This window comes from Electrona antarctica, assembly GCF_951216825.1.
Source record: "Electrona antarctica genome assembly, chromosome: 2".
NCBI classification, from domain to species: Eukaryota; Metazoa; Chordata; class Actinopteri; order Myctophiformes; family Myctophidae; genus Electrona; species Electrona antarctica.
In genome coordinates this window covers 45632181-45776359 of record NC_136807.1, presented here as the reverse complement: position 1 = coordinate 45776359, position 144179 = coordinate 45632181, and the positions used below count along the sequence as shown (strand labels likewise).

The following is a 144179-nucleotide window of genomic DNA, read 5'->3' as shown; positions in this document are numbered from 1 at the left end:
GCAGTCACAGATGCACTACATGCTGCCCAGGCTGCTTCCCACTCTGCAGTCCTGATTCTTCTAGACCTATCAGCAGCATTTGACACAGTGAACCACCAGCTGCTCCTAGACACCCTAGCTGATCTGGGCATCGGTGGGAAGGCACTAAAGTGGTTCTCCTCCTACCTCACCGACCGGACCTTTCTTGGAAAGGTTCGCTATCATCCCCCCGAACCCTCCAAACTGGGGTCCCACAGGGATCTGTACTTGGTCCCCTCCTTTTCTCACTGTATACTAAATCCCTTGGCACTATCATCTCTGCTCACAATGTATCCTATCACTGCTATGCCGATGACAGACAACTGTTTCTATCCTTCCCCCCCTCTGCCACCCAAGTGGAAGAGCGCATCACTGCATGCCTGGCTGACATCTCACAGTGGATGTCTTCCAACCACCTCAAGCTGAACCCAGACAAGACTGAGCTTCTCTTCTTTCCAGCTAAGTCCTGCCCTATGCGGGAGCTAACCATTTCCGTACGCCCTGGTAACGTCTGTCCCAACAGCCAGGAACCGTGGTGTTGTCCTGGACAGTCAGCTCTCGTTCAAAACACACATCACAGCTGTCACCCGATCCTGCAGGTTTACACTCTATAACATACGACAAATTAGACCGTTCCTCACCCAGGACTCAGCCCAGCTCCTAATCCAGACAACAGTCTTGTCAAAACTTTACTATTGTAACTCCCTCCTCACTGGCCTACCGGCATGTGCACTTAAGCCTCTCCAACTGATCCAAAATGCCGCAGCTCGCTTGGTCTTCAACAAGCCAAAATTCTCACACGTCTCCCCCATTCTCCGCTCCCTCCATTGGCTCCCGGTCGCTGCCCGCACAGAATACAAAACTCTGATGCTGGCATTCAAAGCAACCAAAGGTATGGCTCCCCCATATCTTGCAAGTATGATTGAACCCTACAAACCCTCCCGCGCACTCAGATCAGCCAACGCAGGGAAGCTGGAAGTACCTTCACTAAAAACGCCGGGACAACGCTCCACACGTCCCAAACTCTTCTCTTCTGGCTCCAAAACTATGGAATGCATTTCCCATTACAATCAGAACTGCAGCCTCACTCCCAATCTTCCATCGTAGTCTGAAAACCCACCTTGTCAGACTCCATCATGGCCCGTAGCACTTATGTAGACTTAGATAGCATTTTACACAGACTTATAGCATGTTACGTAGACAGCACTAGAAGATATTCCACTGTTACGTTCTTAGCCTACGCATGTTTCATGATAACTACTTTTATGTATGTGATATATTGCCATGCTTTTTTGTTCTTGCTTATTGTAAGTCTGCCAAATGCCTAAATTGTAAATTGTGTGATCTCAATGAAATAGAGAATGAGTATCATTTTGTGTTGTATTGTCCTTTTTATGGGAGGGTTAGAGAAGCGTTGTTTAATAATATAAACGATGTTAATATGATGGATATGAATGATGCACACTTATTAACCCGTTTATTCGAAAAATACTTATTTAAGTAGCAAATTATCTAGAGAAAGCCTGGCTGGGACCCGAGGAAAAAACTACAAAAAAGCTATTTACAGCCAGTAAGAGATATGCTACTGTAGTTACGTTGTTTTGTTTTATGTTTTGTTTTGATTTGTTGTATTTGTATTTATGTTGTATGCGATCAGTACTACCGGTAAAGAAGTGTATACCTGATTAATTGTAACTTGTATGAACAGGTGTCATATAATGCCATGAGGGATGGGCCACAAGGTGGCATGACACTTAAATAAATAAAATAATTCGTTAATTCATACAGCAGGCAGAATCATCACTTATTATAAACGGCCATTGATTCCCCAAAGCCATGTTTGCAATTACAGGCTGAATGGTTGGGGAGGAGGCGGAGTGGATGTCGCATGGATGTGAAGTTAATTCTGTTGGCTGCCACCGTGTCACCCTGCCACAACAACATGCACTTTGTGCGAGTGGGTGCGCGTGTGAGTGCCTGCGTGCGTATGTGTGTGAAAGTGAGAGAGACAGAACGAGAGACAAAAGAAAGAAAAGTGAAAGAATGAAAGAGCCTTGCTTGGAAGGCTCTTGAAGACAAAATCACAGGGTAGTGCGTGAAAGGAAAAGAGAGAGAGAGAGAGAGAGAGAGAGAGTGAGTGAGATAGAGAGACAGTGAGAGAGACCAGTTGGGTGGATAGTGTTTCAATTCGTGTTGCGTGCCACTTCCTCTGAAACTGCGAGTCTTTTAGCCCATGACGCCGACAGGTCAGAGACACACACCCGCACGTCATCCACCAAGAAACACACAGCGGGGGGAAAAAAATCACTCCCAGCATCTCGGAAGAATCTCCCAGGAACACAGAGTCGAGGACGTACGCCTCCCTTCATTCACAGGCCTTTCCCCTCCGTACGCCAGGCGACAAATTACTCCCTCAAAAGAAGAACGCCGGCCGGAGATGAAGTGGAACAATTAATTTCACGCTTGTCCTCCCTGCCTCAAAAGCACGTTGGGCCTAGCGTCCCCTATCTGGTGGCACAGACACTCCCCGTAGATCCACTTCACAACATACACACGCAGTCACGCACGCACGCACGGACGGGCGCGCGCACTCGCGAGCGCAACACACACACACAAACCGTGAAGGAAGAAGCATTGGTATAGTAGCTATACAGAGTAAAAGTATCAAAACGCATTGTGAGCTTGTACTATTTTCAAATGGCCGAAATATATACATAGGGCTGAAGCGATCAAAATCTACAAAGTCAAACATTTCCAAAGTAACTATAGTGTATGGAGTAAAAGTACGATATCTGTTGTGGCGTAGAAGTAAAAATATGGAAAATTGCAATTACTGAAAGCAAAAATAAAATACCTCAAAATTGTACCCAAGTACAGTACTTGAGTAAATGTACTTAGTTACTTTCCATCACTGCACGCGGAAACATAAATCACAGATGGCCCTGTTGTAAATACGAGTCCCGGAGACGTGAAAACAGACGTCTTTAAACACAAACGAGAAAGAGGGTTGTTTAGTCACTCTCCCTCTCTATGCCTGAGTGGCCACGCCATCACCATGAAACAATCGATCAATGAGGGGGCAAATATAGTATTGATCACAACGTGTAGACATCTCACAGCTGGATCAATGCCCAGGGAATGGACGGGGAGGGTCGTGATTGCACGCAGACACACAAGACACACGGCCGTGATAGACCACTCCATCATAAGGTTATAGGAGAGGAGAGCCAACGTGTAATGGGATATAGACTGGATATAATAATAGGACTAACAGAAGCTGTTCTTTTGTCACCATGGAGGAATAAGTGCTCGGGCCACATCAGCTTCTGGCCGATAGCCATGACCTGCTGTCACCGTCGCAGACACGCTGACCGGTGACCGCGGCAGACGAGCCAAAGATCTAAATGGCCATGTCAGAGAAGAGGCGCCAGGCGCGATAGCCTAAAGGTTTGTCTTAAAAGAAATACAAATGAAAAAGTTGAAAAGCTGATGTTCAACCTAGATCCGATTATTTTGATGGGAGGTGAATAATATGATTGGTGTGGCAAAACATTATAAAAAAATAAATAGCCTATGTTTATTCATTGCCTAATTCATACAATGATGTTGGCTGTTGGCTTGCACCAGAAAATATAACAGATCAACAAGCTCAAAGCGCAAATGTGATGCACTGTGAGCTTGTATACGACAACAATCGAGCAACTTCAACTGTCTGGGGTGTTCACAAAAGCCTGAGTAGACGATGAAATATCCCTTTAACAACTTCTGACATTATATCATCTTAAAAGCTCAGACAAAAGATGGGAGGTATAGTGAATTCCTGGTACACGCCGGTGACATTTACTGTGCAAGCTAGTGCTTTGATATTTCTATGTTAACGTGCAGTAATCACTCACTGCTCACACAGCTTAACTCAGCTCAACCCTCCACCTCCCAAATAAATTGCTTCCAATCTCCACCCCTCAGCGGGCCAATGAGTGACAGGGTGTTTAAAAGCTTGCCTGAGGGCTACAGAAAACAACAGTTGAAAAACAGTTGGCGCTAACTGCACACGCGCGTATACGTACATACTATGCATGCACACATACTGAGACAAAAGCTTGCATACACACACACACACACACACACACACACACACACAAAAATGTCCAGACGCAAACACACGCCGAATGTCTAATGGCACTGCTGCTGGCGATGCTCAGGAGACTTTCCCAGGATGCATTGCGTCTGTTGTGTATGCACCATTGCCCTCCAGAGCGGGTGCCAAAAGCCTACTCTCACTAATGGCCGACATTTTTCAATGTGCCCCCCCCCCCCATGCCATGCTGCCATGCTATGCCACCATACTCAGCGCTCACACACACACACACACACACACACACACACACACACACACACACACACACACACACACACACACACACACACACACACACACACACACACACACACACACACACACACACACACACACACACACACACGTTAGAACAGTGGTTTTCAACCAGTGGTCCGGGGACCACCAGTGGTCCGGGGACCACCAGAGGTCCTTGTGGGGGTTCCAGGTGGTCCCCACCTAAATGATGGAGAGTTGGTAACCAAATGGACCCTTATATAGATATTTTACTCTTGAGAGCGTGAAATGAAACCAAATGTACCCATACGGGTCCATTTGGTTTAATTGTATGCTCTCAAGAGTAACATTATTGCTAAACATCTGCATTGCTTAATTCACTAGAAGTGTACACAATTGGAGAATGTAGAAGAATTGTTATTATTGATCAATGTTTGTGTTCTCTCTCCTATGGTACCACATCATTACAGCATGGAATTGTGTACACAATTGTACGTTTGGGATCTGAGAGGTTAAATCTCATCAAATGGTGGCTGTGGCTCAAATTTTGAATAAAACATGGGCCTTGATATGAAATGGGTTGAAAACCACTGCGTTAGACTGAAGACTGTGACACTATAGTATAGGAGCATACTGTATGTGTTGTGTACCATGGCATTGATTCCCAACCTGTGGGTTGGGGCCCAGTGATAGGCTGTGGGGGTATTGCAAGTGGGGACACTTGGCAACACACTACGATTTTTAAAAGCAAACATTTTCATGAATTAAAAACCAAACCCAATTATGTTTTCAGTAACTTCATGAAGAAATAAACAAGAAACTAATAAATATAAATATAATTATAAATGTTTAGTTTATGTAGTAGTGGAAACAGCAGGTCTACAAGCTCGCAACGCGGCCCAAAGTGACACGTTGTGGGCTTGTAGATCTGCCGTTTTCACTGGTTTGGGTCCCGAGCAAACGTCCAATTTCTCTTTTGGTTTTTGAGCTAAAAAGTTTGGGAACCACTGAGTTTGAGTGACTCAAGTCAGAAAACATTCACATTTATACAGTTGGGTGCCACCGATATTGTCCCTTATCATTTGACCCATTTAGGCCTGACCTCAAAATTTTAAAAAATCCTTCTAAATCCTCCAGTTTTCTGAAATAAATATTTTCACGATTTTTCAAAAATAGCAGACCTACAAGCTCGTAGCGCGCCACTCGGTGGCGCGCTATGAGCTTGTAGATCTGCTATTTTTCAATAGCTAAATTATAACATAATGTTTAAAACACCAAAAGGGGTTCCCGCCCAAAATGGGTTAACTGTCCTTTTGCGCAGATCACGCAAACCTCAGCAAAAAGAAAAGGACAATATCGATAGCCTCCAACTGTAGTCTTGTGGCCCCTGCAGTCCAACCCCCCCCCCCCAAAAGAACCCCAGACAGGCACTTCTTCTCCATCATCATCAATACGCTGCCTGTCATTACTGGGAGAAACGAAACGGCGCGCCTCAGCAGGAAAACCATAATTGTTCCGTCCGAGAACAAGGTGTAATCTCCTCGGATAGAAAAGACGAACTAAGCCATTAAAGCATCTAGGAAGCATGAGGTCAGCCTGTTGCTCTCCCCAGGTTGGCAGAGGGAGTGTAACGCCTAGGATTACACTAGAGTGACTAGGCAATTGACACTGGGTTAAAGAAAATGGGTTACAAAAATCCTGAGTGAAAAAAAAACAACAGGAAAGCATCTGTCATTGTGGATTCGAGCAAAAGAAAAGCATTATTTTATACTTTTGCTATTCAAAAATAGCAGATATACAGGCTCATAGCGCATCACTTTATTTGTGCAGCATTACGAGCTTTTAAGGGTAAGACCACTTTTTTAGAGGTTTGGGTTGTTTTCTTACCTTATTATGGGCAAACTAGTCCATTCCATGAATTATTTCGCTCTGTTGTGTTGTTTATTAGCAATTTAAGAAATAAAGAAATAGGGTCTCATTGACTTCCATTGTAACGGGGAAACAGCTCTCAAAGTCACTCTTTTAGCACATAAACGAACGCAACAAAAGCTGATTCTGACAGTTTATCACATCAGGAAAACTCATGCGGTTTTATTTTATTTTTTAAATGTCAACTTTGTCTTGTTTTGACTAATTTGTGTAGAAAGTTGATCCGGTAGGTATGCCTACACCGACCGAATCACTGCTGACGAAAAAAACGATCTGAATGGTCCAAAATGGCAAAATAATTCATGGAATGGACTAGTTTGCCCATAATAAGGTAAATACCCAAACCTCTAAAAAAGTGGTCTTACCCTTTAATTCATATTTTCAGATGGGGGTCTGCGGCCAAATAGGCAATAATTTTGGGGGTCCTTGACATGAAAAGGTTTGATATATATTGGCAACATACAGAAAACTGTTGGGATTTAGAAGACATTGGTAGAATGGGCCTCAGGTCTTAATGGGCTAATGGTTCCAGTGTACCTGCACCGGGTCCGGACACGAGTCGGGTTTTCACTGTGAGTTCTGAGAAACATTTTTCATGCTTAGCTGCACCGCTACGACGCGGTACAATTCCATATACAACTCCATACGTTCTCACACAAATTGATTCTCGAAAATCAAATTGATTCAGCTGGCGTGAAAGTGGTGAGAGAGAGAAAGAGAGAGAGAGAGAGAGAGAGAGAGAGAGAGAGAGACAGAGACAAAAACCAGTGGTCAACTTACGTTCTGGAAGTAGGCCTACAGGTATTATTTTTCTTCCCCCCCTGATGCGTTACATCGATATATGTTTGTCAGTAGACGATACAGGTTTGACGGACATGTGAATGCAAATTAAATGCAGGTAACAGGCAAAGGTACATACTGTAAAATATGTGAACAAATGAAATGTGACCAGATTTTACTGAGAGCCTGCCATCGCGCAAATTCCAGCTTTTCAAATTAATTTTTTCCAAAATGAGTTAATAGCACAGGCAGACTCTTCACATACTAGAGCATGTCTGAAATAAGTGTCAGAGCTGAAATCGACATGTAAATATGAAATAAATGCTTAAACATGTAGCTAGGTGTAATGTTAGACCACAGAAGTGAACCTTTCAAGCCTGTTTTCTCAACTCGCTGTTTTCTGCAAGACATTACTCTATAAGCCATATCTCCAAAACTGGTGGGTTAAACTGAACAACCAATGTCAATTTGAAGCTATGATTCCCTGCTTTCATATGACATGAAAAAAAAATCCAAATGACTCCCTCAGTCAAATTTGGTCACAAATGTATCTAAATACAAAAATATATATATAATAATAATAATACTAATAATAAACTTTTCTATTATTTCAATTTCTTCACTCTAGCTCTCCATATTATTCATATCCTCACTGTATTGCCTGATGCATTGCCTTTTTTGCTATTATTTTAATGTTGTTTTATGCTTTTGCTTTTATTTGTTTCTTTACTACTCAGTAAACCATTGTATTAGATTCTTACGGCAGCATTGAGTCGCTCTCTCCCTCTCCTCCCCTGATTGATGTGGATCAATACTAAACGATGCTTGTCCGACTACTGCATTATGGTTTGTCACTTAGATTGCTGAAGCATGAAGCCTATTTTATACTTAGTCAAATGCTGGTGTCTCGCATCAGATCTACAAGCTCACTAAGCATCACGCTGCGACACACCGTGAACTTGTAGAAGGTCTGTTGTTGGCGCACAGCACGGGGGCATGCAGCTAAGTATAAGTCAGGCACAGGTATTAAATATGTCAGTCTTTTCTTTGTATATTTAGGTTATTTGTCATATCTGCCCTGTGCAATTTCAAAGCCTAACAGAAATCTAATGTTCCAGTGACAGCTGCAGTGAAATCGTTAATCGCAATGATTTGTGTGACAATAATTAATCGTTGTGTAAAACGTCATAATCGTGGTGACAGCCCCATAGTGCCGAGGTGAGTTGAGTTCATCCAGCCCATACATACTGTACATATAAGGCCATTTTGTTCAAAGAAGTTCTGAGTGCAAAAAATGCAGTGCAAGTGAAGGTGAACTGGAGGAAAGGACGCTTGCTGTCACAATGAGCTGGCTTTGGGAGCGCTGCCAACCTCACAGGAAATATGAGGAGGCAGCGGTGGACAAAGTACTTGCATGTATTACTTAAAGGAGAATTCCGCACTAGCCGTTTTTTGGGTACAGGCTTTAGTTTTCGACATACTGTTGGTCCGTCAACCTACCTCAAACCCTGTAGTGATATGTGGTAGGAACTGTTAATGCGCAGCGCGCAGCCCAGACCTATATCTAGGTAACACCTACCTCTGAATATGCCGGTTCTGTAAACAACTATTTTCAAGTGAAGTTTCAGTACAGTCTTAACAACCCAGTGTCTTCTATATACTAATAACACTTCAAACCCTAACATAACCATAACCGCAAGCACGGAGCAGCGCATGTTCGCCAACCTTAACGCATGTTTGCCAACCTTAATCCGATCGTTTTCCGCATGTCGGTCCTATGTGTCGGATAAGCGTGCGCACCCCCGTTTTTTACTGAATTAATGTTGATAATAATGTTGCTTCTTCGTACTGGAAAGGAGCCAGCTTAGGTGGTTCAGGCATCTGGATAGGATGCCTCTCGGGCGTCTCCCTAGGGAGGTCAAGTTGGAGGAAGCACATCGACTCACTAGCCTTGGATGTATGTATGTATATAGGGCTCTGGTCCTTTGAGAAAGGTAGGCGGGACCTAGCCTGGAACTCACCTATGCTTTTTATGGCATAGGCAGCTCCCGGCAGGATCCGCCGGGAGAAACTATGCGCAGCTGCGCGACATGAGACTAATTACTTAGAGCGAGAGAGAGAGGAGTGTGTGTGTGTACATGTGTGCGTGTGTGTCAATTTAACAAAGGTGCAGACGATCAGAAATCAGCAGAGAGTGAGCGATGTTTGCGCTACTCTATGCCGAATTTAAGTGGACTCAGACCCAGACTTTTTTTTTCTCCCTGGAAATAAAAACGTCTGGGTTTCCGAGGCTAGGCGGGACCTAACGCTGGATTTGGTCGATGTGGAAGCCACAGAGTGACAACATTGTGTGGACAAATTTTCCACGTCATCTACTACAACAACAACAAAATGCGCGATTGAAGAAGAGATCTAAATCCGCTAAATCGGTATGGAAGGCTCGGCATGGATTTACTATTAATATTATTATTATTAGTAGTAGTAGTAGTAGTAGTAGTATTATTTTACTGTTTTGCTTTTTCCAGTTATAAATGGATACGTGTCATCACTGGAGAGTCACAAGTCTCTGTACGTGTGTACATCTGTAATCCGGACCCACGGTTGTCCAGAACTGCCACAATTTCTTATTTTGTATTCTTACTAGTCTTGTTACGTTTGAAATGTACTAGGTATTTGTATGCTATTGTCCTGTATGTCAGTCCTGTTTGTATTTTTTCATGTTTGATGTCTGGGGACTGCAGATGGAAATTAGCATGTTTTGCTAAATCTGGTATATTTACACTGCATTTTTAATGTAATGTTCATCAATATACTGTACACTGTCCCGCCTAAATTTAAAAAAAAATCTGATCTTCAGGCTAACAATATAATAAAATAAATTAGTATAAAATAAATTAGGCTTTAGTCTGACAAATGCAGCACAACCATCAGCACAAGACAGATATATAACCCTTATAGAAACCATACATACTGCATAGTCAACTCATCAGTGTCAACTGTCAAATAATGAATTGCATTGTATAGCGCTTTTCCAAGTGCTCAAAGCGCTTTAAAATGGTTCATTCATTTATACATTGGGAGGTGAAGCGGCGAACAGTCAATGCCAGCGTCCTCACTTCCCACATACACACACCAATGTTGGCAAGATAACACCGACCGACTCATTGGAGGCAATGTAGGGTTCAGTGTCTTGCCCAAGGACACTTCGACATGTGGACACTAGGAGGAGCCGGGATTCGAACCGCCGACCCAGGGATCATTGGACGACCTGCTCTACCTCCTGAGCCACAGCCGCCCAAAGCTTAATCCAATACTTTTTAGAATAAAAGCCCGGGCTCTGGACAGGGCCCCTGCCCAGGCTCCATATATGGAGCTGGCCTGTTCTGACATCACCAATATGTTCTGACATCTCCATAGACTCCATATTTGGGCATGCCTGACAAAGAACTCCATATATGGGCATAAAAGGGACCCAGGGATGGGTGGATTGGGTACTCTGACATTGGGTACAATGGGTACATCGCCGGGTGGGGCATGGTTCTCCAACTTCCATCATTACCGACTCGGTGCTCTACAGCCGGGCACGGGTCTAATATACATACTGTAACACACTTCGGTTCTGTAGTGAGAAACGATAACCTGCAAGTGACAGCCAACAACTAGAACAAGTGATGCATGGATACAATCTGTAGGAGCAATACAAAAAAAATGTGTTTTGCATTGGCCTCATGGTGGCGCTATAACAGGCCGTTCTGGAAATGTTGGGACAGAGGCAACTATTTATGTTGCGGGGCAGGAATCTGATCCTGAACCAGCCTAAAACAAGTTAAACAGCACTTTGCTGCGTTTCTCTTCTCGCACACGCGATCACACACTCACACAGTAGTACGGGTCTTCTCAGATCCACTCTAGTATTACGCATAGCGATAGAGACCCGAGTTCCGAGGTAATACAAACAACACCAACCTGGCCCTAAGGGATTTTGATGAAATATGAATCCGACCTGTACGGGTGTCGGGCCCTGTCGGGTATTTTCAGAATCGGTGACCCATGAAGAGCTCTACACTCCACTGAGGATCTGACTTAAACGTGCTGTTGTAGGGCATTTATTTACGAAAACAAAGCAGACAAAAGGAAAACACAAAAAGTTAAAAGAGCTAAAGAGGTTTCTTCCCCGACAATAATGCTATGCTGAAGGTGACTTCAGCATAGCACTGGTTCCCAAACGTTTTAGCTCGAGACACCAAAGAGAAATTAGACGTTTGCCCGAGACCCAAACGATGGGAAATAGCAGAACTACAAGCTTTAGATTGGCTATTTTTACATTTCTTCACATGACAATACACATGTATGCAAGAAAACACAAAACACACAAACATATACAACCCCCCTCCCCCCTCCCCCCCTAGGCTAAAAAAAAAAAAAAAAAAGTGGTGGGACAAAGCAGCGGACAATCATAGATCAAAACGAGTCAAGACAAGGACATAGTCGGACACAGTCCGGATTACAGTTCACTGAAATGAAAAGTCCTCAACAAAGTCCTCAACAAAGTCCTCAACAAACTCCACAAATAGATTGGCTATTTTCACTACTTCTTAAACATTTGTTTTCTTATGATATTTCTTAAGATTTTCCTTTTATATCTTCATGAAATTACTGGAAACTAGAAAAAGTGCCCTTCTGGGCACAGGTCTCCACCAGGAGGATAGGAGTGCGTGTGTGATGTTTGGCAAAATGTTTAGGAGCAATGTGTGTGTGTGTGTGTGTGTGTGTGTGTGTGTGTGTGTGTGTGTGTGTGTGTGTGTGTGTGTGTGTGTGTGTGTGTGTGTGTGTGTGATGCGGCTTGGTGGCGCTATAAAGAGCAGATGTGAAAAATTCCAGGCAAAGGTTTTTCCTTGGCCTCTAGTTGGCATACAAAGTTATCCACAGATCCGTGAAGTTAGAGGTAAAAACACTTTTCGGCCAGTTATAGCGCCACCATGAGGCTGAGTTGAAAATGTTCATGTGGCATTTCTTCCTCGGCCTAGTGGGAATGTGCGTGCACAATTTCACGGAAATCACAAGATGTGTTCATGATTTGCAGCATTTTGTTTGAAACTGAGCACTCCTGCGAACTTTGGAAGCCAATCTTAGCCAATCAGGATGGAGTCTGAGAAATCTGAAAGACCCGTTTCGTTGAATGGCTCTAGAGAGACTGTGTACCAAATTGCGTGATGTTTGGACAAAATCTGTAGGTGTACTGTCCAAAAACTTGTTTTGCACAAAGCGGCCTCCTGGTGGCGCTATAACAGGCCGTTCTGGAAATATTGGGGCAGAGGTTCATCGTTGGCATCCAGGGAGTGTGTGTGCAAAATTTGGCATCGACCGGGTTAACGGTGCCGGAGATTAGCTGTTTACAGACGGAAGGACGGACGGACGGACGGACGGACACACACACGGACACACGGACGGACGGACGGAGTGCAAAACATACTCTCTCATGCCTTCGGCCTGGTGGAGACAACTATAAAACGTGTTCCTCAGAGCACAGGTCTCCACCAGGCCAGGTAGGTTATCGTGGCCATCTGGTGGTGCTATAATAGGCCAATGTGAAAAGGGTGGGATATATTCCACGGCCTAGTAGGAATGTGGATCAAAATAGGATCAATACAAGTAAATTAATACATGATATCCCTTCCACAGTAGTAGCGTTTTCATATTTTCGATTATTTTGCATATTTTCCTACATAATGCATAATTTGTAATACAATAAATCATTGTCTTTGTGTAAGTACTCAATTGGGGAAGTTTCATGGTGATAACAATCTAATATAGGTATGGTTTTGCCCACTCAATTTATAACGTTCCCAATTTTGGAGCTCTGGCTCATGGACTAAGAACCAAAAAGAACCGAACCGGTTCCTATTGGGAACCAACCGGTGGAAAAGGGGCCTGTGCGTGGTGTCGGATCCATATCAGATCAGAAAGGTGTACCGCGACCATTACAACGTTGGCTATGGGCCGTTGAATAAACCTTGTATTGACCAGAAATACCATCTGGGACAAGGAATTGGAGATAACGACGATAAAAAAAACAGATACAGTGGGTGTGGGTGCGTGCACTTCAAGATGGCGTGCTCCATTGCTGTTGACAACATCACCTAGCAACCCAGCACTAATATGAGTAGCATTACAACTTGATCCATCATAACCACTATAAAAGACCAATTGTCGTAGATCAATCACGCAAGAGTAACAGTTTTGGACGTAATGAGGTTCCCACTCGACAGAGACGAATCCAAGGATTAATAGACTTAGCAGGATTTGGAGAAAAAAATCATGTCGATGCATTTATCTTCAGTAGACTGGACTACTGTAACCGTGTCTTTACAGATCTCCCAAAATCGATCAGACAGCTGCACTGCTCAAGTCCTGCTATCATATCAGTTCATTTCTTACACTTTTTCAAAGTACTGCTGTATCTATACAGCATTGGCTCTCAAAGTGTGATACAGGTAACCCTATAGGGGTCCTTGAGGGAGTTCCAGGGGGTCCCCGGCTAAATGATAGATAGGAACCAAATGGACTCTTATGGGCCTGTAACTCAGAGAGTGTACAAATGGAACCAAATGGACCCTAACAGGTCCATTTGGTTCCATTTGTACACGTTCAAAGTTAAATTAACATTGATTTTATAATAGAAATTGGGGCCCCAGAGATAGAAATGCCATTAAAATGGGGCCCGTAGCCTAATGCAGGTCAAACTGGGGGGTCGTAAAAATCCTCTCTTATCGGGGTCCCTGGCATATATTTTTCAAATGGGGGTCTGCAGGCTAATGTGTGTCAATTTGAGGGTCCTTGACATGAAAAAGTTTGAGAACCACTGGTCTACAGTATAAAGCACTGAGTGGGTTAGTGTCCATACCTCTCAGTCAAATTGTGTTGTCAAATGTTTTCACCCCTTGTCCATTACTTGAGTAGAAACAATAAAGACAGGATACCACTGATATGGTTGACTGTACGTCATTTTCTTTTCAGATGTTTTCCATGAGCATTTCATCATCTTACTATTTTATTCTATAGTATGCGGTGTCACTGAGCAGTATGGGGGGAGGGTTGAGGGGTTTCTTTCTTTGTCTTTTTGTATTTTTCTTTCCTTTTTTTTGTTTTCTATAAAAGAAAAAGAAAAAGAAAAATTTCATATCATAATGTTTGTGTAACAATTTATAATCTGTTCTCAATAAAAAAAATATTTTACAGCTGTATTGAGGGGAACGATCCCCACATTATTATGTACTGTATTTAGCCACGAACCCCACATCTGAAACCATTGTGATGCCAGGAACTCCCATACAGGCATTGTACTGTAAAATTATTCAAAATATTCCATATATAATGTATGAATTAAACACCAAACAGTATTATGTTCACTCTGCAAGTTTACCTAAAGATTAACACCCACTCAAAGTAATTTCTAATACAGACAAAACCTTTTTTGAGGGGCGCTAGCCCCTCCTATACACAGGTTTAATGTTTGTCTTTAGTTCAAAGTTTGTTTAGTAAACGCATTGACAAAAAAATAAAGGAAAGTTTACGTCATAACTCATAATGTGTCGTCTACGTCATACTGTATCGTTAAGGCATTTGATGTTTGGCAGCGGTGGCCGAACGGATTGCGGAGCGGTCTTGATACCGGAAGGTCGCCAGTTCGAATCAGCGGTCCGACACATTAAAATGACCACCGCTGAAGTGCCCTTGAACAAGGCATTGAACCACTACGATGAAATGTTCTATGAGCAGGGCCTGGCTGGAAACAAGTTCTTGAGCTTAGCCCAGATACCCTGGGTAAATATAGTAATCATTTCATTTCATTGGCACCGTTTGTTTCACCATTACATCACCTAATCAACATGAGTTAGACTTTAATATATTAGCGCCCCTCACTTCACACGGGTGTGATTTTTGAATCACCCTATCCTTGTTGATATAACATTATGTAGTGATATAAATAATATATAAAAAGCAGCCAGTCATTGCCTGGCAGCCCAGTCAACATTCTTCTGTGTTTAGGTACACGGTACAATTTATGCACGACTATACAGCACGGCTACTAAAACGGTTGGGAACCCCGTGTTAAACCACATGGATTAGACTAAAGCTACAGCATCCTATCCATTACTGAACAGATGCACATGGAGAGAGGGGGGAGAGAGAGAGAGAGAGAGACACAGACAGACAGACAGACAGACAGACAGACAGACAGACAGACAGACAGACAGACAGACAGACAGACAGACAGACAGACAGACAGACAGACAGACAGACAGAATCATATTGCAATTCAGATTCATCAGAGTGTGTAAACATTTAAGAAGTACTTGTGATTGAGAGAGCAGCCATAAAGGTCCCGCTTCTTTATGTTTTTTGTCGAGTGTGTCTGTCGCTTCATTAAGGCCAACTTGACCTACAGCGTAGGGGGGCGGGGCCAGACCAACTGGCAGCAGTGATTGATGGGCACAGCGGCGAGTCACAGACAGTCCTTCACACAGCGGCGCACACGCTAAGTGTGCTTAATGGCATTAGTCCCGCCCCTTCGCCAGACGAGTCCGGTGTTTTGCTCTAACTCCCCCACGCACGCACGCACGCACGCACACGCGCACGCCTCTGCAGCACTCCATTTAAAACTATCCGTCATAATTAAGAGTTGTGGATGCAGACCTGTGTTACCAGATTTTACGAGAGAGAAGCAAGCCACCAGGTCTTTGAAAACAAGACCAGAAGAAGCGGCCACATAACTCACACACACGCACACACGTGCGCACACACAAAGAAAAACAAGCCACCCGTAGCTTATAGTAAGCGGACAAACACTGGATGCATATGTGTGTGTGCCTATTTTAACCAATTAAAACCGGAAGAGCATCTGTCATTTATTTGAGATTTTTGTGCGCCGAAGTCTTATACATAAATTACACATCCTACCCGGGTCATGTTCTTTCCCCTCATTCTGAATTCCCATCGACGCGTTTAATATCGTGGCAAATAAGAACTGTGTTCCAAAAATAAACCAATGAGCACGGCAATTCTTATACACGACAATTCTAAGATGACACCAATGTTATTCTCCATAGAGACATTACTTCCATGACCCGCGGGGGTGAGCGAATGACGTCAGGACTTCGGTACTCGAAGGACAAATCTTGAAAGTTTAAAGGACAACTTTAGTTTTTTTCAACCAAGGTTCATGTTTTAGGTTGTTATGAGAGAAAGTAATAGATGAGTGTTAATTTTTTTTTCATTTGCTGCTTTCTTTCGTTTTAGGGATTTTAGCTGTTTTTGACAGGGGGGCGGGGGATTCGAGCATGGGGCTAAATATGTATTTCTTTACAAAATGTTATAGCGATTACTTTTTTAATTCTTTACTATAGTCCTACTAGACCCACAAACTAGGCCACAAAAGATCACAGGATCTATACTGAATGTGAAGCACTGTGTGTCATAGGCTCAATATGCCAGTTTGACACATTCAATATATCCTGTGATCTTCTGTGGCCAGATGTAATTTCCTGAGGTCTAGTAGGACTATAGTAAAGAATAAAAAAAGAAATCGCTATAACATTTTGTAAAGAAATACATATTTAACCCCATGCTCGAATGCCCCCGCCCCCCTGTAAAAAACAGCTAAAATCCCTAAAACGAAAGAAAGCAGCAAATGGAAAAAAAAATACACTCACCTTTTACTTTCTCTCATAACAACCTAAAACATGAACCTTGGTTGAAAAAAACTAAAGTTGTCCTTTAAGAAGTACTAATTTAGCAGGCATTTGTAGGTATGTGTGGTGTTTCACCACAGGCAGAGCAGAGCAGAGCCAGACGTGAGCGTTCCATGACAGCTGACGGTGGATATTAATCTCCAGTACTGTTCGCATTAATCATCCATGCAGCGGAGAGCACAAGGTGAGCACACTGTACAATGTGTGTGCAGCACACAGTATACTTGTCTTGTGTTGGTGCAAGTGTGTGCGTGTGTGTGTGTGTGCGCGCCTGCTCAAGCAAGCAATTTAAGAAGTATATGTACACAATGTATACAGTAGCCTATAGGTGTAAGTAAGTTGAGTGTGAAGTTAAAGAGCTGGGTAGAAACTACAGCAAGTCTTCACAGTACTAAAATCAACTTCTAAATGAGCTGGAAGAGTTTATTTTTCTCACACTGGCAAACAACAGACATAAGGATCTGGAAGAAATAAAGACGGGGGGAGTAAAGCAAGGCAGCACTGCTGCACAAGTCATCAAAAACACACACAACAAAAGTTTTGTAAACCGCTCTCGACTTTCCACCCCATATCCCACTAAGTTCTTAACTAAAAACCCAACCCCATGGCAGCAACTACAACACAACCATCAGCAGCTCTGTGCTATTAGAGAATTTAAGTTTAGTCTCCTCTAATCTGGTACAGGATAAGGGGTGTCTCTGGGTACAGTAGAAAGGCAGGGTGTCATATGGGAGGCTTGGTGTTTCACAGAAGCTTTCTCCTATAGCTTCTCTTTAACAAAGCAGTAATTACAGTGTGTGTGTGTGTGTGTGTGTGTGTGTGTGTGTGTGTGTGTGTGTGTGTGTGTGTGTGTGTGTGTGTGTGTGTGTGTGTGTGTGTGTGTGTGTGTGTGTGTGCCCAAACCGGCCTTCGAGGACATGAAGGGATGACAGTTCTGGCTGCACTCTTGGCTGCTAATGCTGTAATTAACTGGGTGACACACACACACACACACACACACACACACACACACACACACAAACACACGCGCACACACACACCATTCCTCCTGCTCCTTCCTTATTTACACTCTCCCTCTCTCTGGTTCGTAAGTTGCACTGAAAAGCAGCATTAAGCTTAAATGTACCAAAATTGTGCTTAACAAAAAAGCTGGGAGATCAACAGGAAAAAGAATGAAAGATGGAAGAAGGGCTCTCTCCCGACTCGAGGTTCTGAAGGTGCACTCACTGAAGGCAGCATTAAGCTTCAAATGTACCAACGTGTGCTAAAAGCCCGGAGGTCAGCAAGAGAGGCTGCAAGAAAAAAGACGGAGACAACGAGAGGGGGGGGTTCATCATCAGTACCCTTCCTCTCCCTCCCTCCCTCCCTCCTCTCCCTCCCTCCATCTCATGGCTACGTGGCAGAACCGAACTTGACAGCTATTCAATTTTCCCAAAGGTAAAGCTAATCTGCAGCCATCTCTCCCCGCTCCGCTCCGCTCTATGGCACCCTGTTACACCCGGACTTTCATCTCTCCCCGCTCCGCTCCGCTCTATGGCACCCTGTTACACCCGGACTTTCATCTCTCCCCGCTCCGCTCCCTGGCACCCTGTTACACCCAGACTTTCATCTCTCCCCGCTCCGCTCCGCTCCCTGGCACCCTGTTACACCCGGACTTTCATCTCTCCCCGTTCCGCTCTCTGACACCCTGTTACACCCGGACTTTCATCTCTCCCCGCTCCACTCCCTGGCACCCTGTTACACCCGGACTTTCATCTCTCCCCGCTCCGCTCCCTTGCACCCTGTTACACCCGGACTTTCATCTCTCCCCGCTCCACTCCCTGGCACCCTGTTACACCCGGACTTTCATCTCTCCCCGCTCCGCTCCCTGGCACCCTGTTACACCCGGACTTTCATCTCTCCCCGCTCCGCTCCCTGGCACCCTGTTACACCCGGACTTTCATCTCTCCCCGCTCCGCTCCCTGGCACCCTGTTACACCCGGACTTTCATCTCTCCCCGCTCCGCTCCACTCCCTGTTAAACCCGGACTTTCATCTCTCCCTGCTCCGCTCCGCTCCCTGTTACACCCGGACTTTCATCTCTCCCCGCTCCGCTCCACTCCCTGTTACACCCGGACTTTCATCTCTCCCCGCTCCGCTCCCTGTTACACCCGGACTTTCATCTCTCCCCGCTCCGCGGCACCCTGTTACACCCGGACTTTCATCTCTCCCTGCTCCGCTCCGCTCCCTGTTACACCCGGACTTTCATCTCTCCCCGCTCCGCTCCACTCCCTGTTACACCCGGACTTTCATCTCTCCCCGCTCCGCTCCCTGTTACACCCGGACTTTCATCTCTCCCCGCTCCGCGGCACCCTGTTACACCCGGACTTTCATCTCTCCCTGCTCCGCTCCGCTCCCTGTTACACCCGGACTTTCATCTCTCCCCGCTCCGCTCCGCTCCCTGTTACACCCGGACTTTCATCTCTCCCCGCTCCGCTCCGCTCCCTGTTACACCCGGACTTTCATCTCTCCCCGCTCCGCTCCGCTCCCTGTTACACCCGGACTTTCATCTCACCCCGCTCCGCTCCTTGGCACCGTTGCACCCGCACTTCCATCTCTGCCCGCTCCGCTCCCTGTTACACCGGGACTTCCACCATGCTGTCACCCCGACACCGTGGCAGCAGATTGGCACACACGGTTTTTACCATCCGCTTGTGCACGCCACATGCATGCACACGCGCACGCACACACACACGCACACACACACGCACACACGTTTGTATTACTATACTTGTGTGAGGACTTCAACATTTTGGGACAGTGATTTTATGAATGCCTTTTTTTTAATACTTTTAACCGTCTGCCTGAATCTGAAAAAAAGCTAATCCACTAGTCGTGCAGACAGACACGTTGTGAGATTATAGATAGTCTATTTTTCAGTGCATGACACTGCCATGCAACCGGATATATAAATGACACTGCCACGCAACCGGGTATATAAATCATGTTCAACTCAATACCGACCCCTAAACCTAACCTCTAAATGTCTAATCCTAACCGTGAAGCAACCATTTATCTTGTGAGCACAAAAAGGTGTGTCTATGATACTAAGACATGAGACGTGCATCTTTTAGACGGGGTTGGACGTAAGCAAGACGCAGGAAAGACGTTGAGGAGTTGAGAGCTGGTTTTAACTTCTAACTAACAATCTACTACATACGTACATGTACATTATACATACTTTTTTGACTATATAGAAGTGTCTATTTGTACGTCTCTAAATGTTTTGATGAATTGAACATGGTGGACCCTCTTGTAATTGGGTCGTCCACTCACAGTTAACAGTCTTTGTATTGAGTTTGTGCTTGAAATGTACTGTAATTCTGCAAACTGTTAATAAATATTTCAATCAATCAATCAATCAATCAATCAATCAAACGTGTCTTTGAGGAGGACAGTTTGCATGGACAAGCACAGGGAAGTAAAGTGCAATACAAAGGTCTACTAAAAGGAGAAATCCAAGAAAGCCTTTCTGCTTTTTTCCATTTGGGTCCTCATGTACTCAATTCATCACAGACAACTAAATCTACAGTTGATTTTGTTGACAAAACATTATTTTGGCGGGCCTTGATGGTGTCGTAATGGTTGATTTTACACGTGGTTGCATTGCTGAAAATAGTGTGAAAATAATGGTGTAAGTAAGGAACCTTAAATACATTTTAAAGGAGCTTTTTCCAGTGTGCGGACCTTATTTTCTTTTCTATTATTTACCTCGGCCCGGCACCTGGCATTTAGTTAGTGGATGTGCGTGCAGCTCCATTGTATCTTTCCTTGCATGCCGAAAATAGCCAATCTACAAGCTCTCAATGTGTCGCGGTGCAACGCGCTTGCACTGCATCAGACAAGTTAACCCATTTTGGGCGGGAACCCCTTTTGGTGTTATAAACATTATGTTATAATTTAGCTATTGAAAAATAGCAGATCTACAAGCTCATAGCGCGCCACCGAGTGGCGCGCTATGAACTTGTAGGTCTGCTATTTTTGAAAAATCGTTAAAATGTGCCTTAAATCTTTCAGAAAATTGTCATGATTTAGAAAATATTTTTTTTTAAATTTCGACGTCAGGCCTGAATGGGTTAAATGGAACACATCTAAAATCCACTGCCAGATCAAATTATACAACTATAATTTATACTTTTAAATGTGTGTCAACATCAGGTGGCGAGTAGAAAATACCAAACGATTCATCATCCCCATTTCATGTATTTATTTTCCCCACCCAGCGAGAGATTCATTTTCGCACGCTGTTGTCTGCCAAATGTGTAATTAATCCAAAATGAAAATGAAAAACGAAATGCATAATCATTTCTCTGGGCTTCAAAAGTAGACAATTAGTCATGCTCTTGAAATCTAGTTTTTTCGTGTATTCATAGCAACAAAAAAATGAATCTCACCAAAATAGACAAACATGAAACAGTCTTGGCTGAGGCTGAGGCTGATAAAAATAAGTAAATGAATAAATAAACCTGATGCTTCAGGACCCTGCTGACACATGTCATGTTATCAAATAGTTTTTGATTAAAAAACATATTTAACCATTTAGACCTGAGACCAGATTATACAAAATGTCTTCTAAATCATGAGTTTTCAGAAAAAATAAATATTTCTATGTCAGTGGTTCTCAAAGACTATACCCCAAAAACTATATGTAATTGGCCGCCGACCCCCATCTGAAAATATGTTGTTCCAGGGACACCTCCCCCAGAAGCAAACATTTTAGTTAAAAACGTTCTCTGTGAAAGAATATATATTCAAAGAATTGCGCCACATTTTCACGATTTTAAAAAAATAGCAGATCTACAAGCTCGTATAGCGCGGCACTCGGTGCTGTGCTATGAGCGTGCTGCATGCGTGCGTGCACGCACACACACACAAGTAGAAGTAAAAGTACTGGAAATTGGAAATACTCAAGTCAAAATACCTCAGAATTGGACTTCAGTCCAGTACTATACTGTAAGTAAATGAATACCACTGCTATTCATAGACGTCCTTCTCTTTGCACTCCTATTTGGTCGCTGTGGGGCATAAACCTCTCATCTCCATTCTAACATTTTCTTTCTTGGCCCTGCATGATCATCCTGCACAGAATCACACAAAAGCATAACAAATAGCAGATCTGCAAGCTTGAGCTGGTCCAACTGCTACTTTTGAAGATTTTTAATTTGAATCCTGAGAAGTAACGGTTTAGACGGGGTTGGACGTAAGCAAGACGCAGGAAAGACCCTGGCACATTTTAACGATTTTTCAAAAATAGCAGACCTACAAGTTCATAGCGCGCCACTCGGTGGCGCGCTATGAGCTTGTAGATCTGCTATTTTTCAATAGCTAAATTACAACATAATGTTTAAAACACCAAAAGGAGTTGAGAGCTTGTTTTAACTTCTAACTAACAATCTACTACATACATGTCTTTGAGTAGGACATCATCACACAAAAGCATAAAAAATAGCAGATCTGCAAGCTTGAACTTGTCCAACTGCTACTTTTGATGATTTTGAATTTGAATCCTGAGAATTAACGGTTTTGGACATACGAGTTTTCCACCCGACAAGAGATTCGGCGACGGTAACAAGAGATTTCCTCTTAACCACACCTCTTCAACAATGTGTTTATTTTCCATCCTCTCTCTCTCTCTCTCTCTGTGTATAACGCTGTCTAGTAATAAACAAGAGCCACCAACACTATGGCAGCGTTCATGTCTGCAATGCGAGCACGCGCGCGCACACACACACACACACACACACACACACACACACACACACACACACACACACACACACACACACACACACACACACACACACACACACACACACACACACACACACACACACACACACACACACACACACACACACACACACAGTATAGTGTCCACCTTCTCAACCTCGCAAATCGATTCTAGCACACTGTTGCCACGCATCATTACGCCATCCTATCATCTACCGCTTTCTCTGTTTGTTGACCACACGTGTGCCAGATTCAGTGTACCTTAAGTAGACACACTACTAATGTGATGCATACCAGTACACACAGGTGCATGCATGCCTGCACCCGCAAGTCTCACCCTAAAACAATTTTAACCATAAAATAAAAAAGTATCTTGTATCGACCGTAAATATTTTCCTCACAGTCACAACTACTATGGGGCACCGAAGTCTTACACACCCTACCTGGGTTGCCTTTTTTTTTATATATATATTTTTTATATATATATTGCGTCGGTAGTGTTGTCGCCTCACAGCTAGAAGGTCCTGGGTTCGATTCCCGTCTCCTCCGCGTCATCAGTGCCCATACCCGAGGCGGGGTTGGCGAAAGGGCCTTTCTGTGTGGAGTTTGCATGTTCTCCCCGTGTCCCCTAGGGTAGGTACCCTCACAAAAAAATATGCAGTTATCCTGGTCTCTAAACTACCTCCCCCTGGCCAGCCGGGGTGCCTGATGCAGGGGAAAGGAACTGGTCGGAATAATGTGTTCCTTCCACACGCTACGTGTGGCCGGGGAAACTCCCCCCTGTCAGGTGAAAAGAAGCAGCTTGGACTCCTCATGCATAGAAGGAAGCATGATCAGTCCGCTGCCCCACAGGTTGGCAGAGGAAGTGTAGCGCCCAGGATTACATTAGATAATTGACACTGGATGAAAAAAATGGGTTGCAAAATTGTGGGATGAAAAAAATTCAAAAAAATATACTGTATATATATATATATATATATATATATATATAGATATATATATATATATATATATATATATATATAGCATCAAATAAGAACTGTGTTCCAAAAATAAACAAATAATCCCTGCGGTTTGACTCATATGGATTTGAAGAATCAAGTTTGTTTATTTTTGGACCACAATGCCTACAGTATTATACGAGACAATTCTAAGATGATCCAATGTTATTCTCCATAGAGAAAAACGTCCACGCTCCAGGGGATGAGCGAGTAACGTCAGGACACACACACACACACACACACCGTCTCAGGGGAAGGTTTATGTATCGAGGAGCAGAAACGCACGCCTACAATAATAACCCATTTTGGGCGGGAACCCCTTTTAGCGTTTTAAACATCATGTTATAATTTAGCTATTGAAAAATAGCAGATCTACAAGCTCATAGCGCGCCACCGAGTGGCGCGCTACGAGCTTGTAGGTCTGCTATTTTTGAAAAATCGTGAAAATATTTATTTCAGAAAACTGGAGGATCTTAATCTCCTTTGGCTGGTGTGTATGTTTATATATGTACTCGTTATTTTTTGTTGTTGCAGTAATTATTGTTGCTATTATCCAATACCTTTCATGTGAGAAACAGTATGAAGTGTACAGAAACGTGACAGAGAAAGAGGACAATGATGTATTTGTATTTATGCTGGGGGGGGGAAGGTGTGGGGAAATGAAATGTTTTGTTCTTTAAAATGTTAAAAACCAAATAAAAAATATAGAAGGGAGAAAAAAAAGAAAACTGGAGGATTTAGAAGATTTTTTTTTTAATTTTGAGGTCAGGCCTGAACGGGATAACTCCCCGAGCCGGGGTTTGTCTGCGGCGACTATCTCCCACTCTGATCATTTTGTCTGGCATCTTCCATTACCGCCAGGCTCCGGGTTATTCCAGCGTGGCATTAATGTCCTCCTCGCACTTAGCTTTACAAGGCGCCATATACCGTCAGCGAGGTGAAGACGAGCTCAGAGTGCGACAAACGTACAGCAAAACTCTATCTCTCACACACGCGCACACACGCGCACGCACGCACGCACACACACACAGTTGCTCCTCTTGTGGAGAGGTTGTTCAATGATACATGAAATTAAAGATCTGAACACAATAACAGTGTTGAGTGGAAAACACACACTGAGCTAATTCTAACCATCAGTGGGAGAGATGTTTAATGTGTCTCTCAGACCTTCGGTGTGCGTGTGCGCATGCACGCATGTGTAAACACGTGTCTCTATGTGTGTGTGTGTGTGTGTATGTGCACATTAACTACAATGTACTGCTGACAGTGGATTTGCATAAGAGGCAAAAGGACGTATTGATCGCTGGATCGCTTTTTTCAATGTTGCACACGCACACACGCACGCACACACACGGATGTATTACTATACTTGTGAGGACATTGACTTTTTAAGACAGTGATTTATAGCTTTTTCGTATTATATTTGCCATTTGCCTAAAGGCGAAAAACAGCTGATCCGCATCAAACTTGTAGATCAGTTATTTTTCGGTGCACGACACCGGTGTGCAACTAAGTGTAAATCAGGCATAGCTCCTCTTTAATCTTTAATCCCAAACTTCTAAATGTATCTAATCCTAAACCACGCGCACACGCACGCGCACACGCACACACTGTGTGTCACACACACACACACACACACACACACACACACACACACACACACACACACACACACACACACACACACACACACACACACACACACACACACACACACACACACACACACACACACACACACACACACACACTCCTGACAGAAGCTTGAGCTGGCCTAACCTTGAAATAGGAGCCGTTTCCGATGGGAACAGGAAGTGTGTGGGGGGAGGGGGGGGGAGGAAGAGGAGATTTGGGGAATGAAATAAAGAGAAGGGGATGAAGAACCAAATGGACCCTTATTAAACTTTCCGAGATTCTGCCAACGATCATATTCTTTGAGACAAACATCTGAGTTTTTGCAGGGTCAAACAAAGAATGGTATGACGTTGATCTCCTTCCCCTATTGGCTGATACTAGGACATGACGTCTGTATAGTCAGAAGAATAGATCTTTAACTCTAGAGATTGTAAAATGAAGCGTGTGCGTCACCCGTGGAGCGATCTCAATTCTTGTGGAGGAAAATCAAGATTCACATTTGAGCAAGAATCGTGCAGCACTACATACATTGCTGCACAGAACAAAACAGCAGATCCTCAAGGCCACCGACGCCTCATGTCGCTACACATTGTGAGATTGCAGATCTGCTCTTTTTTCTCCTGTGAGCAACAACGTGTAAAACTGCGCACTGTGGGGTCAGAGAGATAAGTGCACCAAGATTGAGTCCATCTGTCCACAGCCTGAGGGGACGAAAACACGTGCGCACGCACACACACACACACACACACACACACACACACACACACACACACACACACACACACACGCACTTGCCTTCCCTCTTTCATGCCAGCATCCTTTCTATCAGTGCATGTCACTACTTATTCCTGGCCTTCTCTTTTAAAAGCGTGACCGCCGGCGGGGTTATCCGCGGTCTCTCATCCTCCCCACCACCGAGCCATGGCATGCAGCAGAGACTGTTCCTGCAGTGGCAGCTAGGCCCGCGACTCAGACGGGAGCACAACAAACACATCGCACGGCAACATGACACGGCAGCGTGACACGCACACTGACACCAGGGTGCCTTCTGCGTGGGCGCCCGTGCACCCCCGCTCGCCCGTGTGGGTGTGAGGTCCGTGAAATAAACGCTGTCTCTCTGCTGCTATACTGCACTCCAGCAAGTGGGCTGGGCACAGCGAACAGCGCGGTTACACCAAAGAGAGACAGCGGATTAGGGTGAGAAAGATGCACTTTCCAGACAAAAAGGTCTCTCCAGTCTTTTCTTCGCTCAATTAACCCTGCGGCCTTCATTTGCATTTCCAACGGAGCCTTGTCTCTTTTTTTCCGTGGGAGGGTTATCTCCGCTTCATTTCGGGAGAGGCGTGAAGAAGCCGGTGGAGCCAGCTATGGGGAACAGCTTTTATCCTGTCAACCAGATAGCAACCGTGCTAGCGGCTTTATCGCGCCTCACTAGATGATGAAATCCGCCGCTGCGGTTTTGCGTGAGTGAGCGCAGGTCTGGGCGCGTGCAACTGTGCGCGCTAGGTGCTAGCGCGTGTTTGTTGTATATCTGTCATGTTTGCATACAGTATACTGTTATTTGTGTGTGTGTGTGTGTGTGCGCGTGCGTGCGTGCGTGCGTGCGTGCGTGCGTGCGTGCGTGCGTGCGTGCGCGTATTGTGCATGAAATACATGTATAAGTTGTACTATAACCGACACGCTACATGATTTTAAAATGTACGGTGAGTGTACTACTACCATAACCGATGTACCATAACCGATGTACCTGAACCGATGTGCCGTAACCGATGTACCTGAACCGACATGGTTTTAAGGCAGAGAGCTCTCCGACTTGGCCAACAACGAGTAATGACATCAGCACACGGGTGATTTAACACACCAGTCTCTCCCGTCCCCGTGCAACCTCCGCTGCACTGTACAGAGCCACGTGCCCGCACGCACGCACGCAGGCACGCACACACAAACGCACGCATGCATGCCCGCATGCACCCCATAAACACAGGCAACCGTTCACCGCGCGAGCACCACATTATGTCTCTGAAAGCGCTGAGACGTTAGCATCATCAGCTTTCTCAATAAAATCACTACAATGAAATATGTAAGTCACATCTGTAATTAAAGTGTTCACTTTCTTAACCCCGACCATCCATTTGCCAATTACGACTACCTCGTCGACTGACCTCGGCACTCAGAAAGTCTGCATTCCATCACATCCGCAAAATCCTATAGCGCTATACGCCAGGGGTTCTCAACCCGTGGGTCGCGACCCCTCGGGGGGTCGCCAAATTATTTTAGGGGGTCCCCAAATTATTTAAAAAAAAAAAAAAAAAAAAAAAGATTTTGTTTTTTTATTTATTTTTCACGATTTTTCAAAAATAGCAGACCTACAAGCTTGTAGATCTGCTATTTTTAAATAGCTAAATTATAACAATGCTTAAAACACCAAAAGGGGTTCCCGCCCAAAATAGTTTAAGGTTATTGTAGCAGTCAATTTATATTGGGGGTCGGGAGGGGGTGGGGCGGGGGTCCCGAGACGTTGCCAAAGCATTTTCGGGGGTCCCCGGCCAAAAACGTTGAGAACCCCTGCTATACGCCACGGAGTTGAGCAGGGGAGGAAGAGGAGGAGGAGATGGAGGGAGAAGGTGGTGCGGGCTGCAGAGAGCAGTGGTGTAAAGTAACTCATTACAGTACTGTAAAATGTTGAGGTATTTGTACTTTCCTTGAACATTTCGAATTTCCAATACTTTTACTTCTACACCACTACATCTCAGATCCAAATATTGTACTTTTACTCCACTACATTTATTTGAAAACTTTAGTTACTAGTTAAATTATTTGTACATTTTGATTATTACAAAACATACATTACGGGCGGCTGTGGCTCAGGAGGTAGAGCAGGTTGTCCAATGATCACTGGGTCGGCCGTTCAAATCCCAGCTCCTCCTGTCCACATGTCGAAGTGTCCTTGGGCAAGACACTGAACCCTACATTGCCTCCAATGAGTTGGTCGGTGTGAGCTTGCCACCATTGGTGTGTGAATGTGGGAAGTGAGGACGCTGGCGTCGACTGTTCGCCGCTTCACCTCCCAATGTATGAATGAATGAACCATTGTAAAGCGCTTTGAGCACTTGGAAAAGCGCTATAAAAATGCAATTCATTCATTATTATTAACCACTTCAGCCCTATGTAAATTTCGGAAATGGGACCTTCTGCATAACAAGTAAATTAGTACTTTTTCCCACTGGCAGAAGGAAAGGTTAAGAGGTAATTGGGCCTGGCACACTTCGTTGCACGATCTACAAGCTCACAACACGTCCCGCTGCTATGCGTGTCGTGAGCTTGGGCATCAGCTGTCTTTCGGCGTGCGACACGGGCGCGCAAATTAAGTATAAATCTGGCTGCAGAGGGTGTTGGAAAATGTGCAAAGCGTTTTGTTGCTTAGCAATATAAAATGACACAGTATATACCTTTTCTAAGTGTGTATTTGCGTGTCAACCTCCACTCTCCACTACTGGGTTCTAGAGGAAAGGACAGCCATTAACCCATTTTGACCTGACGTCAAACAAAGTCTTCTGAAAGAATATATATTCAAAGATTTGTGCCGCATTTTGACGATTTAAAAAAAATAGCAGACCTACAAGCTCGTAGCGCGCCACTCGGTGGCGCGCTATGAGCTTGTAAATCTGCTATTTTTCAATAGCTAAATTATAACATAATGTTTAAAACACCAAACGGGGTTCCCGCCAAAGATGGGTTAAAAAAGCACATGTTCCAATGAAGCCAGCCCTCCCTCGGTGCCAGTCAGTCAGGTCTGCCTCTGCACGCATTACCTGCTTTCAAGTGGCTAAAAAGGCACAGGTCCTGCAGCAGCTTGAAAAAGGGTAAAATTACATATCTCCTTTTGCTAAATATACTCCCATCTTTTTTTCCCCTCATGAATACGGATCCTTCAAACTCGGCATCGCAAAATTCAATACGCCTCTCACATTATAAAAAAAGGGAGTTCTGAAATCACTGGTTAAAATAGGAAATAGGAAAAATTAAACTGCCGTTAAAGGGACGAATACATATTTGCTTTATTTTAATTTGAAAGACCACTCGTTGATACTAAAGACTCACGCCATAGACCAGTGGTTCTCAACCAGAGGTTCCAGGTGGTCCCCAGGTAAATGATAGAAAGTTGGTAACCAAATGGACCCTTATAGATGTTTAACTCTCGAGCGTAAAATTAAACCAAAATATTACACTCTCAAGAGTTCAATTATTATTGAACATCTGCATTACTTAATTTACAAGAAGTCTATACACAATTAGAGAACATAGAAGCATTGTTATTTTTAATAAAATATTGAGGTTAAAATGATGTCATCAAATGGTGGTCTATGGCTCAAATGCCGAATAAATAATGGGCCTGGATGTGAAAAGGGTTGAAAACCACTGCCATAGACAACGGGGAGTTATGATAAAATGATCATGCATGGAAATGGGCTTATTATCCAAAGCACTTAATTACAATGCGCATTACATTCACAACACACTGACACACCTCTATTCTCTTTGCATTATCCATTTTGCTGTTGTTTCTGTTGTTGTTCTATGCTGCTGCATCATCTGAAGGAAGCCAAACCAAAATAAGTGTTACTCTTATGTACCTGTACACAAGCTGGAACAATAAAGTACAACCTTGAACCTGAACCGACGCCGGTGGGGGAAACCAATGAAAGGCGACAACAACCTGCTGTTAGGAGTTCTCAGTCTTTGCTCAAAACCAGGAACCAATCCGATTCCCCGAGTGGCCCGCTCTGCCTTGTGTGGCCACTGCCGCCCTCAAACCATCTCTCTATACACTGATACTCGCTGACCAACATGTCATCTGGACATTTGAACAAATCTCCATTCTTGAGAGTTGTGGAACAGTCGAGTTCTACTAGCCCGTTAAAACCAGGGAAGCATCATTTGAGATTGTAGCGTTGGCTATCCAAAAATAGCAGATGTACAAGCTTGCAGCGTGGCACGAATGACATCTGACATTTTACCCGCATACGTGCTCACCTTCTGCAGCAGCTGAGAGCCAGAGTATTTAGCAGAAATGGACTTCATCTCTCCTCCAAACGCCGAGGCCCAGAGCTTCACCCTGTCCAACACAAACACAACCGGACAGACAGAGAGGGAGAGAGAGAGAGAGCGGTAAGAGGCAAGAGCTAGCGGGGGATGTTAAATTATGCATTTGCAAGAGATAGTCTGCACCGTTTCATAAGGGAGATACAACTAAGACTGTGGTTCTCAACCACTGGTCCCTGAGGGGGTTCCAGGTTAGGTGGTCCCCAGCTTGGTAACCAAATGTAACCCTTATAGATCTTTAACTTCAGTGTGAAATCAAATCAAATCCATTTGTTAAACCATTATTGTTAAACATCCGAATAACTTAATTTACAAGAAGTCTACACAATTAGAGAATGTAGAAGAATTGTTATTTTGATAACAATCTCTCCTATGGTACCACATCAATGCAGAATGGAATTGTGGACAAAATCGTATCCAACGATAACACAATATTTGTGGGTCCGAGAGGCTAAATCTCATAAAAAGATGGTCTGTGGCTCAAATGCAGAATAAATAATGGGCCTTGATATATGAAAAAAGTTGAAAACCACTGAACTAAGAGAAGAGAGAATGAAACAAGATGCTCTCTCTCAAGAATCGTGGAAGATTTATTTGGGCACTTCCTCTTACAGGCATTTCAAGCAATGAAATGCTTATTATCATATCAATGTTTGTTATATCATTAGCATCTATGTTTATTATTATTGCACACTTCATGTTTAATCCAGAGCGATTTACAGTAAGCAAGAACACCACAATGTATTACCTCATATGCTGCTGCATATAAATAGTTATACAGGATCACCAATAAGAAACTATCATCAGTCTGTCCAGCTATAGAATATCCAAAGAAAATCAATAATCTGCATTGAAACTATAAACACTATCTGTGTACACAACATGCTATCTAAATTACATTGCAAAAGCTATAGTTTGAAGGGTGCATTATAGTACACTGCAATAAATGTCTATTGTGGGCATTGAGCCGTTTCATATTCAATATTTGATGCTATAGGGTAACATATTTCTAGTCATGCTCTGGCAGAAACTTAAATGTGTGGTGCATGCATATACAGTATGACTACAGCATAGGTGGGCACTATAGGGACATAATTATCTGGGCAATGGGCTATTTTGTCCAAATGTTAAACAAAATAAATACATAATAGAAAGTAAAGTATACACGATTAGAACATATACACATTCGACGATTAAGGTGTAATATTTTTTTTACAATTGCTACAAAACCTGTATATATCCAGTCATTTTGGGGCGTCAACATGAAGTTGACGGATACATTCAAGTCTGATAATGATACAGGTAGGCTACCTACCGTGCATGATGTTCTGTTCACATCTAGCCCTGAAACATGACTGCCATGATAATCATCATGTGAACCATGGCTAGTTCACATCATGTATACTTTAGTTTACATTACACCATTTATGAATTTACATTGTGTACAAAATAGCCCATTTTACATGGAGATGCCCCTATAGTGCCCACCTGTCCTGTGTATCCGTGCATACATCGTTGTGTTAAAGCACATTAAGCAGTTTTGTTCTACTCACACAGAAGGGGGGATGCTCTGGTGAGAGCCCCCCGCACCGTGAACCCAGCTGGCCAGAGTTAGAGAGCCAACTAGGAGGAACACACGACAACACGGAGCCACCTGCATCTTGGAAAGCTTCGTGAAAAGCGCGGCACGCCGAGAAGAAGTTTGTGTTGTGGGGCTTATCCTCCTTGTTCCACCTTAGAACGTCGCCTGGCTGCAGTCTCTCCCTCTTTGTGCTTTCTTCGGGTGATATCCAAAGAATAAAAAGTAAAATAAATTAAATTAAAATGTTAAAAAATGAATCCGGTTGACTAAAATTGATCATGGCAACATCTTTTCTTTTTTTTCAGCCGTCCTCGTCCTTTTGGCGACCGGCCGACAGACAGACCGCCCGACGCGCCTCGGTTTTGGAGACGAAGACGAGACGCGCGCGTAAAAGATGTCTCGTATTGCGAGTGACTTGACCAAAGTGCGTCTTTGACCAAAGTGCGTCTGTCTGTGTTTACTCCAGCTGACTGGCGGCGCGGTGCTGAGGCTCTGCTTGTCCGCTTGAAACTCGACCTCGAGTCCTGCAGCAGCAGCAGCGAAGAAGGCAAGGCTAAAAAGTCCCTTTTAGACCAGCCGTGGAGCAATTTGTCTGGACCGCGCTGCACCTGCGTGCGTACTGCGTAGCGTTTACCTCACTGCCTCGCTCCGAGTGGAGAGAGAGAGAGAGAAGGAGAGAGAGAGAGACACACACACACACTGACACAGCGCAGAGCGGCAGTATTTCTAAAGAGTGGAGGGATTTTAGGAAACGGGGCAGATCATCATAAAACGTTGCAGCGTATGAGAGCACACGCCTACTCCTTTAGAGTGGTGCGATGAGGTCCCTCTCTCTCTCTCTCTCCTCTCTCTCTCTCTCTCTCTCTCCCTCTCTCCCTCTCTCTCTCCCCCCTCTCTCTCTCCTCTCTCTCTCTCTCTCCCCTCCCCTCTCTCTCCTCGCTGAGGGGAGCAGTCTGTGGTACGTAGAATGCTGTTTATTGTTGTCCTGAATTACGCCACCACCACACTTGCTGTGACCTCACTGCACGGAGCTATAATAATGCTGCGAGGGGGGCTATAATAGCTCGCCTCCATCTTTCATGTCACATCAAGTCATGTTATACTGTGTCCTGTTCACTGAGGCGACAACTGGTGAAAGATGCTGTTCCGAGAGAAGAGAGAGAAAGAAAGGAGAGAGGGGGGGGGGGGGGGGGGTTCAAGACGTGACTGGTGACCGAATACAGGCAAGATAGAGAGGGAAGGAAGAACAACATGATAAGTCACTTTGACAGTGTGCGGAGTCAGTGGAGATACAGACTTCTATCTTTCTTTGGCAACGTGAGTTGATGATGCCTGGACAGTGACACGGACCTACTGTATAGTGACTTTTACAATACTGGCTCTATACTGTACACACCCATGGCTGCCGTGTACCACCAACACCACATTTAAAGGAGTAAATTACACATTTTCTATCAATTCCACACCCAATGAAGCCTTGAATTCATGGAGATTTAATTTAGTTTTTGAGCCGACGACTGTCAGAAAGATGCTAATGTCTCCGGTATAGAGATTTCGCAAGTCTCCATAGACTATAGCGGGGGCTCCGCTGGTGATGAAATTATATTGGCTCAGGAATAGGCATGAATATATCGTATCGATATCGATATAAACTCGTGTCAAGTAACATTTTTTAAATAAAAACATGTATCACGATCCAAACAGCAGAGGGCGCATTGGGTTAAACTCCCTTTCTTGTTCAGTGGCCTATGACCCCTATGTCATGTGTTGGGCAGTGGCAGGGAAGAACATGGAGTGAAGAATGCACAGACTGCAGTGCTCAGACAGAGACGCACAAAGAAAAAAATAAGAAAATATTGGATTTGTGTAAGAGAAATAATATAAAAATGTTTTGGTCATTTGAGTGGAAAATAAATTTGTGTTTTAAAAAATCGTATATTGTGAACCTAATATCGTGATCGAATTGTATCGTGAGTTGAGTGAATAGTTACATGCCTACTTAAGAATGCAGCAAAAACAAAAAAACGCTTCATGGGCCGTGTAATTGATGGGAAATAATAACTCCTTTAATGCACATTTTGATGATGATCAAAATGATGATGATGAGATGTCAGCTGACATGTCAGCCAACATCTCTCTCTGTCTCTCTCTCTCTCTCTCTCTCTCTGGTCATAATTCCTCACTTGGAGCCATCACGTAATTGGAGCCAGAATCACTCGGTCAGCGGGGTGAATTTTAGAAAGCGGATGGCCATGTCCTTACAAAACAAAAGGTCAGCTGTGGTCATTCAATTGATTCTTCTAATCAATTTGTTTTTTTGTATTCTCCAGGCAAATTTTCTCATGAGATCTTCTATAATGTGGAGTCTTCAACTCAGTCCTCAGTGTACGTGAGCATCAAAGAGTGAACCGTGGGGTCAGTTTAGTTGACAGTAGGCTATAGGCTACAGTTGATGGTGAATAACTGCAGCAAAGTGAGTCATGGCAGGCAGGGTTAAACACCCGGCAGAGTAAGTATCGAATAAAAGATCTCTTTGCAGCGGGGGAGCCCAGCCAGCCCTGTGTGTATTCAGCAGAACTCTTGCATATTTTATCCATGACCCAACAGTAATTATACAGTACACACGGACGAGTGCACACACACACACACACACACACACACACACACACAGTCTCTCACACACACACACGCGCACAGTCACACACACACACACACACACACACACACACACACACACACACACACACGCACACACACAGTCTCACACACACACACACACACACACACACACACACACACACACAGTAAATTACATTTCATGTCAGTCTTGTTTTTGATTGATTGAATACTTTATAAACAGTTTGCAAGGAACGATATACAATTAAAGGGTTTTGTGTTAAAAGCGTAACACAAAAAGCCCAGAGACAGACAGACAGACAGACAGACTCATTCAGACAAACAGACACATTCAGACAAACAGACAGACAGACAGAGACAGACAGACAGACAAACAGATAGACAGACAGACAGAGCTATCTGGTGAATAAAGGAGCAAATTGCCCATGCTCACATCAGAGGAAAGAACATCAAAAGGGATTAATGACCCACTCCTCTGCGCGCGCTCTCTCTTTCACACACCCACAACACTTCTCGTTTCTCCACTGCTCTCCTAACTCGTCTCTTTCCAATTCCATCTCTCCAGCACAAGGTTTTTTGGGGACTGCCAATAATTTCCGACATCCCATTACTCCGACTTGGTGGCTTCGCGTGTGGTGAGTCGGACCAACACAATGTCGGAATAATATGCCGTCGGAACAATGACAGCACTGTTTTTTGGGGGGATTCATGACAGTTCATAGTTCCAGTTCCTGGAATACAGACACGTAGGCCTAAGTTTAGTGCAGGCCAGGGATAGCCTATTATTGTCAACCTTTATAGATCAGGGTACACTTGAAAGTCTAGGAGATATTCGCGGCACACCCGTCTGATTCATTGAGTACTCATTGAGTTAAAGCATTGCCTTATTCACTGCTATTATTTAAATGTTGGCCATATGCCTTTACTTTGCTATGCTCTGTAAAGCACTTTGAGCTGCATAAGTATTCTTATTCATCATTATTATAATTATAGTGTACCTGTAGCTCGGTCACTTTACTAGAAGGTAGTCAGTTTTTAAAGTAGCTTGCGCAACAATGATATTCCTTCAGCATGACTTGCTCCTGTGGATTTATCCCTGATGTGTGTTTAACCTCACCGTACACCAGAACTAGATTATGTAAGAAGTTATTTAATTTGATCCTTTAGTTAGCAGAAGCATGGCTTTTAGTCTGTGGGTAGGCTGCTTATAATGTATTTGCGCCCGAGAGGCAGTTCAAAGCGCATTGTCTGTCTCGTGTCTCTGCTCATACAAATGGACAGTGACGGGCCAAGACCCATTAGGGCCCGCAAATCTTCACGTAGGCAATGAATAACTCTCTGTTTCTGGGGCCCGGAGCTCACCTTGCTCCATAAATACCCACTGTAATTGAATTAATGAGACGGCAAGACTTGGAGATTTATCTTCCATCAGCGCCAGTAGAGAAACAGACGTCTGTTTTTGATTAGATGCAGCACCATTGTATGCGTAAACTGAAATTAAATCATTGATCTGAATATTTACTTCATGTATCACTGGATAAGGGAGATATTTTTCTAATATCCGTACTCCAACTTCAACTGTATTGTCACATCACGTCACAAGTTTGCCGGTGTAAAAGTAAATATGTGAAATTATTTTTTTCAAATTCAATTTATCATGCATTGTATGATATAGCATGCTATAGTGTACTGTATACGTTTCATTGTTCACAGCTGCACTAATAACTTTGGGGCAGGCCCGTCTAGAGTTTGAATGGACAGGTATCAGTCAAAAGGGAGACATCGAAGAGAATAAAGCACCGAAGTCTGACGTCACTTTCAGTAGAGGGCACCAACACACAGGTTCATGTATTTTTTTATTTGCAGTGAAATCTCCATAGGGCGATTTTAGGTCGCTTCATATAAGAACTGGGTTTGAAAAATAAACCGACCACCCCGGCCTTTCTGTCAGGGGAGTGGCTGTACGTCGTTAATGATGTCCATTCATATTTGATACAGCCAGTTTCTGGAGAAAATGGAATTAATGTCGCCGCAAAAGCCTTGAAACTACATATGAATGCAATGTCGCTGCTAATATACGTCACGCCCAGCTGTCAACACATTGCGTTCCTGAGATTCCTCGTTGACATAAGCTCAGCTGGTGGTGACTCGACTCGTACTAACCACGAAACATTAAATATCAATAAAATAAAAATAAACGTAATTGACATTCAGTTTCTGTTGTGTGACGGAGAGATGCAGCCACACGCATACCCGGAAATGTAGTCTCTGGGTTGTTTAATTTCCACCTTCAGTCGATGCTTCATATCCATATGAGTGAAAAGGCCGGGGTGATCGGTTTATTTTTCAAACACAGTTCTTATATGAAGCGACCTATAATCGCCCTATGGAGATTTCCCCCCCTCTACTGACAGTAGAGGGGGGGAGTGACGTCAGGACTTCGGTGCTCTATGGAGAAGGATTAACATACAGTATGGAATGTCAGAAGAGGTCAGCTCCATATATGGAGATCTCAGGGTTTGAAGTTTGAGGTCAGATATAGTTGCTGGCCAATATTGATAACATCAGGGATCTCCATATATGGGCTTAATATTGATGACAACAGGGATCTCCATCCCTAATGATGTCACGTGCTCCATCCCTGAGGATGTCACGTGATGTCACGTGCTCCATCCCTGATGATGTCACGTGATGTCACGTGCTCCATCCTTGATGATGTCACATGCTCTCTCGCCCCGACCAACCAACACACTCACTGATGGGAAACGCACGATTTCATAGTTAACTGCGACCTCCGGTCGCAACAACACATACGTTAACACCTTAGTAGCCCGGAACTATTTAATCCATTTCATCCATGTGCCCATCATTTATAGTGCACGGACCACTTTTACCGGCGCACCGGCAGTTGCTGTGCATGTCTGTGTAGCAGCTAACAATAACCACACCACTCTAGAGTCGATCGACAACAACGGGAGACAAGAATAAATCTATCGCGACTAGCGACTGGACCGCGGAAGGCCGTCAAACACAGGATCTTTTTTCAGAATTAGACGGGATGATTTAGATCGGGAGTTATGATCGTTTTAAGATTTTCGTTTTCGTCCGCTAAACAGGCAGGGAACATTTTCGATGACGTGTCACTTTTTGACACGTCAGCGCTCCAAGGCTCTAGAGCGATGCGATCGGTTTTGATATCATTAATCTCCGTCCTATTTATCAATCTCCGGCTTGGGCACTTGACCATGACCTTGAACTTGACGGAGAACTCCGCCCCGGGCTTCCATGGTGTTAACCACTTTGGCCATTTGAAAATACAAATAGCCAATCTACAAGTTCAGCCTGCTATTTTCAAAAGATCTTTATACATCTGAAAACATGAAACGGGACATTGTGCATAATGTGCACAATGTACTTTTGGTACTTAAAGTACAATTTGAATACCAGACTTTTACTTGTAACAGAGTACTTCTGCAAGTAAAACATTTGAGTACTTTTTTCCCACCACTGGGGACCACCAAAATGGTGGACATATTGAAGCTGTGGGGGTTCACAGCCCGAGAGAGAAAACACTCCCACCAGCGACTGCGTTCTGCCATCAGGGGCCATGCTATACCTTACAGCACGTCAGCCTCCAAGATGATTAATGGGCTGGCCTCCACGGCTGGTGCTGACTGACTGGTTGGTGCCGTTGGCCTTGATACGGGTTCCGCAAAAAATGGATCCAGTGGCATAGCCAGGAATTTCATTTTGGGTGGGGAAAATATGTGCGTGTGTGTGTGTGTGGGGGGGGGGGTGTACGGGGCCGACAGGCCGCCTGTCTATTGAGAAATAGCTATTGCCTCGCAATACAAGCAAAAAATATGTGAATAACATAGGCTACAATGTGCAACTATTATCAACAAGTAAGACGCGCAAACGCGGGAAGCGAACGCAGCTCGTAAATTGCAATAACAACAATTAGAATAAATTACGTACTGTTTAAGGTTTAAGTTTGTTTAAGTTTTTTTAAATTAAATGTTTTTTCAAGTTATTTTTTTAGTGTGTGTATGTGTGCGTGCGTGCGTGTTTCTTTTTTAGGTTTTTTTTTTAAAAGTTTTTTCTTTACGTTTTTTTTTAAGTTAAGTTTTTTTTAAGTTAAGTTTTTTTTGTGTGTGCGTTTTTCCTTTTGAAGTTTTTGTTTTAAGTTAAGTTTTTTTTTAAGTTAAGTTTTTTTTTAAGTTAAGTTTTTTGTGTGTGCGTTTTTCCTTTTTAATTTTTTTTTTAAGTTAAGTTTTTTTTTAAGTTAAGTTTTTTTTTAAGTTAAGTTTTTTGTGTGTGTGTGTGTGCGTGCGTGCGTGCGTGCGTGTGTGTGTGTGTGTGTGTGCGTGCATGTGTGTGTGTGTTTTTGTGTGTGATACAGCTGCGCCCTCTGGTGGTGGGCGGGTGGTGTTACAGCGTGACACACACACACACAGACACACAGACACACACACACACACACAGACGTGATCTGCTGGGTCTCATAGTAAATGCTCACTGCGTTCGCAATAAATGGTTCTCATTACGAAGACGACAGGTACAGCAGTAGGCATATTGCAGATACAAAGTAGTAATTCTCAAAGAAGCACAGTAGGTTAGACAGCATTACTGGCAGATAAATGTGAACATGACGTGTAACGTATTGGAATGAATGAAAGTGACTCTGCCACATAGTACATGCTGTACGTGCAGGTTTGTAAAAGTCTAAATTATGCTTAATTTCAACATTACCAGGCGCCCCTCACAGTCACTTAACATGAGTGTGATTTAGTTTCTGTTGCATCATCAATGCTGCTTAACACCCTGAAGTTCCCCCGCGGGGATGAATAAAGTGCATCTCTTTTTCATCTTATCTCTCAGTGTGCTTATAAAACCACTGGCTGTGTCTGAGAACTCGCTGGCATTATTCTGAATCACAGAGGCATGTCGAAATATCTCCCAGGCCCTTTTCTATCAGGGTTGAACCGGTCCATGAGCCAGAGCTCCAAAATTGGAATGTTAATTATGAATTGAGTGGACAAATTTATAGGGTCAATATACGTAAATTAATACATGATGATAACCCTTCCACAGTAGTATCTTTTTCATACAGTATGTTCTATTTTTTGCATATTTTCCTATATAATGCCTAATTTGCATATTTTCCATGGTGATAACTATTAATTACATTTGATATCATGTATATGATATATACCATGCTGCACTGAGATTCATAACTAACTCTCCTCATTGCATTGCTTTGAAGTTGTACTTTTATTTATGCCTTTTGGCTAAATAAAAGGTCTTAACTCATGTTGATTAGGTGATGTAATGGTGATCTAAAACAAACGGTGGCAACACAAATTGCCATTAAATTAAATGGCAAAAACTGCCATTAACAATAAAGAGACAATATGACGTAATGAGGGACAATATGACGTACATTTTCCCTTCAATGTCAATGGCGTTTTTAAAACAAACATTGAACTAAAAACAACCATTAAACTTGTATATAGGAGGGGCTAGCACCCCTCAAAAAGAAAGTATATAATGTAGGTGAAAATAAAATGTGTGTTATATGAAAAAGTTACTCCTGTGGAAGGTTATGATATATTAATTTAGCCTACTTATATTGATCAATTAAATATACTGTAGGTATGGTTTTTCCCCACTCAATTTGTAATTAACGTTCCAAGTTTGGGGCTCTGGCTTATGGACTATGAACCGGGCCGGTTCAACCCTGGTGGAAAAGGGGCCCCAGTCCACGTGATCACTGCCTGCATGGTGGGGAGTAGCTGAACAGAGCTGTGATCCAATTCGATGAACGGTGGATGGAGGAGTGACATCAGCCGTGACAAGACTTGAGCGTATGACTGAGAGTATGGAGAAGCAACACCATCAGCTTCCCGGTGAAGGTCAGACTCTACAGGCTGCAGACACTGAGCTCAGGATACAGTCCTTCGAAAACAAGTGCTATAAGGATGCTATATTTAACCCATTTTGGGGCGGGAACCCCGTTTGGTGTTAGCATTATGTTATGCTTTAGCTATTGAAAAATAGCAGATCTACAAGCTCGTAGCTTGTAGGTCTGCTATTTTTGAAAAATCGAAGAACCACTGACATAGAAACATAGCTGTCAGGATGTAGAAGACATTTTTAGAATCTGATCTCAGGTCAAAATGGGATAAAGAACACCGGACAAATGATTACGTTAGACATGAGATCACCATCCATGCTGGAGAACAGGAACTCAAACAGTAAAGCGTGGCAAACTGGCCTGGTATGGTCAGCAAGACCTTGCTGTCCAAGACCATCAGCTAGGGGACAGCAAGGCATACCTTGCTGTCCAAGACCATCAGGGAACAGCAAGGTGACCATCAGGGGACAGCAAGGCATACCTTTCTGTCCAAGACCATCAGGGGACAGCAAGGCATACTTTTCTGTCCAAGACCATCAGGGGACAGCAAGGCATACCTTTCTGTCAAAGACCATCAGGGGACAGCAAGGCATACCTTTCTGTCCAAGACCATCAGGGGACAGCAAGGCATACCTTTCTGTCCAAGACCATCAGGGGACAGCAAGGCATACCTTTCTGTCCAAGACCATCAGGGGACAGCAAGGCATACCTTTCTGTCAAAGACCATCAGGGGACAGCAAGGCATACCTTTCTGTCAAAGACCATCAGGGGACAGCAGCAAGGCATACCTTTCTGTCAAAGACCATCAGGGGACAGCAAGGCATACCTTTCTGTCCAAGACCATCAGGGGACAGCAAGGCATACCTTTCTGTCCAAGACCATCAGGGGACAGCAAGGCATACCTTTCTGTCAAAGACCATCAGGGGACAGCAAGGCATACCTTTCTGTCAAAGACCATCAGGGGACAGCAAGGCATACCTTTCTGTCCAAGACCATCAGGGGACAGCAAGGCATACCTTTCTGTCAAAGACCATCAGGGGACAGCAGCAAGGCATACCTTTCTGTCAAAGACCATCAGGGGACAGCAGCAAGGCATACCTTTCTGTCAAAGACCATCAGGGAACAGCAAGGCATACCTTTCTGTCCAAGACCATCAGGGGACAGCAAGGCATACCTTTCTGTCAAAGACCATCAGGGGACAGCAGCAAGGCATACCTTTCTGTCAAAGACCATCAGGGGGACAGCAAGGCATACCTTTCTGTCCAAGACCATCAGGGGACAGTAGAGGGAAAGCGGAGAAAAGGCAGGCAGAGAAAGTCTTGGATGGACAACATGAAGGAACGGACTGGCCGCAGCTTCCAGACCCTGCTGCACACAGCTGAAGAGCCAGAGCACTGGAGATCCCTGGCTGCCCAAGCATCCACCATGACACCCCTACGGCCCACTGGGCCATGGGATGAGTAGCATCCACCATGACACCCCTACGGCCCACTGGGCCATGGGATGAGTAGCATCCACCATGACACCCCTACGGCCCACTGGGCCATGGGATGAGTAGCATCCACCATGACACCCCTACGGCCCACTAGGCCATGGGATGAGTAGCATCCACCATGACACCCCTACGGCCCACTGGGCCATGGGATGAGTAGCATCCACCATGACACCCCTACGGCCCACTGGGCCATGGGATGAGTAGCATCCACCATGACACCCCTACGGCCCACTGGGCCATGGGATGAGTAGCATCCACCATGACACCCCTACGGCCCACTGGGCCATGGGATGAGTAGCATCCACCATGACACCCCTACGGCCCACTGGGCCATGGGATGAGTAGCATCCACCATGACACCCCTACGGCCCACTAGGCCATGGGATGAGTAGCATCCACCATGACACCCCTACGACCCACTAGGCCATGGGATGAGTAGCATCCACCATGACACCCCTACGGCCCACTAGGCCATGGGACCATGACACCCCTACGGCCCACTAGGCCATGGAGATCCCTGGCTGCCCATGCATCCACCATGACACCCCTACGGCCCACTAGGCCATGGGATGAGTAGCATCCACCATGACACCCCTACGGCCCACTAGGCCATGGGATGAGTAGCATCCACCATGACACCGCTACGGCCCACTAGGCCATGGGATGAGTAGCATCCACCATGACACCCCTACGGCCCACTAGGCCATGGGATGAGTAGCATCCACCATGACACCCCTACGGCCCACTAGGCCATGGGATGAGTAGCATCCACCATGACACCCCTACGGCCCACTAGGCCATGGGATGAGTAGCATCCACCATGACACCCCTACGGCCCACTAGGCCATGGGATGAGTAGCATCCACCATGACACCCCTACGGCCCACTAGGCCATGGGATGAGTAGCATCCACCATGACACCCCTACGGCCCACTAGGCCATGGAGATCCCTGGCTGCCCAAGCATCCACCATGACACCCCTACGGCCCACTAGGCCATGGGATGAGTAGCATCCACCATGACACCCCCACGGCCCACTAGGCCATGGAGATCCCTGGCTGCCCAAGCATCCACCATGACACCCCTACGGCCCACTAGGCCATGGGATGAGTAGCATCCACCATGACACCCCCACGGCCCACTAGGCCATGGAGATCCCTGGCTGCCCAAGCATCCACCATGACACCCCCACGGCCCACTAGGCCATGGAGATCCCTGGCTGCCCAAGCATCCACCATGACACCCCTACGGCCCACTGGGCCATGGAGATCCCTGGCTGCCCAAGCATCCACCATGACACCCCTACGGCCCACTGGGCCATGGGATGAGTAATGCAGATCACTGGCTGTCCAAGCATCCACCATGACACCCCTACTAGGCCATGGGATGAGTAATGTAAGAGTAAGTAAGGATGGAGGAGGGCTTTGTAACCTTCCTGGAAGGGGTGTGTAACAAGGGTCAAGGCCAAGGCTTCTCTCACTCCACATGCTGAGTGTGTTAAAGTATTTTGGGTAGGCATGCAACTGCTGATTATTATATTATTGTATTGATTACTTTTTGATTAATCGAATGATAAACAAGCACAGCTTTTAAAAATAATGTATACAATGAATCACTTAACCACTTATAGGCCAGTCAATCTAGATTTGACCCAAAATAAATTGCAAAAGTAATCGTTCAAGGTTTTTTATGATCCAAATAACATATTCAAAATAGAGTAATATATAAAATGTGGATCATGGAAAATTCAGAAAGTTGTAAATTGAAAGTTGGAGTACCATTAATTAAAAGGCTACAGTATAGGGCAAAAATAATCTAATTTTAATGATGCTTTAAGAAGCATGTAATGTGTCAAACTTTTCATGCATTAGTTTTGCATGAAAAACACTCCTTGGGCTAAAAACGGCCATAACCACTTGCCCAAATGTGCCCAAATGTGATGAGGTCAGCACATTTGGTTATGGCCTAATTTAGCCGCTACCATCGCATATCATCATACATCATCTCATTCTGGCCAATCACGATTTGTGTCCTCACCTTCGTCATCAATGTTTTATTGAGGATTGTCAATTTCCAGTAGATAATGAGGCAAAAACAATTAGGTCTAATCAAAAGGTTTATTTGAAGATAATACAAAAATGAGAATAAGTCCAAAAGTAAAGTACAACGATGAGTCCAAAAAGAAAAGTACAAGAGTCGAAAAAGGATAGCTGTGCACGCAGCCGATGAACCGTACAGAAGTTGAGTCGCACTTGTTCCTCGGTTGTTAGTCTGGCATATTAGCTTCCTTCACTTTGGCTGCCCTCAGATTATATAGAGGATGATTTCACAACAGATGATTTCACAATATCACCGGTACCGAGCCGGCGCACGAATATTCCGTAGCCCTTCCCAAGATTCTACCAAAACACATTAGTCATCCTTTTCTCAGAACTTTCCAGAACATTCGGATACTGCCAAAAGGTCGACTTGACATGACAACGAGTTATCATACTGCACAAAGCATCATACCATATTCCCCACCCAACCAGTTCTGATTTTGAGGGAATATTCAGAATATCTGAGGTGGGAGTAATCAGAATATGCAAGGTGTATTGCAACACTGTACTGGTTCAGATGGAAAACAACATGTCACACACAGGACACATGTCATGCAAAGGACACAGTGCTGGGACCACATGAATACACTCAGTCAGAGAACAGATTGAAGCATACATAGGTCAAAGGGTTAATAGAATATACATCTGTTTAACTTTATATAGAATGATACGCCTCTATATGTATAATTCCTATACAGTTTGTGTTACGCTATGTTTGTGTTTACACAAACACTAAAAATTGTCCATTCATTGTCAATAGCATTTTAATGTTTGTATAGGACAAAGTTTGTGCACACACACAAAACAGCAGATTGAGGTCCCAGCAGTTTCAAAACAAAGTGGGTAATGTATGTTTTGTAATAATAATCAAAATCTACAAAGTAACGGAGTACTTTGCAAAGTGGTGGAGTAAAAGTACAAAATGTGCCTCCGAGATGTAGTAGAGTAGAAGTAAAAAGTACCGAAAATTGGAAATACTCCAGTAAAAAGGATAGAGACTAGAGATTTAAATCAAATGCAGGGGGTCCGTTCCGCGGCTCGCCTAATGTGTATCAAACCGGCGGTCCTTGAAATTAAAAGGGCTGAGAATCTTCGTTCTCAATTATTGTGAACACAGCAGTAGAGCAACACACAGTACACAGTACACACACACAGTACACACACAGTACACACACACAGTACAGCAACACACACACAGACAGAAGAAGACAGTCACTGATGCCCTGCAACCTGCAACGTTTTGACAAGCGGGTCGATAGGGGAAAGAAAGAAACCGCCCGTTCAGCAAAAGAAGCAGGTAAAAGAATTGGAAAAAGAAAAGAGCAGACGATCTGTGTCTGAGCCAGAGGAGGAGGCGACGCAGTGTGACGTTGAGACCTAATTCATGCTCTGTCGTGCAAACTGCAGTGGTGACTTCGGCGACTAAAACTAAGGCCTCACTCACACCTTTAAAACATTGATGCATGCTTGTTGTATGAATGTTGTAAGTGTCATGGCCACCCCAATGCATTTCCAATGGAAGTCACATGGTTTGATACAACATTTTGGACTACAAGCTGTTGTATGGCTTTCGGCTGTGTTTCGACTGCCCCCCTCCCCCTCATACAACACAAATGTTGTGTCAAACCATGTGACTCCCATTGGAAATGCATTGGGGCAAGATGTATCACACCCTTTGTATACAACAAGCATACATCAGTCTGTTGCGAAGGTGTGAGTGAGGCCTAAGATGAAAACAAATTCGTCGACTACCCTGTTTCACTGACGAAAACTACTACTGACGGCAGTGACGGGACACCGTCCTATGACCAGTGGTGGAAAAAGTACTTGCATGTTTTACTAAGTAAAAAAAAAAGTATCAATACCGCAATGTAAAAATACTCTGCTACAAGTGAACGTTCGGTATTCAAAATGTACTTGAGTAAAAGTATTGGCATCAAAATGTACTTATAGCACCCAAAGTAAAAAGTACTCATTATGCAGAATGTCCCGTTTCAAGTTTTCAAATGTCTGAAAATATTTTGAAAATAGCAGATCTGCAAGCTCACAATGTGAACTTGTAGATCGGCTATTTTCAAATACCGGTACCCGAGAAAATAATCGGAATCTACAAAGTAACTAAAGTTTTCAAATAATTGTAGTGGAGTAGTAAGTACAATATTGCCTCCGAGATGTAGTGGAGTAGAAGTAAAAGTATTGGACATTGGAAATACTCAAGTAAATTCCTCAAAATTGTACTCAAGTACAGTACTTAAGTAAATGTACTTCGTTACTTTACACCACTGCCTATGACAAAGTATAAGTCAGGTTTAAAATGAGTGCTCCGGGCTTTCTCGAGGGACACCAGGGATTAATTTGTCGCTAAAAAAGATTCCGCAGAATAGAATGCATATTAGTGAGCATAATTGCAATTTAGAGCGATTATGCGGCAGCCATTTCTTGTGCTTTAGAGATACGAATCAGAACATTGAGCCATTTACGAAAGTGAATTAGCTGCTGGAAGATTGCAGGCTCCAAATTGGCTAAGGGATGCCCTTTTATTATCAGTGGCCCACTGTCATTGGCAATGGGAAACACAAAACTATGAGATAATGTCATGTTATTTTAGGAGGAAATAATCAAGATAATCCTTCCTTATGCCTAATCTGTGGTATAGGATTAAATGCCATCGGGGGTGTTGTACGTGTGTGTGTGTGCGTGTGTCACATGTGTGTGTGTGTGTCACACGTGTATGTGTGCATGTGTGTATTTAACCCGTTAACACTTTCCTTCCCGACACATAGGTGGGGATCGTGAGGCCAGTGCCAGTCAAATAGCACAGTAGAAGAAGAGATCCCAGGGCAACCAAGGACTGTCTAAAGAGAACGAGATGCGAAGACCGTACGGGCGACGCCATGTTGCTCACATGGTGCTCCATGGAAGGAAAGAAACATGCGCAGTTGAGACCAGGAAGTTGGACATGACAAATCATAGATATGGCACAAATGGCCCAGCAGATGGCGTGATGCCAATGAAAGGACAGATGCTTGTACATATGTCACGTCCGACCAACATTACTGTCTGTGTGATGATCCATGCTGGGACTTACTTATCCATTTGCTGTTAAAACGTTAATATAAAAGGTAAAATGCAATGACGTGACATGATATGTACAAGCATATCTCCTGTCAGTGGCATCACGCCATCTGCTGGGCCATTTGCGCCATATCTATGATTTGTCATGTCCAACTTCCTGGTCTCAACTGCGCATGTTTCTTTCCTTCCATGGAGCACCATGTGAGCAACATGGCGTCGCCCGTACGGTCTTCGCTTCTCGTCCTCTTTAGACAGTCCTTGAGGGCAACCAGGAAGTGTAGCCCCCCAGCACACTACAGTGTGGCTCTTAGAGTATATATGAATAGAGACGGCACCGGGAGGAAACCCTGAGGCGAAATGGACATAGTGGCCGAATTTGGTATTGCAGCTCGAGCCAGCGCTGGGCCGTTGACTATCATTGCGCATGTTCATATTGGGGCAATGACACGTGAACGCTATGTTTCATACGTGAACGCGCGCAAATGGCGCAATGATAGTCAACGGCCAGCACGTTCATGTTATTGGGGCAATACATCCCAGAATGCACTCAGTTCCTACCCGGAAGGAGGAGTGAAATCGCCTCATGCACTTTTGAGCAACTTAATGCAAGTGGATGGGAGGAGAAATCCGATGACGTCTCTATTATATATACTCTAAGGTGTGGCTTCACTCGGTAGACGGGCCAAGAGGGAATAATACGCTTCCAAACACTGGTTTTTGGCTCATTTTGAGCAGAAAAAAGGGCGTGCACGTGCACGTCGGATCCGTAGGTAAGCTGTCTAACATGCGAGTAAAAGAAAAAAAGAAAAAAAAGAAAAATAAAATCTTATTTTTAATTACCGGATTAAATGCTATTAAAGAAAGACGGATTTCTGGCACAGGCGGGGGGTGGAGAATAAAATGGAATTTCACGTTCCTGGCATTAATATGGTTAAGACCAGGAAAGCGTCATTTCAGATTTTAGCTAAAAAGCATTATTCTATGCTTTGGCTATTCAAAAATAGCAGATCTACAAGCTCATAGCACAAGCTTGTAAGATGAGCTATTTTTTTTAAATCGTGATGTTTTGTTCAAATCTTTGAATATTTTAAGGCTAACATTTTTATCTCAAATCGTTGCTTCTGCGGGGAAGCAAAATATTTTGAGATAGGGGACATTGCCTGGTCCTTGACATGAGTTTGAGAACAACACAGAAACATACGTTTTTCAGAAGACTGTTTTCAGAAGACTGGCTCATGTCTTAATGCGTTAAGACAGATATGTCGTTGTTCTGACTCACCCTGTATTGCTGTGACCCGCGCACTGCAGCCAACTGGCGGTCTCTGTCTCACCGCTGTGACCTGCACCATGCTTGCTGCAAGCTCCTAATCTGTGTGGATCGATATGGATACGGGTGACGCAAGAAGACCATGACGTAATACAGTGGGTTTTCAACCTTTTTCAAGGTCCATTATTTATTTGACATTTGAGCCACGGACCACCATTTGATGACATTCAGACCCAAAACTAAACCCAAAATATTTACCAAAGGAGAGATAACGGGCAAGCAAATAACAATTCTTCTACATCCTCTATTTGCGTAGACTTCTTGTAAATTAAGTAATGCAGACGTTGAGAGCATAAAATTAAATTAAACCAAATGGACCAGTAAGGGTCCATTTGGTTTCACGCTCTCAAGAGTTAAAGATCATAAAGGTCCATTTGGCCTTTAGCTGGGGACCACCTGGAACCCCCTCAAGGAGCACTGGTGGTCTCCGGACCACTGGTTGAGAACCACTGACTGTAATAGAAAAGCCACGAGACATGCTTTGCTAGAACAGAAATGATGTACCTTTGGTCATTTGCCCTCACGTAATCCCAAAACACGCTCCACTGGGCCACTAGTGCCAGTTCAGACTGACCCATTGGAGTAATACTGTAGGTTTACCTTTTCACCCGCCGGTGTCACTCTGTGCCGTATATCACGTGGTGGCGCTAGTCAGGTCTCACTGCAACACAAGAAAGGAGACACGGGTCTAAGTAGCTGCTTTTCAAACTCTATATCTATTTTGATTGTATGCTGAGACATTAAGGGGGGTACCAGGCGTTTTCATTTCCAGGGAAAAACAAAGTCTGGGGTAGAGTCCACTTCAATTCGGCATACATTAGCGCAAACGTCGCTCACTCTCTGCTGATTTCTGATCGGCTGCACCATTGTTAAATTGACACACACACACTCACACACACACACACACACACACACACACACACACACACACACACACACACACACACACACACCTCTCTCTAATTAATTAGTCTCATGTCATGCAGCTGCGTGTAGTTTCTCCCGGCGGATGCCATAGAAAGCATAGTTCCAGTCTAGGCAGACATCAACATGACAAACATGGAATTTTTACTAGCACTTGTTTTGCTGTGGCCAACGGGCACCGGTCTAGTAGCCTACAAAGTAAACACAAAAATTATTATAAGGCATAACACATTTGCATATAGGTATTCCAAAAGTATTTAAAAAAAAAATCACACCCGTGTGAACCGAGTGGTGCAACTACACATTTATTGTTATAGTTACTGTACTGTAGACTTTGTTTTTTTAAAACATCTTGAAGTGGAAGTGGAATTCCCAGTGCAGCCTAACATTACTAAACTCACACACACACACGTGTGTGCACGCGCACACACACACCGCGTACATGCACACACTACACGTGCACGGCTGCACGCACGCGCACACACGCACTGCGTTCATCCACGCACGCAGCATTCATGTGTGTTGCTACGTGCTAGGCTAACGTTACTTTTTTGCTACTACAGTAGGCTGCACACATGCACACACGCACCGTGTTCATGTGTGTTGCTACATATGCCACTCACCCCTGGGGTGTTAACATCTCCAGTTCCCTGTGCTTTGCTGTAGTTTAGTAACTTTTGTAGCTGTTCCGACAGCCCAGCGCTTCTTACTCCACTGACAACCAATCACAGCGCTCCAAATTCCTCGAATCCCGCAGCCATCATAGGCTGTTTGTAAACGGAGTACAATAAAATAAATATATTTCGTCTATGCCTCTCTCTCTAACACTATCTCTCTGTCTCTCTCTCTGTAATTAACAGGCAACAGTGCAATAGCCTACTATCTCTCTGTCTTGTTTCTGGCACAACAGCAGCGCCCCTACAGGTACTCATGAGTCACACATGAGTCACACACAAACATAGGTTAACACGAGTCACATAGGTGAACACGGACATTGCTGTTCCTTGGAGTGGTTGCACCACTCAAAAAAAGGCAAGCTTTGAAACACAAGTTTTACTTGTTGCTTCTAATCTCTTATCTAACTAATTAGATAAGAGATGGTCTTTCATGCTTGTTTGTTCACATATTGGTTTTTAATGTTTTGGTGTTTGGCCGTATAATACCATCATACATCTGTCATGGTTTTATTTGTAAATATTCATTGTATTGATGCATTTTAATAAAGACATGTTGTATGGTTTATGCCGTCTGTCTGTGATATTTGATGTTGTTTTTATGCAATTGAGTACGACTTTGGGCAAAGAAAGTTTAGACTTTAAAAATAATTTTTAAAGGGCTATGTCCCCTGGGATGTGTGTCATGTAATAGGCTACTCCTCTTGAGTTATTGTGGTTTTAGAATCCCTCATTAAAGGACAACTTTTCTTTTCTTTTTTCAACCATATTTTAGGTTGAGGAAGTAAAAGATGAGTGTATTTTATTTAATTTTTTAATTTGCTGCTTTCTTTCGTTTTAGCGAATTTAGCTGTTGTTGACAGGGGGTGGGGGCATTCGAACATGGGGCTAAATATGTATTTTTTAACAAAATGTTAGTGTTTTCTTTATTATTATTTACTATAGTCCTACTAGACCCCAGGAAATTACATCTGGCCACAAAAGATCACAGGATCTACTGGCGTGAAGAGGATACTATAGGTTAACATACACTGTGGTGTAGGCTCAACATGTCAGTTTGTCACCCCCTTCACATTCAGTAGTTCCCGTTATCTTTTGTGGACAGATGTAATTTCCGGGGGTCTAGTGGGGCTATAGTAAATAATAAAAAAAACGCCATGAAATCTTGTAAAAAATACATATTTAGCCCCATGTTCGAATGCCCCCGCCCCCCTGTCAAAAACAGCTAAAATCACTAAAACGAAAGAAAGTAGCAAATGAAAGAAAATTTACACTCATCTTTTACTTTCTCTAATAACAACCTAAAACATGAACATTGGTTGAAAAAACCCAAAGTTGTCCTTTAACTCCACATCAAATCCAAGCAGCAGACTGAGAACTCTGGCCGAACCTGGCAAGATGTCAGAGAGGAATGACGATGATGATGATGATGATGATGATGATGATGAGAGCCTCCGAGTGTGTTAGAGCGCCAAGATGAACCTCCAAGACTTTGTCATCGCTGCCACGAGAGCCGCGATTAACCAAGTAATTAGGTCATATATCAAAGCAGCGGAGAGAGCCTGGGCGGGGAGGCAGGGAATGGAATGAGTAAAAAGGACAGAGTGGGAGAGAAAGTGAAGGCGAAAGATTGTATTGACAAAGACAATGGAGTGAAAGCAAGGACAAGGAAAAAGGTGACACAGGTGAGCAGAGAGAAACTAGAAAAAGAGGTCGGGGGAGAAATGCAAGAGTCAGCAACGGAGCGAACAATAATGATGGGGAAAGAGGGAAAAAAGAGAAAGAGGAAGGAAGGCTGATGGAGACGGACAGGCGAGTAAATGGAAGACGGCGACATCATGGGAGCACGGGAGGAGAGAGGAGAGGAGACAACACTGTTTCCATGTAATAATAATACTATAGTATAGAGTAAACAAATATGGACGGGGAGAGCCGCCACGTGACCCAACGTTTCTACAAACCCGTTCTGAAGCCACTATGTTACAGTGGCAATTTTTGAGGGTCGCTAGCCCCTCCTATGTCCAGCTTTGCGGGTTTGTGAAAACACAAACATTGTCCTAACACAAACATTGAATGCCATCGACAATGCATGGACAGTTTTGAGTGTTTGTGCAAACACTGACATTGAATGTCATTGACAAAATGAATGGACAGTTATGAGTGTTTGTGTAAACACAAACATTGCGTAAACACAAACATTGAAGATGAAGGCGAGGACGGAAATTGTGATTGGCCGGAATGTGATCATGTATGATGATAAGAGCGCCCCTCACTTCACACGGGTGTGATTATTTTCAAATGGCCTGCCCAACATCCTGGTCCTTATCAAGAGGAACATCCGTGGTCCTTATCAAGCGGAAACAACATCCATGGTCCTTATCAAGAGGAACATCCGTGGTCCTTATCAAGAGGAACATCCTGGTCCTTATCAAGAGGAACATGGTCCTTATCAAGAGGAACATCCTGGTCCTTATCAAGAGGAACATGGTCCTTATAAAGAGGAACAACATCCTGGTCCTTATCAAGAGGAACATCCTGGTCCTTATCAAGAGAAACAACATCCTGGTCCTTATCAAGAGGAACATCCTGGTCCTTATCAAGTGGAACATCCTGGTCCTTATCAAGAGGAACATCCGTGGTCCTTATCAAGTGGAACATCCGTGGTCCTTATCAAGAGGACCAACATCCTGGTCCTTATCAAGAGGAACATCCGTGGTCCTTATCAAGAGGAACATCCGTGGTCCTTATCAAGAGGAACATTTGACACATAATGAGCTGGCTGCCACCAGTCAGGTTTAGTTTAATCCATTTAGACCTGAGGCAGATTTCTTTTTTTTAAGTATTCTAAATCAGTTAGTTTTCTGAAAAACGGATGTTTCTATGTCAGTGGTGCTCAACCTTTTTCATATCAAGGACCCCCAGAATTATCTGTATTTGGCCATGGCCATTGTTCCAGGGACCCCCCAGGAGCAAAGATTTGAATTTAAAATGTTCGCTTTGAAAGAATAAATATTCGAAGATTTGCGGCACTCGGTGCCGCGCTATGAGCTTGTAAATCTGCTATTTTTCAATAGCTATTTTGTATAACATACTGCTTAAAATACCAAAAGGGGTTCCCGACCTGAATGTGTTAACTTTTCACCTATGCAGTGATATCATAGTGCCGTCCCACACCGTTAATCTTGCAGCTGCATTGAATGAAAACAATTGAAACTATGTTCATTTCGTGAGTTAGCTTGGTTTGTATACAGACTCAGGCTACTTGATTTCCCCTATGTCGAATACACAGGCAATATCTGAGTCACGTAAACACACTGAAACACAATCCCTCTCCAGACCGAGCGACAAATGAATCAGTGACCAAAGCATGCACACACGCAAGCGCACGGATACGCACGCACGCGTCGACCCCACACACACACACAGACAAATTCTAAAAAGCACTATAACATGCATAATTAAAGGCACCCAATCCCAAAATAGGTTGGGAAAGGAGGAGTGTAGGGAAACGAGATGAGGGCCCGAATGAGAGAAAGACAGAGAGCACTCTGGTGTTCAAGCACTTAGCAGTGACTTACAAGCTTTCAAAACCGATGACGATGATGACACATCAGTGTTGATTTTGCCCACTAAAACGTGACAAGAAATATTCGTCAACTACCTTATTTTCACTGAGGAAAACTACATTAAAACGAAATAAAAACTAAGCTATGATCACTAAAAGTATAAGACTAAATATTAGTGGAGTGGAGAAGAGATCCAGTAGAACTAAAAGACATGTCATTTTAGGTTTGCTCACACTCGGGTGTTCTGAAAATAGCAGATCTACAAGCTGACGACGCAGTGTGAGCTTGTAGATCGGCTATTTTAAGCATATACAACTGTGTAAAACAAAAAGTGTAAAATCAGGCATTTACGGTGGTATCAAGGCCCGCCAAAATACATTTTAGTACGACAAACATCAACTGTAGATATAGGATTTAGTAGACTAAAATCTTATATTTAGTTGAGTAAAACTAGACTAAAGGTAAAACATTTTCAGGTGACTAAAATATGACTAAAACTTAACAGAATTCTATTCCAAAGACTATGACTAACACTTTTTGAACCATTGTTTTACAACACAAATCTTATATGGAGGTCCCTGTCGCGAAATGTTTTCAGATGGGGCACGGGGGGGTCCACAGACAAATAAATATTAATTTGGGGGTCCTTGACATGAAAACACAACCAACAAAATACAGTAACAATAATTACAAATGACTTTACAGAAACACAAGCCCAAAGTCACTTATAATAAGGGGACATGGCAACACTGATCGTATGTCATGCATACATGCTAATTGTAGTAAAAAATCCATATGCCAATAAGTGTGAAAGTGAATGTCTTGAGCATTATAAAAGTCCATTTGTTTTTCCTGTCGGTCTTCAAACAAACTGTAAAATGACTAGGGCAGCTGGATGATGGTATATCTACAGAAATGACTCGCTGAATAAAATGTGCAGAAAGTTAACAGGCGACCGACAAAGGCGTCCGTTAATAGTCATATTATTATGTGCAGCAGATTAGAAATGCACACAGACGTGTTCCCACATTCAGAACAACAACATGCTCATGATTGTTTGGCCCAAAGCATCTCATTCCGTTTTAGAATTCCCCCACCACTTCAATTAAACAACACCACCTTTGTTGTTAATGCATCTACAACACCCACCTCCCCTGTCTGCCATTCCTTCATTTCACTCTCCCCTGTCATCAGATATCATTTCAGATATCTGCTTTTTTTCCCACACTGTTGGTGGCTTGTCATTGGCCGTGTCTGGGCGCACCTTATTATATTTTTCATGTCATTCTTCAAAGACGAGGCAGAGCCATGTCTGTCCTGCATTACAGGAAATTACGACTGTCTGCTTTATCCCTGCTTAGCGCTGCATGCACCGGCATAGTGCAGTATAGCAGTTCATGTCAATCATGTGACAAACAGTATAGTGACACAATGCTATACCTTTTCTTCTAAAACTGTTAGTCCCAATACTTCATTCTGATTGGCTGGCTTCAATCACTTTATATCATTCCCAGCTGCGTTACATTGATCCCGCAGTTCTGTAGCTGAACTGGGGAAGGGGAGAACTTGATTGCCTTACAAACCCAGGCCTTGCGGGCATCTAAGCACCGCCCGCGCGCATATGACTGTGAATATGTGGCTCTGGGCGGCCTTGTAAAGACATCAAGCGCCTGCTATTCCCCCGTCACAGAGACTGGCCGAGTAAAAACAAGGAAGTGTAGATACTTTTGTGAATTAGGAATAGTTTTATGAGGTTAATATTGCTATTTTGTAACCGTTTAAAGAGGTCTCAGGTTACCAGGTATTTTATAATGTCTGAGAGGGTCGGAGACACTCCACGGCGCTTCGCATCGTGTCTCACTACGCCTCTCAGCCAATATAAAATACCCAGTAACCTGAGAACTCTTGTGGCTTATTGCTTTATAATAAAAAAGCCTTGTAAATGCCTATTCATACTCCACTCCAGTTTTAGGTGATAAGGTGACCACCGAAATCTCAACATGACGTCACGTAGTAGTAAGCGACTCACCGCTCACCCGAACACATCTCTCTGTTTTTACTAACGGTCACCTTATCACCTAAAAGTATGAATAGGCCTTTAATCCTAGCAGTTTTATGGGTAAAAAAAACCCAAGGACTGACATCTCAAAATATTTTATTCCAGGGACCTCCAGAAGCAAAGACTTTAGTTAAAAATGTTCGCTTTAAAAGAATATCTAGCACCAAATTTCACGATTTTTCAAAAATAGCAGATCTACAAGCGTGCGCTTGCCTGATTTCAATGGGTCAAGGTTTGAAGTACTGTACAAGCACACACCAGCATGGCAATAAAACACGTTTTCATTGCATTGATGTCTCACCCTGATCACGAATGCTCCCACAAATCTCAAAGACACTCCACAAACATTTACAAGGCAACCAACAACGCTGCGTTCTGCAGATTGACAGATGTGTTTCACAGTGCCATAAACAGAACCACAGCTCCTCTCTGCTCCCACTCCCACTGTAACCCAGGATGGTTTGTTGTTGATAACAAAACTAATTTGTAATGAAAAATACAAACTAAAATGAGGACCATCCTCAGCATTTATGGGGGATAGATAGGCGTGGAATGGGAACTCACAAGCTTTGTTTTATTGTCTTGGCTGGCTGTGTGTGATGATGTGCACAAGCTCAAATCAAAGTGTCCCATTGGGCCAAAAGCTGAAAGCGGAATAATCCAAGCCATTGAAAAGCTGCAGTATATTAACTCTCTGGACTATTTACCAGCGCTCGCTCAACACTCGACTGCCTCAGAGAAGCCGATTGTGAGGGCGAGAAACACAAAGACAGCAGTTCTCCTCACCTCTGACAATATCTATCTATCATTAAGCCGTTAAAACGGTGAATGCATCCGTGTCATTTCAGATTTTAGCTACAGTACAGTATATATCGCCTCTGTCCAAACATTTTCAGGATTCAAATTCCAAAAGCATCGAAAGTAATAGATCTACTACTTTTGTGTGACACTGTAGTATGAAGTAGGGCATTAAATTATGGGGGGAAAAAAACAAGTTAAAATATGGAGATAAGAGGTTACTGCAGGACAGCAACGATATACAGCAATATGTGTTTTTCATAAAACGTAGGAAAAAGGTTAGAATGTAGAAGACGTGTTACAATTTAGGCATTTAGTAGATGCTCTATATCCAGAGTGACTTACAAAACATGGCAATACATGATGATATACATGAAACTAGTTATCATGAATCATACGTAAGCTAAGAACGTAACAGTGGATTATCTTGAAACTATGCATATACTATATACTGTAGTGCTATGTCTACATAAAATGCTATCTACATAACATAAGTTACATAAGTTGAGCATTTGCATACGCCTGTAAGGTCATCGCGGCTAGGGAAAGTGCTACGGGCCAAGATGGAGTCTGAAGAGGTGGGTTTTCAGACTATACCGCGGAAGATTAGGAGTGAGTCTGCAGTTCTGATTGTAATGGGAAGTGCATTCCATAGTTTTGGAGCCAGAAGGGAGAAGAGTTTGGGACATGTGGAGCGTTGTGTTAAACCCATTTAGACCTGTACGTTGTTATACCTTTCAATCCGGATGCTATGTCTGTGTCTCATTTGTTGCAAGTTAATTTTGACTGAGAATTTGAAGGTTTTCAGAAACCTTAGGTTAGGTTTTAGAAGGCGTTTTTTAGAATCAGCGTATCAGCCTCTGGGCTAAATGGGTTAATAAATGCGTTAACAAGCAGGCATGGTGGCATCTGGGCCGACGTTTGTGGTTGTATTTAGTTTTTTTCTGTTCTCTGTCCCAAAATAGATATTATTGTGCCAGGAGCTACTATACGACTGCGCGGTGACCTTCATAATGGTTGCCATGGGGCATAAAAAATGTTAATGCCCTACAAGAGTGCTGCAAAAGTTGTGAAAATAGCAATCTTGTGAGATTGTAGAACTGCTATTAAAAGTATTACCACAAGCTTGAGGATTTCAGAGCGCAACACCTGAGTGCAACCAAACATGAAATTACTTGTCTTTTAGTTCTACTGCCTGGATCTCTTCTACACTAATCCCTCCCTAACATTTTAGTCTAGTTTTTATTTGTTGACGAAATTGTCAATCTATAATAGTCATCGTAGCTTAGTTTTTAATTTAGCTTTTATTTTGTTTTTGTCAGTGACAAAAGGTAGTCGACAAACTTTTTTTATCATAGTTTTAGTCAACGAAATCACTGCATTGGAACACAGGTTCTTTTTCCCCCCCATTCCCTGAAAAGTTGTATTTTTGGACATACAAGGTTTCCTCCACCCGACAAGCAACGATATTTGTGCATCGCCATCCGGACCCCAGCCAGCTGTGTGTGTACCGTACCGCGGCATGCTGAAGTCAATGACCATGGAATTCCGGAGGACGGGTCCAACAATTTTACCCACAAGCCTCTAGTCCGCGTCCCTCCCTCCCCATGCATCTCTTCTGCTCCCAGAATGCAAAGCCGCTTAGACACAGGGTCGTCCCAGCCACAGTTTGGCTGCAACAAAAGCCTTGTAGTGTGGAATAGACCCTGTGGGCCATGTGCTTTCTGGCTGGCAGCTTTACATATAAAACAGGCGGGCCTATCTGTCTCCGCGCAGGCTGCTGTGGCCACAAAGTCTGAATCCCCGGCTTTGAGCGCACTGAGGACCCCCCTCGCTCGCTCTGGAGTTCTGACTGAGTGGGGGGAAAGATTAAAAAGCAAACACTAAACACTCCTCTGTTCTTGTCTCTCTGTGAAGGAGCTCGGGGAAGCCGAATTGTGTTAGTTAGTGAGGAGGAAAAGTTTGCTCACATAAAAGTCTTTTGTCTTTGCCGAAGCGCAGGCCGTATCAGCCCCCCAGTCCCCTCCCCACCCCCCACCGCTCTGTTAAGAGGCCGTTGATGAAGTTTTCATGCTCTTAAAGCAAGAAAGGCACTCAGAACTAAACTCTCAGATTGCCACAGAGCTTTTAATGTCGACGGACGACGTTATCCATGATGTGCACTGTCCATGGTGCTGAAATCAGCATCTTTAAACAGCCAGTACTTATCACTCTCAATGGAAGTAATCATCGTTGCTTTGTAATGTTTAGTTTCAATTGGCTTTCGTGATAATGGGCCGGAAATTATGTAGGCCACATTATGCGCAATTCATTTTATGCACAATTATTTGTTTAATGTGTGGCGCATAGCACAGAAAAGATAGACAACGTGCAAGGCTTGTGAAACTTTGACACAAGAACACGCTGACATCTAGAGGGCACTCTCGGAAGTGACGCATGTTAGTGTAGGTACAAAGGACACAGGCAACATCAAGGCACAATTCAGCTTACAACCAGTGGTGGAAAGTAACTAAGTACATTTACTTAAGTACCATTTTTAAGGGACCAAGCCCGAAGGGACTTTGTCATTTATTGCGACCGCAGGTTGTATTTACTATGAAAACGTGCAGTCCGTCCGTCACCCCACGCCTCAATATATGGTCATGCCTTGTGACATCATCTGACATCATCTCATGATGAGATCATCAATATTAAGCCCATATATGGGAATGCCCATATAAGGAGATCCCTGATGTCATCAATATTGGCCAGAAATTCTACATCTGACCTCAAACCCTTAGATCTCCATATATGGAGCTGACCTGTTCTGACATCCCATATGTTGATCCTTCCCCATCCATCCTTCCTCTTCGATGTCTCCCTTTTGACTGATACCTGTACATTCAAACTCTAGACGGGCCCGCCCCAAATTATTAGTGCAGCCGCGCCCAGCAGCCGTATCTCTGCTGTCGGGAGGCAACCTCGTAACTCCAAAATGTTCATTTTTTAGGAAATGAAAAATATAGGCTACATTTTTCAGGAAATTAAGAAAACCTTATATTTTTAAAACAAACCAATACAGCCTCATCAAAGTTGGTGTTGTAACTTATATTGTCAATTACTTCCATGAGAGGGGAAGAGGTGTACAAACAGAACAGTGGGAGTAAAAAGGGAGGTTGAGTAACATACCAAGGTCTTTGGGTTCCTCCTGTTTAGCAGAAATGTCCCTGGTGGGTTCAAGAGAGTTCATCTTCACCTGAAGTCTGCAGTCCACAGTCAGATGTGATCAGAAATTATCCTGGTCTATAAGTCTTCTTATACCAGAGAGTCACTAACTGCTTTGAATGATTGACTAAGAGAACAATAGAACCATCTCTCCACCAATCACAGTCTAACATACTGTCCTCCACCCTCCCTCCTCCCCACAGATACTCACTCAATGGATCCAAAGTGGTATGGTAAGCATTTAAGATTAGACCAATGACTGAGAAACTGTGATGTGTGCATTTGTTTACTGCTAGATTTGATTTTATAATGTGAATTTGTTTTGTATTCATTTTTTATTTTTGTTTTATTATTCTGTTTTTTTATTTTAATTTGAACATCCTTGTGGGTAACAGGTCATCTCGCCCCTTTGCCAACTCGCCCCCACGAAAATTGAAGTTATAGGCTAGTTAGTTATAGGCTACTGTTCACGCTAAACAGTTATGTTTCATGTGTGTGTGCTCATGACATTTTCAGTTGCTTGAAGTAGTAATACTCTCCCACAAGGGGACAGTGGTCTAAAAATACAATGTGTGTGTGTGTGTGTGTGTGTGTGAACAATTGTGAACAACCTCTGAAAGTTAATCTAAATCTAATTTACAGAAACTCTGCAGGTCAAATGACAGTAAAACAATGAATAAGATTGAGCATGAAACTGAATATCGATACTTTTATTTATATCTGCAGCATAATGTTGGTGTGACATGTTCAGTATACAGTATAACAGAAGTATCATAATAATGAAACGTAAATGATGTAATGAAGCAGAAATAAATCATGACCGTCAGAAATAATGTAGATATATTGATGCAATGGGTGAAAAAAGAGGCTCTATACTCCAACACAAAGTCACTGGCACCATAATTTTCGGTGTTAATACTTTCTCTAAAACAATCTCTGAAAGAACCAGTGAATAAGAAATACCACAAAAAAGAACAGGTCATTTAAACAGTATACCAGCTTACTTGTAATTAAAATGTAAAAAAAAAGATCAGCGTACAACATTTTTATGTGGATGTGCTAAGCTCTTGTCATAATATAAACACTAGGGTTTCTCTCCAGTGTGAATTTTCTGGTGTGTTTTAAGGCTGGACATTGTAGAGAAGTGTTGTCCACATTGATCACATCCATAGGGTTTCTCTCCAGTATGAATTCTCTGGTGTTTTTTAAGTATTGACATTGTAGAGAAGTGTTGTCCACACTGATCACACCCATAGGGTTTCTCTCCAGTGTGAATTTTCTGGTGTGTTTTAAGGTTGGCCATTTGAGAGAAGTGTTGTCCACATTGCTCACATCCATAGGGTTTTTCTCCAGTGTGAATTCTCTTGTGTGTTTTAAGGCTGGACATTTGAGAGAAGTGTTGTCCACATTGCTCACATCCATAGGGTTTTTCTCCAGTGTGAATTCTCTTGTGTGTTTTAAGGCTGGACATTTGAGAGAAGTGTTGTCCACATTGCTCACATCCATAGGGTTTTTCTCCAGTGTGAATTCTCTGGTGAGTTTTAAGGTCAGCAATTTGAGCGAAGTGTTGTCCACATTGATCACATCCATAGGGTTTCTCTCCAGTATGAATTCTCTGGTGTTTTTTAAGTATTGACATTGTAGAGAAGTGTTGTCCACACTGATCACACCCATAGGGTTTCTCTCCAGTGTGAATTCTCTGGTGTGTTTTAAGGTTGGCCATTTGAGAGAAGTGTTGTCCACATTGATCACATCCATAGGGTTTCTCCCCAGTATGAATTCTCTGGTGTTTTTTAAGTATTGACATTGTAGAGAAGTGTTGTCCACACTGATCACACCCATAGGGTTTCTCTCCAGTGTGAATTTTCTGGTGTGTTTTAAGGCTGGACATTTTAGAGAAGTGTTGTCCACATTGATCACATCCATAGGGTTTCTCTCCAGTGTGAATTCTCTGGTGGCTTTTAAGGCTGGACATTAGAGAGAAGTGTTGTCCACACTGATCACATCCATAGGGTTTCTCCCCAGTATGAATTCTCTGGTGTCTTTTAATGCTGGACATTTGAGAGAAGTGTTGTCCACACTGATCACATCCATATGGTTTATCTCCAGTATGAATTCTCTGGTGGCATTCAAGTTGGGATATGTTAGGGAAGCGTTTTCCACACTGATCACAGCAATGGTGTTTTTTCTTTGTCATGCTTCTTTGTTCATTCACCGCTGGTAGGCCAGGGCAGTCATCAGACTGTTGATGGGACACTGGATTGGAAACAAATACAAAATAAAGATTGTTGATAGGTAGACTTAAAAGTAATTGTTGTGCAACAAATCCCTGTCATGTAGCTAACCAACAATTGTGTTAAAAACCTTAGCATGACTAACATATAGGGATTAAGTGATTACTTAATCCTTAAATAATACTACAAATATTTGGTTGTTGCTGTGATGCAAAACACAAATGTTCTATAGCAAAGCTATATAAGCTCATAATAAAATGACTAAGCTAACAATACAATTATTGAGAATATTGAGGGAATAAAAACAGAACAGTGGGAGTGAAAAGGGAGGTTAAGTAACATACCAAGGTCTTTGGGTTCCTCCTGTTCAGCAGAAATGTCCCTGGTGGGTTCAAGAGAGTCCATCTTCACCTGAAGTCTGCAGTCCACAGTCAGATGTGATCCGAAATGATCCTGGAGGAGTTGTGGAGAAATGACACAGACCAAGTCTTCTTATACCAGAGAGCCACTAACTGCTTTGAATGATAGACTAAGAGAACAATAGAACCATCTCTCCACCAATCACAGTCTAACATGTGTCCTCCACCCTCCCTCCTCCCACCAGATATACAGATATGCTCACTCCAAAGTGGTCACACAATAAAAAGTATGGTAAACATTTAAGATTAGACCAAGGACTGAGAAACTGTGATTTGTGTATTTGTTTACTGCTAGTATTATAGTATGTATAGCAGTATAATTAATCAAATTGAATGTATTGCTTGAATTACTTGTGTAACTTGTGTATTTTTACTACTTGTTCTTCCACCACTGAACAAACAACAGGGTAGGTGGAATGACATTTAAACAGTCTTGTTACTAATTAAAATAATTACTTTGTGAAAATAAATAGTCAACAAATTCACAAGATTATAAGGTGTATTATCTCTTAGTTAGGATCCTACTCCAATGTATTCTCAAAAGGTCACTTTAAAGAAGAGTGCAGCCTGAAAGTAGTAACACCTCCCCTTTGTCTTGTAGTGGTGAAAACCATCCTCACAGCTCTCCTCCAGTTAACTGCAGTCAGGCTCCATTTCAATGTGAAAGGCTCACAACCAAAGACACCTAGTCCAAGACGATGATGGGCCATCATCACTGCTACCCCCGCCCTCTTCTCTGTTTCACACAAATTCACACACACCCCTCCTCCCTCTCATCCTCTATTCTCTCCTCTCTACCCTCCCTGGAGTCCGTCCCTCTCTCTCACCCGACTCCGCAACCACATCCTTCCTCTCCTCTATCTCATCAAGAACATGGAGCCCATTATTAAATGGGACCCATGTTCTCGTAGAAACTGAATTTGCACAGGATTGCTCCTTCCAAGTGTGGCCTAAAAATAGAATGTGTGTCTGAACAAGTGTGAACAAAGTTAGCAGACATTTTGAGGGTCCAATGGAGTTAAGAGGTTTTGTCCAAAGCACTTTTTACTACTTTCCATTGGTTCAATATTTTCGAAACACACAGACGTAAAGAGTGTTCAAAAGCACTGATTTATGCCAAAATATCAAAAATGGAGTTATGAGGTTTCCTCCCGACAGCAACGAATGTTGATATGACCTCATCAAACCCTATATACACTCAAGACACGCTCCATATATGGCCAGTACAGAAATCATTCCATGTGTTGATCTGACCCCCCATGACAAAGCGCCAGCGCTCGCCCAGCAGTCTCCCACACCCAGACTGATGCGTGCACGTGACCTCGCCTTTTAGGCCCGAACATTAAGGCCCGGCCCTACCTGGGCTCTCATCAAACCCTGTACACTCAAGACACTTCCCCCGCTGCCACCCTTAGATCTCCATATATGGAGCTGACCTGTTCTGACATTCCATAGGTTGATATGACCTCATCAAACCTGTACACTCAAGACACATGATCTGACCCATGCCAAAGCGCCCAGCGCTCGCCCAGCAGTCTGCCATCACCCAGGCGATTACTTGTAGGCTAACAGAGTAGGCCTACTTCTATAGTGCAGTATTGATTCTTTTATAAAATTGTGAGTACTTTTTTCACCACTGGCAAGTAGACCGGTGCCCGGCGGGCTATTCAACTTACAACATGTCTGTATGGCTACAATTAAGTAGCCCCTCTCGGAACCCTCGTAAAAGGTTTCTGACATTTGTCAGAAACCTTTTACGAGGGTCCCGAGAGGGGCTAACAATTAAGGTGCTTGAGCTTATAATGCCTACAACAACAGAATGCAGTACACATGGATTTGTTTTGGACATAACAGTTAGACTAGGCTATTTTATTTGGCAGGGCACTAAGGGTGCACACTGAGGACCAAAACATTCTGGGACCTAGGGAAAACTGGGCACCTCGAAGAGTGGGCACAAACATGGGAATACTTAGCTGGCATGCGTATTACTGGATTTTTTTTAATGTTGTGCCCACTCTTCATGCACCCTTTCTGACTAATTTGGTATATTGTTAGTTATTTTCAGTCATGCAGTGGATAGCCTACACAATGACAATTATAACTTTAGTTACGTAACTTACAATGTCGGCCTCATTTGCTCATTAGTCGGATCTGTTTCCATCCCATCTCCTCAGACTAGTATCCATGCAGTCTCCAGAAGACACAGCTCGTATTTTTACTATTTGTGCCAGACTGTGACTTCCAACTTCCAATGGCACAGATTTGGGAACGATATTTGAGTAGGCTTATTAGCGTCGGATATATCCTCCACATCTTAATTCTGTTGACAAACTAGCCTACAAACAAACACAGACCCTGGCTGTGAGCCTGTGACAATGGGCGCGGTTTGATTATGGGTTTCCGGTTATACATACATTCTACTCAGTTAACTTCCACATGTTACATTAGTCACGCTACAGAGTAGCCTATAGCAGAATGACTGTGGAATGTGCATATGCTGACATCTACTGTACGTAGTATGTATATGCAGGCAGCATACAGGCGACAATAATATTGTCTGCATTGTATGGTTGCAAAGTGCGCAAACCATAGTTTAGGCCAACACACTTTGAGGTCTAATTACTGTTTACGTGTGCATTTCAAATGTATCTAACTGGGTATAGTTCCATTGTGTAGACAGTAGCCTATAGGTGAAGTTATAGCTACAAGCTCCCATGCCCACATTATGGAACCTCAGGCTGATGGACTCTGGAGGAAGGCTGCTAAATCTTTTGACTCTCAAAATAATATATTTCTTATTGCTTGAATTACTTGTGTAACTTGTGTATTTTTACTACTTGTTCTTCCACCACTGAACAAACAACAGGGTAGGTGGAATGACATTTAAACAGTCTTGTTACTAATTAAAATAATTACTTTGTGAAAATAAATAGTCAACAAATTCACAAGATTATAAGGTGTATTATCTCTTAGTTAGGATCCTACTCCAATGTATTCTCAAAAGGTCACTTTAAAGAAGAGTGCAGCCTGAAAGTAGTAACACCTCCCCTTTGTCTTGTAGTGGTGAAAACCATCCTCACAGCTCTCCTCCAGTTAACTGCAGTCATTTCAATGTGAAAGGCTCACAACCAAAGACACCTAGACGATGATGGGCCATCATCACTGCTACCCCCGCCCTCTTCTCTGTTTCACACAAATTCACACACACCCCTCCTCCCTCTCATCCTCTATTCTCTCCTCTCTACCCTCCCTGGAGTCCGTCCCTCTCTCTCACCCGACTCCGCAACCACATCCTTCCTCTCCTCTATCTCATCAAGAACATGGAGCCCATTATTAAATGGGACCCATGTTCTCGTAGAAACTGAATTTGCACAGGATTGCTCCTTCCAAGTGTGGCCTAAAAATAGAATGTGTGTCTGAACAAGTGTGAACAAAGTTAGCAGACATTTTGAGGGTCCAATGGAGTTAAGAGGTTTTGTCCAAAGCACCTTTTACTACTTTCCATGGCTTCTTGGTTAAAGTGGGTGACAATGTTATCACACGTAAAGATGAAATTACCTACCTAGGTTCCATCCTGGAGGCTAATCTTTCCGGTGATAAGATGGCCGCCAACGTAATCATAAAGGTCAACCATAGAACAAGATTCCTTTACAGGATCTCCTCACTGGTCAACAAAAACACCTTGAAGACCTTAACAGGAGCCCTTGTACAGGGTTTCTTTGACTATGCATGCACCTCCTGGTACCACAGCACCTCAAAGGCCCTTAAAACCAGGCTCCAGACTTCCCAAAACAAACTGGTCAGGCTCCTACTTGACCTAGCCCCCCGAACCCACCTCACCCCTGCCCACTTCGACAGGCTGGAATGGCTTAGGGTCGACGACAGAGTACAGCATCTTGCAATGGGTCTGGTCCACAAGATTCGATACACCACCAAGATACCCATGTACCTGTCTAGATACTTCCTTAATGTTAACGAAGTCCACACCCACAACACCAGAGGGAGTGCAACGAACCATGTACAACCCAGATTCGGCACAAACAAGGGACTAAATTCTTTTCGCTCCTATGCCACCAAAATGTGGAACGCCCTACCAACTGTCATTAAGACATGCGAATCCCTTGACTCTTTCAAAACCGCTCTCAAAGGGCACCTACGGACGGCTGCAATTCGAAACTGGCCCCTGTAAAATCGGAATCCCTCAAACACGAACGCAAGGACAACACAAGAGACGGTCGCGGCCACACAGCCAACTCAAGGTATGGCCACTGAGCCGAATTGGGGACCCAACGCAAGGACAACACAAGAGACGGTCACGGCCACACAGCCAACTCAAGGTACGGCCACACAGCCGACTTGGGGACCCAACGCAGCTCCTCCAAGGAAAACAAACAAATTAACGGAGCTGAACGTGAATCCCCCCCACCGCCCACCCCTTTTTTTCCCCCTCACTGTATATGTTTCTTTTCCCTTTTTACCTCCTTTATGATGAATTCCTGTTCTGTCTATAGAAGTGTCTATTTGTACGTCTCTAAATGTTTTGATGATTTGAACATGGTGGACCCTATTGGAAACAAGTGTAATGCTTAATTGGGTCGTCCACTCACAGTTAACAGCCTTTGTATTGAGTTTGTGCTTGAAATGTACTGTAATTCTGCAAACTGTTAATAAATTCTTCAATCAATCAATCAATCCATTGGTTCAATATTTTCGAAACACACAGACGTAAAGAGTGTTCAAAAGCACTGATTTATGCCAAAATATCAAAAATGGAGTTATGAGGTTTCCTCCCGACAGCAACGAATGTTGATATGACCTCATCAAACCCTATATACACTCAAGACACGCAAGACACGCTCCATATATGTACGCTCCATATATATATATATATATATATTTTGTGCATTGTTTTAGTCCATATAGGCCTACACATCTGAGCAGTCAAACTACTATAGTCAACCTAGTTTGGTTTTCAACCTCACTTAATGCTCATTATATAAGATGGGACCATGTCGATGTGTGTGCTCACTCTGTGGGCAACCTGCTTACCAAGCATCTCTCTTCCTGGAGAGTTATAGCATGCAAAAATAAAATAGGCTATAGTCTAAAAAGTGTCTGTTATCGAGCATAAGTACGTGAGCCTGAAGTGAGTTCCACTTTTATACGAAGATGGGTTGAAAATTGAGACAACTATTACATAAAAATATAGAATCCAACTTTATGTAGGCTTCAACTAACAATTATTGCCGTCCCCCTACATTAGTGTATCTTAATTTCCCCGTCGGATTTGAGCATCGTGGAATGATGATGATGATTACTATTTACCCAGGGTATCTGGGCTAAGCTCAAGAACTTGTTTCCAGCCAGGCCCTGCTCATAGAACACATTTCATCGTAGTGGTTCAATGCCTTGTTCAAGGGCACTTCAGCGGTGGTAATTTTAACGTGTCGGACCGCTGATTTGAATACAGAGAGACGACTACAATTAACAATTTAGACATTTAGCTGACAGCTTCCAACCATGAAAAGAGAGTCCAGACTCCAGAGATATACCATTGAGCTGTATTATATCAAGTGATACAAGAATCCGAAGGATGTGACACCAGTGTTGATTTTGACAGCACCTTTTATGTAGTTTTAGTCATAAACTTTTGAATAAAATTCCATTTAGTTTTAGTCACATTTTAGTCATCTGAAAGTTTTAGTTTTAGTCTAATTGTAGTCATCATAAGATTATAGTCAACCTCCAGGCTAACCTATCTACAGTTGCTTTAGTTGACTGAAATGTATTTTGGGGGGCCTTGATGGCGTCGTAATGGATGCTTTTACATTTGGTTGCATGCTGAAAATAGCCACGCTTGAGCCTGTAGATCTGCTATTTTCAGAGCGCAACACCTGAGTGCAACCAAGCATAAAATGACTTGTCTTTTAGTTCTACTGGATCTCTTCCCCACTAACATTTTAGTCTAGCGTATATTTTCAAATAGTAGCCCTATACCTCAAATAGCCTCCTGGTTCATTTTAAATGCCCAGCGTCTGACACCATTTTGTGATCAGCGGTGACTCCTGAATGCAAACTCTACCTGCCTGGAAGTTTTATTTACCTGCCAGGGGCAGGTGGGCAACCCTTAGTGTCAACCCCTGCATGTGTTTTGTAATAATAATCAAAATCTACAAAGTAGTAACTAATGTTTTTCAAATAATCATGACAATAAACACATGTTTTTGGGCCGAACAAATAATTAGAAAGTAGAAAAAAGGGCGTGTACAACACGTTTTTCTTGTCCGAGGCTCACAGGTCTGTAAATACTTTTTGAAACGTCTATGGGAAAAATGAATGGGAAATTCTGTTCTGAAAGGGGGCGGGACTGTGACGGGACTGTGACGCTCTACATAAATACACTTTGATTTGAGTAAAAGTACAATATTTGCCTCTGAGATGTAGTGGAGTAGAAGTAAAAGTAGGCCTATTGGAAATTGGAAACAGTACTTAAGTAAATGTAAGCCACTTATCGTTACGTTACACCATTGTTCAACAGTGTTCACAGGAGAGAAGCTGGCAAGGGTTGGGATTCGGACCAAGGAAGCTTTGAGAAGGAAAGAAAATGGTCACGTGACTGGGCTAGCTGCGCCATGACACTTTCATGGGAGCCAAACTCACACCAGAAGTGCAATGAATACATGAGGGCAGTGAATGGAGCCGGCTGGACCAACTCATAACAAACATTATTTCTGAACAATTGAGACCTTTGTCATATAATTGGTTCAGGAATATAAATGAAGACATATCACAGGTTGTTTTCTATTAATCACTTACTTTTTGATGTGCACAGAGTGCACAGTATATAATTTTATCTGAGGATCTAAACAGCAGCAGGTATTGTTTCTGGCTCCGAGGTATCGCGAGATTTGGCTGCCAGACAGGAAACGGTGGGAAGTCTCGCAATACTTGGTATGTTCAGAAAGGTACTTTGTGCTCTTTAGATACCATACATATAAAAATTACACAGTGTACACATCGAAAAGCAACACAGCAGACAATAATGTGTTACATGTCTTCTGTTATTTTCCAGAAGTGATTACTTTACAAAAGGTCTCAGTCATTCATAAATAATGTTTGTTCAGAGCTGGTCACTGAGCTCTCATTGACTCCAGTGCATTCTGCCAAACTTCCGGGTAGTTTGGCTCCCATGAAAGCGTCCATGAAAGTGTCATGGCGCCCAGTCACGTGACCATTTCCTTTCAGTCTTCCTTGATTCAGACCCGGAAGTATGGGATCCAACATTGAGGAACCGGAATGGGTGGCATCATTTTGGAACTGATTCCGGGAACCGGTTTATCACACCATCAGAGCTTGTTAGTTCCATATACACTCTCAAAAGTTACAGACCTTCTAGGGTTCATTTGGATCCCCATATAGGAATTGTTAAAGGGAATCCCAACCCTAGTTCCTGCACCAATTGATGTTGCATAAAATAAATTATGTAACATCATTGTGAATAGCATTGCAGAAATATTTTTTCAGGTGTTGGCAAAATTGCAGATCTTCGAGCTCGCAAAAAGCTTGTAGATTTTTGCTATTTGTCGTACGAGTATAAGAACACCAGTGTGTGTGTGTACACATGCACATGCAGGGGGTGCTTAATAAAACACCCCCGGGACCCCCACATGTGCACACACACACACACACACACACAAACGAAGAGTAAAATAGCGCAGGTATCAAGACCATGAGGCCAGACCAGAAAAGACCATTATTACAAACAACACAACTATAGTGATAATATCAATACACCATTTCCTCTGAATACCATTTATTGTTCAATCTACAACAGTTGGTCCGTGGACAAACTGCCTCCATCCACTCATTTCATAGTTTGCAGGATACATTTATGACCAAAGAAGAACACATTTCACACTGCTACAGATTGACAGAACTGCCATATCGAATGTTAAGATATCTATTTACTGTCATGCTGTGTGTTTCTTTTTTCTTTTTTAACCAGTAAGGGTGACTTACTGGACGCTGTAACCGGCTGCTAGTGTGATTTCTGGGATAATAATGACCTCTATATGTTTCCGGAGGGCGGACGGCATTCCGTACGTACTACTGTCCTTCTATGGTATAGGAGGTTTGGACTGTAATTTACAGTTAAAGGGATATTTCACTTTCAAAAAAACTTTTTTTTAAAAAGTTGCTCGATTCAGTATTTAGACATTTGATTTTAGCTGCCCATGCCCCCCTTCCTATACAAACCCACTGTAACGTCAAACTCCATTTTAACCAGGTTAGATTAATCAATATATTTCATTTATTTTTATTTTGGAATATATATATATATATATATATATATATATATATATATATATATATATATTCCAAAATAAATGAAATAAGTAAACACGGGCACCTCACATATTTGGAGGACAATATCAATCACCAGAACCAAGGACGGGTGTTTTCGATGAATCTACCATGGTTGAAATGGAGGTGGAAGTTAGAATGGGTTTGTATAGAAAGGGGGCGGGGCAGCTACAATTAATATCAAATAATCTAAATACTGAAATCGAGCAACTTAAAAAACTCTGGGGGGTTCACATATTAAGCCTGAGTAGACAATGAAATGACCAAACATTTTTTAGTTTTTTAGTTTTTAAAGTGGAATATCCCTTTAAAGATGGAACATTGTCTGGCCCACTTCAAGACAAATATAAGACAGACAGTGTAATATGTTTAATACTTTTTGTAGAAAAAAACTCATTATGCATTTGATACTTTCAACCAATCCTCATCATAGCACGTCTTACTTGTTCCTATGTTTATTAGTTTAATTGTGCAATATCTGAAGATAGTAAACAGCTATGATCATATAGAGATCTTAATGTTATCTACAGCTTTTGTATATCCTTTTGGTTATGAGGATTAGCATAGTCGTCCTGTATCTAATAGTATTTCATGATTACATCGTAATATAAAAAGAAGGAACCTCCGCAGAATGACACGTCTGTACATGGATGTGTGTTTTTCTTTCTTTTTTTTGCTGTAATGTCTAGCTTTCACGACGTTCAACCTCGTCACACGCTTCTCGTCTTTCGTCCGCCATGCGTCATGGCAGCTCCTTTTCGTAGCTTCACTTTGGCAGTCAAACCTCCAGTGATGTTGGAGGGAGGACCACGTCCTCCCCGCCACGTTCCCTAAACGTTCCGACTCTCAGAGTCATGTCATCCCTTTCAGACCCGCATTATTATTATTACAACCTCCTACTTCTCCTCCTCAATCGCCCTCACGACGGGGCCGTCTTGTGCAGCATAGGTCCTTGTTTTAGTCTTTGAGAGTTTTGTTCATTTGTTAGTGCTTTTTAACCCCTTGTCTGGCTGGTCTGTAAAAAGGCCGTTTTCACAGTTAAGTCCCAAGCAGCAGTCTTGTCCAAGTTTCTTTTTTTTAGGGTGAGAGGTCCCTAGGGGGCTCTGAAGGGGCCAATGGTGCTGGTCCTTGCCTCCAGCCAGGTGATAGAACATTCCGCGACACTCAAAAAGCTTTTTCCCTGTGTGCTAAGTCCTCGACTACTTTATGCCAGATCTTGTTATTCCAAGCTGCAACTCATGCAAGGCGGTCCCATAATATCAAACGATATTAGGAGACACTGTGATAGCCCAGGTAGATCAACTTATCAGAGCATGCAGCTAATACGGCTACTTCGGCTTATAAAAAATGTGCTTGTTTTTAAATATATATTCCTTGCAGCGGTATCGGAAGAAATACACTGTAGTGAAAGCTGAAAAGGTGTGATGTGTGTGTACTGTGTTGGAAAGAAGCTTAGTAATTATGACACTCGTGAGCCACGTAAGACAGAAGTCTAACCGGGAAACATCAGATGTTAGCGGTATTAGCCACAGTGGCTAGCTTTGTTGAGGTTTTCTAACACCTGGCGGGGGGTATAAAGGCTTGAATATGCCGTTGCCCCTTCAGGGCCCACCCTTATTTTGACCTCTGACACAAGGAACCGCCTCTGGGGGATTAAGAGGACGAAACATCCAGTAGCTGTGTGTACAAAAAACATGGATGCTAAAAGACGCGCAGGCCAACGAAGAGATAAGAAAAAAGTATCCAAGCAACAGTCCTCGTTTTTAGTAGATAACACTTAATAGATGGTTTCATTATGAACAGGCAAAAAATGTTTATTCGACGTCATTTTGTTGAACACGTATCTGCCGAGGATACTTTTTTTCCCCCTCTTCTAACCACTTGCAGACAGTCCCAGGCCCTCGGTTCCCCTTGCTCTCTCTCTCTCTCTCCCCCACCGTCTGTCTCTCCCTTCCCTCCTCGACCTCGTCCTTCTACAGGCTGTTCTTGTCGGGCAGCTCGGCCTCGGGACTGCGGGGGAAGTAGACGGTGGCCTTGTGCTCCTCGTAGCGGTCGATGTGCTTGAGGTGGACCACCATGTGCAGCGCGTAGGCCAGCACCAGCAGCAGGATCAGCGAGGTCACCAGGCCCATCAGGATGGCCGGGGTCAGGAAGGTGGCGCAGTCGCTGGGCGACGCAAACTTGTCCGACTGCACGTTGAACGCCTGGATCTGCATGGGCGGCGTGGAGAGGAGAGGAGAGGAGAGGAGAGGAGAGGAGAGGAGAGGAGAGGAGAGGAGAGGAGAGGAGAGGAGAGGTTTTGTTACATAACATTATGCCTATTGTTCTTATATTATTTGGATCATAAGACCCAATTAACGAATGGCGAGTCTCCAGGTTTTCTTCGAAACTATGAGTCCAACTAGTACTGGTTGGTTCTCAAATGATTTATTTGCAAGGAGCCCCATTATAACTCTGAGAGTGTACAAATGAATTTGAACACTTTCAGAGTTACATACCTGCTATGGTCATTCAGGGCTATAACTCTTCATGTGTTTCTCTGGTAATATTATTGTCCACTCATTTTGTGTGTCCATGACAAAAACAAAATGTCCACCACAAGCCAGCATGGCAATGATGACCCCTGGTCCCGAGGACCCAGGACACAGGGAATAGCACATTGAGATCTGAGATCCCCCAGAAGCAAGTTAAAAATGTTTGCTGTGAAAGAATATTATATTCAAACATTTGCACACTTCTGCTATTTCCAATAGCTGAAGTAATGTGTATAGGCCCATATATTTATTATTCCTGTTTATAATTTACATTGTGTATTTGCTCTGTGCACAATTATTGCGCACGGTTACTGATAGTGTACCATTTTGGAGATGTGTTATATTGTATAGGTTCCTTGAGGTGTGTCATGGATGTATGATTGGCTGTTATCTAATTTGACATGTACGATGTAGCATTGAAGTATAATTTTATTTCTGCCTCTTGGCCAGTTCCCACTTGTTAAAGAGACACCGTCTCAATGTGTTTTTTACTGGTTAAATAAAGGTTAAATAAAAAAAATAAAAATAAAAGGATTGTTAAAGTGGTTAAACTTTAAAAGTAGCCTCGGTACGCAGGCTTTTATTTTCATTGGTGCTCTGATCGGTGATCCAATATTTCTCTAGCGCTTGCTCCATGCGCGCTCATCCCTCTAGAGCAGAAAGCACGCTGGCTGGGACAGGCAAACGCTAAAGTGACAGTAGGTGCGGTTCCATTAAGCCTTTGCGAAAAAAGGAAGCGTATGTTCATTAAGTCGAAAAAAGAAAAGCGAATTGTCTGTGTTTCCATTAAACTGATAAAATGCGCATATGAAATAAGTTCATTAAATATGCAGTAGTTGGCACTGTTTTGCCAGTAAAGTGAGGCTCATGTAAAGTAGTCCTAATCCATGTTCACACCATTGATTTAGGGATTTGATGCGCTTTGTGCGTGCTCTCAGTTTAACGGACAGGACCCCATATACTGCGCTGTAATCTGATCCCTGGTCAGCGGCTGACCGACCGTCAGCAAGTCTACAGCAAGCCAGCGGGCATCTGCTGCTTTCACAGTATTGACGACACCTACAGTCAAAGAACGTACAAAGAACTATTTGTTGTGTAATGCTTGTCTTAATATATTCGGGGCACATGTAGCCTATATGTCGCGGGACTCGATTGGAGCATACTGGTCGTTTATACTGTAAATTGATTGATTGCAGCTGCAAACAGTTGTGAATAACTTGTGTCATCGGCTATATAGCCTATAGCCTACATGTTTAGGTTGCTTATCTTATGATATATAAGAATAGATGAAGCATATGCATGGATCGAAATCGAAAATAGCCTGCAGGGACCCAGGCAGCTATAGGTTATATAAAAGTTTAGTCTACTACACCACGTGTGTGTGTGTGTGTGTGTGTGTGTGTGTGTGTGTGTGTGTGTGTGTGTGTGTGTGTGTGTGTGTGTGTGTGTGTGTGTGTGTGTGTGTGTGTGTGTGTGTGTGTGTGTGTGTGTGTGTGTGTGTGTGTGTGTGTGTGTGTGTGTCTTGCATCCACACAGTAGCGATCCAGATATCAAAATGATCGGAGCGCCCCGATCAACTCGGGAGGATTCAGACTTCATATGGGATCTTTGAACACACTACACAATTATTAATCGGACGGGTCGGGTAATAGTAAATTGGGACCTTATATGTATCCACAACATCATTCCCTCTCCCTCTCTAGCCACCCTCCCATGCACCGTGCACTCCACTGCCTCCCCATCGTTTTGCGAGTTCAATGCTTTCTAATTAAAAACCTTTTCCGCAAGTGTTTCCATACACTATTTGCGCATTTCCCTTTTTTCGAAAAAGCCTAAATCCGCAACCTCCAAGCGAAAAAGTGTTTTTGCGAAAAATGGAGACTTATTCGCATTTTGATGTGTTTCCATCCAGGAGATTTTGCACAAGAGCCTTAATGCGCAAAAAATGGCTTTATGGAAACGCACCTAGAGATGCATTCCAGGTCTTAATGGGATGTATAGGCCTACCTGGAAGTCAGTGAAGGTGATGTGCCAGTTGGCGGACGTGTCGGTTTGCGCGCTGGGCACCAGCAGCGTGTCGTACTTGTGTAGACTGCTGACGTGCTGACAGTGGTAGGAGGAGGTGGCGGGCGCGTACACCTCGCTGGCGTTGAACGTGGCCTCCTGCGTCCAGTTGTAGTGGATGTGCACGCTGTCCAGCGTGAACCAGTTCTGACCCGCCGCCTCGTAGAAGGTGTTGGACATCTGGAGCCTGGCGGTGGTGGTGGTGGGAGAGGACAGAGGAGACCAGTCAGTGGTGGAAAATGTAGTCATGTTTTTGAGGAGCGTGCCGCTAGCCCCTAACCTGACTCCGCCAGATGGGGCAGCAGAGAGTACACTGGGTTCCCCCCTCCTGCTCCCATCTGGGAACTCTCAGGCAGACTTGATGCCCGGGCACAAAACGGCCTGGCCAATCAGCGGCAGCTAGAGGTGGGATCAATGCAGCACTGTGAATGCCTTGATCCCGCCTCTAGCTGCTGCTGATTGGCCAGGCCGTTTTGTGGCCGGAGCATCAAGTCTGCCTGAGAGTTCCCAGATGGGAGCAGTCTGCCCCTCCAGTGCATCAAAATTAAGTCATATGCCAGCCAAGTCTATGGACTTTAATGTTTGTTGAGGGTAGTTATGATAGAATTATGCCATCATAATTCTATCTCGCGCGAGTTTAAAGACGAAAGTCTTTAAAGACGGAAGTGGGGAGGAGGCTTCACTTTGGCTTCATCGCTTACTCGAGAAATCATGATCAATGCTTCCGATGCTCCAGACTGTATGACCGGAAACATTTTAAATTTGAATTGTGGGAGGCAACAGTCTGGCCACGCGAGACTAGGGAGAGACATACAGCAAATTCACCACCGGGCTCAGGAATCGAACACGGGACACACGCTGTCAGGCATCAAAGCCTATGTGGTACGGCCCTAACCACACCAAAGGGTCATCATGCAACTCCTTGGGTCCAAGCGGTTGCAAGGAGTTAACACTAAAACATGAGCTTGTATTTTCAAATGGCCGAAATGTATACTGGATTAAGAGCGTCTGCTAAATGCCTAAATTGTAAATTGTAAATTGTATACAAGGCTGAAGTGGTTAAAAAGTGGTCAAAATTAAGTACAGTACTTAAGTACCGGTAAATGTACTTTGTTACATTCCACCACTCATGGTGACGACTGACGAGTGGAAACAAGGGTAAGAGAGATGTTTGTACCTGATGACTAGTCCTCGCAGATCCTCAACATCACCAAACATTAAAGAAAGCCTGTGAAACGACAAAACAACACACAGTCAAGTGTGTTATTATATTTAAGTGAGTAATGCCTTTAACACATCAGCATTAGCCTGGCTAATAAGCCAGGCTCAAATCAACGTCTGATTCGGTCTGGCTTTAGCCAGGCTACATCAGCATAATAATGGTCGGACAAAACCCTCTCATCTCCATACAAAAACCTTTTACGTAATGTTTGTAAATTAATACCCTGCTTCATCATACTACAGTGTCACACAAAAGTAGCAAAAATAGCAGATCTATAAGCTCAAAGCGCATCGCCCCGGCAACACGTTTTGAGCTCTACACAATACGAACATACTTGTCCTTGTATGAGCGAAGGGGAAGAGGATCGACGTCACGTGATTCTTTGTCTTTTGACCCCGCAAACACCTGCACTACAATTATTCACCATATTATGTTGCGCTATGACGAAATAAAACCCATGAAATGTAATTGGCAGCAGTGGCCGAACGGATTGCGGAGCGGTCTTGATACCGGAAGGTCGCCAGTTCGAATCAGCGGTACGACACGTTAAAATTACCACCGCTGAAGTGCCCTTGAACAAGGCATTTAACCACTACGATGAAATGTGTTCTATGAGCAGGGCCTGGCTGGAAACAAGTTCTTGAGCTTAGCCCAGATACCCTGGGTAAATATAGTAATCATTTAATTTCATTTCAATGTCTTCACAGGGCAGACGTAAAGACGCAGTCTACCATTCATTGTCAATGGAAGTCAGCGACGTGAAGCTACAAAGTAAATCCGCCACTTGTAGCTGCTGCAAAAACTACAACAGCTACTAACCCTGTGCATCTTTGCATCTGCCTGTGTGAATGCAGCATAACAACGTGTATGTTTCCCAATGCAATTCCAATGGTAAGCTGTGTTGTTTTCACCCCATGAAGGAACGCCCCAAAATACCCGTATGTGTTGAATGTCGAATGGACTACAATGGAAACAAGCCACTGGCTTTTCGTGTCATCCACTTGAAACGTTTTTTAAATCGTTGAACATGTATTCAGTGATTTGGGTGATTTGGAAAACCCCCCGGTCCGCCCCGGTAACAAGATGTGCACATGCACGCACTACAGTGGGGGGACACGCAACAGGCCAACAGCACACACCAAGGCTTGCCCCCGCTCGATCATGATTGGCGGAAGGCCTCTCTCTATCCTGATTGGATGAAGGCTTGGCCACCTAGCCGAAAAAAACGAAACCTACGTTTTTTTTTACCCCCATGGGTTAACTGGGGACAGGGAGGAACTCCTTATATGGTCAGCACACTCTATAGTAGGGAGGATTATCACAACAAAAAAATAAGTGATATTTGAATTAAGTGAAATCACTGAATATACCTTTAAAAAAAAATCTATCAGTACATTGAATATTCAATCAAAACAAACACATTTGACTGGACTCACGTGGCTTTCTCCTTGGTGCAGATGGAGCCCTTGGTGTCGACGGGCGAGTTGGGGCTGAACACCCTCTCGGTCAGGTCTATGAAGGTGTGGTTCCTGTAGCGGATGGCCAGGCGCTTGGCCTTGAACAGAATGCAGGTCTTGCCGTTGTAGGACACGCTCAGAGGGCCGTAGGGCCCCATCAGGGACTGGAGCAGCTTCCTCTTACTGTGGGGCACGCCGGCCTGGTGCCAGCCAAACGGCTGCATTGAGAGAGAGAGAGAGAGAGAGAGAGAGAGAGAGAGAGAGAGAGAGAGAGAGAGAGAGAGAGAGAGAGAGAGAGAGAGAGAGAGAGAGTAAAAGTACAACATTTGTATCTGAACTGTAACTGAGTAGAAGTAAAAGTATTGGAAATTGGAAATATTCAAGTAAAGTACAAATACCTTAACATTGTACAGTACATTAGTAAATGTAGTTACTTTACACCACTGGGATTGAGTAATACAAGTAATACAAAGGCTTATGATTCAGTTGGAAATCAGGGGCCTGCAGGGTTAATGTCTTTTTAATAGAGTAGTTCTCAAAGTGGGTGGTCTTCTTTGGGAGGTTTCCAGGGGTTCGCCGCTGAAATTAGTAAAAAAGTGTGTCAAAGTCAGTTTACTCACCCTATATATCCTTCCTACCCTATATATCCTCTATTTGAAAATAGCAGATATACAAGCTCAGAACGTGTTGCAATGTGATGCAAATAGCAGATTGTGGATCTGCTATTTTCAAAACGTCTAATTGAATATTTTTGAAACATTTTAAAGGACATAAATCTTGTATTTTGGTCCCTGAAGGCACAAAATGTTTTCAGATGGGAGGCTGCGGCCAAATATAATTAATATGGTCAGGGTCCCTGACATGAAAAGGTTATTTGAGAAGTTCACAAATTCTATTAAAGGGTTAGTTCAGACTTAAAGCTGTTAAATATAGTGGTTATATATAGTGGTTGCAAAAGTATAAATTGCTTGCGGTGGTGAGAGCGGTTTGGTGAATAGTCCCAGTCATTTGGTGGGGGCCAAAAATAAATGAATCCACAAAACTAGCGCCATTTGCATTGTTTACCTATTTCTTATAGGGCAACTTTCGTTCAACGTTGACCCCTATACTCGCTGTCACATGGAACTATATGGTGTTGTGCTGCTGCTGGGGTACTGATACTGGACACAAAGAATAAGAGATCCAATAGAAGACAATAGAAGACTAAAAGACAAGTCTGTATTTTTGGTTCTCTGATGTTGCGCTCTGAAAATAGTAGATCTACAAGCTCATAACGAGCTTGTAGATCTGATATTTTCACCATGCAACCAAGTGTAAAGTCAGGCATTACATCATTACATTTTTAGTAGGACTAATGTAGATTTAGGCCTAATCGACTATAATCTTATGATATTTTGTCGCCCAAAACAAAAACTACTCAGATGATTAAAATATGACTGAAACTAAATTGAATTTTATTCAAAGGAACTAAAACTAAATCTAAAACTAAATCTGCAGTCAAAATCAACACAGCAGCATAAAGAACAGCTGTGTGCCATTCTTTGAGTGTCCTCTAGAGGGCAGTCATAGATTTACTCTCTCATGGAAGAGAATACTCTGTGTTGTAGTGTCTTCTGAATAGTTTTAGTCATAGTTTGGTTTTAGTCAACTAAATATACAGTTGATTTTCTTTTTCTTTTTTGGCAGTTCGTAATGCCTGATTTTACACATGGATGCATGCTGAAAATAGCTGATCTACAAGCTCACAACGCGTCACGCTGCACCGCGTTGTGAGCTTGTAGATCAGCTATTTTCAGAGCGCAACACCCGAGCACAACCAACAAATATAAAATGACTTATCTTTTAGCTCTACTGGATCTCTTCTCTTCTGGACTGAGTGGTTCTGTACTGTACTCAGTAATGTACTGTATACTACTCCGTACTGTACTGTACTGTACTGTACTGTACTGTACTGCTCCGTATTGTACTGTACTGTACTGTACTCTAGTACTACTGTACATCACTATGACATCATCAGGGATGATAGTAAATCAGGGTTCATGCTGTCGCAATTAAGCCCATATATGGAGATCCCTGATGTCATCAATATTAATATGTCAGAACCTGTTCTGACATTCCAATTGTTGATCCTTCCCCATCCATCCTTCCTCTTCGATGTCTCCCTTTTGACTGACACCTGTCCATTTAAACTCTAGACGGGCCCGCCCCCAAAGTTATTTGTGCAACCGCACCCGGCAGCCGGCGAAAAATAGAGTTCTCAACAGGCCCGAAAATTAAGGCCCGGCCCTACCTGGGCCCTCATCAAACCCTGTACACTCAAGACACTGTCACCACTGCCACCCTTAGAGCTCCATATATGGAGCCGACCTGTTCTGACATTCCATATGTTGATCTGACCTCATCAAACCTTGTACACTCAAGACATGCTCCATATATGGCCAGTGCCTTTAGGGCGAGGTCGCTTCTCACCCCCAGGCGTCTTACTGGTACTGTACTCCTCCCTGGCCTGTGTGTGTGTGTGTGTGTGTGTGTGTGTGTGTGTGTGTGTGTGTGTGTGTGTGTGTGTGTGTGTGTGTGTGTGTGTGTGTGTGTGTGTGTGTGTGTGTGTGTGTGTGTGGCTGCTCAACAGTGCCATCCAGTGGTATTAGCGAGGTGTTTCAGCTGTCCGTGCTCGGACACAGGGAGAGACATACATACATAAGGACACACATAGCTGCATATAGGAGAGGCTAGCAGCACTCCAAAAAAAGGAGAAACGAAACGATTATACCAAACTAAACACATTGTAATCTAGGGGGGATCATTTTGGAGGTGCCGTTGGTTCCGGTCGTGTGTTCCGGCCACCTGATGACGTGAAGTTATTTCCGTCCAGAAGGCGTCCGAAACCCCAACATGGTATTGATCCCAGAGTTAGGAAAGGGGTAAGAGAGAGGAGGGGAAAAGAGAGCGATTGTCTTACCTGCATCATTCTCCTGAGTGGGTTTTCATCTTCAGGCATCAAGAGAACCTCTTCACTTTGTAAAGCCACCCCCTCTTGACCTGAACACACACACACACACACACACACACACACACACACACACACACACACACACACACACACACACACACACACACACACACACACACACACACACACACACACACACACACACACACACACACACACACACACACACACACACACACACACACACACACACACACAATGCACCGTGAGATAGCTTAATATAGCCTACGTATATCAGTGAACTCGTCGTAAACACACTGCAGTGATCTCTGGCGCTAATATATTCACGCAATCTAGCGCGTGCACGCACGCACACACGCGCACACACAAACACACACACACACACACACACACACACACACACACACACACACACACACACACGCACGCACGCACGCACGCACGCACACGCACAAGAGAAAACAGGCCACAAACACCTGCATAACACAACAGAGGAGCCTCTCCTCTATTCCTGTAGTTTACGTCACCGCCACAGTGACTCATCATCGTCAGCGCTTTAATTTCAGGTGTGAGAGATGGTGTCATTATTTATCATATCACAGAAACAAGGGATTTACTGTACATTAAAGGTAGGGTAAGTGATTTCCTTTGGTTAAAATAAGCGTTAAAAAGCTCTATATTGTGATAGTACTCATTGCTATAGAGTGTTTGTTCAGTAACAGGAGTCTTCATGTCTCTCCAGCTTTTTATTAAACATAAAAATGCATTTTCAGGTCGGGATACCAATTTTATCCAATCGGGATAGAGAACTCAGTCAGGATACAGATTAGAGTGGAATTATAAGTAATGCCACAAAGAAATGAGCAGATGAAATTGGAACTGGAACACTATAAAAAAATTAAGCTGATAAATGGCTACTTCCTCCTGGTTGGCTGACATTTTGTCACCTACCTGAAAATGTATTTTCTGTTTATTAGCTGAGAGAGTTCTGTTAAGAGCTGGAGAGTCAGGGAGACCCCTTGTTAATTGAACAAACACTCTACTTGAGAACCACTGCTGGTTCTCAACCAGTGGTCCGGGGACCACCGGTGGTCCTTGACAAGGTTCCAGGTGGTCCCCAGCTAAATGATGGAGAGTTGGTAACCAAATGCACCCTTATACAGTAGATCTTTAACTCTTGAGAGTGTAAAATGAAACCAAATGGACCCGTAAGGGTTCATTTGGTTTCATTTTACACTCTCAAGAGTTAAGTTATTGTTAAACATCTGCATTACTTAATTTACAAGAAGTCTACACAATTAGAGAATGTAGAATAATTGTTATTTGATCAACGTTCAATCATCAATACAGCATGTATGGACTAAATCTTATCCAACGATAACAACAGTTAGTTTTGAGTCTAATAGGCTAAATGCCATCAGATTGGTGGTCCGTGGCTCAAATGCAGAATAAATAATAGACCTTGATATGAAAAGGGTTGAAAACCACTGCTCTATAGCAATGATCACTATATCAGAATATGGTGATTTAACCTTTTAACAAAAACCTTTTGTTTTAACCAAAACATATCACCTTTTTTAATGTTTTAATTGAGAATGAATATGTTGTGACAAAACCCAGGTTGAGACGTGACTCTGAGATAATTGGATCTCAGAGACGACGTGTTGCTTTCGTTTTAGTCTTTTGAATAAAATCCTATTTGGATTTAGTCATATTTTAGTCATCTGAAATGTTTTAGTGTTCTAGTCTAGTTATAGTCGATATCACAAGATTTTAGACGACTATCTTGCAGTCGATGTTGACTAAAATGTGTTTTGGTAGGCCTTGATGCCGTCGTAGGTAATGCCTGATTTTACACTTGGTTGCACTCTGAAAATAGCAGATCTTGTAGATCTGCTATTTAAAGATCTTCTATAAATCATGGCTAATCATGTGCGGAGGAAGCGTGAACAATGGGAGGTGTTTGTCAAAGCAGTCACAGCGAGCGGGCCAGTGTTGCAGTGATCATGGCAGCTTGGATTGAATGAGGCCTCTCTGCCTGCGTCACAGACACTGGTGGAAAGTAACTATTACTAAGTACACTTACTTAAGTACAGTATTGAGGTGTTACACGGAGCATTGGTTCGACATGCGTCCGCACCTCGGACTAGCGCCTGCTCCCGTGCTTGCGGTTATGGTTAGGTTAGGGGTTAGGGGTATCGGATCAATGAATCGTCGGACCAAACACATGTAACCTTACTCAATACCTTACTCGAGTATGTCATATTTTCAGTACTTTTACTTCTACTCCACTACATATCAGAGGCAAATATTGTACTTTTACTGCACAAAAATAATTTGACAACATTAGTTACTAGTTACTTTTGTAGATTTGGATTATTAATATTACAAAACATTAACCACTTCAGCCCTATATACATCTCGACCATTTGAAAATAGCCGATCTACAAGCTCATAATGTGTTGTGTGATGTGACACATTGTGAGCTTGTAGATCTGCTTGAAATGGGACATGCTGCATGAAGAGTACTTTCTACTTTTGATACCAATACCTTTGTATTTAGAGTTTAGAGTTAGGCCCGACTCACACCTTTGCATCTAGCATACAACATTGATGCATGCTTGTTGTATGAGATGTATAGCTGATGCAAGCTCGCAATGCATTTCCAATGGGAGTCACATGGTTTGACACAACATTTGTGTTGTACGGCTTTCGGCTGTGTTTCGACTGCCCCCCTCCCCCTCATACAACACAAATGTTGTGTCAAACCATGTGACTCCCATTGGAAATGCATTGCGAGCTTGCATCAGCTATACATCTCATACAACAAGCATACATCAATCTGTTGTGCACGTGTGAGTCGCCCCTTATTAAGATCCCCATTAGCTGGTGCAAAGCAACAGCTAATCTTCCTGGGGTCCACACAGAACATAAAAACATTACATTCGACAGGAATTACATTAAAGATAAATATTGCAGTATTGATACTTAAAACAACTGGTGGTCACAGCACATGTGGAACATGCAGAGGAATACTTACTGGATGTGATTCTGGTCGCCCGTCGGGCGTTCTCTCTGCTGTGGAAACAATGACAAAGAACAACAACACTTCATTTAGTCCACTGTCAGTTTTCATTTTGACAGCAAATGATGATTAATATAGTCTTTTGAATAACACACAGCTTAGTTTTAGTCCTGTTTTAGTCATCTGAAATTGTCTTAGTCTGGTCTTAGTCGACTAAATATCAAAATATTAGTAGTCTTAGTCTTTTAGTCTTGGCCAACAAAAGGGGATCCTTGCAAATAAATTATTTGAGAACCACTAGTACTAGTTGGACTCCTAACGTGCCACATTGTCGTAAGAAACCAGTGTCATACATAATGGATACAACCTGGAGACTTGACATTCAGCAATTGGGTCTTATGATCAAAATTATAATGGTGTGTAAAATAGACCACAGACCACAGACAAGACCAAGTCTTTCCACCCGACATGCAACAAACTGTGACAAGCTTAGGCACACTGAGGACTTGGATTCACAGTCTGCGGAGAAACACTGAACTCTGTGAACAAGTCCTTAACAAACTGCTGCGTACTGTAAATGGAATGGCTGGTTCATATTCTCTGAGGTTCATTCAGTCTACAGTAGTATATGTACAGTTAGAAGTGCAGCAGTACAGTCACCCATAATAAAAGCACAGGCATTCTTCTTTTGCAACATGTTTCGACGGAGACAGAGAGTACGAGTTGGCTCTCACGGGCACGGCATGGTCAGGGACCTCCCTGCTAAATTCTCTGTTGTATGACGGTGTTGCGTTTTTAATCTCATCTACCCTGTGAAATACCATTATAACCCCTAGATCTAAATCTACAAATTATATGCAGTAAAGTTTCAGTATCAGAAATTATTCTTTTCCCTTAAATACTTTTAACTTTTCCCTTGAATTACTTTTAATCTCATTAAAATAATGAATTACAGAATGCCTTATGTAAAGCACTTTGAATTGCCTTTGTGTATGAAATGTGGCACAAACTACATAGTTTTTTCCGTGCCGCAGTGTTGTTTTCATTGACTAAAACTATGACGGAAAATGCTCGTCGACTACCTTTTTTCACTAACGAAAACTAAATAAAAATAAAATTAAAACGAAGCTACGATGACTAAAACTAAGACTAAATATACTGACAATTTTGTCAACAAATAAAAACTAGACAAACATTGTAGGAGGTACTAGTGGAGAAGAGATCCAGTAGAACTAAAAGTTATTTCATGCTTCTACAAGCAGCTTCTATGAGCTTCTACATAACAAGCTCACAGTGTGTCACATTGTGAGCTTGTAGATCTGCTATTTTAAGAGTGCAACCAAGTGTAAAATCTGGCATTACAACGCCATCAAGGCCCGTCAAAATAAATTTTAAATCGACAAACAACAGTAGATTTAGTCGACTAAAATCTTATACTTAATCGACTAAAAGTAGACCAACACTAAAATATTTAAGATGACTAAAATCTGACTAAAACTAAATGGATTATTATTATTAATTTTATAATAAAAAAAACCCTTTAAAAATCTTCAAAAATTTGCTGTCAAAATCAACACTAATACTAGGCAATACGCGGCATGGCAAGGCAAGGCCGCCATAGCACCAGGAAGGCGGTCTATACTGTATACTAGCCATTCTCTTCCATCATGTGTCATGTCTTCCAGTCCACCCTGTTCTCATCCCATCTAAAAGCCTTGGACAAGTAGCCTTGGACTCCTGGTGGGCTAATCCTAGCCCCATCCATTTAACTGTCTAATCACAGCCTGCGTAAATCTCTGCCAATGGGCTTAGCGAGCGGAGCCGCTACCGGCCCGTCTTCCTCCTCGTTGTTGTGATGCTTCAGCGTTTTGCTCTACGCAGCGGGGGGGGAGGGGGTTGTCCTTGGAGATCTGCGTTGGTTTGACCACCACATGCAGCCTGTTATAATAAGCTTAGAGAGAGTAGGCCAGCGCCAAACAAAACTATAAGACCTGTGGGACCAGGCGGTGGGTGGGTGGGTGTGGGAACAAGAAGGTAACACATGGCGTGGGTCCCTGTGGGACCGGGCGGTGGGTGGGTGGGTGTGGGAACAAGAAGATAACATGGCATTGGTCCATCTCTTGTTGTGCGATGCCAGGTGCGATGCCAGGTGTGATGCCAGGTGCGATGCCAGGTGTTTAGGTCTGTTGCTGATAGTGATTTTTACCTAGGCTATAATTATTTGGTCAAAAAGTAAAAAAAAATTCTAATCAATTAAAAAAAAATTAAAAAAAAACACGAACATACTATATTATGCGTGTGCTGTGCATAATGTACAACGCTCCCCTGATGTTAACCTTCAGTATTGAGTTAAAATGTTCATAGAAAAAACTATTGTGGTGCTCATTATGTTGACAAGAAAGAGACAGTGGTGTCTACTTAATATTATTGACAAGAAAGAGACAATGGTGTCTTTTGTTGAGATTGTGAATTCTTAACTCCCCTGATTCCCCATGCATTTTTAAACCTATCCAGTGACTTTTTGCCCCCCTGGGTGTGATGCTGGTACAGCATGTCGGAGGGACTTAACCCACAATCCGACCCTTGAGGCTATATTGACCACTGGGGTCTTATTTTTATAGTCTTTGGAATGACCCGGGTGAGCTCCACCCGGGTCATTCTCAGTCTAATCTCAGGATGGACATACTCCAGAGAGGTCGGTTTGACACAGGACACAACATGGGAGCACCACAATAGTTTTGTTGTATGCACATTAACTCAATACTGAAGGTCAACATAAGGAAAGTGTTGTTTTCATCAGGCATGACGATAACGTAAATTTCTACGTCAATGGCCCTTTCTTCAGGACTAATACCTGACGTTGACGGACTAAACAAAAACAAAAACAAAACTGACGCTGACGAGCTAAAACAGCTCTCTTTGATGACTAAAATATGACGAGACGTCAGAGACGAAGACTTCTTATAATTGTTAGGGGGGCAGTGGGGAAATGTTTTTTTCCGTTGGGTACTTTCATTTACAGTTTGCTAATAAACACAGTGGTACGATTTCAGCACCGTAGATGATCAACAGTAAAGTAATAAGTCTACCTGGCAGGTTAAAATAAAAGCCACCAGATTAGCATTTGAATGCCTGAACTGCGAATGTAAAAGGGGACAGGCAACACCCACCCCCTGGACAGTTAGGACAAAAGGGGACAGGCAACGCCCACCCCGCCGGACAGTCAGGACACCAAAGTTTGACCAAATGGGGGAGGTTAGCTCAGGAGGGCTAATTTGTGCTTACAAATTCTTCAAGACCAGCAGCCCCCACATACAGCCCCTCACTGTGAGACGTGACGTCATGTGTGTGTGTGTGTGTGTGTGTGTGTGTGTGTGTGTGTGTGTGTGTGTGTGTGTGTGTGTGTGTGTGTGTGTTTTCGTTGACGAGACGAGGGACGAGGCTAGACGAAAATGTTAGTGAGTAGACTAACAAAGTTTCAAAATGCATGAAAATGATACGCCTATTGTGCGTGCAAAAAAATATCAGAAATGCTGCTGCTACTACTGCTGCATCCTGTCCTTGTTGGACACGCCCATCACCTTGCATGCATGCACGCACGCGCACACACACACACACACACACACACACACACACACACACACACACACACACACACACACACACACACACACACACACACACACACACACACACACACACACACACACACACACACACACACACACACACACACACACACACACACACACACACACACACACACCATCCCACACACAGTTGACCATGATGGCGGCGCTCGCAGCATCAATGGGGCTTGGTGATCGGAGAAAACGACAGGATTTGTGGGTATAGATATAATATACTATAGGCGTGCCAGCAGTGGTGTGGGAGCAGTTATGTACCAGTCTGGTTCTGTACAGCAGTGGTGTGGGAGCAGTTATGTACCAGTCTGGTTCTGTACAGCAGTGGTGTGGGAGCAGTTAGGTACCAGTCTGGTTCTGTACAGCAGTGGTGTGGGAGCAGTTAGGTACCAGTCTGGTTCTGTACAGCAGTGGTGTGGGAGCAGTTAGGTACCAGTCTGGTTCTGTACAGCAGTGGTGTGGGAGCAGTTAGGTACCAGTCTGGTTCTGTACAGCAGTGGTTCTCAACCAGTGTCCCGGGGACCACCTGTGTGGTCCTTGAGGGGGTTCCAGATCAGTTAAAATTAAATGATGGAGGAGAGTGTGTAACCAAATGGACCCTTAGATCTTTAACTCTTGAGAGCTTAAAATGAAACCAAATGGAGCCTTTTGGGTCCATTTGGATTCATTTCACGCTCTCAAAAGTAAAATTATTGTTAAACATCTGCATTACTTAATTTACAATAAGTCTACACAATTTGTAGAAGAATTGTTATTTTGATCAATGTTTGCCTGTTATCTCTCCTATGGTATACCACATCAATACAGCATGGAATTGTGTGGACATCTTATCCAAGACAACAACATATTCTAAGACAGAAGAAAACGGTTGGAAACCACTGCTGTACATTTTGCACCCATGGGCAACGTTGTATCGCTCAGTGCCAGGCAAGCCAACTTGGCAGATGGATTGGGATTATAGTGGAACGCTGCCAGGTGATCGAGGGCAGTGGCACGGGGATGAAGAGCTTAAAGTCATGATGTCATGATGCCATACGGATCTCACGGCGCTCCTGAATATTGAACATTGATGACGTCAATCCTAAATATTAAGATCCTAAATATTAGGATTGACAAAATTGCCAGTAGTATAGGGCTGCAACTATCAATTAAACCAAGGCACTCTTCTGGTGGAAAAAAGTTAAAAAGCCTATATTGAAGTGGCTAGTTCCTAATAGAAGTTACAACATGGGATAACCAGTTAACTTCTATTAGCAACTTCAATAAAGGCTTTTTAAACTCTTTTCCCCAGAAGAGTGCCTTGGTTTCTTTGTCCTTATAGTTGCTCGTATTCTATCGATTACTTCTCTTGATGAATCAAATAACAATTATTCTAAAGTATTTTGAAATTTTGATTTATATATTAACACATTGATTAACCACGTAAGCATTATTTTAACGGATACTCTGACATTGACATGCAACAATTACAATGGCTATTGCATAAATGGGTGGGGCATGCATATCGTTGTTGTCGGGCAGAATGTCCAAATTCAAAATGTTCGAGATTTATTTGTAAATTAAGGCCCTACCCGTCATACTACAGCGTCACACAAAAGCATCAAAAGTATCAGATCTATAGGCTACAAGCTTGAAACGTGACCCTTTTCGAGCTTGTAGATCTGCTACTTTTGAAATGTTTATGGACATAGGAGGTTTCCACCTGACAAAGACGATATCCAACTTGTATGGTTCCATCCTGAGTAGGGGCACTTGGCCTAGTTTTTTATTTTTTTTAATTAAAATAAAATGAGTGATTTTTTCTTAAAAATAATCAACTAAATTGATAAGTTCAATTAACAGTTGCCGTTCTATACGTTCTTGTTTAATATGACCTCAGTGCATTGTATAGTATTTCTAATCCATTTTCTTCTGTGTGCAATTGACCAATTAATCAAATGCAGTGCTTCAAGGTTAAAGCTTCATCGTGTGATTACTGTGATACACGATGGGCCGTGGCCCGCACTGATAAACCAGGGCAATTATGATTACAAGCCATTTGTGTTCCAAAACAAGCCTGCCCTGACCCTCCCCCCCGCTGCATGTGGTATCTGTCTCTCCCTGTGTCCCCATCATCCCTGTCTGTCAATCTCAAACCATCAGTGGTGGAAACGGTACTCGTGGTTTTTAGTTAAGTAAAAGTATCAATACTGCAATATAGAAATACTCTGTTACATGTAAACGTCCGGAATTCAAAATGTACCCGAGTAAAAGTATGAGCATCAAAATGTACTTAAAGTACCAAAAGTAAAAGTACTCATTATACAGAATGCCCCATATTTCAATGAATGTCATTTGAAAATAGCAGATCTACAAGCTCAGAATGTGTCGCATCATAGATCGGCTATTTTCAAATGGCCGAAATTAAGTGGTTAATGTTTTGTAATAATAATCTAAATCTAGCTAGACTTTTGGAAGTTTTTGAAACTTTTAGCCTGTAATGACATGTCCAATATAGGCGTAGAACGCCGTAGATTATTAGCTCTTATTACCTATTTGTTAAAATATGTGTTAAATACAGTAGCTCTATATTCTGATCGTAAGCATCGCTAATTATTGAGTGTTTGTTTAGTCTCCCTGTCTCTGCAGCTCTGTAGTAAGCAGAAAATACATTTTCAGGTCGGATTACCAAGTTTGTTCAATCAAGAGCGACAAATAAGTGAAACTGGTAGTGATGACAAAGAAATGAGCATTTCATTTGAACTGGAACACTATAAATTTGAAGTTGAGGATGCACAATATATCAAAAATTGTTCATCATCGTTGGAATGCCCGCTGGCCTAGTGGTCCAGTTGCATGCCACATAATAGGCTCTGGCCTGACAGCGCATCGCGTGTTCAAGTCCCGTTCATGACAACCTTTGCTGCGTGTCTCTCCCCTTCTCTCTCCCCCTCTTTCCTGTCCGTCTTCACTGTAACTATCAATAAAGGCACAAAAGCCTAAAACAAATCTTAAAAATTGTTCATAATCGCAATATCAACATGCAGTCATGCACAATATACATATTGCAAAAGCAATACACAGTAGTGTTATAGGTAAAGGATGTTTCTATTGGGATTAGCAAGACATGTTTTAAGGGTGAGCAGTGAGAAACTGTATTGCTAAAGGCCTATTCATACCCCGGTTTTAGGTGATATAAGGTGACCACCGAAACGGTGGTTAGTAAAAACAGAGAGCAGTGCTGGGGTGAGTGGTAAGGGGCATATCACCACGGCGTGACGCGTTGTAGTTTTCGGAGGTCAACTACCTTATCACCTAAAACTGGAATATGAATAGGCCTTGGTGTGTTTATCCATTGTCAATAGCAGCTGTGGCCGCAATGTTTTGCCTCTCTTACTTCTACAAAATAACAATGCACAAAAACCAATTTCAGCCACTTCTTTACTTTGAATAAAACCATGTTGTTGAAATAGAAATACCGAGTAACCCATTCCTTTCTTCTTCTGTGTGTGTGTGTGTGTGTGCGTGCGTGCGTGCGTGCGTGCGTGCGTGCGTGCGTTTCTATGTTAGCAGCGAACCAAAGGCAGAAAGACTTCAATATACTTCAATATCAGATTTTCTTATCATATCTTCATAACAATATTCTTCATTCAACAATGTTATCACATATTATTTTACTAATATTGTGCAGCCAGCCAATTAAAGCGTGGGAGAGACAGGGAGACCGGGAGAGACAGGGAGACACTCCATAGCAATGATTACTATCACAATATAGAGCTTTGACTCTTTCACACACAAAAAATGGATCACTTGTGCTACCTTTAAAGTCAAAAGGAAATGACTCCATAGATTCCGTAAAGGACAGCCAAGCTCCATGTTGCTCTAATCCATCATAGCAACAGTGGAGTTCATTAATTTCCCATCAAGGATCCAGTCATTCAATGTCAATACTGGCTCAGGCTTTGACTTTGACTTGACAGTGGTTCAGAACCTCAGAACACCTAGAGACAAGCAGGCCCTGGGGGAAAGGCCTAGTTTATATTCCATCGGCCGGGTTCAATTCTGTAAAGAAAAATAGAGGGGGTGCCATTTTCTTCACCACTTAAAGATGGGGTGCTGTGATTTTTGTACTTTATCTGTTTTGTATGCGTCTATGGATTTAACATTACTCTAATATAGCCTGAGGTGTGGTTATAATATTAAAATATGTCTTCCCTGCGTATTTTTGGTTTCATCGCAACCCGATTATCATACAACGGCTGTGGGCAAGGCTTAAATTCAGGTGGGTGGTGCTAAGGTCATAACCAGGCATAGGCTACTTAATGAACTGGTGGGTGTGGCCACATAAAAATCACTTTCTGTACACTTTTTAGTATAATCAGTTATTGCGACAGCAGGTCGCATTTACTATGAAATCGTACATTTTTGTCCGTCAGTCAGTCCCTCAAAATCCCCATACATGGGAAAGCCCCCATATATGGTGCCCAGGTCTCGTGACATCACATGACATCAACAGGGATGGAGACCCTGATGTCATAGTTAATGCGACCTGCTGTCACAGTTAAGCCCATATGGAGAGCCCTGATGTCATCAATATTGGCCAGCAACTCTACATCTGAGCTCAAACCTCTTAGATCTCCACATGGATATGTCATAATCTGTTCTGACAAAGGCACGTGCAGAGGGGGGGGGGGGGGGGGTAGGGGGGCTTGAGCACCTGCCCTTTTGCAGAAAGTGCCCTTTCTCAAAAAAAAGTTGTATTTTTTTTATTTAGGCTATTTGAGGGAAAGGGCAAAAAAAAATTCCTTTTTTTGCCACATAAGGACATGTGTGGGGGATGTGGTGTGGGCTTATTTGGGGGGAAAATAAGGGCTTGTGGGGGGCAAATAAAGGCTTGTGTGGGGGGGCAATAAGGGCTTATGTGGGGGCCAAAAAGGGCTTGTGTGGGGGGCCAATATGGGCTTGTGTGGGGGGCCAATAAGGGCGTGTGTGGGGGCCAAGAAGGGCTTGTGTGGGGGGGCAAAGAAGGGCTTATGTGGGGGGGAAAATAAGGGCTTATGTGGGGGGCCAATAAGGGCTTGTGTGGGGGGGGGCAATAAGGGCTTGTGTGGGGGGCCAATAAGTGCCATTGACCCTTCAAGATGAACATTTGACAAGTAATGATAAATTCCACTATCATAATGAATTATCTTTTAATCTGCCATCAGTCAGTTTTAGTTTCAGACTAATGAGAACATATTGCTTATTTTACTGTCCAATGACATGAAATGGCACAAGGGAAGGACTCCACAAAAAGACCACCCCCAAAAATCGGCGCGCGCTATGCGCGCCCACACATGTGCCCTTTTCTGGAGTTTGAGCCCCTGCCCCCCTAGTGCTCTCTGCACGGCCCTGATGTTGATCCTTCCCCATCCATCCTTCCTCTTCGATGTCTCCCTTTTAACTTATACCTGTCCATTCAAACTCTAGACGGGCCTGCCCCAAAGTTATTAGTGCAGGCGCGCCTGGCAGCCCGCCTAGGGTTCTCAACAGGACCGAAAATGAAGGCCTGGCCCTACCTGGGCTCTTATCAAACCCTGTACACTCAATGTCCTCGCTGTGGGCAAGGCTTAAATTCAGGTGGGTGGTGCTAAGGTCATAACCAGGCATAGGCTACTTAATGAACTGGTGGGTGTGGCCACATAAAAATCACTTTCTGTACACTTTTTAGTATAATCAGTTATTGCGACAGCAGGTCGCATTTACTATGAAATCGTACATTTTTGTCCGTCAGTCAGTCCCTCAAAATCCCCATACATGGGAAAGCCCCCATATATGGTGCCCAGGTCTCGTGACATCACATGACATCAACAGGGATGGAGACCCTGATGTCATAGTTAATGCGACCTGCTGTCACAGTTAAGCCCATATGGAGAGCCCTGATGTCATCAATATTGGCCAGCAACTCTACATCTGAGCTCAAACCTCTTAGATCTCCACATGGATATGTCATAATCTGTTCTGACAAAGGCACGTGCAGAGGGGGGGGGGGGGGGGGGGTAGGGGGGCTTGAGCACCTGCCCTTTTGCAGAAAGTGCCCTTTCTCAAAAAAAAGTTGTATTTTTTTTATTTAGGCTATTTGAGGGAAAGGGCAAAAAAAAATTCCTTTTTTTGCCACATAAGGACATGTGTGGGGGATGTGGTGTGGGCTTATTTGGGGGGAAAATAAGGGCTTGTGGGGGGCAAATAAAGGCTTGTGTGGGGGGGCAATAAGGGCTTATGTGGGGGCCAAAAAGGGCTTGTGTGGGGGGCCAATATGGGCTTGTGTGGGGGGCCAATAAGGGCGTGTGTGGGGGCCAAGAAGGGCTTGTGTGGGGGGGCAAAGAAGGGCTTATGTGGGGGGGAAAATAAGGGCTTATGTGGGGGGCCAATAAGGGCTTGTGTGGGGGGGGGCAATAAGGGCTTGTGTGGGGGGCCAATAAGTGCCATTGACCCTTCAAGATGAACATTTGACAAGTAATGATAAATTCCACTATCATAATGAATTATCTTTTAATCTGCCATCAGTCAGTTTTAGTTTCAGACTAATGAGAACATATTGCTTATTTTACTGTCCAATGACATGAAATGGCACAAGGGAAGGACTCCACAAAAAGACCACCCCCAAAAATCGGCGCGCGCTATGCGCGCCCACACATGTGCCCTTTTCTGGAGTTTGAGCCCCTGCCCCCCTAGTGCTCTCTGCACGGCCCTGATGTTGATCCTTCCCCATCCATCCTTCCTCTTCGATGTCTCCCTTTTAACTTATACCTGTCCATTCAAACTCTAGACGGGCCTGCCCCAAAGTTATTAGTGCAGGCGCGCCTGGCAGCCCGCCTAGGGTTCTCAACAGGACCGAAAATGAAGGCCTGGCCCTACCTGGGCTCTTATCAAACCCTGTACACTCAATGTCCTCGCTAGTAGTCGCTACCACCCTTAGATCTCCATATGGAGCTGACCTGTTGTGACATTCCATATGTTGATCTGACCTCACTAATCCTGTACACTCAAGACATGCTCCTCATATGGCCAATACAGAATTCATTCCATGTTGATCTGACCCCCCCATGCCAAAGCGCCAGCACTCACCCAGCAGTATGCCGTCAATGAGGCGGATGAGGAGGGGAGAGGGGAGTTGCACCACTCAGTTCACACGGGTGTGATTTTTATATTTCTATTTAGGACATTTTATACATTTTGTTTTGAATACTTGGGCCATTCTGCATAATGAGTACTTTCTACTTTTGGTACTTTAAGTACATTTCGATACCAAAAGTTTTGTATTTTGACTTATTTCTACATTGCAATATTGATACTCAAGTGAAATCCATGCATGGCGGTGATGTCGCACACCGCTGTACGCCCCGCATAATTAAACGTACGCTACGGGGCCTTTCCCAAGGAAATCAAATTAATGTGAATTAAGGCTCAGTCGACTAAACACGGGAGAGACTAATTAAAGAGATAATGATGGCTAGATGACGACGTCTGGGGATGGTTACTCATCAGCCGAGGTGCTGCGCTGACATAGACGCGCCAACGCCAGGCGGATGATACAGACAGACAGGGCACGGCCTAGACATGAAGGTGCACTAAGTACAAAAGTATAGTAGACCTGTAGCTCTGGTCCATAGCCTTCTACTGCTTCTACGATTCTGCCCTGCAGTATAAGGCTATGGGACTTTCGGTTTTAAATCTCAAATCGAAATCAGACCAGCCTCTCCTCTTTAGCGTATTTTAAAAGAACGTTTTTGCTACTCACCAAAACAAAGGCGGGTTGTGTCATTAGAAAGCCTACTTTCCTTAGGGGACACACTCTGAGCCCCCCACCGCCACCACACGTATAAATGGTACTTTTTGGCCAGAAAGGGATTTTTTTTCACCGGAGGAAAAAATTTCTCTATGAGGCAGTTCTCTGGGCAATATATCGGTAGATATCGGAGTAACTAGAAGTATTTTTTTCCGGTGGAAACAAAATCCCTTTTTGGCCAAAAAGTACCGTTTATACGTGTGGTGGGGGGCTCAGAGTGCGTCCACTAAGGAAAGTAGGCTTTCTATTGACACAACCCGTCTTTGTATTGGTGAGTAGGTCAAACGTTCGTGAGATTTCCACTAAAGAGGAGAGGCTGGTCTGATTTCGATTTGAGATTTAAAACCGAAAGTCCCATAGCCTTATACTGCAGGGCAGAATCGTAGAAGCAGTAGAAGGCTATGGACCAGAGCTAGTAGACCTGTATCAAAATGTACTTAAAGTAGGTAGTCATAATGCAGAATGTCCCGTTTCAAATCTATGAAGGATGTAGAGCCTTCGTCCTACTCCTCTCGTCCAACACTCCCCTGTGTGTAGACGCCTGACAAAGGCCTGTGTTTGGTCCGACAGGCATCAGTCCGACACCCTAAACCTAACCTCACAAGAAGCCACAGGTTAGGTTTAACCTGCCACGCATGTTGGGAGCCACGGGCGAGTTTAACCCGCCACGGCTGTAACGGGTTGTAGTAGTAACGGGCCACACATGTCGGGAGCGACGGTGTTGTCAAACTAATGCCTAACCAACATGCACCCCATGCAGACAAAGCCTGTGTTGCACCACGGTGGATTCGAACCCACAACGAGAACGTTTCAGGTTGGTGTTAAGGTTAGGCATTTAGGGGTTATTTTTAGTGTTAGGATTTGGTTTGATTTAGTTAAACTGTATAGGTTGGGCCACCATGAAATGACATAATCCATACCAAGCGGGTTTGTTGCATTCAAATCAATTAAACCAGTGTGTGTGTGTGTGTGTGTGTGTGTGTGTGTGTGTGTGTGTGTGTGTGTGTGTGTGTGTGTGTGTGTGTGTGTGTGTGTGTGTGTGTGTGTGTGTGTGTGATTGAGTCAGTGTGACAGAGCTTGAGCGGTGCCTTTGGCAGCTGGCAGTTGTGACTGAGACATCACTATTGTGACAGCCAGTGCCTTAACCCCTTAAAGGGATAGTTCACGGGGAGAAAAAAAAGACTTAGTTTCTATCAATGACACGCCCAATGAAACCTTGAACTCATGGATTCTTTTGTTGTTTTTTGTCGCATTACTAAGCCAAGCTAATTCAATTGGCTCGTGTTTGGGTGAGGGAAGCATTTTGTCACTGCACAACGTGCACCTATACTCCTATCAGCAGGGAGTGTTGGGCAGGAGGAGTAAGACTCCATCATGGCCCGTAGCACTAGCCCCTTAGATAGCACTTTATGTAGACTTGGATAGTATTTTAAATATAGCACGTTATATAGGACTTAGATAGTATTTTAAACAGACTTATAGCATGTTACGTAGACAGCACTAGAATTGCATTTTTATGTAGTCATATCACTTTATAGTACACATGTATAATATATAATATAGTATAGTATAGTTTACATAGATACTCCACTGTTACGTTCTTAGCTTACGCATGTTTCATGATAACTACTTTTATATAAGAAAGGCCACAGAAACAGTTTAATATGGGTGATTCACAAGTTTGATTTTGTAACTGATTATTCAATTGTGGTGTTGATTCTGATTTTGTAATTTTGGATGTTCAGTGCTGATTTCATGCTGATGTTATTGTTGATTATTAAGTTGGAGCCGAAGGGACTCGGCATGCTTGAAAAAGGGGGGCAGTGTAAAGCCTCACTCAGACCTTTACTGCATTGCTGTATGCTTGTTGGATGAATGTTGTGTAGTGTCATGGCCGCCCCAATGCATTTCCAATGGGAGTCACATGGTTTGACACAACATTTGTGTTGTATGAGGGGGAGGGGCGCAGTCGAAACACAGCCGAAAGCCATACAACAGCATGTAGTCCAAAATGTGGACTACAAACCATGTGACTTCCATTGGAAATGCATTGGGGTGGCCATGACACTACACAACATTCATCCAAAAAGCATACAGCAATGCAGTAAAGGTCTGAGTGAGGCCTAATGCTGTATGCCATGCTTTTTGTTATTGCTTAATGTAAGTCGCTCTGGATTAAGAGCGTCTGCTAAATGCCTAAATTGTAAATTGGATGCTCTATACAGTATGTCCTCCCGGTGGGGGCTCCTCACTGGCAGGTGAGCCAGTAGGATACGACACCAGTGAAAACGCACGGAAATGTGTGTGCGGAGGAATTAAGTAATTAGGGAGAGTAAAAAGCAAAAAAGTATATTTGAACTGGTTAAATAACATCTAATACTATCAGCAAGTAATATCCCCAGGCCATTGGTGTAAAGTTACTCAGTACATTGTACTTAAGTACTGTACTTAAGTACAATGTTGAGGTACTCCTACTCCACTACATCTCAGATACAAAATGTGTCCACTACATTTATTTGAGAACTATAGTTAGTTACTAGTTACTTTGTTTAAGATTTGTATTACAAAACATGCATTAACCACTTCAGCCCTAGCCTATATCATTTACATTTAAGCCATTTGAAAATAACCAATATACCTGTACATGAAGCTCACAGTAGATCTATTTTCAAAAGATTTCTAAACAAACTTGAAATGGGACATTCTGCATAATGAGTTTTGGTACTTTATAAGTACCGTTGCACTTTTACTCAAGCAAATGTTGAATTCCGGGACATTTACGTTACAAACAGAGTATTTCTACATTGCAGTATTGACACTTTTACTTTAAAGGAGCATTCAGTGATTTGAGTGATTTGGAAAACCACCCAGTCCGCCCCGGTAACAAAATGTGCACATGCACGCTCTACAGTGGGGGGAAGTGGAACAGGCCAACAGCATGTGCACCAAGGCCCGTCCCCACTCGATCATGATTGGAGGAAGGCCCCTCTCATCCTGATTGGATGAAGGCTTTGCCACCCGCCACCAAAACTGAAACTAGGGTTTTTTGACCCCAGGGGCTCACTGGGGACAGGGAGGAACTCCTATGGTCAGCACACTCTATAGTAGGGAGGATTATCCAGAAAAAAAGAAAAAATAAGTGATATTTAGATTAAGTGAAATCACTGAATATACCTTTAAGTACAGAACGTGAGTACTGAGTACTATTGCACCACTGCCCCAGGCAGGCAGGCAGCCTGGAAAATGGCACTACTATAATGTTCATGTATGTTTTGTTCCAATCCACACAATCCCATCATGCATACAGCATCCCCCCCGTGCACCTGCCCAGGTCGCAGCTGGCTGAAAGAGGCCAGATGAGCTTGTGTATATATATAAGACCGTGTTCGTGTGTGTGCGCGCGTGCGTGTGCGAGCGAGCACTAACTAGACAGTCCAGGCCGTTTGTTCCTCTGCCAGTTTTTCGCGAGGTCAGCAACCCGGGACCGCTGTGATGCGGACGGTCCCCGTCCCGCCATTGGCTCAGCCAGGTCACACGGCGGTGCCTGATGGGTGCTGAACCAGACCCTTTATATAAGCCAAGCCATGCCATGCCAGGAGCACTCCTCGTCTCACCACGCTGTCTCAGACGCACACACACAGGTCTGTATCGTTATACTTGTGAGGACATTGACATTTTAGGCAGACGCATCATTTCAGAAAGAAATAGGCGTGGCAAAGCATAAGTTACCACTTAAGCCCCACTTATAAAATAGCGAAAATAGTTTATCTACAAGCTCTCAACGCGTCGCTTGGCTATGCGTTGAGAGCTTGTAGATAGATCAACTATCGCCACTATTTGTTTAGGGGCGAAAATGTTTGAAAATGATCCTATGACAATCCCAAAATAGGGTTAATGGTTGCATACAATCAAACGCTTATATAAAACACCTGTCACATGTAGATGGATGGGAAATGATTGCGATGCAAACAGATTAATCTGCAAAAACAATTCAGAATTGGGGATCATATAAATAAAGTAACTGAATTTGAGATTAAATGTGAACACTATAGAATAGGGGGTGGAAATTGCCATCCTCTGGTGCCCCAAATGATGCCCCTGATTTTAGGACAGCGTTGGAATTTGCTGAAATTAGCCAAGAAATAGAACAAATAGAAATGTAACTCTAATCCTAACACCTGGGGTAAACAGTAATCCTAACCTGAATCTTTTTCTAATAAAATGTGGACATTTGGTACTCACAAGTATAGTAAGTACACACACACACACATGCGCACGCACACATGCACACACGTGTGAAGTCAAAACCACAAAGAATGTTGCTCAAAAATGAAATATTGAAGCTTCCACACACATAAAATATGTATAGTAACGACTCTCTCTCTCTCTCTCTCTCTCTGTGTGTGTGATTCTGAGCACTGAAATGAACACTGAGAGGGTATCTGTGCAGAGAGAAGAAGGTGTGGTTGTCTGCTCTCCTAACTAGTAAACAACTTCAATGCTTCTTCTCTGCCTCTGCCAGCCCGCTACACTCCCATCTGAGGCGCTATAGCGTGGCATTGGTCTGACCTCCGGTTATAGTCCGACCATTACCAACACTATCCCAAACCCTAACCTCACAGGAAGCGACAGCTGGTGATTCAATTGTAACCCGCAGCACAGTTGATTTGTAACCTGCAGCACGGGTCGGACTAACGGGAGGTCTGACTTAAGGGCAGTCCCCTCTGAGGCTGGGGCGACACGACCTCAAGTTCCGAGTTACCTCGACGTTACGCGCTCATCCCATGGGTCGTGGACATTTTTCTCTATGGAGAATAACATGGGGTCATCTTAAAATCGTCTCATATAAGAATTGTGGTCCAAAATTAAACAAACTGTGGGAGTAAAGGGAGGTGGCTCTGTATCGTTTACGTCAGTCACTCACTCATACATATTTGATACAGTCCGTTTCTCGCAGAAATTGTATTAATTTGGCGGCGGTAACATTAGCATTTTCTCGCCGTCAGTTCATTCTTCATATCCATATGAGTCAAACCGCCGGGATCATTTGTATATTTTTGGAACACAGTTCTTATTTGACGTGATATAACAAAAGTCTATAGGAATTCTTAACGGGGAACAAGTAGGATGTTTAAATTACATTATTAGGATGTTTTGAATTCGGTGCTCTGTATCACCATTATTTTTAAACCTTTGTCTCGATTATGGATTATCATAATTTTTATAATGTAAATAACAGACTTACAAGCTCACAACGCGTCACAATGCAATGCGTTGTGAGCCTGTAGATTGGCTACAATTGGACAAGAAAAATCGATTTAGTCGAATATTAGAATTGTTTCTGTTTCTGTCTGTCTGCCTGTGTCTGAAGAGTGCTAACTGACTGTGAAAAGTGGACTGGTTAAGTAATCAAATGGCAGGTGTGGGGCTGCCACGGCAATCAATTGGCTGAGGCAGAGGCTGGGAATTCTACAGGTGAGAGGACTTAGGCTCATTAGGTCCACTGGCAGAGCCTGACCAGAGCCTTTTGTGGCGGTTCTGGACAACCGTGTATCCGACCAACTCAAGGCTGGGCACTGGGGTGGTGTGGAACACGCGTGTCAAATTTGAAGTGGGTGGGACGAAGGGTTCTTGAGGTACGTGGGTGACAGACTTACCAACACACGTACACACAGAGATGTGGTGCATTTATTGTATGATATACAAAACTTTGCACACACATCACACATCAATAATATGAGGTAAATAAATGAATTAAATTGATGGACAATTACAAACAGGACAATCCCCTACCCTTTTCCCTCCCACTTGGAACCGGGACAAGACAACACTTATCCATATCACGATATTATGATATCCAAAATCCCAGCCATATCTAGTCTCTGGTTATATTGCCCTAATACAGCCTGTAGATGCTTTCTATCTATGGGTTTACAGCGGTCAAACTATACATTGACACCTGACTGCCCAATTAGAGAATTGCTTCGCCTTCTGACTGACACTGACAGTTGGCTTCACACTGCTGTCAAATGTTTTGTCCTAGAGCTACAAGTTCTCGGTGTGGCACTATAGCCCAAGCCCCCAGGAGGCTCTCCAGCGTTGAAGCGCTGAGCCCTACTGGTCAGAGCTGAGAATGCAGTCGGGCCTGTGGATTTAGCATGAGGAAACCCCATGCAGCTCGGGTTTAACATTGAGCACTTCCGCATTTTGGACACCAAATTTTGGTGTCCAAATCGAACAAATGCGGAAGAAGACCGTTCTTCCGGGTGCTTCAAAACGCCACTGAGCAACTTCCATCGAAATGAATAGTAGGGGGCAGGGCAGTCCGCCTTCTATCCTTTATAACTATGCACTATAGAGCGTCACTGTCCCGCCCCCTACCACCAGGGCCCAGGAAATTATTCTCTGTTCATTTTCCTCATAGACTTTTCAAAAAGTATTTATTTAAAGACCTTTTAAGCCTCGTACAAAGCCAACTCTTGTTGTGACAAATCATGACAACAAACACAATTTTTTGGGCCAAAAAAATAATTAGAAAGAAGACAACACGGCAGGTTACAACACTTTTTTTGTTGTTTTTCTTCTTTGTAATTATTTGTTTGGTCCAAAATATTGTGTTTATTGTCATGATTTGTCACGACTCGAGTTGGCTTTGTCCGCGGCGTAACCGTCTTATAAAAAATCACACCCGTGTGAACTGAGTGGTGTAAGGTCTTATATAGACTGATCAGCTGTGGTCTGACGTAATGTCTGTCGTAATGAAATCACACCCGTGTGAACTGGGTGACCATAGCAACCGTGCTCATCTTTTGAGCACAGACAGACAGACAGACAGACAGACAGACACATAAACTAACAAAGCCAGTTGTAGGAGTGGTTTACACCACTCAAAAATAAATAAATACTTTTTGAAATGCATTGGGTGTCATTTCCTGGGCCTGGCGTCGTCATGACAGGGGGCGGGACTGCGACGCTCTATAGCCAGTACAACCTGAGCTTGTAGATCGGGTGGGTGTGTCAGTAGTTAGTTACATTCATAACAGCTGCTAGTAATTCTGTGTGCCACACTGAAATACCTCCCCATAGACAATGACGGAGGGGCGCCGATTGGCAAACTTAGACCCGCCCCCACCTGCCTCCGATTGGCCTACTCCGCTCTATGCCGCACACAGAAGCTTGGCAAGCTTCCGCTTCTGGCAAAAGCTTGCATTCCTTGTTGCCTATAGGGATACACACCTCAGAGCCGAAGGAGGCGTCTACGGCTCCAATGAACTGCAGCGGCGAATGAAGTCTAAGTTTTTATGTCTATGCTTTTAACGTTGTACCTACTTTAGTAAATGTGGCGGAAAGTACATAATACTGAAGTACAATTTTGAGGTATTTGTACTAGAGTATTTACAATATTTTGATTGATTGATTGTTTATTTTCATGTCCTTCACAAATTGTGCCCAACCCTCATGGGTTTATAAGACACCCTTTCTTTTTGCGTTTACAGAATGTTTATATTACAGTATTCACAATACATTTCATTACAGCCCCAGAACAGATCGAGTAGCCTACTCTGTCTTCTCTCCCAAGCTTGACAAATAAAATCTGCCACAACAAAAGTCCCTTTGGCAAAACATATCTCAATTTATTTTTCACAATCATTTAAATCTAGGAAATCCCCACAGATAGAAGACATCTTGTTAACCATAATTTCCCTTATGTCATCATATTAGGTCAATAAAACAAAAAGTGAACTTACTTATTCTACTCCACTACATCTCAGATCCAGATTATCATTACAAAACATACATTAACCACTTCAGCCTTATGTACACATGTTGGCCATTTCAAAATAGCCGATGTACAAGCATCTTAAACCAAGGGTGCTTGAAATCAACCCATTAAAGGGGAATTTCTCCCTAACCCTTTTTTTTACAAAAGTAAGTTGATAATTATGTATATTGACAAAAAAAAAAAAAAAAAAAAAAAGATAGCTGGTCCTTCAGCTGCTTCCGCATCTTTAGCTGCTTCTGGAGGGGTCTAACGCTAGAACTCCTATTCAATCGCGCAATTGGTTTTAGTTTACATCTGTTCTAGATGATGTGACAGCAACACTCCATGCATTGTTGACACTGCACTCTTCCTGGTCTATGTGAGCTGACGTTAGACCCCTCCAGGAGCAGCTCCAGCTCCAGCTTCAGCTCCCCTATATCTTTATTTTTTTTATATATATATTGTTTGGTCAATATACATAATTATCAACTTACTTTTGTAAAAAAAGTTTTAGGGAGAAATTCCCCTTTAAAAACGGGAAAGCATCTCTGTCATTTTAGACTTTAGCATTGGCTATAAAGACAACAGCTCAGATATACAAAGCTCGTACGTATACATCTGCTATTTTGGAACATTGTAGAAAAGTCTTGAAGGTGTAGAGAACTACTGATTCAGATGGCATTTGTAGAATCGACCTCAGGTCGTTATACGCGTTAAAAAAAAGGCTGATAGAGACTGATTTAGTGCATACATCAACAGCCATCCAGCCACACATTTATCTATGTTTACATGTCCGCCCGCATCTTCAGCCACCAGATAAGTTGCAGGGCCTACAACCGTCCGCGGCCACAGAGGCCATTAATATCTGCCTCGCAATAGTGATGCGATATTTCTCTTTGCATCATAGCCCATATTGAATTCCCAGAAACCATATGCTGCAGATAATATTTCACAGAGTCTCTGGGAATGCGGTTCAACTACTATTTCAAAGTAGAGAGTTAAGTTTAACAATCTGCATTCCTTTTTTTCTCTCTTTTTTTTTACAGCCCGCAACTAAAATGTTAGTACAAAAAAGGAATATATACTAATAATATTTTACATCACAATTATACCCATTACATTAACTTGCAAAACAAAAGTAAACAAAAGTAAATGTCCTTATTTGATGTCTATATTTGATGTAACTATAGACATGTTGATTTTGTGGTCCTAATAAGTAGCTGGCCTACAATAATTAAATAAATAAAAAATGTAGTTTTGACCTCAATGGGTCAAAACTTTTTATAAATGGGTTAGTGTAGTGGTTTTCTACAGGATAGCGATGTCTATTTACACTTTCTTTTTAAAAAACATTATACTAATTTGTTGATAGGTGACTCAAATAGCAACTAGTGGCAATTTATACACTCTTTATCAATCATGGCAAATGTATCAAATTGACTTTCACTACAATTTTACCGGGTAAACATGACTTTTTTTATTACAAACTCATTCTTAAAGTGGTCACCCTCTATTAGAAAGTCACAACTATTTTAAAATCTTATATTTAGGGACAAGTTCTTATCAAAAGGTATTTGGATCAACGGCAGGTCGTTCGGCCAAGGAGAAACGGAAAGCGCGAGCACAGCGTGGCCCTATCAAATTAGTATTATTGGACTTGATGTGTGTGGTTTCTGGCTTATAGCCTTATTGGTCGTGGACAGGAAGGAAAGCAAGGCAAAGGGCATGCATGCAATACCTCTGACCAGATATTTGTCACAGATACGGTAGTACTATATGTTGTGACTCAATACCTTTGCTACGCTCTATAGCTAAAACACTCTCCTGCTCCACTCTGTGGCATCATGCAGCGAGCAACGTCCATCTAATGGCACCGTCCCTTTGTGTTGCTTCTATATCCGTCTGACGTTACAGCACTCCACACTCACAGACAGTACCAGGAATCTCCAATGAAAAGGCTTCTCGAAATGAAAGACAAGTGCTTACATAACCGTGTCTTCAGAGAGAGAGAGAGAGAGAGAGAGAGAGAGAGAGAGAGAGAGAGAGAGAGAGAGAGAGAGAGAGAGAGAGGGACACACAGAACTGAGACTGGATCAGTGTGGACCACCTGGGACCTGAAGCTGTTACATACAGAGTTACATGGCAGTGAGTTTGATCAAGAGAATAAGACCAATATTTAACCACACATAGCGCCCGTCCCTGTTCAGGGTGGTGGGGGACCCATAACTATATGTTTTGTTGCATTGACAATCCTCCAAAGGCATCAGTGTAGCTTCCCTGCTACACTGGCCGTCATGAAGTGTAAGCATGCAGAGAGGTAGCCTGGAAACCAGACAAATCTGCCACAGGAAAAAAAAAAAGGAATCCTTGGGCGGATTGGTCTGGCACTCCTCAGTTTGAATTACATTTCGCTCACCCCAGAGGTGTGCGTGAGCAATCAGAGCCCAGTGAGACTTTTGCTGTGAGATTGGAATCTGTAACTAACCGCCCCTTGGAAATAAATCTTCCAAAGCGACGTTCTAGACTAATATCTACGCAGTGATGTTAGTCTGGCCATGCCGGGCTAACAGAGAGAGAGCTAGATCAGATCTACCTGCGTTCTGCACACCCAGATCTAGCTGGAAATGACAAAGAACACCACCACGAGGGTTTGGATAAGGATGGTATTCACCACGCCAACTCTCCAAAATGTGTCCAGCTGATATATGTTGCACTTTTCACGCAAACAAGTAAGACTTAACTGTGACTTTTGTCTCTCCCACTGACCACTTAATCCCATTTTGGGCAAGAACCCCTTTTGGTGTTAGCATTATGTTATGCTTTAGCTATTGAAAAATAGCAGATCTACAAGCTCATAGCACGCCACCGAGTGGCGCGCTATGAGCTTGTAGGTCTGCTATTTTTGAAAAATCGAAGAACGACTGACATAACTGAGAAAACTGTCAGGATGTAGAAGACATTTTTAGAATCTGATCTCAGGTCAAAATGGGTTAATCCCTACATGATTTAGTAAATTGACTGGAGTTGCCCAGGGATCTATACTAGCCCCCCCCCCCTTTTGTCTGCTGAAGGCCTATATCTTTTTGAAATAAAAATAAATATAAAATGTTCTCCGCCGGAACAGTGATGCTATGGTTTAAAGCAGTGGTTCTCAACCAGTGGTCCCCAGCTAATGATGATGGAGAGTTGGTAACCAAATGGAACCTTATCGATCGCCTTGAGAGCGTAATATTAAACCAAATGGACGCTTGCCGGTCCATTTGGTTTCATTTTACGCTTTTACGAGTGTAAACATTATTGTTAAACATCTACATTACTTAATTTACAAGAAGTCTACACAATTAGAGGATGTAGGATCATTGTTTTGATCAACTTTTGCCCGTTGTCTCTCCTATGGTACCACATCAATACAGCATGGAATTGTAGACAAAATATATGTTTCTTGGGTCTAAGAGGCTAAATGGTGGTCTGTGACTCAAATGCCAAATAAATAACGGACCTTGATATGAAAAAGGTATGAAAACCACTAAAAATCATGTGGATCTGCATCACAATCTCACAAAAGCTGTAGATTGTTTCCCCTAGTATCTCACAACAAGCAACAGAAATAATCATATCGACGTCTACTGTGGCAATGAAAGAATTCAGTATGTACTGTACTGTATACAGCAGTGTATCGCGGTGGCCACGAGGCAGGCTGTGTATACTGTAGCGTTTAAATGGCGTTTATGCTGCTGTTGAAATGTCACAGATTGTTCCCTCGCAGTGCGAGGCGCTGCTGCTCGTGCAGCGTGCCTCTCTCATTGTTTTGGCACCACATGTAATATCGCTGTCGTCTGTGTCCGTCCGTCCGCAGCCAAGCATTAGCCTCGACACAAAGAGGGGCCTGCTGCTGGCTCTACTGCTTCTCTCCCTCCCCTCCGACAGAGGTGTGTGTGTGTGTGTGTGTGTGTGTGTGTGTGTGTGTGTGTGTGTGTGTGTGCGCCCCCCTGGGTTTTTTGGGGCGCTGAATATTTTATCCAGATTTGACCTGCATGGGGACTCCAACTGCATGTGCATTATGCAGACACGGCCGGGTAGAATTCCCTTCTCCTACCTCACTGTCTACCTCTCTCTCTCTCTCTCTCTCTGACTGCATCAGTAAACAGAGCCCAGTAGACCATCCCTGCCTGATGCATTCTCTCTCTTCTCCTCTCCCCTGATCTCCCCTCCTCCTCCTCTCCCCTGAGCTCCCCCTCTTCTGCTCTATATACTCTCCTCCCCTGTCCCATCCTTGTTTACCTACTCCCATTGCTGCTGCTCCCCTCTTCTCCCATGTCTCCTTCCCCTGTCTCCTGTACAGGCCTCCAGTGTCCCCAGCTTCATTTAGCTCCCCTCCTGCCTGCCTGCCCGCCTGCCTGCCTGCCTGCCTGCCTGCCAGCCAGACCAGCACCGTAGCGCACACGGAGACAAATAAACAGCCCCAACGCGTGATCGATGAGCAGCGTCTGATGCAGGAGCTTACGATATGGGGCCGAGACACAAACACAGGCTTTGCAGGGCAGCGTTTTCTTTTTTTTTTTCTGCTACGCCAACACTGTGTTATTCTGCTGCTGGGGTGTGTGTGCGCGCGTGTGTGTGTGTGCGTGCGTGTGTGTCTATGTCTGCGGCTTTGTGATCCACCCCAAAAGAGAGAGAGTAGGTATAGGTAGGTAGAGCCGAGCCGGGGAGACAAAAGAATACACCCCCCCCCCAAAAAAAAAGACGAAGGGAGGAGAGAACGAACAAACAAACGAACAACAGACAGACCCCATGCAGGCAGCCCGTACAGAGCACATCAGCATCCCTGCATGCTTCTGACCAGACCCCCCCCCCCTCCCCCAATCACCCCCCTCCCCATCACCCCCTCCCCTGTTTCACAGGCATATATAGGAGAAGAGGAGAGAGAGAGAGAGAGAGAGACACAGAGAGAGAGACACAGAGAGATATTGCGGGTTCCTTCCTCTATACCTTCTGTCTATGATTTCGGGCACTCCGTCATAGCGGTAGGGGGTGAGTCCGGGCAGCGCCTCCTCTGTGTCCTCCTGGTCGTAGTCTTCGGAGGAGGAGGAGGAGGAGAGGGAGAGAGCGGGCCGGGACAGCAAGGCCAGGAGGAGGAGGAGGGAGACGAGGAGGAATGCGTGTGCGGCCGCCATGGAGACAATGAGAGGAGACTGCTGCTGCTCCAGCTCTCCTGCTCTTCATAATCTGCTTCTGGAGCCGTTGCACACACACCGAACCCTCCCACCCCCCGTCCCCCCCACCTCACCGGCTCCAAGGGTCTAGCTCGGTGAGTGGCGGAGGCCGCCAGCCAATCACACCGCTGCAGAGCGGATCAAGCGTGCGTCACACACACTGCACCCCTCCCTCCATCTTCCTCTCTCTCTCTCTCTCTCTCTCAATGCTCACCCTCCCACATATACACTACTGTGCTCTCTATCTTCCATCTCTCTCCCACTCTCTCTCCCTCTTTCTCACACACACACACACACACACACACACACACACACACACACACACACACACACACACACACACACACACACACACACACACACACACACACACACACACACACACACACACACACACACACACACACACACACACACACACACACACACACACACACACACACACACACACACACACACAGCTGCAGGCAAACCCTAAGTATAGACAGCGGGCCATTCTTTTTTTCCCCCTTTTTTTCACAGTGCATCTCATTCTCATCATTACGTAGCCGTCCATACACACCACCACCACTGCATGCATGCACACACACACAAACACACACACACACACGCGTCTACATGCACACTCATCTCACACGCAGACGTGCACACTGACACACATAACGTGCCATGGACACACACACATACACACATACACACACACACACACACACCCCTCTGTGGAAAATCACCTGCGAATGTCAAGGTCAGATTGTTGGAGGCGGACGCGAAGATGTTGACATTATTTTATACACGGCCGGTGAGAGTGTGGGGGGCAGGGAGGGGGATGTGGGCTGGGGGGGCAGGGAGGGGGATGTGGGCTGGGGGGGCAGGGAGGGGGATGTGGGCTGGGGGGCAGGGGGATGTGGGCTGGGGGGGCAGGGTGGGTGATGTGGGCTGGGGGGGATGTGGGCTGGGGGGGCAGGGTGGGGGATGTGGACTGGGGGGGCAGGGTGGGGGATGTGAGCTGGGGGGGAAGGGTGGGGGATGTGGGCTGGGGGGGCAGGGTGGGTGATGTGGGCTGGGGAGGCAGGGTGGGTGATGTGGGCTGGGGGGGGCAGGGTGGGTGATGTGGGCTGGGGGGGCAGGGTGGGGGATGTGGGCTGGAGGGGCAGGGTGGGTGATGTGGGCTGGGGGGGGCAGGGTGGGGGATGTGGGCTGGAGGGGCAGGGTGGGGGATGTGGGCTGGGGGGGCAGGGTGGGTGATGTGGGCTGGGCTAGCAGGGTGGGGGATGTGGGCTGGGGGGGCAGGGTGGGGGGTGTGGGCGGGGGGGATGTGGGCTGGGGGGGCAGGGTGGGGGATGTGGGCTGGGGGGGCAGGGGGGATGTGGGCTGGGGGATGTGAGCTGTGGGGGGGCAGGGTGGGGGATGTGGGCTGGGGGGGCAGGGGGCTGGGGGGGCAGTGTGGGGGATGTGGGCTGGGGGGGCAGGGGGGGATGTGGGGGGATGTGGGGTGGGGGGGCAGGGGGGGTATGTGGGCTGGGGGGGCAGGGGGGGATGTGGGGGCAGGGGGGGATGTGGGGTGGGGGGGCAGGGGGGGTATGTGGGCTGGGGGGGGGGCAGAGCCGTGACTGCGTGACCTAGATCTCTGTTTCTCAACGTTGGGTCGGGGGCCTTCGGGTGTAATTTAAGTGGCGATTGATTGTCACGCAATCAACACATTAACTTGCATTGAATGTTGGAACTTTGATGTGAATCAAAATTAAATGTCAGATTGCCTATATTCCCTATACAGCGTCGTAATCAAAAATTGCACAGGGCAGATGAAAATAACTTATATATACAAAGCAATTACTGACATAGGCCATGTAATCATTTAAAAAATGTCAAAATAGCTGATCAATGCATCACAAAGTGACGCATTGTAAGCTTGTAGAGCTGCTATTTTAGCGTTTTAATTTCGACAATTATGACGTTATGCAAAGATATATATATGTAATAATTGTGACAGATCTAACCTTACTGGTCTGTATTAACTCTGAGAGTGTACAAATTGAACCAAATGGAGCGGCACATAGCCACATATACGGGTCCATTTGGTTGTCTGTACACTCACAGAGTGAAATAAACAACTGAGGATTTGACAGTTATTGGAGTCCCGGAGATTACAAAAATTGCATCAAATGGGGCTTGTTGTGGATCCTGTCTTGTTTTTAATTCTCGTGTCCTACAATTTGATTTAATTTAAATTTAATTTGTGTGTCCTACAGTTTGAGAACTTCAGATGTCCTGCCATTGGCAACTCAGTAGATTGTCAGTGCATTGCCAGAACATCGTCAGTGAGAAAGGGGAACATTTGCCAAGATGTTATATGTTAATTCTATTCAGATTCCTTGAAGAGATTCAGATTTCCTCTGCTGGAAGTGTTCATGATTTGAGGCTTTATGTTCCAAATGGGCCAATCCTGCAAACTTTGAAAGCCAATGTTAGCCAATTAGGATGGAATATGAAATATCGGACAGATCCGTCTTGAACACATGACTATAGAGATACTGTGTAACGATTTGCGGGATTTTTGGACAGAATCTGTAGGAGTAATATAAAAAAAATGTTTTTCAAAAGTCGGCCCCCCGGTGGCGCTATAACAGGCCGTTCTGGAAAACTTGGGGCAGAGATTCATCGTTGGTATCCAGGGAGTGTGCGTGCAAAATTTGGCATCGACCGGGTTAATAGTGCCGGAGATTAGCTGGTAATGGACGCACGCACGCACGCACGCGCACACACGCACACACGCACACACACACACACACACACACACACACACAGTGAAAACCATACTCTCTCCCCATGCATTCGGCCTGGTGGAGGCAATGACAAAAAAAACTCCCATATCTGCTGCATGGGCGAAGTGCAACAATGTGCAATCACAGCAGCAAGATGTGTGAGCTGCTTTGATAGGAGAAGGATATCAAATGGAAATGGAACACAACCACCCTAAAGACTACTAATCATTGTGGGTATATCCCTGTACTATTCACATCGAGTGCATTGGTACATAGAAACTGATCTATTGGATATTCAGACTTTCAATTGTACATAATATGTACAAAAACATTTACATTGTTTTTGCTTTGGCAATGTAAAGGTATGTCTTCTCATGCCAATAAAGCCCTTTGAATTGAATGTGTGTGTGTGTGTGTGTGTGTGTGTGCACGCGCGTGTGTGCGTGCGTGCATGCATGCATGCATGCATGCATGCGTGTGTGTGTGTGTGTGGGGGTTACAGGAAAAAAAACAGAGCCATGACAGCGGTGACCTAGATCTCCATCCGCGCAGCACGTCACCAGAATAGCAGAATTAATTCACTTGATCTATGTGTGTCGTTGCTGAACGCTGAAAAGGGCCTCCGGCCGCGGAAATTGTCCACCGAGGCTGCAAAATACATACTGATGACAGGACGCAGATGAGGAGGAGGATAATATGGAGGCACTGTCACTGGAAAGAGACTGGAGCCAGGGTTTGTCAGTCCGTCGCTGATGATGACCCCCCGACAGCTGATCCTAACTCCTCCTCTTGCTCCTCAGTATCTCTGGATCTAAATACATTTGGTTGACTAAAACCTGGTAGGAATACCAATTCGGCTTTATGATCCGGTCAGGAGTGGATGATAACCTTATGTCATGTTGTAGTCTGGTTTGTAGTCATCAGGCCGGAACCCTCAAACCGGAATCGGAATTACGCCAAATAATTCCCTGCATCATAATTGTAGGGCCTACCCAATAAAAGCCTTGATGTGGGGTATGAATTTGATACGTTACTTCTACAGACTAGCCGCTAGCGAGATTAAAAACAAACAGGGGGACCATAACTCTATGGGGGGGGGGGGGGGAACAAAGTCACGCAGACTTTATTTTTGTAGCTTTTTAGTTTTTATCATCGGTGGTCTAAACCATGCCTTGAACGGATCACAGGGCCATTTAGGAACACAGACCAGGATTTCCTCGGGGGTGGAAAGTCTAAAACATTTTTTTTTCACTGGACTAAAACTAAAATAAAACTATGGTATGATGACTCATTGATCATTTTCGTCAACAAATACAAACTCAGGAAGGGACTATAGCGGAGTAGAGATAATTTTATGTTTGGTCGCGCTCGGGTGTTGCACTCTGAAAATAGCAGATCTACATGCTCATGAAAGCCTGGGTATCGAGGCTACATGCTCACAACTGCGCCGCATCCCGTTTTAGTCGATTTTACTCGATACGGCTACTTTCACCAAAGTCTAACATCAGAGAGTACGTATTCTGTGCCAGAATTTAATCCTCCTGTGCCAATCAGGAGATCACGTTTGGTGTAAAGAAATACGTGATATTGAATACTACTTCATCTCCTCTGCTGAAGCTGTGTTTGTGGAAACCGAACAGTCCATTACTGCATGCATATATACAGTATATAGTCCACCTAGCTCTAGTCTGCCTGATTTTAGTGACTTAGCAAAGGTCCTTGACATTATTTCTAAAGAAGGAAAACAATGTGTATTTAATGGGTGATCTGAATATCAACATTGCATGATACAATGTACTTTATTTTCATCCTATGATTTCAGTTCCAACCAGAATGACAGAGACTTCTGCCACTTTGATAGATATTATTTTTACAAATGTGTTGGGTGATAACAGTAAATAACGGGTCTTGTGTATGGAGGTTGCTGATCATTGTCCAATTTTTCTAATAACATTCAAGGAACATACTAGAGTCTACTTCTACTGTACAGTATGTGATGGTGCTTATAATCCTGTTCTTTAGGCCCATGGCATGTACAGTACAGTACAGTATACGGACATTAGGATTGCAATTCGAACAGGGTGACGTAATGGGTTAGTGCATCGAGTGTCGTCATCGCTGACGCTGTCGGGTGGAAAACACGTATGTCCAAAACAGTTCCTTTTTGTATTAAGATTTTAAAACCATTCTAAAACTGGGATAGCATCCATGTGATTTTAGATGTCTTTGGCTATTCAAAAACAGCAGATCTACACTTCGTGCTGCACTATATGAGCTTGTATTTCTGCTATTTTGTGGGGGGAAAATAACTTGAAATTTTGTGCAACCTGTGTATTGTGAACATTTTTTAAATCTTTGCTTCCAGGGGTCCTTGGAACGAAATATTTTGACATGGGACTGGGAGTCCAATGATATAGCAATGACAGGAAACTGTTAGGATTGATTCATTAGACATTTAGACATTCGGCCTCAGGTCTTAATGGGTTTAAATTGTGTACAAGTGAGCTTGTAGATCTGCTATTTTCACTACTTTTGTACGACACTCTTTGTTTTTATTTTGTAAATTAATTCCCTTCTTCATCCTAAAGTTGAAACATGACGATACAAGGTTTCTGCCTGACGGCGTCGATATGCAGATTATAGCGTGTGTTAACGGGGACATACTGTATGACATGTTAATCTACCCATAGCATTTCATCTGCATACAAACACTTTGGGGGCAGCAGGATTTATCACCATAATGCATACATTAATCGAGCGGATAGGATAGTTTCTACTGTGTTGTAGGGGGACAGTGGTTCTCAACGTGGGGTCCGTGGACCCCCAGGGGTCCTTGGGAGGGGCGGTTCCAGGGCATCAAAGCCAGTTAAAACCACTTAAACCCTACTGTATGTAATAAAAATCACACCCGTGTGAACTAAGTGAGGGCTACTCTCATCATCGTACATCATCATGACTTAATGGCGATTTTCTCAGACTCATTATCTATAAATGCACCAAGCCTCTGTCTGTCTGTCTGTCTGTCTGTCTGTCTGTCTGTAATCCACGTAACTCAAGAACTGTTCGCCCCACCGACTTCAAGTTTTAGAGGACCCCCTCTAAAACGAGATGATACATCTCAAGGGGCTATCCTCAGTCTAAAGGAAATAAAATTTCAATATATAAATTCGACACACGCGTTCCACACCACCGCAGGGGGGTGCAGTGCCCGGTGTCGAGTTGGTCGGACCCACGGTTGTACAAAACCGCCCCCAAAAGGCCTCTGCCAGGGCTCTCCACCGGGCCCCTGCCCAGTGTCCATAAATGGAGCTGGCCTGTTCTGAGCTCACAACACTCCATATTTGGGCATGCCTGACACAGAACTCCACAATCTGGCCTGTTCTGACATCCCAACACTCCATATTTGGGCATGGCTGACACAGAACTCCATAATCTGGCCTGTTCCGACATCCCAACACTCCATATTTGGACATGGCTGACACAGAACTCCATATATAGGAATAAAGGGACACAGAGAGACACATACAGAGATCTGACATCATTCTGATGTCGGGCATAAAAGGGACACATTGTTGTATAATATCTGGGCGGAGCATTCATTTTCAACTTGCATCATTCCAAGTAGGCCAGTGCCCAACGGGCACTGCCATAGAGGCCCCACGGGCACCTCTCTAGTATGACTCCATTCATTGTCAATGGCGTTTGTTAGGACAAAGATCTACACTATAGCTGAATATAGGAGGGGCTAGCGTTCCTCAAAAATCAGACCCGTCTGAACTGAGCAGTGCAACTACACCTTTATTGTTATAGTGTGTGAGTGTGAGTGTGTGTGTGTGTGTGTGTGTGTGTGTGTGTGAGTGAGTGAGTGAGTGAGTGTGTGTGTGTGTGTGTGTGTGTGTGTGTGTGTGTGTGTGAATCAGGAGGTTCATACGGTCATTTGGACACATATATAGGGATGGACAGATGGACAGACAGACACACATAGCTGTTAGTTGGAGAGGTTAGGCACCGCTCAAAAATCCTAGTGAAAAAAAAGAATATAACATAATCGTAATATCCCCTCGCACTGAATATTTTTAGATGGGGTACCTTCCTTTTTCCTCCTCTACGCCAGATCTGTCAAAAAATAGCAGATCCGCAAGCTCATAATGTAAATAGAGTAGATTTTCTAGTTTGGCAGAATCTTTGCCCACTCTGACATGTCGACGCTATATGGTTCATGTGGTTACTTTCTTCCAAAACAATACAGAAAGATTCTTTGGTAAATGGTTCCCAACCTTCTCTGGTTCAGGGTCCACTGAAAAATGGTATAAGGGTCCGTGGTCCCGTTAATGGCATAAGTGTGAGAGAAAGAAAGATCAAGCAGACAAGGAGTCTGCTTGATCTTTCTGTTTTCTTTTTCTTTTCTGATGTTGCAAGAAAGATGTATTTTGGCGTTGCACTGCGGCGATATGGGCATAAGGCAAGGGGCCAGTGAGGCTTTCCAACGTTGAAGCTCTGGGCACTAGTGGTAAGAGGAGGGACTGCAGGCGTACCCGTGGAAGTATGACGAGGAAACCCCCGTGCAGCTGGGCACCAAATGTTGGTGCCCAAATCGAAAAAAGGCGGAAGTAGACGCTTCAAAACGCCACTGAGCAACTTCCACTGACATGAATAGCGGGGGGGGAGGAGCTTCGCACCAGATCAGTCTCTATCCTTTTATATACTCTATGGCATAAGGGCTACGCTTGCATGCGGGCCCTTTGTCTAAGACAAATTTCTTCCTCGGGAGACAAATAATAAAGAACCTTGAACCTTGAAGGAGTCCTTGTCTCTGAACACTGGGGACAGAGTCTGGGAGATAGGAGATAGGAGCAGTAATTCCTCCGAGTCTAGTGACCATTACAATGCCCCGACAATGTTAAAGAAAATGTTTCTATGTAGACTAACTGTATATGGACAGCCGGAATCAGTTGGGATTTCTTTTTTATGTGTTGTCATAATTAAACTTGATGTTGCTATGGTACACCCACACTTTTTTTTAAACTTGAGAGCCAATTTCCAAATCTACCCACCAAAAAAGATATTATCCCATTGCTGAAAATACTTAAAAATGTACCTTTGGAATAGCAGCGCTGGCAAGACAAACGCAATTGGAATGTGAAATAGAGGGCCTACAATACTCTTGAAAACAAAGTATTGCATTGTGGGTTTGAGCTGACAGGCCCTTTTGGATATAAATCAATCAAGTCACCTTAATTCAAGTGGCAAAGCGCAAAATAGTTGTTATAAATTATACTATTAGACTATGCTTCACGATATCATGTTGACAACAGAACAAATTCTGTTTCTGTAAAAACAAAAGCATGTTGTCCAAAATGGGGATTGCACATTAGTCCCGACGTCCCGTTGGTCCGAGTACGACGTGTCTGGTTAAGACTCACCCCGTGGCCCGAGACTTAACGACTTCCCCTGTCAGCGTGCGGTTATGGCTAGGGTTAGGGTGTGGGATCGGGCTAATGAGCGGTGAGTGCCACGCTACCGTCGAAAATGTCAAAATTCTGTTGACAGCACTTGCATTAGACTTATGTCGTCTGTCGGGTGGAAAACCTCATTATATCCAAACTGTTACATTTCCAGCATTCAAATTCAAAAATAGCAAAAGTAGTAGATCTACAAGCTAAAAAAAAAAAAGGTTTTGAGATTGTGGATCCTCTACTTTTGATGCTTTTGTGTGACGCAGTATGATCAAATTAATTTAAGAAAAACTCTGCTCGACAACAACGATATATACTATTTATCCCCAACATTTAATGTCATAAATCCTATATAAAACCAGCCTATTTATTAAATGTAGAACAATATCCAAGTAAGCACATGGATCGCTCGCTATTTGACTAATCTTTTACACCTACCGGAAAGTCAGTCTCAAAATGTCCTGACTCTCCGAATAGTTCAGGCAGCCTATCCCGAACCGGAGGATGTTCCGAAATCGGAAGCAGTACAGTATATGTGTTGGCCTTAACTAAATACATTTACTCAGTACAAGTACAGTGTTGAGAATCTCTCGTTTACACTTCATTCAAAATAGCAGATCTACAAGACAAGCTCACATTTTTGAACACTTTTGGAAAAAAGAAAAACGTGTGAAATGGAAGATTCTGCATAATAACTACTTTTACGTCTATATCTTACCTTCGTACTTTTACTCAAGTGCAGGGCTTTTACTTGTAACAGAGTATTTCTACTTAAAGTAAAACAAAATTAAATCAAGAGTACTTTTTCCACCCTTGGGTGTTTTATGCAAAATGTGAATCTTCCCAGAGAACAGGGTCAGGATGTGATTGGCTGAGGAAGCCGGTGAATGACTGCGACGAGCCAATTAGCATTCAGGACACACAACCGCATGTTTCATTCACTCCTTGGGAGCTTATACTTGGCTGGTGCTATACCATATTTCACCACTTGAGGGCACTGACGTAGAATTTTAAATATTGTACCTGCTGCATTTCCATCTAAAACAGGATTATGTCATCATGACTGAGGCACAATGTATGACGTAAGGCAGTGGTGTTCAACCAGTAGCCCTGCAGGCACCACTAGTGGTCTTTAAGGGGGTTCCATGTGGTCCCCAGCTAAATGATGAAGAGTTGGTAACCAAATGGACCCTTATAGATCTTTAACTTAGAGTTAACTCTAAGAGTTAAAGTATTTAAACACCTGCATTACTTAATTTACAAGAAGTCTACACAATTACTGAATGCAACAGAATTGTTATTTTGATCGTTTCCCTGTTATCTCCTCTGCTATAGTACCAACATCAATACACCATGAATTGTGGACAAAAATGTGGACAAAATCGTATCCAACGATAACAAAATATTCAACGTTTTGGGTCTGAGAGGCTAAGTGTCTTCAAATGATGGTCCGTGGCCCAAAGTCCAAATAAATAATGGACATTGATATGAAAAGGATTTAAAACCACTGACCTAAGGAATATGGATATGTCTGGCAGAAACCTCATATTCTCCAGTTTTGCATTTTTGTATGTATTTTCCATCAATTAATGCACCTGGCTTCTTCATACTACATTGACACAAAAGTAGAAAAAGAAAGAAAAAGAAAAATGATCTCCAAGCTCAATTGGTTTCGAATCACGAAGCATTTTGAGCTTGGCCATATTAGATTTTTATTATTATTATTATTTATTATTTGAATCATGTACAGTTGGAGGCCATCGATTGTCCTTTTCTTTTTGCTGAGTTTTGCGTGATCTGCGCAAAAGGACAGTTAACCCATTTTGGGCGGGAACCCCTTTTGGTGTTTTAAACAGTTATAATTTAGCTATTGAAAAATAGCAGATCTACAAGCTCATAGCGCGCCACCGAGTGGCGCGCTACGAGCTTGTAGGTCTGCTATTTTTGAAATTTTGAGGTCAGGCCTAAATGGGTCAAATGATAAGGGACAATATCGGTGGCACCCAACGGTTTTGGACATATGAGGTTTCCACACCAGAGTCCAGACAGTGACGATAATGGCCCAGGATACAACCATCCATTCTACAGTGTGATGGAGAAGCAGGAACATTTAAATATGCACCACAAAAATCACCACAAAAACAACTCGTTTAACTCTAGAATCATCAAATAAATCAATAAATACAATTACATTCAAATGACTTAGCATGTAATACGTTACTTGCTAGTATAATCCATAAACTCTTTAAAACACATGATCCCACCACCACATAAAATTAACATTACAATGTTTTTTTGTTATAAAATCAACTATTTCACCAATCAAATAGCAGCAGCGAATTCCGTGGCCTATAGTATGAGTTCAGATCCCTCCCTAGTCCCTACAGAAATCGTCCACCTGTTTAACCCCAATAAACGTTCCCTTCCGTAAAAAATATTTGCTCTGAAATGTAACATTATGATGGGGTGAACGCAATACATTCCACATTGGTACCATTGATATGTGAAAGATTACCTGCAGTGACCTCCAGTGGTGGGGAAAGTAAACTACAGTAAGTACATTTAATCAAGTGTTCTTAAAGGACAACTTTAGTTTTTTTCAACCAAGGTTCATGTTTTAGGTTGTTATTAGAGGAAGTAAAAGATGAGTGTTAGTTTTCATTTGCTGCTTTCTTTCATTTTAGCGAGGGGCATTCGAACATGGAGTTAAATATGTATTATTTTTTTTACAAAATATTATGGTGATTTCTTTATTATTATTTACTATAGTCCTAATAGACCCCAAGAAATTACATCTGGCCACAAAACATCACAGGATACTACTGGGGGGGAAGCACTGTGTCAGTTTGTCACATTCAGTAGATCCTGTGATCTTTTGTGGCCAGATGTAATTTCCTGTGGTCTAGTAGGACTATAGTAAAATTATCAAAAAATAAATCTTTTACTTTCTATAATAACAACCTAAAACATTAACCTTGGTTGAAAAAAAACTAAGGTTGTCCTTTAAGTATGACTACTTACTAGTAGTAGTAATATTTTGAGGTACTTCTTAGGCACTACTGTAGATGATTGAATTGATGTTTCAATACTTAGTAGCATACGTCTTACTCCTCTACTGTGCATCTCAGAAGCAAATATTGTACTACTATTGTACAATTTTTTGAAAACTTTAGTTACAAAGTCAGTTTGTATATTTTGATCATTATTACAGAACATGCAATGACCAATTAAGGCATATTTTATACATAAGTTCTATTTGAAGACACCCGATCCACAAGCTCACAGATCTGTTCATAATAGAAAAGGTACATTAATAATATATATTTTGATGCCAAATACTTTTGTACTTTGAGTACAGGATTTTTGCTACTTTTACCTAAGAACAATTACATGTACCACCACTGGGGACCTCCATGTGCATCAGTCATATCAACATATCGAGATTGTTCTTTCTATCTACACATATTTATGAATGTCCTTATACAAAACTACACATATTTATCCATATGCATGTCCTTATACAAAACTACACATATTTATCCATATGCATGTCCTTATACAAAACTACACATATCTATCCATATGCATGTCCTTATACAAAACTACACATTTATCCATATGCATGTTGTCCTTATATAAAAGCATTCCAAAATATTATGAATATTAAGTCTCACAAGGCTGCTTGCTTCCTGCCTGCGTGCATGTTTTCCTTCATTGGCAGATGAGTTCAGTAGGGCCAGAGTAATGTAGTAAGAGAGTGGTGACACGCTTTGATCTCGCCGCAAAGCCGGTGCCTATGGGCGATAGTTCCAAACATTGCTCCTATGGCTGGAACTATTCCATTGAGATAGAATGAGCGCTTCCGCATTCCATTGTTACAATGAGAGTCAACGGGAGTGTCATTACTCTCTTTTATACTCTGAGTAGGGCTGCATATAGAGGCTATGCACGTGACATCATCATACCCGGAAGTTATGCGGGAACGCCTCCTGAGTGGCAAAAACACTACTTTCTGGCCTTTACAGCCCATACGTCCAAACAGAAAAGTCCTATCTGACTGTATTAATTTATTAAACAACGTTAAAGGGGAATTTCTCCCTAAACCTTTTTTTACAAAAGTAAGTTGATAATTATGTATATTGACAAAAAAATAAATACAAATAAAAATAAAGATATAGGGGAGCTGGGGCTGGAGCTGCTGCTGGGGGGGTCTAACACCAGCTCACGTAGACCAGGAAGAGTGCAGTGTCAACAATGCATGGAGTGTTGCTGTCACATCATCTAGAACAGATGTGAACAAAAAACAACTGCGCGATTGAATAGGAGTTCTAGTGTTACACCCCTCCAGCCCCAGCTTCATCTCCAGCTGCAGCTTCAGCTCCCCTATATCTTTATTTATTTTTTAATATTTTTCTTTGGTCAATATACATAATTATCAACTTACTTTTGTAAAAAAAGGTTTAAGGAGAAATTCCCCTTTAAACTCACCAACACTAAAGCTGTATGAAAAGCTTGAATTATCCTCTTTCTATCTGCAAAGTCTTTTCATAAGAATCCACCATAGACATCTTATGAGCTACTTTCTGTCAAGAAATTCTGTGAAGGTGATTCTTTTTCAGAGTTCTGAACACAAGGTCCTGCTGCCTCTATACATGTCCTGTGACATGTAGAGGCATGTGGTGCACAGGACTGTAGAGACATGTGGTACACAGGACTGTAGAGACATGTGGTACACAGGACTGTAGAGACATGTGGTGCACAGGACTGTAGAGACATGTGGTACACAGGACTGTAGAGACATGTGGTACACAGGACTGTAGAGACATGTGGTACACAGGACTGTAGAGACATGTGGTACACAGGACTGTAGAGACATGTGGTACACAGGACTGTGGAGACATGTGGTACACAGGACTGTAGAGACATGTGGTACACAGGACTGTGGAGACATGTGGTACACAGGACTGTAGAGACATGTGGTACACAGGACTGTAGAGACATGTGGTGCACAGGACTGTAGAGACATGTGGTGCACAGGACTGTAGAGACATGTGGTACACAGGACTGTAGAGACATGTGGTACACAGGACTGTAGAGACATGTGGTACACAGGACTGTAGAGACATGTGGTACACAGGACTGTAGAGACATGTGGTGCACAGGACTGTAGAGACATGTGGTACACAGGACTGTAGAGACATGTGGTACACAGGACTGTAGAGACATGTGGTGCACAGGACTGTAGAGACATGTGGTACACAGGACTGTAGAGACATGTGGTACACAGGACTGTAGAGACATGTGGTACACAGGACTGTAGAGACATGTGGTACACAGGACTGTGGAGACATGTGGTACACAGGACTGTAGAGACATGTGGTACACAGGACTGTGGAGACATGTGGTGCACAGGACTGTGGAGACATGTGGTACACAGGACTGTAGAGACATGTGGTACACAGGACTGTGGAGACATGTGGTACACAGGACTGTAGAGACATGTGGTACACAGGACTGTGGAGACATGTGGTACACAGGACTGTAGAGACATGTGGTACACAGGACTGTAGAGACATGTGGTACACAGGACTGTGGAGACATGTGGTACACAGGACTGTAGAGACATGTGGTACACAGGACTGTGGAGACATGTGGTACACAGGACTGTAGAGACATGTGGTACACAGGACTGTGGAGACATGTGGTACACAGGACTGTAGAGACATGTGGTACACAGGACTGTGGAGACATGTGGTACACAGGACTGTGGAGACATGTGGTACACAGGACTGTAGAGACATGTGGTACACAGGACTGTGGAGACATGTGGTACACAGGACTGTAGAGACATGTGGTACACAGGACTGTGGAGACATGTGGTACACAGGACTGTAGAGACATGTGGTACACAGGACTGTGGAGTGATTTACAACGAGCGTTTCCAAACCCCAATGCTCCAATGCTGCTCAATGTTTTGCCACTCAGCGTAGATGTCCCGGTGGAAAAGTGATGCATGTGCCTAGCCTACTCTGAGTACTCTCCATTACTTTTTAAATCAACTGAGAAGCGTATATGAATCGTCACGCGAAAATAGCAATAATAGATAGCCATTCTACACGCTCACAACGCGTCATATCTCCATTCTTGTCATTTATGAAAATCGATTCAAATCAATAGAATTGACTAGTTCAACGAACTGTTGCACCCTTAAAGAGTTTTAATTTGGACTAATGAAGGAGAAGACGCGTCACAGTGAGGCGAACTTTTGTGAGAAATAATGGGCCCTGCGGTTCAACAGCTGCATTAGGTTACAGCCATACACAGTGTGTTATCGTAAAATCATAACCAGCAAAACACAATCATACAAATAAATTGTCTGCGACATTATCTTTCGGAAAACTCAAGTCACCAGTAATAATAGCAGAAACACACCTAATGAATGAAACGAGTGTATATTCAAACTATAGACAACTGAACATACTGTATTATCATGCCAAGTCCATGGTATCAGAGATAGGCGTAAAGATAAATCATGACACACACACACACACACACAGTCACACACACACACACACACACACACACACACACACACACACACACACACACACACACACACAGTATACTTGCGAGATTTTAACGGCACAGAAATATGCTAGAAATATGCTGTGTTCACACTGGCGACAAAGCTACAGTCCACCAATAATTTTCAACGGAAGCCAAGCGACATGAAGATTCAAAGCTACAGGCCACCATTCATTTTCAATGGAAGCCAAACGACAAAGCTACAGTCTACCATTCATTTTCAATAGAGGCCAAGTGACAAAGCTACAGGCCACCATTCATTTCCAATGGAAGCCAAGCGACAAAGCTACAGTCTACCATTCATTTTCAATGGAAGCCAAGCGACAAAGCTACAGTCTACCATTCATTTTCAATAGAGGCCAAGCGACAAAGCTACAGTCTACCATTCATTTTCAATGGAAGCCAAGCGACAAAGCTACAGTCTACCATTCATTTTCAATGGAAGCCAAGTTGAGATGGCTTCAACTGCAGCTACGCTACAAAACCAGGGTACATTTTTGCAACAGACATACAAAATTAGTAGACAAAGTGAGTAGACAAACACAAATAGCTAGCCCTAAATTACCATTACAGGTCTGTAACTCTGAGAGTGTACATAGATAGAATAGAACCTGTACGGAGTGTTTCTTGAAAATAAAACGTTTCAGAATCGCTGTTCATACATATTCTAAAGAAACCTGGAGAATTGACATTGAGTAATTGGATCTCATGATCAAAATAAGAACATTATATATAGGGTGTAAAAACAAGTCTTGCCACTCACGTTTTCTCTTCACACATACCCAGGACCTGAATGGAAACAAGACCGTAACCGTAAGCACTTTTTTTCCCTCTGTGATATCCTTTTAGAGTAAACTAAGTGTTTGAATGTACTCTGTACTGTTTAAATGTCTGCCTAATAAAGTATGCAATCAAACAACTCCTACCTTTTATATCACCAGGCTTTATATGTTTTCTCGCTCGTAGGACGCACGCTTGACGTCTAACGTGATCGACACTTCCAACGGCGACTCGGCGATTACGGACGGTGCCGTCGCGTCGTAGCTTTCGTAGCTGCCAGTGTGAATGCAGCATAAAACCTGAGTTAATCTCAGGCAATAGCCGATCTACAAGCACACGATACACACGACGCAAACAAAGCAATGCATTGTGAGCTTGCAGATCGGCCATTTTCTCCGTGAAACACCGGCCTGATACTTAGTACAAATCAAGCATGGCCATGTACATACAATCTCAAGCAGATAAACCTATGTTCTAAAATGCCTAATCCTAACCTTAACCTGAATATTTGACTAATTAAAACCTAAATCTCCCCAAATGTCCCCAAAACCCAAAAACAACCATGTCTCGTGTGAGTGACAATTATTGTCCTCACTACCGTATGTCGATTTCTCAATTTCTACTACTACTTGTGGGGAGATTTGGCTCTCCTAAGTACAGTAATACAAGTGTATGGGCGCGCACACGCACGCACACACGCACGCACACACGCACGCACATGCACACACACAGTTTTTTTGGAAACAGTTCAGTTATCATATGGTTTGATTGTCCAGAAATGAAAAGTGTGAGAGAGAGAAGGAGAGAGAGAGAGAGGGGGAGGGGGGCATAGGACAGGAATGAAAGGACCGGTTCACACGAAACCGGTAAACAAAATAAAATAAATCACGTCTATAGAAATATAAACTCTCCGATACATATGGAGTTGGTCGACGCTGATCAATGGATGAGGCAGCAGTCCACGAGGACAAATCATTTTCCTCATCGATGAGGCAGCAGTCCACGAGGACAAATCATTTTCCTCATCGATGAGGCAGCAGTCCACGAGGACCAATCATTTTCCTTCGTTCCAATGTGGGATCAGCTTTGGTTTCTCTTTCTTCCAACGTAAAAAAAGGTGCAGTAAGTGATTTATTTTTTCTTTCTTAGAATACATGTTACATCGCTCTATAGCAGTGGTTCTCAACCAGTGGTCCGGGGACCACCAGTGGTCCTTGAGGGGGTTCCAGGTGGTCCCCAGCTAAATTATGGAGTTGGTAATGGTAACCAAATGGACCCTTGTTAGACCTTTTGAGAGTGTAAAATGAAACCATATGGACGCTTACGGGCCAATTTGGTTTAATTTTAGGCTCTCAAGAGTTAAAAAATATTGTAAATAATGGACCTTGATATGAAAAGTGTTGAAAAAAACCACTGCTCTCGGAGAGAGAATACAGACAGGATAAACAAGTGAAATCGTTATTAAATGCGCAAACATTATAATCACAACAATGGGTATACTCTCTCCTGAAATTGCCAACCCACCAGAAACAAATCTGGAGAGATGGTGAGATGCCCGTTACTGAACAAATACTCTATACGTAGGGTTACTATCGGAGTAGAGCTTTTAACTTCTTAAGTTAAAAGCCACCCCCCCCCCCCCCCCTGCCCCCAAAAAAACGTTTCTTTTAACCACAAATATCACTTACACAACCTTTACGTAACTGCCATGAGAGACCAAGCAAAACTAATCCCAGATCTGCACCTAAAAAGCAACCGTCGCAGTCTACAAAACAAACAATAGAGAGAAAAGGCACAGGGATGGCACCCCACAGGGATGACACCCCACAGGGATGACACCCCACAGGGATGACACCCCACAGGGATGGCACCCCACAGGGATGACCTCCCACAGGGATGACCTCCCACAGGGATGACACCCCACAGGATGACACCCCACAGGATGACACCCCACAGGATGGCACCCCACAGGATGGCACCCCACAGGATGACACCCCACAGGATGACACCCCACAGGGATGACACCCCACAGGGATGACACCCCACAGGATGACACCCCACAGGATGACACCCCACCCCACAGGATGACACCCCACAGGGATGACACCCCACAGGATGGCACCCCACAGGGATGACACCCCACAGGGATGACACCCCACAGGATGACACCCCACAGGATGACACCCCACAGGGATGACACCCCACAGGATGACACCCCACAGGGATGACACCCCACAGGGATGACACCCCACAGGGATGGCACCCCACAGGGATGGCCCACCGCACCGTGCGGTGGGCCGGCAGCAGCATTAGTTTCTGAGAGCGGATCGGGGCTGAATCTGAATCCTGCACATCTGCGTTGGCTGAGGGTAGCGGAGGGCTGGTAGCCAATTGGTTGCTTACGCCGTAGTCCGTGGCGTCGCCAGATCCCAGATGGTCAGAGATCTCCGTCCACCGACACGCCAGGGAAATCTACATTCATCGAATGGGCTTCTTGTGACAGCAGAGTAAGAAAAGCTCCAACAAACCTACTGCTTTGAAATGCAATCCTCTTACCATCCCATATGAAGCGGTATGCCCGAGAGTCTTTGCATTGGATGCAGTTGTTGTTTCCCCCCCCCATCCTCAAAACATTTCCACCCGGTCCATTTAAAAGTCACCAGAGGTTAGGCCTGTCACAATTATTACATAATCGCCTAATCGTAATTATTTGAGATAATCGTCAATCTTTTCCGTGTTGAAAAGAATTCCATACATTTAAAAAAAAAATCTAAAATGTAATTGGAAAATGTTTTGGAAAGAAAAAAATATAAAAAAAGGATTAAGTGTGTCAGTGATTTCTTGTGTATATGTGTGTGCGTGTGTGTGTGTGTGTGTGTGTGTGTGTGTTCCAATGTTCAATGCAAAACAACAAAACAAAACTAGCAATTATTTGTGTTAAATTTGTAACTGTGACATCCCTAACAGATCGGTAAGTGGAGATCTCTGATCGCCTGGCCCACGTACGCCAGACTACTTAACGCCTTGACTTGACGTCTGGAAAACAGCACAGATGCACGTACTGCAACGTACTTGACCCCGTCGAGTTTCTTTTTTTTACCCCAGTTTGTTTCGGAGCGGTGCGCGGATAATGACCAGTCTGTGTCACCGTCTGTCCGTCCGTCCGTCCGTCCGTCCGTCCTTCCTTTCTCCCGGTCCAAATACAGCGATGATAAAGAGGGATGAATCCTTGTCACCAGAACGACGCATAACAGTGCATTCAGTGGATCACCACCAGAGGCTCCAGAGAGAAGTCATATCGGCAGGTGTTCGTGTGGATGGATGTGTTCTTTGCGGGCTAAAAGTGGGGCCTCCTCTTTGACCGTTTGTCCTTAGCCTACATGAAGCTTTTATTATGGAACTGCTCTAAGTTAGCAAGCAGCAGGAACCCACTATACCGTCGGTACTACAACGTGAGGTCCAAATGGAACCTTTACGGGTCTGTTAACTCTTGAGAGCGTACGAAAAATGGTTCCATACGGTTCCACACTTGTACACTCTCAGAGTTAAATTAGCACTGAGGATTTTACAGTGCACTTTGAGGTCCCATAGACGAAAAGAACAAAAGATATCAAATGGGGGTCCGTGCAGTGGCCTCATAAATATCAACCCCGGCGGGCCTGGAAATGAAAGAAGAAAAAGCTCGAGATTCCCTTCAGATTCCTTTCAGATCTGATGAACGGAGAGAAAAAGCCACTAGTTGCACCGGGACGGGGTGCGAAGCTCGTTCATCTTTCTGGTTTTTTTTAACGTCGTCTCTCTCGTTCCTACTTGACCACGCCCGGTTTCTCCAGTGCCGCCGTCTGATTGGATCTCCTGGGCGTGGCAGGAGGATGTTGGAGGACGTTATTTTCGGGGGCGACCGGCGAACCGTTGACCATACTCACATTAGCCGCCACGGACACCTTGTTCTCTCGCGTCTCCTTAGCTCTGACCTGGACAGGGGACGATAAGGACAATTACACGTCACGATTATTGTGGCAGAGATAATTGTGATTTGCAATATTATAATAATCAAATAATCAAAATATGCTTAAAAACTTAAAATGCCACTTTTGCTTAAGCACTTGAACCCCGGCATCCCTATTCTGGGAGGAACGTTCGCCCGATTCGTTTGTAATGAGGGCATACCAGATGCACTCTTTACAGGTCTGTTTGATCAAGTACAGTGGGTTTAAATGGGACTGAATTTGCAGCTCAACAGAAGTCAATTCCCCCTAGTGTATGACAGAGGAATCACGATAAACGACAATAACGATTATAGTCCCATCTCTACTCTGACCGTGTCTCCCGCCGTCCTCTTCCCAGAGCTGCTGCTGCTGTGTTTGGGGGCAGGGGGGTCAGGGGACGGGGCTTTGTTGTGGAGCGGTGGGTGGTGCAGCTTCCTCTGGGGCAGGTGGGGGTCGTCTCCGATGTCCACCGTCAGGTTGGTGTAAAGCGGCTGCAGCTCCTTGGACAGCAGTTCGTACGTCAGCGAGCTGAAGCCGTCCGAGCGCCAGTTGAGACGCGTCCGCTTCAGGAGGTCGAACCTGATGGACACGTGGAACGGAGGGAGGGGTGTTATTGTACGTTTAACACCCATCAAGGAGGGGGGTCCGTACGCTTTTACGACCAGTCATTGGTCCGACATATGGAAAACGACCGGATTAAGGTTGGCGAACATGCGTTAAAGGGTTGCCGACCGGATTAAAGTTGGCGAACAGGCGTTAAGGTTGGCGAACATGCGCTGCTCCGTGCTTGCGGTTATGGTTTGAGGTAGGCTGTCGTTGTCGGACCAATGACTGATCGGAACTTAACTTAGTACTGCACCCTCAAGGAGGACCTGAGGACCTCGATTCTACACTCTTCTCTACATCGGGTGCATATCTTTGGTCCGACGTCCGACACCCTAAACAAAACCATAACCTAACCGCAACCGCACGCGGAAGCCATGGGTGAGTCTTAACCGGCCATGTATGTCAGACTATTTGTACGTCAGACTAACTAAACAGTTTGTGAGTGAGTGAGTGAGTGAGTGAGTGAGTGAGTGAGTGAGTGAGTGAGTAAGTGCGTGCGTGAGTGCGTGAGTCAGTGAGTGAGTGAGTGAGTGAGTGAGTGAGTGCGTGAGTGAGTCAGTGAGTGAGTGAGTGAGTGAGTGAGTGAGTGGGTCAGTGAATGAGTGAGTGAGTGAGTGAGTGAGTGCGTGAGTGAGTCAGTGAGTGAGTGAGTGAGTCAGTGAGTGAGTGAGTGAGTGAGTGAGTACCTGTGTGGGTTCTGCTCATTGCCTCGGTCTCCTTTATGTTTGATCATCTTATAATGCCCGATGGCCACAGGAGGGCGCACTATCTTCATGCCAGACAGACGCACCCTGAACAACACAGAACACAGCACAGTTATTATGGGTAACCAACCAGTCTATGTAACAGTAGACACAATATGTGACCAGATTTGACTGAGAGCCTGCCATCGCACAAATTCCAGCTTTTCACCAGAGGAGAAAAACTTTTTAATTTTTTCCAAAATGACTCACTTTTCACATACTAGAGCATGTCTGAAATGTGTCAGAGCTGAAATTGACACAAATAAATGCTTAAACATGTAGCTAGGTGTAATGTTAGAGACCACAGAAGTGAACCTGTCAAGCCTGTTTTCTCCACTCGCTGTTTTCTGCAAGACATTACTCTATAAGCCATATCTCCAAAACTGGTGGGTCAAACTGAACAACCAATATGTCAATTTGAAGCTACGATTCCCTGCTTTCATACGACATGAAAAAACGAAAATTCAAAAGAATCCAATGGCATCCCTCATTCAAATTTGGTCACATATGGACTCAATATGGCTGTCAATAGGAAGTCTAGATGATGTCAACAGCCATAAGATAGATAAAGTGCAGCTTCTTGTGTGATTATTAGATGGGGTTCCAGTTACCCAAAGCAAAGGGCAGACTATGACTCTACTTCCTATTAAAGACAAACTATATATAAAATGTATAATAGGCACTATATTCACTATTAAAGGACCACTTCACCACTTTTCAACCTATCTTCATATAATAGGTCCTCACTAATAATCATGATAAAATGGCACCATTTTGTTCTACTCGGTCTGTGTCTCATACGAGGGCTGTGGGCAGTCCAGAGACCCGTCCACCAGTGACATCATCGTTAGGCAGATTTATTTTAAAATAAGATTTTTTTACAAACATTTTTAGATTTTTATTATCGTGAGAACAATGGCTTCCATTTTCGCATTGCAACTTTTCAGGAATTGAAAGCCTGCAGTTTCTATTAGCTTGGATTCCCCATCGATGATGTCACTGGTGGACGGGTCTCTGAACTGCCCACAGCCCTCCTATGAGACACAGACTGAATAGAAAGAAATAGTGCCATTTTATCACGAGTATTAGTGAGGACCTATTATATGAAGATTGGTTGAAAAGTGGTGAAGTGGTCCTTTAAAGACAAACTAAAGACAAACTACAAGTCAAGGAAGCAAGTAGACCCTGACAGATGCCAATATTCTTCCAGCCCCTGCAGTGTAGAACTATATACACATACATAAATACATACAGTACATATTGTACATACAGCACACAAGTACATGCATGCATATTGCATACATACTGTACATACAAAGACATACAAACATACAGTGTATATATATATATATATCTACATACGGTAGCTGTACAGTATACATACCTACATACTATACACTACATACTATGACTGTACATATACATACAGTAGGGCTGGGTAATATATCGATCCATGGATATTGTGATACAAGACTAGATATTGTCTGGGATTTTCCATATTGTAATATCGTGAAGATATTGGCTAAAGTGTTCTTTGCCTGGTTTTAATCACTGAAGCCTTATTATATTGTAGTCACAATATCGATAGAGGCATATGGTCACAAATATAGTGACATTTGATTGTGTCCCATATTGCCCAGCCCCAACAACGGTACATTGTCGTTACTCACTGAGACCTCTTCAGAAGACAAAGCCCATGACAGTGGAAAAGAGGAGATGGCATGAAAGATGATGAGGTTATGAGTTATGACGCCCAAAGCAAATGAAAACACCACAACTAAGTTAAGAACAGAAAGGTAATGGATCAAGTAAAGGGGGGAAATCAAGAGCTGAAATGGTAAATGGGAGAGTATTACGATGAATACAGAAAGCAAAAGAATGCAAAACAAATGGAATGGCTGCTGCCTGCAGAAAGACACAGTTGGTCTGTCCAGCTCCAACCACGCCCACATCCATGTCACCTTCTTCTTGTCGCTTTAATGTTTGTTTAGATCACTTGTGACTTAAATCATTTATGGACTTTAATGTTTGTTTAGGGCACTAATGGTTGCCATAAGACAGCATGTGGCCGATATAAATACAGTGGGCGCGCCTCACTTCACACAAGTGTGATTTTATTAAATAGTTTGTTGATTGTGGGCTCGCTCCAGCGAGCACTCTAATTCTCTGCAGCCACTTGTTTTGGCATCTAAATACTTCCACATACTTTGTGCTAGAAATCTAGTTACCTTTTATAATCGTCTTGATTTATTTTATTTTTTCCTCTGTATTAGGTCTTAAAAGTCCTTAAATTGTCACTTTACAGTTGGGACCACCCAAAATCACGTGGAAAGTCTGGGGACCCCCTGTCAGCGTGCCAGCAGGCTGCACAAAGACAAGGATATATGCAACCGACACTTTTCAAGGCGGCCATATTGGCATGATGATACAGCAGTGTAATGTTACGTGCTTCACAGGTGCTGCTATCAATTACACTAACAAAGTCTTTGTTCCATTAATGTAGCAGAGACTTTTCTTTTCCAGTGAGCCAACATGCACATTAAGCAGTACCGTGACTCCGTTTGAACCTGAATGGAAAAGAGCCGTAATTAGTAACCTTGGATACACCTGTGAAAGGAAGTAACATTACACCGCCGTGTCACGCCAATGTGGCTGCTGTGAATAGGATCCATTTGGAGATAGATAACAGCTGCTGAAAAAGATCACCCGTGCCCGGCGAACCTCCCCTGGTTAACACAATGATTTAGATCAAGAGTTATTAACGTTTTAAGATTTTCGATCTCGTCGGCTAAAATGGGGGGGAACATTTTCGATGACGTCCCACCGGAAAATAACATTGAGTGTTGCGCAACAGACGCTCCCAGCTTGTGGAGTAGAGCTCTTCACCGGGTCCCCCGACTCCGAAAATACCCGAGTTGACCCGAGACCCGCTCGGGTCGGAGTCGTGTTTTAGCGTAATCACTCGGGCAAGGTCGGAATCGGACGTATCCCCCTCGGATCTGTCAATCATTATGTGTATGTCCTAGTGGATCCGAGAAGACCCGTAGGCTACTGTGTGTGTGAACTGTCTGTGCTTTTTTGTTGTTGTTGCAAATGTTAATAAAATATTCATTCAGTGTGTGGTTGTGTGCCAGTCTGACTGAGGCTATATAGCCTACTCTTTTTCTCTGTGCGCTCATGCTCCGCATCGCTGCGGAGGAGAAAAAACAGGGGACAAATGTTCCGTTTAAAGTGTGATCATTTAAGCTGACCTAGGATCAGGTTAGTGTTGCAGCGACACGAACGGCTGTGTTACGTGTGATGATTATGCTGATTTAGGATCAGCAGCGCAAGACTTACCACCCCGTCAAGCCCCGTCCTGCATGGTTTTGCCTAGCGCTGATTTGAATGAAAACACCGGCGTGCAATTATACTTTATATCACGATCACGGATCCCGACAACAGTGTTGACCTCAACGAGGTGAAAGCAAACTAGCAAAGCTCAAATCAAATTAATATAAGGAGGATTAAAGCAACCATGACAACTCTCCTGTGTATCCCATTCCCCACACGTGGATAAAGAAGAGAGCCAAGTAGGAGCCGTTTATAAGTGCATTGAGTGTCACGCCTTGTTAATATTCCATTCAGCCAAGACCGGTACATGCATCTGCTTCTGCTAAAACTCTGATGATTGTGTGTAAAAAAACAAATGATCCGTTTGGTTAATTTTAAATGCACGCACGCTGAGGAGACGAGAAGAGACGAGACTCTTTTTCTCTCTCTCACAAAGCTCAAATCAAATTAATATCAGAAGGATTAGTTCTAGTTAAAGAATAGAAAGGTGTGCTCCGCCTCCTCCTCTGAGAAATGCGATAGTGTGAACTACAGAGAATACCGAGTAGGTCTCACGCTGCCTCCTGCTGCTGAACTGGAGTCATGCATCATGATGCATGTCTTGCAGTCACCATGGAAGAGTTGCATTATTTTATGAGTCTATGGGATTTTAATGTTTGCTTAGAGCACTTATGACGTAAATCATTTGCCAGCCAAGTCTATGGACTTTAATTGCGACCACAGGCCGCATTTACTATGGAATCTTGCATTTCCCGTCAGTGTGTCACACCAGGCAAGCCCCCAGGTCATTGTGACATCACGTGACATCAGCCACCAGGTGCCCAGGTCATTGTGACGTCACGTGACATCAGCCACCAGGTGCCCAGGTCATTGTGACATCACGTGACATCAGCCACCAGGTGCCCAGGTCATTGTGACATCAGCCACCAGGTGCCCAGGTCATTGTGACATCAGCCACCAGGTGCCCAGGTCATTGTGACATCAGCCACCAGGTGCCCAGGTCATTGTGACATCACGTGACATCAGCCACCAGGTGCCCAGGTCATTGTGACATCACGTGACATCAGCCACCAGGTGCCCAGGTCATTGTGACATCACGTGACATCAGCCACCAGGTGCCCAGGTCATTGTGACATCAGCCACCAGGTGCCCAGGTCATTGTGACATCACGTGACATCAGCCACCAGGTGCCCAGGTCATTGTGACATCAGCCACCAGGTGCCCAGGTCATTGTGACATCACGTGACATCAGCCACCAGGTGCCCAGGTCATTGTGACATCAGCCACCAGGTGCCCAGGTCATTGTGACATCACGTGACATCAGCCACCAGGTGCCCAGGTCATTGTGACATCAGCCACCAGGTGCCCAGGTCATTGTGACATCAGCCACCAGGTGCCCAGGTCATTGTGACATCAGCCACCAGGTGCCCAGGTCATTGTGACATCACGTGACATCAGCCACCAGGTGCCCAGGTCATTGTGACATCACGTGACATCAGCCACCAGGTGCCCAGGTCATTGTGACATCACGTGACATCAGCCACCATATATGGTGCCCAGGTCATTGTGACATCACGTGACATCAGCCACCAGGTGCCCAGGTCATTGTGACATCACGTGACATCAGCAACCAGGTGCCCAGGTCATTGTGGCATCACGTGACATCAGCCACCATATATGGTGCCCAGGTCATTGTGACATCATCAGGGATAGAACCGGTGAATTCATAGAAAAACGAAAGGAGCCAGAATGGAAACAGAAGAGGAAATAAACATAGTACAACTGTAACCAATGTGGAAAAAGCTTCACAAGAAACAAACACACATGACCCCCCCCCCCGGGTGGGCATGCTTAAAACAAACGTTAAAAAGTCCATATTCTTGGCTGCCACCTCGTCATGTAGCAGTCAAGTCTATGGATGTCCCTCACTTCACACCAGTATGATTTTTAGATCATGCACACAGTCCCCTCCCTCCCTCCCTCCCGCCCCACCCGGTCCCTGGCTTCCTCGTACCGAGCGGCGATGTCATCGTCCTCTCCGCCCCAGCCCCAGTAGTGGTTGGGAAAGCCGTTCATCTTCATGTACTGCTCTGGGGTCACTGCAGACACCCCCCCGAAATACTGCGGGTACGGCAACCTGGAGACAATTAACCCACAGAAGAACACGACGTGAATATCACCTGCTATACCTGCTCTGTGCTGCAACAGTCCACCTACTAATAGTAAGGGCATTTTATCAGGTATTTGACCAATCTGGGAACTAAATCGTTACCAAGAAATTTCTTCACCAATGTGTTTCTAAAGGTGTCTAATAACATGTACTAAAAGTTTGAAATTCAACTCCCGTGGGAAACCTATAAGTAATCAATTTAAGCCAGTGGTATTTTCAACCCTTTTCATATCAAGGTTGTATCTGAACATGGCCACAGACAGGTGTTTGGGGAGGGGTTACCTGTATTTGAACTTGTCCATGGCCACAGACAGGTGTTTGGGGAGGGGGTACCTGTATCTGAACTTGTCCATGGCCACAGACAGGTGTTTGGGGAGGGGTTACCTGTATTTGAACTTGTCCATGGCCACAGACAGGTGTTTGGGGAGGGGGTACCTGTATCTGAACTTGTCCATGGCCACAGACAGGTGTTTGGGGAGGGGGTACCTGTGTCTGAACTTGTCCATGGCCACAGACAGGTGTTTGGGGAGGGGTTACCTGTATTTGAACTTGTCCATGGCCACAGACAGGTGTTTGGGGAGGGGGTACCTGTATCTGAACTTGTCCATGGCCACAGACAGGTGCGTGGGGAGGGGGTACCTGTATCTGAACTTGTCCATGGCCACAGACAGGTGCTTGGGGAGGGGGTACCTGTATCTGAACTTGTCCATGGCCACAGACAGGTGCGTGGGGAGGGGGTACCTCTATCTGAACTTGTCCATGGCCACAGACAGGTGTTTGGGGAGGGGGTACCTGTATCTGAACTTGTCCATGGCCACAGACAGGTGTTTGGGGAGGGGGTACCTGTATCTGAACTTGTCCATGGCCACAGACAGGTGTTTGGGGAGGGGGTACCTGTATCTGAACTTGTCCATGGCCACAGACAGGTGTTTGGGGAGGGGGTACCTGTATCTGAACTTGTCCATGGCCACAGACAGGTGTTTGGGGAGGGGGTACCTGTATCTGAACTTGTCCATGGCCACAGACAGGTGTTTGGGGAGGGGGTACCTGTATCTGAACTTGTCCATGGCCACAGACAGGTGCTTGGGGAGGGGGTACCTGTATCTGAACTTGTCCATGGCCACAGACAGGTGTTTGGGGAGGGGGTACCTGTATCTGAACTTGTCCATGGCCACAGACAGGTGTTTGGGGAGGGGGTACCTGTATCTGAATTTGTCCATGGCCACAGACAGGTGTTTGGGGAGGGGGTACCTGTATCTGAACTTGTCCATGGCCACAGACAGGTGTTTGGGGAGGGGGTACCTGTATCTGAACTTGTCCATGGCCACAGACAGGTGTTTGGGGAGGGGGTACCTGTATCTGAACTTGTCCATGGCCACAGACAGGTGCTTGGGGAGGGGGTACCTGTATCTGAACTTGTCCATGGCCACAGACAGGTGTTTGGGGAGGGGGTACCTGTATCTGAACTTGTCCATGGCCACAGACAGGTGTTTGGGGAGGGGGTACCTGTATCTGAACTTGTCCATGGCCACAGACAGGTGTTTGGGGAGGGGGTACCTGTATCTGAACTTGTCCATGGCCACAGACAGGTGCGTGGGGAACTGCTTGTGGCAGGTGTAGGTGTTGTGGTCGTTCTCCGGCAGCAGGTCCACGTCGTGGAGGAAGATGCAGCTCCAGTCCTCGTCTCTCAGAGCCTCTCGCACCCCGACGTTGAGAAGCTTGGCCCGGTTGAAGGTGCTGTTGCCCCACTGTAGGAAGAGACAGAGGGAGAAGGTGGTTTACACACATTAAATTCATTGTCAGTGAGAAAGGGAAACATTTGCCATATATCTGAATTCTATTCAGATTCCCTGAATAGATGTAGAGTTTCTCTTCTGGAAGTGTCGAGGAGTGACGCTTCTTTTCTGTAGCAAAGCAGTAGAATTAGCATTAGGCTAATCAGTGAATTTTCAGAAGACCTTCAGGAAAAGATCAGGAAAGTGTGAATAGTTGGAATGGCACATCTGTAGGACCCGAATGGAAACAAGACCGCAAGGACCTGTTTTGGTGCGATCCTTTTAGACCAAGGGGTAAGGCACTGGCGACAATAGGGCACTTGAGTGTCTGACTGAACTCTGTACTGTTTACATTTATGTCTAATAAAGTATTAAATCAATCAATCAATCAATCAATCGAACAGCCGCTGAAGATTGTGTACAGTGGCATGTGAATCTTTCTTCATTAACTTAATCTCCATCACACAATATGTCACCTAAAATAAGTTGATAACGCAACATATTATAGGATTGTAGGATATCACACACACACACACACACACACACACACACACACACACACACACACACACACACACACACACACACACACACACACACACACACACACACACACACCTGCTGCACGATGTAGATGCTGTAGTGGATCTGCTGTCTCTGCAGGAAGGGGTGCAGGTGGTAGAGGAGGGCGCGGAGGTGCGTCGACCGGTTGCGGTACGGCACCACGATGGCCGTGTGGTGCTGCGGCTCGCAGTCCGGTGGGCTGTAGCGTCCCCCCGGCGCCACCAGGGGGTTCAGCTGGCTGATCTCCTCCAGGGACAGAGGGGAGGACAGGCGGACGGACACGGGACCCACTGGAGAGAGACACGAGAGCAGCGTTGATTTCGTCAACCAAAAGTCACTATGACGAAAAATGTCCATTGACCACCGTTTTTCACTGATGAAAACTAAGCTTCGATGACTTTGACTAAATATTTTCAATTCCGTCAACAGGTTAAAAACTAGACTCAAATGTTAAGGAGGGACTAGTAGAGAAGAGAGCTTGCGCTCTGGTTTCTTCCACTCTGTATATAATGTTTTATGTTTTGTGATGATAATGAATGTTGTTATTTTTCATGTCATGTTTATGAATTGAATTCATAGGACCCAAAAGGAAACAAGCCCGCAAGGACTTTTTTTTGTTGTTCTATCCTTTTGGACCAAGAGTTTGGCTGTACTGTGTGCCGTTTACAATTCTGTCTAATAACGCATTCGGGACGGGAACCCCTTTTGGTGTTTCAAGGATTATGCTATACTTTAGCTATTGAAAAATAGCAGATCTACAAGCTCATAGCGCGGCACCGAGTGCCACGCTACAAGCTTCTAAGACACAGAAAACTGTCATGATTTAGATTCTAGAAGACTTTTTGTAGAATCGGCCTCAGGTCTAAGTGGATAAAATATCCAATGAATCCAAATAAAACTCTCACTGACCCAGCAGAGGGGAGGGGATCCGGCAGAGCTTCAGCGGGGGTCCGGTGCCGGGCGGTCCCGTCATGCCGGCGTTGCGCGGCGGGGGCGGCAGCAGCAGCGCCCCCAGCTGGCTGAGGTTGGTGTAGACGTCGTGTGGTCGCGTGTAGTCGAACTGGGGCTCCTGGCCGCGGACCAGAACGGACACCAGGCCGCGGAACCCTCCCAGGGAGAAGTAGAGCACGAAGGCAAACTGGAAGCCCACCAGCAGCGCCAGCGTGCAGGGGGAGTCCAGAGAGCGGCCGCACAGGTTCAACGCCATGACGGTCGGGGGAGGAGGGAGGGGGGGGGGTCTCTGGTGGAAGGATGGAGGAAGAGGTGGAGGTGTGTGGGTGGAGGTTCAGGGGTGGAGGACAGGGTCGTTCGTCTGGTGGAATGGGACGTAGTAGTGGTGTAGCTCAGTCAGCACTGCCATCACGTCCTAGACACGCGCACGCATGCATGCATGCGCACGCGCACACGCACACGCACATGCACACACACACACACACACACACACACACACACACACACACACACACACACACACACACGACAATTTAGGCATAAGACGTTCTTAACCCCTTAAATATACAAATACACATGTAATAATTTTATACTTAATTTTTTTTTTTTAAATACCTCATAATTGTACTTAAGTACAGTGCTTGAGTAAATGTACCGGTAGTTACTTTAGTTTACACCACTGATCGTGCGTGCGTGCGTGCGTGCGTGCGTGCGTGCGTGCGTGCGTGCGTGCGTGCGTGCGTGCGTGCGTGCGTGCATGCGCAGCTTGACAAGGTGTACCTGGGCTGTTGGGATGATTAGAGCAGGTCCTGGAGCAGAAAAGCACTGCTCTTCCTGTCTCCTCTACCTCCCAGTCCCATCATGCTCTCTGCAACAAAAATAACATAACACACCATACATGATTGAATAACACTGCACCATTTGTCTCTGAAAAACCACGTCCAGCTGCTGCCTGCCTGCCTGCCTGCCTGCAGTGGTGGAAAAAGTACTCACATATCTTACAGTAAAAGTACCACTGGCTTATCAATAAGCCAGTGCACGCGACCTCGCCCTTCACTGGCCATATATGGAGCGTGTCTTGAGTGTACAGGGTTTGATGAGGTCAGATCAACATACTGTATGGAATGTCAGAACAGGTCAGCTCCATCTATGGAGATCCAAGGGTGGCAGCGAGGGCAGTGTCTTGAGTGTACAGGGTTTGATGAAGGCCCAGGTAGGGCCGGGCCTTAATTTTCGGGCCTGTTGAGTAGTAGTTTTCCCCGACTGCCAGGCGTATGGCTGCACAAATAACTTTGGGGCAGGCCCGTCTCGAGTTTAAATGTACAGGTATCAGTCAAAAGGGAGACATCGAAGAGTAAGGATGGATGGGGAAGGATCAACATATGGAATGTCAGAACATGTTCTGACATAATATCCATGTACTAATATTGATGACATCAGGGATCTCCATATATGGGCTTAATTGTGACAGCAGGTCATATTTACAATGATCCCTGATTTACTATCATCCCTGATGATAGTAAATCTGGTAATTAGTAAAAGTCAAAAGTAAAAGTCTGGAATTCTAAATTTACTTGAGTAAAAGTACAAAAATGGCATCAAAAAAGTAAAAAGTAGTCAGTATGCAGAATGTCCCGTTTCAAATAAATGGTATGAAAAATTATTTTGAAAATAGCAGCTGCTATTTTGCTTGTATATAATAGCCGAAATGTATATTGGGCTGAAGTGGTTGTATGTTTTGTAATAATAATCAAAATCTACAAAGTAACTAGGACAGGGGCAGTATGGATATTTTGTTATCGCAGTAATAAAGCAGTGTTTATTGACGGTATGGCGGTATTGCGCGATACCAAATAAATAATCGTTATAATAATAATAATAATAATAATAATAATAATAATAATAATAATAATAATAATAATAATAATAATATATAAGGGGCACGGTGGCATGGTAAGCGCCGAGCGGTATGCCTTACACAACCACGGTACGGTGGTTATTGCACCCAGCCCTACTAGTAACTAAAGTTCTCAAATAAATGTAGTGGAGTAAAAGTACAATAGGCTATTTGGATCTGAGCTGTAGTGGAGTGGAAGAGAAAGTAATGGAAATTGGAAATAATCCAGTAAAGTACAAACAGCTCAAAATTGCACTTACAAGTACAGTACTTAAGTATTAATAATGTACTTAGCTACATTCCACCACTGCCTGCTGGCTCAGCCTGCCGAGCGGCTAAACACCTGTCAATAAAGCTACGTCAGACAGACAGACAGATAGACAGAAGCACAAAATGTCACCCTGTTGTTGTTTGTTTCTATTTTTAGCGCTGCCTGATTTTCTACGGTGGCATTTTTTTTCCCCATGAAGGAAGATGCCCAGCGGATCAAATTAATCCAACAACTCTCATTTCCTGCCTGTCCTACAGTGTTATTTCCATCATGCTGCTGACTTGCTTTGCTTCCAGTTCACCTCCTGACTGTAGGGGGGGGGGGGGGGGGGGGGATCAGGCGCTATAGAGCGCCTGATTCTCAACCTTTTTTTAATTTCAAGGACCACCGGTTTGATGCATTGTTGGGGCCACCACTGTTTGATATTAATATTTATCGAGTGTACAACTTGTACCCTTTGGTTCCATTCGTACTGTACACTCTCGCGAGTTGCAGGCCATTAAAGCCTAGTGGTTTTCAACCCTTTTCATATGAAGGCCCATTATTTATTTGACATTTGAGCCACGGACCACCATTTGATGAGATTTAGCCTCTCAGATGTAAAACTAAAGAATATTTTGTTATCGTTGGATGGATTCTACAGTGTCCACATGGTATTGATGTGGTACCATAGGAGAGACAACAGGCAAACTTGAATCAAAATAACAATTTCTTCTACATTCTCTAATTGTGTAGACTTGTAAATTAAGTAATGCAGATGTTTAACAATAATTTAACATTTGGTATTATTTTACGCTCTCAAGAGTTAAATATCTACAGTATAAGGGTCTATTTGTTTACCAACTCTCCATCATTTAGTTGGGGACCATCTGGAACCCCCTCAAGGACCACTGGTGGTCCCCGGACCACTGGTTGAGAACCACTGAGCAACTGTAACAAGACTGAATGTATGAACATCAGCAGTTTGAGTTGCATTTTATATCACAATACATTTTAAAACTAGCAGTATAGCCTTGATGGTTCTGTGTAGCAGGCCACTGGTTGACATCATGCAGGGTCCCCGAGGGGGGTCCCCAGCTAAATCAGCAACAGTTTCACCACTTTAGAACCCTATTTCAGAATCCAAGCTCACAGAGATTAGGCCTAATGCAAACGTGTTACAATTTGTAACAAGTTACAATTTGTAACAAGTTTGGAACAGAATTGGGATGCCAAGTTGAAAGTGGTGAATGTCTCCTCCACCTTATCCAGTGAGAGAACATGTACTGCTGTATAATAAGGTCTCTCTCTCTCTCTCTCGTACAGAGACAGTTGTAGACTGTTATATTTAATCTAACAAGATCTTTCTTTTCGTACGGGTGTCCGTGGTGGTAATTATCCGACATGAAAATGTATCAGAAACAAGTCAACAATACTGCTGTAAAGCAATAAATAATCAGCTCCTGCTTATTATTAATGCTGCTGCAAAATGCATGAAGCAGCCAGCAGCATTCAGTGTGCTAAACGGCCGGGTTCTCAGCTGACGACCTTCTCTCGTTTCTCTAGAATTTTCGCGTCCTCCTGTCCCTGTCCCTAGGCAGGGCGCAGCGTTTCATTTCTGGGGCAGAATGTGATCTCTCTACGGCGGGGGGCCACCAGCCCAGCCCAGCAGCACTGTAGCCTACTGCCGACTCACTCACTCACTCACCACACCACCAGCAGCAGCAGCAGCATGTCCCTGCGACATTTTCCCCAAATCCAGACTCCCTGTCGGCGGTGCTTCAGTTCAGTTCGATCGGTCGGTGGAGAGACAGACTCGACTGACGGGCCGCTATTTATTTAGCTGCCTGCTATAGTGCCACAAAAACACATTCGATGGTTCCAGTCAGACACTTGTTTCTGGTGCTCCAGTTCTCTCTCGATCGTTCTAAATAATCTCTCATCCGAGCAGAAATCCCCCCGCAGAAGACACGACCACCACCGCCGCCGATTCTGCGGCTCCCGCTGCGGCTGCAGACACTTTGACACGCAAGAGCATCGCTGGCACTAGTATAGTGCGTTCATTCCATCCGATGTCAACATGGACAAGTGGTGGCGCCGTGGTGGTGGTGGAGCGCTGCTGGGAGACGGACATGGTGGTCAGGTGGTGAGAGAGAGGGGCGATGACGCGCTGAGGAGCGGGCCAAATTGAAAACGGCCAGTGCACACACCAGTCATCTAAAAGTAGGCTACTCAAATACGGTAAATAAAATAACAGTAAAAGTATCAAATACTGCAATGCAGAAATACTCAGATGAGTTGAATATGAAAACCGAAACAAGCCATAGGCTTTCTTGGGCTATAAATCATCTAATAGCACATATAGCAAGCAATAGCACCTTGTATTGAACTGTAGCCTACAACTTTCCTGTGTTGTATTTGTCTGTATGCAAACTGTTAATAAAGTAGCCTATTTGATCAATCATTCAATCAATCAATACTGAAATGCAGAAATACTATATAATAAATTAAGGTGTTGTAGTCATAATGTATATCTTAAGTAAAAACAAAAAAAAGAAAGTACAATTGGCATTAACTTAAAGTACCAAAAGACAGGTGCTTCTCAAAGTGGGGTCTGGGGACCCCTAGGGGGGTGATTTAGGAACCAAATGGACTCATGTGTCTGTAACAAATGGAACCAAACAAACCCTTACGGGTCCTTTTTTTTTAAACTAACGTTTTGAATATTTTTGCCACCATAAATCTATGGGGTCCTTAATTGGGACATAATGTTTTCAGATGGGGGTCTGCAGCCAAATACACATCAAGGGGTCCTTGACATGAAAAGGTTTGAGAACCCTGCACTGCCCAGTGCCCTGCCCTTAAAATGGTGCATTTATATGGCGCTTTTATCCAAAGCACTTTACATTGATAGTGCATAATTAATAACATAATAATAACATTCACCCACACATTCATACACCGATGGCGGAGGAAACCATGCTGCAAGGGACCAAACCTACACATCGGGAGCAATCAGGGGTTCAGTGTCTTGCTCAAGGATACTTTGACACTGAATAACTGGGGGAGCCCTGGGAACCTCACGGTTTCCATCCGGCTGCTCTACCCCTGAGCCACTGCCACTATCTATCTATCTATCTATCTATCTATCTATCTATCTATCTATCTACAGTATCTATCTATCTATCTATCTATCTATCTATCTATCTATCTATCTATCTATCTATCTACAGTATCTATCTATCTATCTATCTATCTATCTATCTATCTATCTATCTATCTATCTATCTATCTGTCTATCTGTCTATCCGTGTGTGTGTGTGTGTGTGTGTGTGTGTGTGTGTGTGTGTGTGTGTGTGTGTGTGTGTGTGTGTGTGTGTGTGTGTGTGTGTGTGTGTGTGTGTGCGTGCGTGCGTGCGTGCGTGCGTGCGTGCGTGCGTGCGTGCGTGCGTGCGTGCGTGCGTGCGTGCGTGGCTGCGTGCGTGCGTGCGTGCGTGCGTGCGTGCGTGCGTGCGTGCGTGCGTGCGTGCGTGGCTGCGTGCGTGCGTGCGTGGCTGCGTGCGTGCATGCGTGCGTGCGTGCGTGCGTGCGTGCGTGCGTGCGTGCGTGAAAATGGATCCATCAGTGGTCCCCAAACCCTGTCCAGGGATATGCTGACAACGTACAGGTGTCATCTAGAGAGGAACATGCTGGCACGCGCTGATGAATTTCTCCACTGTTCCAGACTGGAGGTGAAACACAAAATGTGCCGTGCTCCATGAACGCCGCAGTGGCGGCAACCGTTGGTTCACTAGTAAGAGACCACACCACACCTTCTGCTCAAGTTTAACAGTATTGCACGAGTGAGATGTAAGTGTATTGATGAGGAGCCCGAGGTGGGGCGAGACTCTGGGTGGGGGCGTAGT

General features: G+C 43.9%; 2 protein-coding genes and 1 long non-coding RNA gene across 4 annotated transcripts in view; all 3 read right to left on the bottom strand.

The window, feature by feature from the left end:
- Window positions 1-32440, bottom strand: part of LOC306934751 (voltage-dependent calcium channel subunit alpha-2/delta-3-like) — a gene marked incomplete at its 3' end in the record, with an annotated part of 283538 nt that extends 251098 nt beyond the window's left edge. The window contains exons 1-2 of the mRNA XM_079517503.1: window positions 31894-32440; window positions 30272-30353 (exon numbers count right to left, since the gene is read on the bottom strand). Coding sequence (XP_079373629.1) covers window positions 30272-30353; window positions 31894-32000 — 189 coding nt within the window. The 5' untranslated portion in view covers window positions 32001-32440. The remainder of the gene's footprint in view (window positions 1-30271; window positions 30354-31893) is intronic.
- Window positions 32441-61788: 29348 nt separating this feature from the next.
- Window positions 61789-64593, bottom strand: LOC306942587. Its single transcript, XR_013792317.1, has 3 exons — window positions 64471-64593; window positions 62276-62384; window positions 61789-61953 (listed from the first exon to the last, which is right to left on the bottom strand). It is a non-coding gene; the product is annotated as an uncharacterized lncRNA (long non-coding RNA).
- A 13559-nt stretch (window positions 64594-78152) lies between these two features.
- Window positions 78153-142368, bottom strand: b4galt3 (UDP-Gal:betaGlcNAc beta 1,4- galactosyltransferase, polypeptide 3). 2 transcript variants are annotated; one of them, XR_013791342.1, is made up of 12 exons: window positions 141983-142368; window positions 138908-138995; window positions 138086-138542; window positions 137231-137466; window positions 136395-136585; window positions 134682-134804; window positions 129278-129382; window positions 128318-128564; window positions 127923-127970; window positions 84003-84040; window positions 80951-81030; window positions 78153-78209 (listed from the first exon to the last, which is right to left on the bottom strand). XR_013791342.1 is itself a non-coding variant. In XM_079517567.1 (9 exons), exons 3-9 carry the CDS (start codon window positions 138381-138383, stop codon window positions 127803-127805), a joined length of 1368 nt encoding a protein of 455 aa, XP_079373693.1. In that variant the 5' UTR covers window positions 138384-138542; window positions 138908-138995; window positions 141983-142368; the 3' UTR covers window positions 126210-127802. The 2 variants fall into 2 exon arrangements, 1 of the variants encoding a protein (XP_079373693.1); XM_079517567.1 differs by lacking the exons at window positions 78153-78209; window positions 80951-81030; window positions 84003-84040 and having other exon boundaries at window positions 126210-127970.
- Window positions 142369-144179: the final 1811 nt, after the last annotated feature.

Bases quoted from the DNA above. Each gene is read 5' to 3' on its own strand.
- b4galt3 (XM_079517567.1), bottom strand. From the start codon at position 138,383: ATGGCGTTGAACCTGTGCGGCCGCTCTCTGGACTCCCCCTGCACGCTG. The intron at 136,586-137,230 runs GTGTGTGTGTGT...CTCTTCCTACAG, and splicing joins GCATCTACATCGTGCAGCAG to TGGGGCAACAGCACCTTCAA. The intron at 129,383-134,681 runs GTACGAGGAAGC...TGTGTTGTTCAG, and splicing joins GACGATGACATCGCCGCTCG to GGTGCGTCTGTCTGGCATGA.